General features: G+C 40.3%; 5 protein-coding genes, 1 long non-coding RNA gene and 2 pseudogenes across 9 annotated transcripts; 5 read left to right on the top strand and 3 right to left on the bottom strand.

Moving 5' to 3' along the window:
- Positions 1 to 4,281: 4,281 nt before the first annotated feature.
- Positions 4,282 to 19,786, top strand: Eif4ebp1 (eukaryotic translation initiation factor 4E binding protein 1). The gene is made up of 3 exons (XM_027939302.2): positions 4,282 to 4,482; positions 16,607 to 16,786; positions 19,324 to 19,786. Exons 1-3 carry the CDS (start codon positions 4,338 to 4,340, stop codon positions 19,353 to 19,355), a joined length of 357 nt encoding a protein of 118 aa, XP_027795103.1. The 5' UTR covers positions 4,282 to 4,337; the 3' UTR covers positions 19,356 to 19,786.
- Positions 19,787 to 29,896: 10,110 nt separating this feature from the next.
- On the top strand, positions 29,897 to 43,713 carry LOC139705227 (uncharacterized). Its single transcript, XR_011707117.1, has 3 exons — positions 29,897 to 30,006; positions 43,066 to 43,201; positions 43,443 to 43,713. It is a non-coding gene; the product is annotated as an uncharacterized lncRNA (long non-coding RNA).
- Positions 34,005 to 34,383, bottom strand: LOC114095901 (zinc finger protein 706 pseudogene; annotated as a pseudogene).
- On the top strand, positions 40,851 to 41,327 carry LOC114095855 (small ribosomal subunit protein eS10-like; annotated as a pseudogene).
- Positions 43,714 to 46,163: 2,450 nt separating the features above from the next.
- Ash2l (ASH2 like, histone lysine methyltransferase complex subunit) lies at positions 46,164 to 81,071 on the top strand. 2 transcript variants are annotated; one of them, XM_027939316.3, is made up of 16 exons: positions 46,164 to 46,371; positions 47,208 to 47,274; positions 47,480 to 47,625; positions 51,350 to 51,438; positions 51,717 to 51,811; positions 55,481 to 55,576; positions 56,204 to 56,299; positions 61,141 to 61,216; positions 64,157 to 64,250; positions 65,177 to 65,394; positions 69,330 to 69,497; positions 69,768 to 69,961; positions 75,274 to 75,366; positions 76,640 to 76,738; positions 77,932 to 77,991; positions 78,084 to 81,071. In XM_027939316.3, the coding sequence occupies exons 1-16, from the start codon at positions 46,184 to 46,186 to the stop codon at positions 78,189 to 78,191; spliced, it is 1,887 nt and encodes a 628-aa protein (XP_027795117.1). In that variant the 5' UTR covers positions 46,164 to 46,183; the 3' UTR covers positions 78,192 to 81,071. The 2 variants fall into 2 exon arrangements, with proteins under 2 accessions (XP_027795117.1, XP_027795118.1); XM_027939317.2 differs by lacking the exon at positions 46,164 to 46,371 and adding an exon at positions 46,416 to 46,581.
- Positions 81,072 to 82,554: 1,483 nt separating this feature from the next.
- On the bottom strand, positions 82,555 to 88,852 carry Star (steroidogenic acute regulatory protein). Its single transcript, XM_027939360.2, has 7 exons — positions 88,789 to 88,852; positions 86,990 to 87,100; positions 86,568 to 86,689; positions 84,416 to 84,574; positions 84,090 to 84,274; positions 83,281 to 83,374; positions 82,555 to 82,668 (listed from the first exon to the last, which is right to left on the bottom strand). Exons 1-7 carry the CDS (start codon positions 88,850 to 88,852, stop codon positions 82,555 to 82,557), a joined length of 849 nt encoding a protein of 282 aa, XP_027795161.1.
- Positions 88,853 to 99,153: 10,301 nt separating this feature from the next.
- On the bottom strand, positions 99,154 to 110,892 carry Lsm1 (LSM1 homolog, mRNA degradation associated). 3 transcript variants are annotated; one of them, XM_071610212.1, is made up of 5 exons: positions 110,617 to 110,892; positions 107,510 to 107,578; positions 105,345 to 105,460; positions 100,135 to 100,303; positions 99,576 to 99,665 (listed from the first exon to the last, which is right to left on the bottom strand). In XM_071610212.1, exons 1-4 carry the CDS (start codon positions 110,660 to 110,662, stop codon positions 100,136 to 100,138), a joined length of 399 nt encoding a protein of 132 aa, XP_071466313.1. In that variant the 5' UTR covers positions 110,663 to 110,892; the 3' UTR covers positions 99,576 to 99,665; position 100,135. The 3 variants fall into 3 exon arrangements, with proteins under 3 accessions (XP_027795095.1, XP_071466313.1, XP_071466314.1); XM_027939294.2 differs by lacking the exon at positions 100,135 to 100,303 and having other exon boundaries at positions 99,154 to 99,665; XM_071610213.1 differs by lacking the exon at positions 105,345 to 105,460.
- Positions 110,893 to 111,059: 167 nt separating this feature from the next.
- Positions 111,060 to 142,326, top strand: Bag4 (BAG cochaperone 4). The gene is made up of 5 exons (XM_027939293.2): positions 111,060 to 111,485; positions 123,848 to 123,955; positions 134,121 to 134,375; positions 136,596 to 136,853; positions 138,059 to 142,326. Exons 1-5 carry the CDS (start codon positions 111,213 to 111,215, stop codon positions 138,539 to 138,541), a joined length of 1,377 nt encoding a protein of 458 aa, XP_027795094.1. The 5' UTR covers positions 111,060 to 111,212; the 3' UTR covers positions 138,542 to 142,326.
- Positions 142,327 to 143,087: the final 761 nt, after the last annotated feature.

The raw sequence follows: 143,087 nt of genomic DNA, 5'->3' as shown, positions 1-143,087 counted from the left end.
AAAGGACAGAGTACAGAGGTGAAGAGGGGTTTCCAGACATCTGAACAGGTATCTAGTACTTGGTTGGTGGGTGCCAAGAGAAGGCCTCTTCTCCCATACCTCGGCCTATGCATCTCTTTACCTATATCTTTTGTAGTATCTGTTAGGCCAGTAAATGTAAATGTTTCCCAGGGTTCTCTGAGCCACTTCAGCAAATTATTGGAACTCAAGAAGTGGGGTCACGGAAATCCCAGTTTTTAACCAGTTGGTCTGTGCTTGCAACCTGAAGGAGGTTGGGCAGTTTTGTGGGACTATTACCCCAATGACACTAATGCTGCCTGAGGGAAGAGGCTCTACAAATGTTAGGAATGAAACTGGTAAGAAAATTGGTTTTATTCAAAGCCAGCTTTGAAGGAAGATAGAAAAAACTTTAGTTTCAAAAATTCCATCTTTAGAGGCTGGAGTTGTGGCTCAGTGGTACAGCGCTCACCTAGCACGTGTGAGGCCCTGAGTTCAATCCTCAGCACCACATAAAAATAAAATAAAGATATTGTGTCCAACTACAACTAAAAAGCAAAATATTAAAAAAAAATTCCATCTTCAGGTCTGAGAGCAACCAAAGCTTTTAAAAGACAGGTAAAGTAAGGCAAAAGACAGGAAATATTTATATGCCAATAGCCTGTGCGAGTCAGGCCTGGGGAGGGGGTGTCATGTCACCAAAGGGCCAAGGAGTTCCCAGAAAGGAGAACTAGAGTCAGGACAAGTGGGGTTCTTGACTTACATGATGGTAGAGAATTTCAGCATGTACTAGTCAGAGAGACAGAAGAAGTTTTCTCTAGGAAGGCAGAGGCACATTCCAGGAGAATGTGAGCTATCTCAAGAGTGAGAAGCTTTTGGGGTAAAGCAAAGAATATATATTCAAGGGATAATGCAGGCCATCTCCTCAGGGAAAGACAGCAACCTGTTGGTGCGGGATGTTGATATTTATAGCGGGACAGTTGCTAGGGGCTGCAGTAGAGATGGAGTGGGGGGGCGGGGTTACTCAAGTTTGTGCAGTTTTCCCTGCACTTGGGCATTGTCCTCTCCTTCCTTTTTGTAAGCAAGGGCATGGGTCAAGGGCTCAGGAAGGGCATGGGCTGGATTGCTCAGGAGTAGGTAAAAGGGTTCATAGGTGTTTTCTGCATTTCAGTGGTTCATAGGCACTCCTCTTAAGACTCAGTCTACCTTTCCTCTTCTGCATCTCCAAATTCCTATCTCAGGGAGAATCTCCATTCTCAGCTTTCTTAGTGTCTCCCAGGTTGTGGGGGATGTGGTGGTGGGGGGAGATATCTTCAGCCTTCACTCAGCATGAGGAAGTTGCCCTTCATTTTAGAGAAGCTCCAACTACAGTCTGTTTCAGGACAGCCCGCAACTTTGGGGTTCTGACACTATCTCCAGGCAGGTAATGTCAGAACTGAATTGAATTAGAGGACATCCGGCTGGTGTCATTACAGAATGCCTGCAGCAGAATTACTTGGTTGGTTAAAAGGAAAAGGCCCCTTTATCTGATGTCAAAAGTGTTGCATTGACCTTGTGAGAATAGGAAAAACACTCCCCCACCCCATATCCCCTTGTACTCAGTTACAAGACTTGATATGAATAAATCCTTGCTCTGGAAATTGGTAGAAATCACCACAGTTGAAATGGCTCAAGCCATCCTCCTGCCTTAGGACACAGAATTTAGTGGAGAATTTGTCAAAAATGTAAAATATGGGGATGTAGCTCAGTGATACAGTGCTTGCCTTGTATGCATCAGGCCCTGAGTTCAATCCTCAGCACCAAAAAAAAAAAAAAAAAAAGTAACATATAACTTCAAAAATGTAAAGTAGGGCTGGGGCTGTAGCTCAGCAGCAGAGCGCTTGCCTAGCATGTATAAGGCACTGGGTTCGAGCCTCAGCACAACATAAAAATAAACAAATAAAATAAAGGTATATGTCTATCTACAACTACAAAAAAAAAAAAAAGGCTCTGGGTTCAACCTCCAGTACTATAAAAAGGAAATAAGTAGAATTCGTTTTTACTGTTTTTTAAGATAAGGTCTCACTGTGTTGCCAAGACTGGTTTCCAGGCTCCTGAGCTCAAGCCACGTGGCTGCCTTAGCCTCCTGGTGTTGCATCACTGCATTCTGCTCATTTTAATAACATATTATACATATCCCCTTATTCTCCAAATATTATTTGAGGTCTGGGGGTTGTAGCTCAATGGTAGAGCTCTTGCCTAGCAAGTGTGAGGCACTGTGTTCAATCCTCAGCACCACATAAAAATAAATAAAGCTATTGTGTCTACAATGGAATAAATTTTAAAAAATATTATTTGAACCTGTAATCAATGTAAAAACAAATTACTTAAATCATGCAGGAAATAACAGTTTGCATGATTTCAAATTTTTTAAAAAAGTAATGGAAATGCTTTTTATATGGATTATATCGGTTACATATGTGTCAAAACTGATAAAACTGCATACTTCAAATATGTGCATGTTATTGTACTTCAATTTTACCTCAATAAAGCTATGGGGGGGAAAAGAAATGAATTACTGAGGTATTTCATGTTTTTTTTTTTAATATTAAGTCTTTGATATCTGAGGTGCATTTTACACTTGTAGCACACTTCAATTGGGACACGCCACATTTCAAGGGCTCAACACACCTGTGGGCTGTGGCTACTATATTAGACACTGCAGGCCTAGAATTTAGTTTAGGAGTGAGACCAAACCCAATTTGTCTTCCTACCTCAGACCTTGACCTTTTTCAGTCCACTTGTAGACTCAACAGTCCCTATTTATCCTTCTAAAAAGCAACTCTAATCATGTCATTCCCCCCTGCTTAAGAGATATGATATCTCCTACCAGTAACATTTTTTGAAAGACTCTTCAACAATCTGACCCCAATTTCCCTTTAAACTTGTTCTTTCTCCTCCGGCTCTTAAAGATATGACCACATGCTGGGCACGTGGCACAAGCCTGTAATTCCAGCAGCTCTGGAGGCTGAGACAGGAGGATCTAAACAACTCTTTGAGCCCCTATCTCTAAATAAAATACAAAATAGGGCTGGGGATGTGGCTCAGTGATTGAGTGTTCCTGGATACTCCCGGTACTCCCCACCCCGCACAAAAGATATGACCACATGGTATAAACTTTTCTAAGTCATTAGGTTTTTGCGACCTCCTTGCATTTTTCTTTCTTGGCATGGGAACCTCTTCGAAGATAAATTCATTCATTTATTCAAGGGGTGCCTACTGAACGTCTGCCAGTGTGCTGCAGGACACTAAACCCAATTCAAGGGAATTCCTTTGACCAACTCTTACCTCATCCCCCCACTCAGTCTCCACTGAAGTCCCACCCCTATCCCTCCACCTCAGCTCTAAATGCAGCCTGAAAGTTTATAATCCAAGCGACTCTGGAACCTTAGGCAGGAGGATTCCAAGTTCAATAACAGCCTCAGCAATTTAGCAAGACCTGCTTCAAAAAAATAAAGAAGGCTGGGGATGTAATTAAGTCGTAAGGCGCCCTGGGTTCAATTCCTAATACTTATTATTATTCAATCCTTTAAAATTTTTTTTTTTAGTTGTAGATGGCCATATCTTTATTTATTTTTATGTGGTGCTGAGGATCGAACCCAGTGCCTCACACATGCAAGGCAGGCACTTTACTACTGAGCTACAGCCCCAGCCCCTTGTTATACAATACTTTTATTTATTTAAAAATAAATAATTTAAGCCCTAGCACTCAGCTGCTCAGTCTGTTCACTACTCCCACACCCTTTAAAGTCCAGGAACACGCATTTGTTTCACCATGTCTTCAACGCTGTTCTCCTGGTGAAAGTTGAAGGAAGGGAAGAGGGGTGAAGGAGCAGTTAATTCCCACTTTCTCATCTGGGAAACTAAAGCACGGAACAGCAAGAGCTGAGGGTCACATACAGCCAGAAATCCTAATGTGGAAAACAGGTCTTTCTGAGAGAGCCAGGTCGGCTGGGATTCCCGCACAGCGCTAAATACCGAACCCGACTCCCACCCCCTCCCCAAACCAGTAAGGGATTAACCTAGGCAAACTCTGCGACCCGCCAACAGCGCACTGGGCAGGAAGCGGGAGCCCAAGAGGAAGTCTGTGTAGGGTGAAGCGACCTCTCTCTGTCTGCAGCCCTAGGGAAACCCACGTGGAAGGAACGACCTGGAGATGTTGGGGCGGAGCTGAACGAAAAGGGGGCGTGAGGGCCGAGCCGGAAGGGGAGGTCTAGGGCCCGCCAGGCCACAGCTGGGCGGGGCGAAGTGGGAGGCGCGGGAGGTCTGCGCGAGCTTTGCTGTGCAGCGAACTGGACACCATGTCAGGGGGCAGCAGCTGCAGCCAGACTCCAAGCCGGGCCATCCCTGGCACTCGCAGGGTGGTCCTCAGCGATGGCGTGCAGCTGCCGCCCGGGGACTACAGCACCACTCCCGGCGGCACGCTCTTCAGCACCACCCCGGGAGGTAGGCACGGGCTGGGGAGTCGCACGCGGGCCCTGGGTGGACCGAGCGGGAGGGATCAGGAATCGCTGATTGGACTCGGCGCCCACACTCGAGGGCGCCGTAGCCAGAAAGAACGGATAAGGGGCGTCAGGGAGGCAGCAGTGGTCACGGAGTTGGTCTGCCTTCTAGGTCTCTGTGCGCATCGTCCAGAGCCCTGGCTGCAAAGTGTCCCATCAGTTTTCTCCTGCAAGAGACGGCGGAGTGTCCCCCAAACACTGACAAGCACGATTACAGGACTGCCACATGCCTAGGGATGTTGCAGTTTTGAGCGGGATAGGGTGGGGACAGGGTGGCCCACGGATCAAGGAAAGGCCTGGGCTGGAGTTCTAAAGCGATGGGCATTTTCTTTTGGAATAACTGCCTCTTGCAGAGCCCTTTTTACTTCCCGAGGACTCCTAGTGTTGCGTTGGACACGCGCCCTTTTACCAAAGCGTGGGGCCGAGGGTGCTTGCTTGAGCAGCGCTCCTCCCGCACCTGTGGCATGTTCCGTATTTACGCGTGTGGGATCCCCACGGAGGAGCCTGGCGCCGCTGGCAGAGCTGTGCGGAGGAACACGTTCCTCTGTCCGAGGGGAGGGGGTACCGTGTGACCTCCCTGGGAGTGGATGAGGAAGAGGAAGCTGAGCTGGCACCGGAGGGGGCCAGCCTTGAGCTGCCTCCCGGAGTCCCGCATTCCCTCCCAGCTCGGGAGTCCCAGCGCACAGGCGCTGATGAAACGTACCCGCCCGATTGCATGATGAAATCCTCGTGGCTCACCACTTCCCTCCCGTCGCCCCCACCTCCTTTTTCCTTTCTTCCCTCCCTTATGTGCTTAACGCTACTTCCCAAACTACTCGAGAACACTAGAGATCCTGGCGCACTGCTGAGTGGCGAAGGGGTGTCCCCGGGGGAGGGACTGAAGGCTGTCTCCTAGCCAGTCGCCAGGCCACCTACTCATTTTCTCAGGCAGCTGTTCCACCACCAGCGATCAGAGCCAGATGCGAGGTCTTTGGGACTACTGAGTAATCTTAGAGATTGTTGCCCAATCGTGCCTTTTATTCTGTAGATCGCCACGCCGGGGTCCCCGAAAGCTTGAGCACGTGTCTGTTGTGCATTGTCATACCGTTTTCCTAGATTGAACCAGAAATAGCAATCGGGTGAAGAAGAGGACACTGCTGTTTCTTTTATTAGAAAGTATCCCAGGGAAAGTTCTCAGGGCTCTTGCCACCCTTGACTTGAATTTTCTTTCCTTTGAGGAGCCCTTTTGTAGTCCATGTTGTTTCCCTTTGTCTTCCTCATGATGTTTAGCAGGACCTTTTCCTGATACTCTTGGAGTTCTTAGTCCTGAAAGCTCAAGTAGCCCTTTTTTGCCCCCTTTGTTGCTGGGTGCGATGAGATAGATGGGTAAGCAATAGTCAGGGGTACTGTTTAACTGTTTACCAAGGAACTTGGATCTGTTTCCCACTTTGGACTGGGACTTTTGGCATACCACAGCAAAATCTCCCTAAGGGTCTTTAGAAGCTCCCGCATCAGAGTTTAACATTAGTTTCTGAGGACAACTGGAAGAAAGCAGGGCTAGGAGCCCCAAATAGCTTTCTTTTGGCAATACTAGGGATTGGACCCAGGGCCACATGCATGCTAGACAAGCACTCCACTACTGAATTACATCCCCAGCCTTTTAAAATTTTTATTTTTTGAGACAAGCTCAAAGTTGACCAGGCTGGCCTCAAACCAGTAATTGGGTCTCCTGCCTGAGCCTCCCCAATAGTTGTATTGTGTTTTGTGGAGCCAGCACAAATCACAATCCATAACCTAAGGAAACCCAGCTTCTGCCAAAGTCTGCAAACTTGTTGGCCTAGGCATGAAATCTTCCTCCCAATCCCACTTCACCTCACCTGTTGAGGTAATGAAAAATGGTCACACCTTGACAGTCTTTTGTTCAACTCCTGAGTACTGTTCTTAGTCTTCTATGCGGGAATTATATGATGATGCCTTTAAATGCAGATTTTGATTTTGTAGGTCTGGGGTGGGACTGAGATTTTTGCATTTCTAACTAGCTCCCAGCTTTTGTTCCATAAAACATAATCTGAGTACTCAGGAATTCCTGGGATTCTATACAGCTTCCCTTGTCCTTTCAGATCTCTGGCAAAAAATGATGATTCTATATAGGTAAAATTTTCTTGAGGCTGGGTCTGGAGAGACACACTTTTGATAGAATGTCTGTATGGCTTACTTGCAGCTTTCCCTGAAGAGCTATTGCAATAAGTCACTCCAGCTGGGAATGGCCCTCAAGTGTCTGTCTCTCTGGAGGCTAAAAAGTGATCCATATCCATTCCTGTGGCTCTGTTTGCTTTCTATGGTCATTAGCCCTTTTTAGACTGAGCACTGAGCTGAGGCTAGGTATCCAGAGATTTGTTATGTGTGAATATTTGAGTCTGTGAAAATTCCAGTGATACCATAAACAACAAAACCTTCAAATGGGTCAAGAAATCTTTCCTCCTCCTTTGTCCATATCTACATTCCCAGCCTGTGTTGGATGTTTGACCCTAAAGAGTACAGGGGTTGCTTGGGTGAAAGTCATACCTAAGACCTGTACCATGGTAAGGTTAATCAGAGGTAAGCAGGTAGAGCTGCAGGTGTTAATTGCACCTTATTTTGTTAGACAAACAAAGTTCTGTGCCTGGGAAGCTGACCTTGGAGCAGCTGACAAGTCTCTGGTTATAGAACAGGCAGTGCTGGGAAGAAGGGAGGTATGCTGGGCACTGAAGCTAGAGTATAGCCAGTGTCCTGAGGCCTTAGTCATAGAGGGGAGAAGTTACTGTAAAAGACAGCTAAGGATGGGTTAAGAGCCTTTGGATATTAAGGCAATGAGGGAGATAGAATGGGCCCTTTTCTCACACTGACCTGAGCTTCCTTTTTTTAAAAAAAATTATTTATTATTATTATTATTATTATTATTATTATTATTATTATTAGTTCTGAGCTTCCTTTTAAAGTGGGACATTCTGCATTATGTCCCTCATTAAAGACTTTGACTGGGAGATAGGGTAGAACGGGAAACTGGTGTAGAGTACCCCAAACTCCCTCTGAGGTCTAAGCCTCCTTTTTTGTTGTTGTTGTTGTTTGTTTGTTTGTTGTTGTTATTGTTTGGGGGGCTTTTTTGTTTGTTTGGTTGGTTTTGGGGTTTTGCTACTGGGAATGGAACCAGGGGCACTTAACCACTGAGCTGCATCCCCAATCCTTTTTATTTTTTTACTTTGAGATAGGGCATTGCTAAGTTGCTGAGGCTAGACTTGAACTTGTGATTCTCCTGTCTCAGACTCCTGAGGCACTGGATTACAGGCATGCACTACTATTTCCTGGCCAAGACTTCTTGTTTTTAAGGCATTCACCACACCCAGACTTAGAAGAATGATCTCAACCCCAGCCTGGGGTTGCTAGTTAGAAAGATGAAGACACGCCTAAAATGGGATTGTAGATTTCCAAGAGAGTAGTATGGTTACCTGGGGGTGTGGCTCAGTGGTAGACTTGTCCAGTGTGCCTGGCTCTTGATTCCATCCCCAGCACCACAAAAAGAGAAAGTAGCATGGCCATTGTTGTGACTAGGAGAAATGGAGATGATGGCTTAAGGGCAAAGACTTTCAGTTATAAGATGAATAAATTCTGGGGAGCTAATGTTTAGCATGGTGACTGTAGTTAATACTATATTTTTATTAGAAATTAGCTAAGAGAGTAGACATGGAAAAATCCACAGTCACACACACACACACACACACACACACACACACACACTCCTAAGTGCAGTAATGGATGTGTTAATTTGTGGTAATCTTTCATGAATGTTTTGCAGTATGATAGCAAATCATTATGTTGTACACTTTGTATGCAGTTTTTGTAACTATTATATCTCAATAGAGCTGGGGACAAAAAGAATTATAATCATCAAAGGCATAGCTATAGAATGAAGTGATTGGACCTCCTCCTGCCCTTGGATCCTATCACCCACAGGACTTATGTGATACTCAAGTGAGAACTCTTCCCTCTATACTATTACCCTGAGAGGAAAGAGTCTTGATTTGATGTTGTTCCAGAAAATAAGATAGGAAAGAGTGGTGATACTGGAAACAGATTTTTTTCTTTTTCTTTTTCTTTTTTTGTACCAAGGATTGAATCCAGAAGCACTTAACTACTGAGTCCCATTCCCAGCCTTTTTTTATTTTTTAGTTTGAGACAGGTCCTTGCTGAGTTTCTGAGGCTAGCCTCAAACCTACAGTCCTCCTGCCTCAGCCTCTGGAGATGCTGGGTTACAGGCGTACGCACCATGCCCAGTTTGTACACGTGAATCCTTGCAAGTTCAAACAAATAAAAAGCTGTTACTTTCTGGTCTGACACCATATCGGTGTTCTCTCCATCATGATTCATAAGAAATTAATCACGTGTGTTTGTTTTCATGTTTATTCACTAGGTTAGACGGGAAGTTCTTTCAGAGCAGTCTTATTGGTCTTTATATCCCCACTATGTAATGCCAGGTGTTCAGAAGCTCGAGAATTGGGCTGAGGTGAAACTCAATGATAGAGACTTGCCTAGCACTTACCTAGTGCTGCAAGAAAAATAAAAGAAAGGGGTGGGGTGAAGATTTTAAAAGAATCCTGGAATGAAAGCATTCCCCTCTAGATAATCTAGTTTCTTTGTCATCATTCCTGGATGTCAGTTGGTTAATGATAATGTTTAAGTTTTCCTTTCAGTTATAGGGTATAATTTATCTCAGATGTACCAGGGGCAGATGCTAACTTTTTCTGAGTTTCCCCACTTATTTCCGTATTGCAGAGAGGCCTAGTACTCATATTACATATTCAGTTATTACACAAGGAGTCAAAGTAAGTTTTTCTTGTTCTGAGTCAGTATTGGGCCAGAGTCTCAAACTCTGGGATTCGTGCTTCTTATTTAACTGTTTGCACGAGCATTGCTGACTAGATGAGAATAGGCAACTGTGCCTACTGGCATTGGGGTGCTCAAGGACACAGCAAAAAGTGCACCTTGAAATCCATTTGGTATGTCCTTGTAATCTCACTGGGAGAGCCTAGATTCCAAGTCCAGAATATCAGGACTTCCTGGGTACTTAGGGACAGTTGACTGGGTAAAAATGGCTGTATCCGTTATATATTGTCATATAACAAGCCATCCCCAGAAGTCAATAACTTAAACAATGATAGTTTGTTATTGCTGTCCATTCTTTGGTCTGGTTGGGCATGACTGGCTGTTCTTTCCTGAGCTGACTCACATGCTGTGTGCAGTCAGCATCTGGATTGTCCTTATCCACATGTCTGGGACATTACTGGGAATAGCTGGAAGCCTGGGAGTTCCCTTGCTCTCACATCATTTTGTTCTCTTGGGCTCATCTTTAGTCTAGCATGAGCTTACCAAGATGGCAGTTTGCAAGGCCTCTTATGGCCTATAGCATCATTTAGGAAGTATTCTGTTGGCTAAAGCAAGGCACCAGGGGAGGGAAGCCTGCCTAGATTCAAGGAGAAAGGAAATAACTTCTGTTGAAGGAGAGAAGCCACCTGTTCCAACAGGTATGGGAGGAGTTATGGGGTCTGTGTTGTCAGCCTTCCACAAGAGTCAGACCTCAGAGGACAGTCCTTTGAAGGAATTTGGTGCTTGTCCTGATATATGGCCAGCAGAGACAGCCAGGTGAAGAAGCAGACTAGAATCCCAGGGCTGTGAACCAGCTGTTGGTTAAGAATGGCACAGCCTTCCTGAAAACATTGAGTCACAAATCCCATGCCTAACTTTCAAGGCCTTGTGTCCAGTGCCACACAGCCAACCTCACAGATGGCCACGATGTCAGGTCACCAGGCCTCACCTTGCCACTCCCCCCTCAGCCTGTCTCCTCCAAGGGTGCTGCTGGTCAGACTTTGGGGATACTCCTCAGAGGGGTTTATGATGGGCCTGCCTCTCCTGTCACTGCCTTTTGAGTGTCCTTGATTTTCTGGGTACTAGCAATAGGCTGGAGTCAAGTTTCTGTCCCCAGCAGTCCAAAGTCGGTAGGAGTGAGAATACAGAGGGTGCAGGTGCTTCAGAGCTTTGGTTTGGAGCAAACAGTGTAGAGGTTACAAACCAGGATTCTTGCCTTAAAGAAAACGTGTGTTGGGGCTGGTGGTGGAGCTCAGTGGAAATGCTTAGCACTCAGGAGACTCTGGGTTCAGCGTGTGTGCAGATGGACTTCTCTTTTTCTGTTCTTCAGCATGGAAGAGGAAAGTGGGCCTATATTAGTTTTCAGACTAGGTGGCTTAAACAATAAAATTTGCTAGACTAAGTGGCAGTTGGAAGACCAAGATGGAAGTAAAATTGGTTTCTTCTAAGACACCTCTTATTGCCTTACAGATGGCCACCTTCTCCCTTTGTCTTTAGTTAGTTCTTGCTTTGTGGGTCTGTGTCCAAATATCTTATGGGTTGTTTTTTGTTGTTAATTGTTGTTTTGGGACTGGGGGTTGAACCAGGGTTGCTTACCACGGAGCTATGTCTCCAGCCGTTCTTGTTTTTTGTTTTCACCCAAGGTCTCACTAAGTTGCTTAGGACCTCACTAATTTGCTGAGGCTGGCCTCAAATTTGTGATCTTCCTGCCTCAGCCTCCTGAGCTGCTGGGATTACAGGCTTGTGCCACCATGCTGATTTGGATTTAAATGTCCCCTAACGGCTCATGTGTTGAAAACTTGTTCCCCAGCTGATGGTACTATTGGGAGGTAATCAAAACTTTAGGAGGTGGGGCCTAGTTAGGAAAGACATTGGAGAGGTACCCTTGAAAGGGATACTTGGAACCCCATCTCTTTCTGTGCTTCCTGATTGTCATGAGAGGTACAGCTTTGCCCTGCATGGCCTTCTGCCAACGTGTTCTGCCTCACCACAGGTGTCAAAGCAATGCAGTCAGCCTAGCATGGACTGAAACTTCTGAATTCATGAGCCAAAGCCAGTCTTTCCTCTTTTGAAATTGTTTAGCTTAGGTATTTGTCAGAGGGACCCAAAGCTGAGATTTTTTTTTTTTAGAGACAGGGTCTCACTGAGTTGCTTAGTGCCTTGTCTTGTCGTTGCTGAGGCTGGCTTTGAACTCGATCCTCCTGTCTCAGCCTCCTGAACTGCTGGGATTACAGGCTTGAGCCACCGCACCCAGCTCTATTGACTGAGCTATATATCCCTATCCCTTAACCTAATCTTTTAAAAGACCTTTCTCCAAATGTAGTTATATTCTAGGTTATTGGGGATTGTCTTCGATGCATGAGTTTTGGGGGGAATACAGTTCAGCCTATAACAGCCGCTCCACATTCCCACAGGGACAGTTGTTGTTGCTATTTGTAATAAGAGACATCAGAAGGGCACTCCCTCTTGGTAGTGGATTTCAGGGATACTTTCACCCTCCTCTGAATACAGTGCATTTTGAAGTGCTAGGGGTTAGGTAAGGGATGGGGAAAGAGCTTGGCCAGCTTTGAGAATAATTGTTTTATCTGTTTTGTTCTGAAAGTCTCTGTAAAAACTTTGTCCCTCTTGTTTATTTTATTTTTTATCTTTTTTGCAGTGCTGGAGATCAAACCTAAGGCCATGCATATGGTAGGCAAGTGCTCTACCACTGAGCTACATGCCTTCAGCCCTTAATTTTCAAATAAACTGACCTGTTCTGTCACATGTCAGGGTCCCTAAGGGAGACAGACTAACCTAAGGGACCCTTTGCAACTGACTGATCACCTCCATTTGGTATCCATTAGCTTCATAAGATTCCTGGCCCCTGAGATATATTGGGATCTTGGTTCTGTTTGCAGAATCTGTGGGGCCAGAGGTGATGAAAAATCTTGGGCTAAGTGTGCTCTGCTTTCTTCACCAAGTTTTTCTGCCTGGCAAGTCTGTTCTGCTTTGCTAAATAGACTGCCCAGCAAGAAAAGCCATCCAGGCACATGCTTCTCCAGTGCATGTAGCCGAGAGGGAGAGAAGAGAGAGACAGAAAGAAGTCTAGGCGACTTGTCTGCGAATTTGCCTCCAGGACGACCTGGAACCACTGCTCAGAACTGGAGTACTTAGTTCACAGGCCACTGGCTTGAGCCTGAGCCCGGGCATTTAAACCTCCCCCTGAACCCTGTTGTGAAATGCTCTCCCTCTCCCTGGAATGGGAACAGCAGTTCTAGGAATTCTGTCCTTGTACTTTGTTAATCCTCATGTTCCCCATTCAAGGGGAAGTGTGCTTGAGCCAGGAGAGGCCCAGGGGAAAGTAAGGGAGGAACTGGGCTCAGTTTACAGATGTCACATCCAACAGCAGAATGTGGGTACAATAGGGGGATGGATGGGCAGGAACTCAAGGCAGGCATCTTCCTTTGGGGAACATCCTGTTCTGGACACACTGAAAGTCTAGGTAAAGGCTTGAAGACCCTTTTACTATTCCCAGTAGAAAGGAGCATTGGCTGAGAGTTGGTACCCCAGTCTGCCCTGCAATCTACCACCTCCGATCTATGCCTTGACAATTTTTAAAAATGGATAATATTTAGAATTGGAGTCAAGACTGAATGGGTCTAGCTGGGTACAGTGGGGCACACCTGTAATCCCAGTGACTCAAGGAGGCTGGAGCAAGAGGGTCATAAGTTCAAAGCCAGCCTCAGCAATTTAGTGAGGTCCTAAGCAATTTAGTGAGACTTTGTCTCAAAATAAAAAAGGGATGGGGGGCTGAAATTGTGACTCAGGGGTAGAGTGCTTGCCTAGCATGTGCGAGGCCCTGGGTTTGATCCTCAGCACCACATAAAAATAAAATAAAGATTTTTTTTTTAAAGCTTCATTTAAAAAAAGGGGGGGCCGGATGGAGACTTTGCTCAGTGGTAAAGTGTCCTGGGTTTAATCCCCAGTACTAAACCAAACAAAAAAGGCAGGCTGGGTCTACCTCTGGATGGATGGCTCAACCTTTCTGATATATTGATATATATCAATTTCCTCATCTGTAGATTGATGATAATAATGATGTCATCCTCCTTGTGGGGAGGGGAGTTATGGGAGGAACCATGGTATAGTTATGAGCACAGATGGGTATGATGAGTAACGACAGATAGTGATGGTGATTGATGTATGCATATCACATGAAAATCTAAGTGTTTATTCATGCAGTACATATACATACATTTATTTGTGTTCCTTGGCTTCTGAGGAGCTTCCTATTCCTGGCTTGTAATCTATCTCTCTTTTTTTTTTTTTTTTTTTTGGTACTGGGGTTTGCACCCTGGGGTGCTTTACCACTGAGATATATATCTCTAGTCCTTTGTATTTTGAAACAGGGTCTCACTAAATCGCCCAGGCTGACCTCAAAACTTGTGATTCTCCTGCCTCATCCAGGGATTATAGGCCCAACTCAAGGGTTTTTTTTTGGGGGGGGGGGGGCGTATCAGGGATTGCACTCTGGGGCACTTGACCACTGAGCCACATCCCTAGCCCTACTTGTATTTTATTAGAGATGGGGGTCTCACTGAGTTGCTTAGCACCTCAGCTAAATTGTTGAGGCTGGCTTTAAACTCTCGATCCTCCTGCCTTTGCCTCCCCAACTACTGAGGCACTCGGCCTCAAGCGATTTTCTGTTACATGGATATCATACTTTATTCTTGTAGGAGAATCTCCCCCGTCCCCTTTGGTTCTGGGGATCAGATCCTGAGTCGTGCAGATGCTAAATAAGCACTCTACCTCTGAGCTGCATTTCCAGCCCTCAGTGAATCTTGAGGGTTGTTATTAAGTCTTTATGATACTTTAGTGAGGTATGAATTTTGTTCTTATCCTCTTCTTGTAGCCACAACTCAGGTTGAGGGACTGGAATGTGGTGAGACCTGATTTGAGCCCAGAATTTCTGCCTGTAACCCCATACTATTTGCACATTTAAGCATCTGCCAAAACACGAGATCCTAAAAATAGATGGCACAAGGCTAGTGCTTTAAAAATAGTCTGACTGAGCCTAATACAACACCCTTTTTTACAGGTGAGGAAACTACACCCTGCCCCTTGGGTCCCCACATATCCCTCTGTTTGGAGACTTTATATATATACTATATATATACTGGACTCTAATCATTTGTTTTGGGGTTTTTGTTTTGTTTTTGATACCAGGGATTGAACCCAGAGGCACACAACCAATGAGCCATATCTCCAGTCCTTTTTATTCTTTTTAATTTTGAGACAGGGTCTTGCTAAGTTACCTAGGTCTTTGCTAAGTTGCTGATGCTGGCTCCTCCTTGGCTCAAGATCCTCCTCTCTCAGCCTCCTGAATTGCTGGGATTACAGGCATGCACCACTGCACCCGGCTCTATAACTTGAATCCTACTTGTACTAGCTTTATTATTTTTCTAACACTTTATTCAATTTATTTTTCTTTAGTACTGGAGATTGAACCCAGAGGCGTTCTACCACTAAGCTATGTATTCAGCCCTTTAATTTTGATTTGTATTATTATATTTTATTATATATCACATAATGTTGTATAGTATACACCCTACATATCATCATTAAATTATATATTGTGTGTTAAAAGGAAACTTGATGTCACTACTATATATGGGAAACCAGATTCACTTGCCATAAATAGAAGGTAACTATAAAAAGATACACAATGACAGTTTTTAAATTCTAGCTAGATTCCATTGCCTGCTGAAGGGGCTGAGCCTGAGGTCTGCTCTTTTGAAGGGAGTAGTCAGTAACTGCTGTTAAGGTATTAAAGACACATAGTGATGATTTGGACGTAATGGGCACAACATGAACAACCCGCTCTGTTCACTGTCATCTGATGCATCACAAGGATCTTGGGTCCCTCACCTTGGGAAACACTCCCTCAAATGGTATCACGGGGGCAGGTCTACATGGGAGGGGTCCTGGGTGTGGTTTAAGAATGGTGAATAATTCAGTGAGACAGTTCCTCACCTAGGGAGTAAGACTACCTTGTAATGAATAGAACACAGAGTGTACAAACTCTGAAGTGTGGTGACATCGGCAAAGGTAGCAGGGGGCTTCAAAAGGAAGAAAGCCTTTGTGAGGCAGGTAACCTATCTGCCACAAAGCCCCAGCAGCATTTTTGCTAGTCTGAGTGAATAGCTTCATTTTCCCTTTATTCATCTAGAAAGACCCTCATTGTTATACAAAATTACATATAAGAGGAAGTGAAGGGAAAGGGGAAAAAAAACAAGAGAGAGAAATGAATTACAGTAGATGGGGTAGAGAGAGAAGATGGGAGGAGAGGGGAGGGGAGGGGAGGGGGGATAGTAGAGGATAGGAAGGGCAGCAGAATACAACAGACACTAGTATGGTAATATGTAAAAAAGTGGATGTGGAACCAATCAATGTGAATCTGCAATATGTATACGGGATAAAAATGGGAGTGCATAATCTGCTTGAATCAAATGTATGAAATATGATATGTCAAGAGCTTTGTAATGTTTTGAACAACTAATAATAAAAAAAAAAAGAAAATGGGATTAAAGATACCTATTCTGAGTATCCCACAGGAAGTACTGTAAGGACAGGATGGAATAATGAATAGAAATGCATCTTTTCCACTTTCAAGTATGATTGTCATGGGTAATTAACACTGAACTCTGATGGGTGAGCAAGTTAAGGGATTTTAGGGACCAAGAGCTCTAAGAAGACAAAGGTGCACACCTGTAATCCCAGTGACTGGGGAGGCTGAGGCAGGAGGATCACAAGTTCAAAGCCAGCCTCGGCAATTTAGTGACGCGCTAAACAATTCAGTGAGACCCTGTCTCTAACAAAATATTTTAAAAAGAGCTGGGGATATGGCTCAGTAGTTAAGCACCTCTGGGTTCAATCCCTTGCACACACACACACACACACACACACACAAAAAAAAAAAAAGACAAAGGTACAGTCTGATGGCCAGTGAATGTTTCTTTCCAGTGTCAAGGCCGTGAAGAGGTGGCGGACTCCTAATATAGTCAGGCTGCTGGATGAGCCTCTCTCCTTCTTGGTCCAGATTTTTATAAGAGAACCAACTGCCTCTGTTGCAACCCTGCCTCCAAGAAGTGAAAAAACTGGCAGGCAGGGGGGGTTTAAGGTGGCTTTACCAACCTCCCTGTGCCTTTCAGGTACCAGGATCATCTATGACCGGAAATTCTTGATGGAATGTAGAAACTCACCTGTGGCCAAAACACCCCCAAGGGACCTGCCCACCATTCCTGGAGTCACCAGCCCAGCCAGTGATGAGCCCTCCATGGAAGCCAGCCAGAGCCATCTGCGCAACAGTCCAGAAGATAAGCGGGCAGGTGGTAAGTGGCCAGGCTCTTGCAGGCAGTCTCCAGGGAAGGGAAATGTCCTGTCCTCTGGGAGGAATTCCAGGGAGGGGAATGGTGGTGACCCTTTCCCATACTCTATGGAGCACTTCAGACTCCAGAGGGTGGGAGTTGGGATGGAGAGTAGAACTCTCAGAGGTACCAATTTTGTCCTTGAAAGGGGCCCAAGAACCCCAGGAAAGGTGATTTGACACCACCAGGTCATGTAAACAGCAGGAGCTTGTCTAAAATGGCAGTGACTTCACACGGTTTTCATAAGCATGGCCCTCTGTATAATTCCCCAAAGCATTACTGTGCATGTGCAATGCTTGGACTACACCCATGGTGCTCATGATGCAGGAGACAACTTAAGACGCAGTGTACTTGCCCTCTGTGAAATCACATGTCTACAAGATAAGAAACACATCCGGCAGTCTCCTGGCTGGGTGTTTGTTCCTTAGTGGATCCTCTATGAAGACATAGAAACAATGTGGCCCGTTGTCTTTGCAGCTTCGACATTTGGTAGCCAGGTGCTTCCTGGTATCCCCACCTCCCAAGTAATCAGAGCAGCCACCCTGGCAGCTATGTGTGTAAAGGGGCTCTTTGTGACCACATGACTAGCTTGCCAGAGCATCTGAGTTCTCTGCTATGTGGTAATGTATCATAAGCACTGCTAGATGACCTTAGTCAGACTGGAACCCACCGACCCTTCACTAGGCCCAATGCACAGGCTCAGACCCAGACAGGAAGCAGCTGGACCTTGGGCTAGGCTTGCTCTGCTGATAGCAGCAGAATTCATTTACCCGGGGCCTGCAGGATGTGATTCATAATCACCCTGGGAATGCCAACAGCCAAGACAGGCAATAGTTGCCTTCTCTCTTTTTTTTGAACCCAGGCGTCATGCATGCTGGGCAGGCGCTCTACCGCTGAATCATATCCCCAACCAGTTGCCTTTTCTTAGATTCAGGGCTGGAAGGGAGGTGAGCTGTAGTAGGAAAGTGGATTTGGGCACACAGAGAGAACAGTGTGACACATGCTATAAGGTGGTATGGTCACCTGACATTTGTTGAAGGATGGAGAGATTCATGGGTCATAGCACAAGGGATGAAGTCCACCAGCACCTGAAACTTGACTCACCATCAGCTGAAGGCTGTCACTCCCTGTTCACACACCCCTCCCAGTTTCTAGAACTGCTGTGGCCCATAACAAATGCAGGGTTGGCCTTGTATGCCAGGTGGCAGCTCTGAACCCCAAATAGTGGTCTAGTTCATCCCACATGGTTGTTAGTATAGGGTAGCGGGCATTTTAATTTTGTTCAATTAGATACAAGAAACCAAGACTCCTGCGCTTGAACCCATCTATTTGTGTAAATATAACCAGAAGAAAAAAGCCAGCTTTCCTATTTGGGAGACAGAGCAGGCATTTTACTATCTACTACCTTGGAGCAGCCCAGGAGACCATGAATGAGGCAGTTCCCTTTAAAAGAAAAAAAAAAATCTACTGAAGCATGAATTACTTGAAAATGTCACTGGAAAGAGGATGGAGGACACTGAGTGGCTGAATTGTCCAGATAACTGCTTTACTGCAAGGTCAGGCTATCCTACGGGCCGTAAGACGTAGGCCTAGTTAGCAGGTTACCTAGGGTACCATTTTCTTTCTTTCCTTTTTTTTTTGGGGGGTGGTACTGGAAATGGAACTCAGGGGCACTTTACCAGTTAGCCACATCCCCAGCCTTTTTTTTTTTTTTTTTGGAGACCATGTCTAACTAAGAGTTACTTAAGGTCTTGCTAAGTTGCTAAGGCTGACTGGCGACTTGTGATCCTAGTCACAAGAAACCACTAACCCTTATTAAAAATAAATTAGCTGGACATGGTGGCGCATGCCTATAATCCCAGCGGCTCAGGAGGCTGAGGGAGGAAGGACACAAGTTCAAAGCCAGCCTCAGCAAAAGAGAGGTGCTAAGCAACTCAGGGAGACCCGGTCTCAGAAAAATACAAAATAGGGCTAGGGGTGTGGCTCAATGGTTGAATGCCCCTGAATTCAATCCCCAAAACATACACATGTGCCTACATACATACTTACATACATAAATAAGCCAGATGTGGTGGTGCATGGCTATAATCCCAGCAACTTAACGAGGCACTAAGCAACTTGTGACATCCTGTATCAAAATAAAAGAAATTAAAAGGACTGGCAATGTGGCTCACTGGTTAAGCTCTCCAGAACCAAAAAGATAAAAGTAAAAATCAGAAAAATGCAGGAATGTCACTTCCTCTATGAGAGAACTTAGTGTCTATTCTTGGTTTGGGGATTAGGAAAGAGAGCATAGTCAGGCATGGAAGCTTCAGGCCTATGCTTCCAGGAATTCGTAGCCTAGTTCTGCCTTCCTTTACATTCTTTCCCATCATAAGGTTAGCCCATGTTCTTCTTAAAGGAACAACAGAATTAAGAAATAGGCCCTCTCCCTGGCCTCTAAGACATCAACACACCCATTTGCTCATTGCTTCCCTGCCCTCTGTCTCTTCTCTCCATAGGTGAAGAGTCACAGTTTGAGATGGACATTTAAGGAACCAGCCTTGAGATGGAGCAATGTTTCTGGGCCCCTCAGGCCCTTCTCGGGAGAAGAGTCACACCAGCCAGGCCTTATGAAAGTTTTTGTACTGGGCAGTCGTCGGGCTTGGGGTCTGCCACCCTGTTCCCTCACTCAGGGCACCTGCTCCCCTTTCCTCTTTGTGAACACCAGCACATACCTCCTCGTGCCTCCATTGATACAGGAGCTGCTACCCTAAAGGGAATGACTCTCTTACCCACCCAAGTGCCAGAAAGGGGTCACAGAGGAGCCCTTATGAAAGATCATCTGGCGCTTCCAGCCCCATCGTCTGGGACACACCCACCCTTTCCTTAGGTTGGGGTGCCTGGGAAAGCTCCCCTCCACTTCCCTAAGAGAGGAAATAAAAGCCACCCTCTCCCTAGGGCCAAGAGTTGGGCCCTGTCTGAGCTCTTTTCAACTCCAAGTGATAATTAATACCAGCTATTATCTGTTCAGTGCTTACGATGCATTTTCCTTTACATTATCTCATTTGATTCTCACACTGATTCTGTAGGTAAGTAGAGCAAGCACTATCTTTATTTTAACAGCTAAGAAGACTGTCATTTACTTGAGGGAAGCTAGTAAATGACACGTGGCACTAGGTTTGAGCTCGGCTACTTTTTTTTTTTTTTAAGTGGTAATGGGGAGTTGAACCCAGGGATGTTCTACCACTGAACTATACTCCCAGAACTTTTAATTTTATATTTTGAGACATGACCTTACTGAATTACTGAGGCTGGCTTTGAACTTGAGATCCTCCTGCTCAGCCTCCTGAGTTGCCGGGATTATAGGCATGAGCCACGGTGCCTGGCTGAGCACCTCTACTCTTTTTTTTTTTTTTTCTTTTTTCCTGTACCAGGGATTGAACCCAGGAACACTTGATCACTGAGCCACATCCCCAGCCCTATTTTGTAGGGTCTCACAGAATTGCTTAGCACCTCACTTTTGCAGAGGCTGGGTCCGAACTTGTGATCCTCCTCCCTCAGCCGCCCAAGCCACTGGGATTTCAGGCATGGGCCACTGCTCCCTGCTGCTGTTCCGCCGTGCTTGATCTTTTGTTTGCAGTGGCAGGTGCTACCTATTTTCTGGGCTCCCTGCTCTTCCCCCACCAAGCCTGTCAAGTGACCCAGTCACCTTCCCCCTTTGGGCCCATTCCATGTAAGAGTGAGAGGGAAGAGCCTGAGCCTTGGCCAGTGTACTCTGTGATCCACATGTACTTGATCTTTTTTTTTTTAAAGAGAGAGAGAGAATTTTTTTTAAATATTTATTTTTTTAGTTATCGGCGGACACAACATCTTTGTTTGTATGTGGTGCTGAGGATTGAACCCGGGCCGCACGCATGCCAGGCGAGCGCGCTACCGCTTGAGCCACATCCCCAGCCCCTGTACTTGATCTTTGTAGAGTGATTCCTTTGTGTGAGTCATCTTTGGAGACAAATAAGATAGGCTCTCTGCCTTGAGGATTTCATTGAAATGTAAGATTTACTGATAAGGAGGCATAAATGGGATTATATAGGATTGGCTACCAGTGAATGGTCTATGCAAGTGTTAAATCATACAGGGGAGCTGGGTGCGCCACACTTGTAATCCCAGCAGTTTGGGAGGCTGAGACAGGAGGATTGCAAGTTTAAAGCCAGCCTTAGCAGAAAAAAAGGCTCTAAGCAACTCAGTGAGACCCTGTCTCTAAATAAAATACAAAATAGGGCTGGGGATGTGACTCAGTGGTCAAGTGCCCCTGAGTTCAATCCCCCCCAAAAAAATGTAAATCACGCAGGGGGAAAAATGGAGGTGATGTGCAGTTGCCCCCCACCCCCAGGAGTTTGGAAGGAGGTAGGTATCCAGTGTTATGGAGGTCAGGTGGTCTTGGGAAACCAAGATGTACAAGGATGGAACATCAAGGAAGCTGCTTTCTTTGGACACAGCAGGCAACTTTTGTGGGCAGGGGTGGCTTTTACAAATAGCCTAAGAAAGGCCATGTTTGTAGGATGTGCTGGAGATGGACGGCCTTTGACCAAGAGGCAGTGGCTAATGTGGGCTGGATAAGCTGTGGGTTCAAAGCGTTTGTCAGCCAGCCCCTTTTGGGGCAGCAGGCCTTCAGTGGCCAAGGGCTTTTGTCAGATTTTTTTCTGACCCCACCCAAGGACTAATTGCAGCTGGAATCTACATGTCTGTTGGTGGCACATGGAAGGACCCAGCCTTTGGTATGTAGAATGCAAGCACGGAGCATAGCCTTTTCTTCAGGATGGAAAAGTGAGGCTAGGGAGGCACTGCCACAAGAGCAAAGGCAACAGTGGATTTTAGCTAGGACAAGTGAGAGACTGGGTCAGCCCTCGATCCCTTAGCTTTCCGATTAAATAATCATCTCACCCCTGGCATCCTATTGGTGGTCTCGCTCACCATTCTATACTTATTATCAGATCTAGTCCCCTCCTTGGTTCTATCTCTCAGGGTCAATTACCTTATTTACAGGATCGAGAATTTGACTTTTCTTGGGGCTGGGGTTGTGACTCAGCGGTAGAGAGCTTGCCTAGCACATGTGAGGCACTGGGTTCTATTCTCAGCACCACATAAAAATAAAAATTATTGTGTCCACTTATAATTAAAACAAATATATATATATATATATATATATTTTAATTTTGGCTTTTCTGGTATTTGAGGGGCCACAATGATAAAATATTCAGAATATCAGGTACAGGGGTGAATACCTCTAATACCAGCGACTTGGGATGCTGGGGGAGGAGGATTGCAAGTTTGAGGCCAACCTGGGCAAGTCAGCAAGACACTGTTTCAAAAACTGTGCGTGTTGGGTGGAGAGGGGTGTGTTGGGGTAAAGCTCAGTGGTAACATGCCCTTGGTTTAATTCCCAGGACTAATATGAACTTTCCACCTGAACAAAAAGTATCCACTGAAAGACCTAGATATTTCTTTTTTTTTTTTTTTTTTTTCTTTTTTGGTACCAGGGATTGAATGCAGAGGCACAACCACTGAGCCACATCCCCAGCCCTGTTTTGTATTTTATGTGGAGACAGGGTCTTACTGAGTTGCTTAGCACCTCACTTTTTGCTGGGGCTGGCAAAAAGTGAGGTGCTAAGCAACTCACGATCCTCCTGCCTCAGCCTCTGGAGCCACTGAGATTACAGGCATGCACCACCGTGTCCAGCTAAGACCTAATATTTCTTGAGCATCAATGCTGGCTAGGTGATGTGGAGTGCCAACCATCTGCAGCCCAGTTCTTGTGCCCAAAGAAGTGAAATCTTGGGGGAGAGTGTTTGATACTGTTGTGGTCCAAATTGACATTCCTATGTACCAAGCCTAAAAGTTTTGCAGAGATGGTTACTCCAGGAGATCATCATAGCTTGGCTTTCTCATTGCCTCTGGCATCACCAAAACCTGTTTTTCCTTTTGAAGAACACAGTGACAACTGTTGGTAGATACCATGCCCCATGATCGAGGAAATACAAGGAAGTGTTTTTAAGTTATGTTGTGTGTTCCTGTTGAGTTTACATCCTGATTGGGAGATGAAAGGTACTAGGAGTTGTTAAGGATCACTCAGAAATGTCGTGATTACCAATGAACAAAGGTAGTGTCAATGTCATAAGTCTAGGAATCGGGTTTGAGAAGCCTTCATGGAGGACTGGTAGATTTTCATTTAGGAAGGGTAGGATTACGAACGGTCTATGGTATTAGGCTCTGAAAACATTTTAGCAGGAGGAATGTTGGAAGCATTAGATTTCCCATACACAAATGAAGAGGCTCAACCAGTCAGTGGAGATGGGAATGGGCTGTATTAGAAAAGGAGGCTTGAGAGCACTTGAGCTAGACGGAAGAGAGAAATGTCTTGGAGGTTTCTGGTCTGTGTGACCCAGAGGAGAGATCAGAGAGTGCTGGTTTAGGAATTATGTAGAATGGAGGAATTATGGATAATGGCTCCATGGTAGAGTGCTTGCCTAGCATGCCTAGCATGCATGAGGCCCTGAGTTTGATCCCCAGTACCAAAAAAAGAATTATACAGAATGGATGCCAAAGATGTCCAGCTGTTTTCACAGCTGTGGGAATGCTCAAGTAGCCAGACTGTTTCTAACTGGGGCCATCTTCTGGCACTCTCCAGTATGACATTGATCAAGATGACTCAAGGAAAGGCCCAAGTCCACATGGCCAACAAAAAAGTCCCTCATGGTGCTGCCTGAAAACTAGTAGTACTTAAGGAAGGGTGGTCTTCATCAATAGACTTGGCAAGTGGTCTTTGCAGCTAAATCCATCCTCACTTTCATAAGCATTTACTAAGCATCAATAGCATGATGCTAGACCTCAAGGTACTACAGGAGAATTTTTATACAATGTCTGAGAAGAATAATCAAGGAATCATGATTGGGTGAAAATAAACTGATAAATATTGGAGCAGGGACAGTCAATGGGAAGGACAGGCTGGAGAGGAAACTGTATAAGCAAAATGGAGAGGCACTGATCTAAGCACCAGGGATAGAGCACTAAGAATATTTGGATATGTTAGGCTATGGTGAGTTGCATAGCACGTGGTAAGTTTGTAGATAGCATGGGATTCAACTGTTTGAACAAAAAAAAAATGGAATATCATGTATATCTGGATCTTAACTACAATCTCATCTATGATCCCCAGAATTTAGGAGGTAGGAATTTTTAGTCCTGTGTTAAACATCCCCATGCCTAGTGAAAGTCAGAACTGGGATTCCAACTCCTGTTTGTCCAGCTCCAAATCCTGTGCTCTTTATGCCATGCTGTGTCTGTGCTAATTCAGACCAGAATGTTAGTTGGAGATGTTAGAACAAATCAGTGACTGAATGGTGTTAAGGTAGACAAGGTGAAGGAGAGATTGAGACTCATTAAGATATTTGGGGTGTGTGTGGGGGTTGGAGGTGGAACATGGATATGGGTTGAAAATAGTGCCTACTGTGTGTGAGGCGCTGATCTAAGCATCAGGGATAGAGCACTAAACAAGCCCAGACTTGAAGGAGCGGAGCTTCCTTGGAATGGAACATATCCTTAAGGATTGGTGCCAGGTCCTGTTTTGTGTATTCGGTTTTCATTCCTGAAGTGTCAGACCTGGCCTGGAAATGCAGCGGTTTTGGGTGAATTTTGCCTCTGAGACAGACCAACCCCTTCCTCAAGCAAAATACCCACCTTCTTTTCTGTGGGACAGTTCATGGAACAGCCAGCACCCACCCCAGTGAAGGCATTAGATACTTCAGATTCTGGAAATAACTAACACAGCCTTTTATCATCTGCAAGAGGCTGAAGGAATATAAATAAGGTAAGGAACCTTTTCCTACAGATTAACTGGAAAAGTTCTACCCCTAAAAATGAGTTTTTTTTTCTGTTTTTTACACAGGGGTATGATTTCTTTTATTATTATTATTTTCTAATTGTAAGCAGAATGTCTTTATTGTTTATTTTTATGTGGTGCTGAGGGTCAAATCCAGTGCCTCATGCAAGCAATCTGCCACCAAGGAGTATGATTTCAATGTGCCCTGCAGAAAGAGTTGGGGTACAACGAGGACTCTTGCACTAGAGCAAAGTAGAGGCAAATCCTCCTTCCCTCATCTGGGTTCAGGGTCCACAGCATAGGAAGCAGTTTTTAGGGGAGGAACCTATTGAGTTCTTACTTGTTCCTTAGGTTCGGAAGAGAGGTTTTCAGAATCTGGTAGTAATCTGTTACTGCCCCCTGCTGGAAGAGTTCATTAAAGCAAGGAAGGCGGCGTAACTCAGAAATGATTTCAGATTGTGTTAGGTGAAGTGAAAGATGCCAAGTATATTCAAGACCTAACTACACTTCACATTCTCTCTCTTGTGGTAGGGAAACTGGTCCCTCAACTCTTGAAAGGAGTACTATGGGACAAGTTTTGCAGACAGGAGTGGCCAGAATCATTAGCAGAACCAAGGATAGAATGTTCTGGTGCTGCCCAGACCTAAATTGGGGACAAATTAAATGATGGCCCTGCCTCCTCCCTCATCAAGGCTTAGCCAGGTGTGAGGCCATACTGCCCTCTGATCCTCGGCTCACCTTTTAGGCCAGTAGTAGGCAGCTGGTTCCTTCCTCTAAGGAACTCTGCTAAGAAGAAAGTTTACCTCTGCCATGGCTCTTTGTCCTGGCATGGAAACCTTGTCCTTGTCACTCCATTCTAAATGTGAGAGAAGAAAGATTGCCTTCTAAAAGGAATACCTGGGCTGTTTGAAATTTGTTCTTTAGCCTCTCTAGGATAGGTCCAGATTTGTTTTGGGATTATGAACATAGATGTAGCCAGTAACTCCCCAACTCTTAAGACAGTTTCATGTTCTGAGCCCTTTAAGAATCGGCTAGGAAGTCTGAGAGCTGTTTACTAGCTCCTGAGCGGAGCCTCTCACCTCCAATGTATAAACATCTACAGTATGTATTCTACAAAGCTGAGGTCCTGCACAGCACAGCAGTATGAAGTGATGTTGTGATCTATGTATACAGATTAAAACAATTAACTCAAACTAATTGGCATACCCATCACCTCATTTTGTGTGTGGTGATCTCAGCAATTTTGAAATATACAAGGCACTATTTAGATTTTGTTTTCCTTTTTTTGGTACTGGGGCCCTAATCTCATACATGCTAGGTGAGCACTACCACTGAACTACCTCCCAGTTCCTAGTATACTATTACTAGCTAAAGGACAAATATTCTTTAAGCCTGATGAACTTTGCTACACTCACTCAGTTTATTAACAAATTATATTAGCAGCCAGGCAAAGTGGCACACTCCTATTATATCAGCAACTCAGGAGGCCGAAGCAGGAAGATCATAAGTTAAAAGCTAGTCTCAGCAACTTAGTGAGGCCCTTAGCAAATTAGTGACACACTTCTGTGTTCTGTGCCCCCAGATCAAAAGAAAAAAAAAATGCTGGGAATGTAACTCAGTGGCAAAGTGCACCTGGGTTCATTCCCCAGAACCAAAAATATGTTAGTGGGGCTGGGTATATAGCTCAGTTAGTAGTGTGCTTGCATGCACAAGGTCCTGGGTTCAATCCCCAGCACCACACATACACAAACAAAAAAATAGCAGTTCTCTTTGTGTGTTGGGGTGGGGGTGGGGGGTTCAGGGATTGAACTCAGGGTCACTTGACCACCTAGCCATATCCCCAGCCCTGTTTTGTATTTTATTTAGGGACAGGGTCTCACTGTGTTGATTAGCACCTTGTTTTGGCTGAGGCTGGCTTTGAACTTGCAATGCTCCTGTCTCAGCCTCCTGAACCACTGGGATTACAAGTGCCTGGTGGTGCTCATTTAATATAAGGAAAAGGTAAGTGTGACTTTGTCCTCCATAAATGGCATCTATACTAAATCATCCTTTTGCAGTGTCCAGAACCATCCTACAATAAGCCAAACCTTTGAGAAGCAAAAGAGACTTTTGTGGAGGCACCTTATAGGATATATATTATGTGGTTCCCCCACTTCCACCTCTTCACCCCTAGGTAGGTTTGAGAAATCTCAAACCTCAGAGAAATAAGATGGCACTGCCAAGCTGAATGTGGTGTCACATGCCTGTATTCTCAGGTATTTGGGAGGCTGAATCAGGAGGATCCCCAGTTCAAAGCCAGCCTCACCAATTTGTCGAGGCCCTAAACAATTCAGCGAGATTCTGTCTCTAATAAAATATAAAAAAGGACTGGGGATATGGCTTGGTGTTTAAGCACCCCTGGGTTCAATCCCTGGTACCAAAAAAAAAAAAGAAAAGATTTATTCGGCTCACTGGTGGAGAGGCTTCTGTCCTTGATTTTTGGGCCATATTGCTTAGGACCTGTAACAGCACATCATGGCAAGAACACACAGCAGAGCAAAGCCATTCACCCCAGGGGTTGGGGTTGTGGCTCAGCAGTAGAGTGCCCACCTAACATGTGTGAGGCCCTGGGTTTGATCCTCAGCACCACATATAAAACAAAGGTATTGTGTTCAAAGTACAACTAAAAAATATTAAAAACAACAACAAAATTCACCTCGTGCCAGTGAATTGGGTCAAAGTCATGTCCCATGAAGAGCTCTCATTAGGCCCCACCTCTTAAAGGTCCCCCCATCTCCCAACAGTGCCCTGGGCTGGGACCACACCTTTAACACATGGGCCTTCCAGGTCCATACTATGGCAATCAATATGCCTCATCCTCTAATTCAACAAGACCACTATCTGCCACATCAGGTCAGAACTTGATATGATTAGAACAAGGGGAAAACTCAATCTTTTTCCCTGCTCCCCTTTCTCCAACACTGTAGGGGTTCTAAGGAAGCTTACATAGCCAAGTCTGTTCATTCTAAACACTAGCTCCCTAAAGAATTGGTAGAAGAGAGCATTCATCTCCTTGCTTAGCTGCATGCCCCCTTCTAACACTTGTCCCCTAGATATCTGACTCATCCTTCTGCCCACCATACCACTACATCAGTGGTTCTCAGGCCTTAGAATACATAAGAATGACCTGGAGTATTTATTAAAACATTGCTGCCACACCCCCAGAGGTTCATAGATCTGGGTGGGCGCCCTGAGAATTTGCATTTCTAATAAGTTTTCCCAGGTGACACTGATGTTGCTAGATCAGGAACCCCATGTTGAGAACTGATAAGCTGCACAATTTCAGGATGTCAGCTCTGCTACACCAGAGATCACACCCAGTCTGTCTCCACTCCAAGGACCAGAGTGTAGAACAAGCCATTCAGTGACCCTATGATCTTGGATAGGCAAAGGTAAATTGTTTCAAACCCTCCACTCCAGAGGAGCCCTTGCTCAATGAACCCTTCTGGGTTGCTTTCCCCAGTAGAGTTGGTAGCATCTTTGACCTTGAACGAGGCTAATTAGTAGTGGAGAAAAGCAATCTCATTAATTCAACAAATATTGAGTGCCCTCTCTGCTCTGGGATTTATGCATCCTTTTAATAAAACAGACAAAAATCACACATGGAACTTACCTTTTTCTAATAAAGTAAAAACAAGGCTATTGTGCTTTAGTAGGACTCAGATAATTGATTACTAGAAGTTCTCAGAAGTATTTAATTGACTCAGTTTATACTTGCTAGATACAAGGACCAAGAGCTCAGTCAGAGACTGAATGAATGCTCCATTGAGATGAACTACTACCTAATACCTTTGTATTTCACAATTATAATGAACAGAGTGCTTTGCTTTGCTTGAAGATGATAAAAACATGGGGATATGGGGACAGAGCGGGGGATAGGGGAATACAGGAATCTTGAGTCCAGGGCATCTGACACAGTTACCACCACCACCCACCCCACAGCCCAGTGCTGGAAACCCAGGGCTTTGTGCAGTCTAGGCAAGCCCTGCCCCACTGTTTTATTTGTTTATTATTGAGATTGAACCCAGGGCTGCTCAGCCACTGAGATACATGCTTAGCCTTTTTTACTTTTTATTTTTGAGTCTTGCTAAGTTGCTGAAGGCCTCACTAAATTGCTGAGGCTGGCCTCGAATTTGTGATCTTCCTGCCTTAGCCTCCAAGATGCTGGCATTACAGTATCTTGCACTGCACCTGCTCCACTGTTCAAGTATTTAACAAAGGCTGGTACAAGGATGGGATATACTTGATTCCATACAAGTTCTCTGCCTTGGATAGTGAGGACCCACTGGTCTTAATGTATATCCTGAATTTAGAGGCAAGCACAGGTTGCACACTTGTAATCCCAGTGACTTGGAAAGCTAAGGCAAATGAGACTCTGCCTCAAAGTAAAAAATTAAAAAGGCTGGGAAAAGTGCTCCTGGGTTCAATCCCCAGTACCTTCCCCCCACAAAAAAAAAAAAAAAACCTGCATTTAAAATACAACTACAATATTTCTGAAGGACTAACACTTTGCCAGTATAACATGTGAATCTTGATCCACAATTCAAGTGGACAAGGAATATACCTATTTTTTTATAATCCATCATAAGTTCTCTTGAAACTTTGCTGTTTGATGTATCTGGTCTCCATTTGAGGTTTCTCTCTTCCTATGTATTTTTGTTTAATAATTTATAGGCAGAGATTCAGCTATGTATCATTTTTAAGAAAAGGGAGGCAGTAAAACACAAAAACTTAGGCAAGTTGAGAATAATGAGAGCAACCTAAGCCATAAAGTGCAGACATGTATTATCTTGAAGGACACCACTTCCTCTTATGCACTCTGGGAATAGGGCATATTAGTGTTATCTCTAGAAAGCTACTTTCTTTTTTTTCAGGAAGTAGGATTGGTACTGGGGATTGAACCCAGGGAGCTTTACTACTGAGCTACATTCCTACCCTTTTTTATTTACTATTTTATTTTGAGACAGGGTCTTACTAAGTTGCAGAGGCTTGCCTCCAACTTGTGATCCTGCCTCTGTCTTCCGAGTCACTGGGATTATAGGAGTGCACCACCATGCCTGGTTTAGAAAGCTACTTTCTTGCATATACACCAGAACAGTTTGCTCCTTAGGATGCTGGTCATACAAGCAAACTAAGCAAGCTTATGAGATGTCATTGCTTCTGTAGCCTAACTTATAAAACCCCCTCTCTCAGTAGTGACTGGCACAGAACTGAGAGCACTATGGAAAGAATTTGTGTCATTCATCTAGTTGGCTGCCACTGGACAAAAAGCTGTGAAGGAGAGGAGGTACTGTTTGGCAAAGCAGAGAGGACAGATGTGCTTGCTATCTGTTTAGCCTATGGCCACTGGACTCTTCTTGGAGCAGTTGCTGATCTCTTGTAAGCTTTGCCCCATAAGTCATATGTCTTGCATGCTGTCTCTGGGCACTTTCTCTGGTCTTTCAGCAACCTTCCTCACTGCCCTGGCACAATTGGGTTGTGGATGTGAAAAGCTTCACAGATGATTCTAACGTATAGCCGGTATTGAAGACGTGTGGGAGATAGGAGAGCTGGATGTGGCAAGAAGGCTAGGGAAAGAATGGAAATCCATTACTATTTCAGAATTATTCTATTACATTAGCTAATAGCTAGCTGTACACAAAACCCACTGAAAGGAATGGCATTGGAACAACTAGTGGGGAGGTGAATTAGAGTTAGAAATACTCTACTCCCAGCTACTCAAAGCATAATTCTCAGACTAGCATCCCAGGCATCACCTTGGAATTGTTAGAAATGCAAAAATCTCAGACTCTACCCCAAACATATAGCATTAATCTGCTAAGTACTGCCCTACTCTGCCATTTTGCTAAAAGCGGCCTCCTAGGAGGAGGAAGACAGTCAGAAACCAGTTTTTGTTTTTTGTTTTTGATACCGGGATTGAACTCAGGGGCACTTGACCACTGAGCCACATCCCCAGTCCTATTCTGTATTTTATTAGAGACAGGGTCTCACTGAGTTGCTTAGCACCTTGCTGTTGCTGAGGCTGACTTTGAACCCAGGATTCTCCTGTCTCAGCCTCCCAAGCCACTGTAAGTGGCTCCTGCCAGTGGAGGAGAAAAAAAAAAATGACAGTTTTGGGTGTTTCCAGACTAAGAAGGAGTGAAGCAGTAATTAGAACCCAGCTTGAATGGTCTCTATTTTCTTTGTAAATGAAGAAAAAAAAAACCCTCAATTCTTAAGGGTCTAGAACATTTTTTTCCTTGCTCAAAAGATGATAAAAGTAGGTTAGTTTACTTAACAATTCTCCTAGGGAAATTATTCTGGTTTAATACATTTATGTGTAAAGTTTTTGCAAAATGTGTTTACTCTTTTTTTTTATTATAAACCTAATTTACAGAAAAATGTAAACTACTGCAAAATTATATAATGTAAAAAGTGAAGCTGGGCACTGTGGCACATGCCTTAATCTTAGGGACTGGAAGACGGAGGCAGGAAGATCTCATATTCAAGGCCAGCCTGGGTAACTTAGTGAGACCATCTCAAAATAAAAATATTTTAAAAGGCTGGGGATGTACCTCAGTTGTAGAACAAACAAACACCCTTGGGTTTAATCCCCAGTACTGCAAAAAGAAAGAGACTAGAAAGTCCTTGTAATCATCTCAATTTTGGTGATAACCTCTGGTAAAAGTCTAGCGAGTGTTCCTCCAGACTTTTTTTTTTTTTTTTTTTTTTTTTGGTATAGGCAAGGGACTAATTCCAGGACCATGGTTCCAGGATACCAGAATCTGAGAATACACAAGTCCCTTATATAAAATTGCACCATATTTGGATATAACCTATGCATATACTATATATCATCTCTAGATTACTTGTAATACCTAACACAATGTAAATACTATAAAAAGTTGCTGCTATACTATATTGTTTATAGAATAATCATGAGAAAAAAGTCTGCACATGTTTAGTACAGATGTAACTTTTTTCAAATATTTTGATAGTTGGTTGAATGTGGAACCCTCAGATACAGTGGGCCAACTGTACTAATATACAACAGTATGATCCTTTTTCTTTCTTCAGTCCAGAACACCCATCAGTCAAAATAATTATTTCTGGGGCTGGAGTTGTGGTTCATCGGTAGAGCGCTTGCCTAGCACATACGAGTTGCTGGGTTTGATCATCATCACCACTTAAAAATAAATAAATAAAATAAAGGTATTGTGTCCAACTACAACTAAAAGAAATATTAAAAGAAAATAATTACTTCTAAAACATGGAGGGTATTTATAATCCTAGCTACTTTGGAGCCCAAGGCAGGAGAATCATAAGTTTAAGGCCAGCCTAAGCAACTTAGTGAGAACTTGCCTCAAAATAAAAAATAGAGCCGGGCGCATTGGTGCATGCCTGTTTTCCCAGTGGCTCAGGAGGCTGAGACAGAAGGATCACAAGTTCAAAGCTAGCCTCCGCAATTTACTAAGGCTCTAAGCAACTCAGCAAGACCCTGTCTCAAATATAAAATAAAAAGGGCTAAGGATGTGGCTCGGTGGGTAAAAGCCCCTAGGTTCATTCCGAGGTACCTAAATTAATTATTAATAATCAAAATTAGAAAAGGCTGCTGTTCAGTGGTAGAGTGCTCCTGGGTTCAATCTCTAATACTGAAAAAAAAAATTATAAAATTTACCTATTTCATCCAAAATAATTAAATCCTTTGGGTGAGACCATAACCATGATATTGCTTTGTAATTTGCTTTTTCACAGTTGCCATTCATGGCCAAGAGGATAACCCCAAGCAAAGAAATGGAAGCAAAATAAGCCAATTATGGAGTAGGAAGTGCTTGCTTTAGGATATTTAGAGAAGTTTATCATGAGTAAGATATAGTTCAGTATGAATGAAAACATCACTTATATTAAATGATTTCTTGAGTTGGACTTCATACCAGTGAGCCAAATGGGACTATGAACTGTAGATCCACAAGAAAAGGATCTGACTTAACTGAGGACTATTTGATTATATACAGCCACACAAAAATGGCATGAAGCAAGGTTTCTGGTGGAGATAACTTTGACATGGGTATCGATGGACATAAGAGGCAGAGGTGGGGGATGCAGAGGGGGGGCCGGAAATAGAGGCAAAGCTGGACCAAAGCAAAAGAACTACTGGCTGGGTTTTAGCTGGACATGGTGGATGCCAACCAAACTGAAGAAGATTCTTTACTGGACACTTTTTTTTTTTTTTGGTACCAGGGATTGAACCCGGAGGTGCTTAACCCCTGAGCCACATCCCTTGCCCTTTTTTGTTTTCTGAACCAGGGTCTTGCTAAATTGCTTACGACCTCATTAAACTATTCATATTGTGGCTTTGAATGCTGGCTTTGAATTTGAGATCCTTCTGCCTCAGCTTCCTTTGCTGCTGGGATTACAGGTGTGTGCCACAGCACCCGGCTGGCTGCTAGACACTTTTGAACACTGATATTGATAGGGAAAATTACTTAGGCCAATTAGGTCAAAATAAAAAATGAGTCATAGATGGGACAGCTTCCAGAAACTGGAACAGATTCTAAGAATGCCAAACAAGAAGATAATCTGACAGTATTTATAGAAATAACAGATGTGAGGCATAGAAAATAAATTAACTACAGGATGGTCACTCAACCATTCAACTGGTTACACTAAACTAGTTACTCAGCTTTGTTAATTGGGTATCAGGCCTCCAACTAAAAGTTGCTTCAACCATCTATTATTATGATTAAACTCTACATTGGTTTGCTCTGTTAGTCTCAGTGTGGTTGCCCAGTCCAAATCCATGACCCCTGCCCCCCCAAATTTTCATATCCAGCTGAGAAGGAGTCTGAGATTCATCTAAAAGGTGTTTAGCAAGCTAAGAGGAAGTGATGCAGAGGTGTGGAAGGATTAATCAGGATAAACTGGAATAAGAATGCCTGAATTAGGATAACTCAATGGTAATAATCTAGGGGAAGGATACAAGACTACAAATTGTTGGTGGAAGTCAAAAGAACAAGAAGGGGTGAATCTGAGTCATGAAAGAGACAAAATCACTTCTCTATTTTAAATCTTTTTTTTTTTTTTTGTACTAGAGATTGACCCAGGAGCACTTAACCACTGCAGAAAATTATACTAGACTGACAGCAAGTCAATTTAGTGTATCACTACTGGCATTTTTTTTAAATTAAAGTACTACTTTATTAAATGAGTTATTTTACACAATATGAACAATTGCAATTGTAAAAAAAATAATTTATAACAAGGACGGACTGATTTTCAGATTTCCAAATCAGAGTCAATCAGAATTGTCTTTGCATGAAGCCCAAAAGGGAACAGCATAAAAATGAGTGTTTCTGTAGCCCCTTGATTTTTGCTGATCAACAGTTTGTTAGAAAAGCAGCTGTAGGTTTGTTACATAAGGTCTGAGACAGTAGGAGAGTCAAAGGTGTCATGAATTCACCTATAAACAACTTTATGCCTGAACATCAGCCAATTCTGGAGGAAGTGGAGTCTTAGGGTGCTTGCTCTCAAAGTGCTGCTTGAAAGTCTTAGGGTCTGGCATTTGTGTCCTACAGACAGTGCAGGTATACGTTAAGGCAGCTTTGGCAGCAGCCTTTTGGTTATGTCCAGCCTGCTTTTGGGCATTTTTTCGCTGAGACTGAATCTTCTACTGTCCACGAGCCATATCTGGGCGGGGACAGTCTTCTTGGGGAAAGTCATGGAGGGAAAGAAGGGGGAGCGCTCCCAGCACCCAGCATCGCTTCGACCTCCTCCATCCGCCAAAGAGGGGTGGCAATTTTTTTTTTAAGATGGTAAAATACAAAGTGTAGATTGTTCCATAAATCTTTTATTTCAATTTTAAGTAATATAGGTGTATTGGATCACCCTATAAAATTTATTTCTTACCTGAGTTGTGGTCAAACATGTGAAGGACACTGTACACTGTTCTAAATTAGTAGTTGTGTTACTTTTTCATTATGGTGTCCAAAATACCTGACAAGGCTATCTTTTTTTTTTTTTTTTTTTTCTTTTTAAAGGAGAGAGACAGACAGACAGACAGAGAATGAGAATGAATCTTTTTTGTAGATGGACACAACACAATGTCTTTATTTTTATGTGGTGCTGAGAATCGAACCAGAGTCTCGCGCGTGCTAGGGGAGGGCTCTACCGCTGAGCCCCAATCCCAGCGCACAAGGCTATCTTAAAGGAAGAAAAGTTGGGGCTGAGGCTGTGGCTCAGCAGTAGCGCACTTGACTGGTATGAGTGAGGCACTGGGTTTGATTCTAAGCACTGCATGTAAATAAATAAAATAAAGGTTTATCAACAACTAAAAACATATATTTTTTTTTTAAAAAGGAAAAGTTTTGCGGGGGGCTCATCTTTCTAGAAGTTTTAGTCCATGGTGGCTGACTGCATTGTTTGGGGCCCAAGGTAAGGCAGAATATCATGGCAAAGGAACATTGCTCTGTTCATGGCAGCCAGGAAGGAAAGAGAAAGAGTGAGAAAGAGAGCAAGAACTGTGCGCAGGAAGCGGGTGAGTAATGTGGAGGGGGGTGCACAATGAACATGAACCCTTCCAGGGCAGACCAGTGATCCACCTCCAACCATGCCCATCTGCTTACAGTTATCACTCGGTTAGCCCAAACTAGGATGGACTAATTAGGTTATAGCTTTCATAAAGTAATCATTTCACCTATGAATTTCTGCATTCACACAGGAGATTTGGTGGGACAAGTCATATCTAAACCATAACTGTAGTCTTCAAAATCCTGTTTGCATGAATATATCACTGTAGTTAAGCCGGACTCCGTGGTGAACACCTGTGATCCCAGTGGCAGGAGGATCCCTAGTTCAAAGCCAGCCTCTGCATCTTAGCGAGATCCTAAGAAATTTAGCGAAATCTTGCCTCAAAATAAAATATAAAAAGGAGCTGGGCTCAGTAGCCCACACCTGCAATTGCAGCAGCTTGGGAGGCTGAGGCAGGAAGATCACAAATTCAAAGCCAGCTTCAGCAAAAGCGAGGCACTAAGCAATTCAGTGAGACCCTGTCTCTAAAGAAAACACAAAATAGGGTAGGAGATGTGGCTCAGTGGTTGAGTACCCCTGAGTTTAATCCCTGGTATTCTCCCCCCACCAAAACACACACACACACACACACACACACATATATATATAGGACTGGGGGTGTGGTTCAGTGAGTGATTAATTGTCCCTGCATCTAATTCCTAGTACAAAACAAACAAACAAAAAACATAAATTTAGGCAAAAAAAGATTTCAAGTCAATTATAAACATTACCATTATTAAATAAAACTTAAAGTTTTTCCATTGTAGTGATTAGATACCTGCCATCATCCATGTGAAAGACACATGAACAAGTTTTCTTTAATAGTTGTAACTTTTATGAGATGAAGAACATCTCATTTGCCCTTTAAACTCAGAATTCCAGATGGGTGCTGTGGCACAGGAGGCTGAGGCAAGAGGATCACAAGTTCAAGGCTAGTCTCAGCAACTTAGACCCTGTTTCAAAATAAAATAAAAAGGGATGGGGATGTATCTCAGTGGTAAAGAATGGCTGTGTTCAATCCCCAGTACTGCAAAATGATCAAACTTAGAATTCCATTCTACCCAAGATAAAACTTAATTTATGTTTTTATACTAGAAAACCTATATACATCTCTGCAATAAAAATAAATTGAAATTGAAGTTTTAATAACTTCCTGTGACCAGAAGGCACTAGTGTTAAAATTTTCTTCATTGCATTATCAATGTTTACAAATATACAATTGATGAAATATTCTTCACATTTTGATAATAAACATAAAAACTAAATTTTTATTGCGATATGACTTAATGAGACTGAACTTTTTTTCTATTAATTCATATGCCCATGAATGAATATCATTGATGCTAAAACGAGACAGGTTTTAACAATTTTGGTGGTGAGGTGCAGGGCTTTGCACTTGTTAGGCATATACCCTACCACTGAACTATATCCCAGCCCAAGACAGGTTTAACATCAATTCTATTCCTATTTTTCATTCTTTTTTATAATTCTTGTGTTTAGAAACTATATAAATGATTCAGAAATGGATTGTACCAAACAATGGACAAAGGAGAATCATTCTATGCCTTTTCTTTTGTCACTCAAAAATATAATGTTATCACTATGATTGTTGTTGCTTTTCATCTTGTATTTATAAAATACAATATGTGTGTGTATACCATAGTCTACTGTCCCTTTCACACAAATTTGAGGCCCCCTTTTTACTACTGATATATCGTATCTCTAAGGCATGGCTGGAACTCTGATGTTCTGTGCCATGTTGTCTTTTGGCTGATATCACATCTTTCAAGAGACAACTACTGGATAGGGGTTGTGGCTCATTTGTAGAGTGCTTGCCTACCACACATGAAGCACTGGGTTCAGACCTCAGTGCCACATTAAAAATAAATAAATAAATAAAATAAAGATATTATGTCCACTTACAACTAAAAAGTAAATATTTTTTTAAAAAGGGAAAAAAAAAAAAAAAGGAACCAAACTGCTGGCTATTTGAGACTTGGCTCTTACAAACTGGTGAAGTACCTGTAATACAGGTCTTCAAAACATGACTTCTATTTTATTTTCTTATAATCTAAATTTTAAGCTTTTCCTGACATGCTGATCTAGGCAACCTCCAGTCAGCCCTATTTTTCCTTCCTTCCTTTTTTCCTCCCTCCCTTCTTGTGGTGCTGGGGATTGAACCCAGGGCATTGTGCATTCAAGGCAAGCATTCTACTGACTGAGCTATATCCCCAGCCCCAGCCCCAGCCCTGTTTTTCATTCTTATAGAAAAAATCTCTATTTACATAAATAAGGAGAGTCTCATCTAGGATTTACTGGAGCAATGGAACTCAGTTCTTTGAACTTCAAAGTTCTTTGCCAGCCAGGCTTGGTGGCGGCATAAGCCTGTAATCCCAGCAGCTCCGGAGGCTGAGATAGGAGGATCCCGAGTTCAAAGCCAGCCTCAGCAAAAAGCGAGGTGCTAAGCAACTCAGTGAGACCCTGTCTCTAAATAAAATACAAAAAAAAAAGATTGGGGATGTCAAGTGCTCCTGAGTTAAATCCCTGGTACCCGCCCCCCCAAAAAAAGTTCTATGCCAAATCAGATAGTGACCTTCCACCAGCAATTATATTTTTACTTTTAATTTTCAAATAATTTAGATGAGTCAGGCACAGTGGTGAATGCCTGTAATCCCAGCAATTTGGGAAGCTGAGGCAGGAGGTCACAAGTTTGATGCCAGGTTCAGCAACAAAGTGAGGCCCTAAGCAATCCTGTCTCAAAATTAAAAAAATAAAAAGGGCTGGGGATAGCCAGGCACAGTAGCACACACCTGTAATCCCAGCAGCTCGGGAGGCTGAGGCAGGAGGATTGTTAGACCAGGACGCAAGAAAAGACCGCTGACTCCAATTAAAATCAAATTAAAGCAAGCTTATTATTTCGACCGGCCGGGCTGCCTCTCCCTCCCCCAAACGGCAGGAACAAGACAGCAGCAGCTGCTTTTCTGCAGCCCAGCTTTATAGCCCAGAAAGTTACACAAAGGGGGGTTACAGATAACAGAACTCTGACGAGCATCACACTAATGGTAGTTTACATTTTTTGCTGGCCCCAACATCAGAATTTATGAGGACCATTAGCGCCTCAGAGAGGGTCGTTGTCTGGCCAGGGAAGGCCGATATTTATGAGGTGTCACTAAAGTTTTAGAGAGGGCTGCTCTCTGGTCAGAGAGCCAGGCATGGGTGAGTTTAAGGCACGGGAAGGCATTCCAAGCAGATTCAGAATTTGCAGTAATTTATAGTAAAGCCAAAATTATCTTTTCATGGCTTTGTGGCGAGATTGCTCCCAATTTTAAGAAAAGATCAGGTTGGGTCTATCAGGATCTCGAGTTCAAAGCCAGCCTCAGCAATGGAGAGGTGCTAAGCAACTCAGTGAGACCCTTTCTCTAATAAAATACAGAATAGGTCTGTGGATGTGGCTCAGTGGTCAAGTGTCCCTGAGTTCAATCCCCAGTACCCAAGAAAAAAAAAAAGGATTGGGGATATGGTTCAGTGTTAAAGTGCCTTTGGGTTCAATCCTCACTACCAATAATGATGATGATGATGATGATGTAGATTTGCAGAAGAGTCACAATGACAGCTCAAAGAGCTCTTCTCCCTTTTGTGGCTCAGAAGATGATACCTTAAACATGGCACTTTGGCACACCAAGTACTTTAAAGGAACTAAAGGAGACTGTCAAGCCTCAGAAACATAGTGACTCTCTCTCTCTCTCCTCTCTCCCCCCCCCCCCCCACTCCACCAGGGGTGCTAAACCACTGAGCAACATTTTCAGCTTTTTGTTTCTAAGACAGGGTTCTGCTAAATTGCTTAAGGCCATACTAAATTGCTGAGACTGGCTTTGAACTTGGGATTCTCCCACTTCAGCCTCCCAAATCACTAGGATTACAGGAATGCACTCCAGCTGCAGCCAGAATTAGAAGGGCAGTCATTGTAGATAGGCAAATCCAGTCAGGTCCTGTCAAGATGGACAATTTTGAGTAAGTTTGGGAAGTCAGAGACTGTCCCCTGAGGGATCTTATCAAGAACCTGCCCCCACTCCAACCTGTAGCCAAGGTAACTATCCCAGGAATTTCCCCTCCCAATAGGGAGCTTATAAGGTTAATATGTCCTTGGCTACTCCATCCTGCCCTTCCCCCTTCAGCCCACCTGTTTCCAACCTTTTGGCCTCCCACTGAGCATTTCTGGGCCTAGTCACGCAGGAAGGAGAAAGATAAGGGGGGCGGGAATCAGGAGAGCAAAAGAAGCCTAGAACATATAAAAAGGGCAGAACACTTGTTTCTTGGGATACCAGGATACCAATTATGGCCCCCTTCTCCCTAATGGGAGAAGTCTATGTTATCCCTTTTTAAATAAACCCTGCTTTATATGCTTGCCTCACGTGCTTCTCTAATGTTCAAACTTCAACACATGGGGAAGCCGGAAGGACTCACCACCTATAACTGGTGGTATCACTGCTCCCTACAACACGGTGTCTCTCTGACTTATCCCACCCTATTTCTCTTAACTCACTCTTTGTCTTGCAAAGTGAGTCATTAAAACCAGAATTCCTCTTCCCCCAAGATGAGTCATAGAAGCTAGAACTTCTCTCCTCCAAAATCAAGTCCTAAAACCTTGGAAGGTCACTCTTTCCTTTCTCCCTTTAAGACCCTCATTTCATGGATGGTGAAACAGTAAAGAGACAACCTAGAGAACGGGAGAAAATATGTTCAGACTATTCATCTAACAAGGGATTAATATCCTGAATATATAAGGAATTAAAAAAAAAAATGAACACCAAAAAAATAATAACAACCATCAAATTTTAAAATGGGATAAAGATCTAGTTAGACACTGGTTAAAAGACACACAAATAACCAAAACATATGTAAGGGTAAAAGAAATTGAAGTTAAAGTGTAAAAGTTAAAGTGTAAAAGACCGGGCATTGTAAAGTTCCTAAGCTGCAAGGCCTGAGTTAAAATGTAAAGGACCAGGTATTGTTAAGTTCCTATGCTACACGTAAAACCTGAAATTCCTATAGCTGTTAAGACAACACTTGGAACCGCCCAGTAAATATTTCCCCTGACCGACTGGTTGTTTGATAACCTAGGACCCTGTGTGACTTTGCATGTAGACATCGCAGGGCCTAAACCAATCAGTTTGAATGTACCTCCCCCCTTAGAACTGACCTATCACTCCCGCCCAACCTGTTCCCGCCAATGAATGTACTAATCAAGTTTAAGAATTGTTGTTTGATTTTCCTGCGCCTCATGATGATTTGTCCTGATGTATGCAAAGCCTCCGCCCTCCCCAAAAAGTGTACTTAAGCAGTGCTCAGCCCCTGCTCGGGGCTCTGGGCTGCTCTCCCTTCTTGAGTGAGCACGGAGCCCCAGCGCGCTGGAATGGATCCCCAATAAATCCCCTTCTGCAATTGTATGAGTCAGTCTCTTGGTGGTCTCTTCCTCCGACCCTTACACATATAAGAAAAAAATGATCAAAATGACTAATCATTAGGGAAATGCAAATCAAACCACCAGCCTTTCTAGCCTCCACCTTGGCCCCTGAAGCCTCTGTGATGCTGATGCCTAAAAAGAATCAAATTGCCATTTATGAATTCCTTTTTAAGGAGGGACTGATCTTGGCCAAGAAGGATGTCCACATACCAAGCATGTGGAGCTGGAAGATAAGAATGTGCCCAACCTTCATGGCATGAAGGCCATACAATCAGTCTCTCAAGTCTGGAGGCTATCTATGTGAAGGAATAGTTTGCCTGGAGATATTTCTACTGGTTCCTTACCAATGAGGGCATCCAGTATCTCCATGATTACCTCCACCTGCCACATGAGATTGTACCTGCCACTCTATGTAGTAGCTGACCAGAGACTGACAGGCCTCAGCCCAAAGGTCTGGGGAGCATATGGCCTGCAAGACTCACAAGAGAGGAAGCTGACAGAGACACCTACGGAAGTGCTGTGCCCCCTGATGCTGACAAGAAAGTCGAATCTGGGCTAGGTCAGCAATCAATTTCCAGTTTAGAGGCAGGTATATATAAGCAATAAATAATGGACATGATCAGCCACCTCAATGAACTTGTAAGGTATTATTCTGTGTTGAATAAACTTGTAGCCAGGGGAAAAAAATATCAAACCACAGTGATATATCACCTCACTGATAGAATGCCTACTATTAAAAAGACAAAAATTTAAACAGTCTGTTAAGGATGCAGAGAAAGGGGAACTCTTATACATTGTTGGTGGGAAAGTAAATTAGTATGGCCATTATAGTAAAGAGATTATAGTATGGAGATTCCTTAAAAAACTAAAATTAGAGGCTGGGTATGTAGCTTAGTGGTAGAACATCTTCCCAACATGCACAGGGCCCCGGCAGAACTACTACATGATCCAGCAATTCCACGACTGAGAAAATTTCCAAAGTAGATGATATCATCATTCCAAAGACATACTTGCACTCCTACATTTATTGCAGCACTATTTACAATAACACAGCTGTGGCGTCAACCAAGATATCCATCAATGATGATTGGATAAAGAAAATGGTATAAATAATATACACAACACACTATTATTCAGTCATTAAGAAGAATGAAATCCTGTCATTTGTAGCAACGTGAATGGAACTCTAGGTCATTATATTAAGTGAAATAAGCCAGACACACAAATACCACATGTTCTCACTCATTTGTGGAAATGCAAGAGTTGGCTTCATTGAACAGAGGGTAACTGTGGTCATTAGAGAATGGGAAGGGTAGGTGGAAGGGGGAAAGAAAGAAGTTAGATAAGAGGCAGCAGAATAGTTAAAGAGGAAAAATTAGTTCTGGTTTTCTGGAGCACACTTGAGTAACTATTGGCTAAAACAACCTATGACATATTTCAAAATGATTTGATGAGTACGAAATTCCCAACACATAAAATTATTAAAGTTTTTTTTTAAACATTTATTTTTTAGTTGTAGTTGGACACAATACCTTTATTTTGTTTATTTATTTTTATGTGGTGCTGAGGATAGAACCCAGGGCCTCACTCATGCTAGGCAAGTGCTCTACCGCTGAGCCACACCCCCAGCCCCAATTATTAAAGTTTGAAGAGATGTGTTAAGTACCCTGACTTGATCATTATGTATTTTTTTTAGAATGTTAACATTTTTTTTTAGTTTTCGGTGGACACAGCATCTTTATTTGTATGTGGTGCTGAGGATCGAACCCAGGCCGCACGCATGCCAGGCAAGCGCGCTACTGCTTGAGCCACATTCCCAGACCTTGACCATTATGTATTGCTTATATATATCAAATTGTCAGAATGTACCCCATGAAAATGTTCAAATATGGTATTGGTAAAAAAAAACAACGTGTGGCCATTTAAAAATTACTACAATAACTACTAAATGAGGAAGATGCTTTGAGCAATTATTATGTTCCTCCTTGAAGTATCCCTACTGATTTTAGCATTTTTCAATATGAACTTTTAAGTAATTAGCTAGTAATTTAATTAGATCCTCCTTCCATTTGGTTGAAAACAAATCATAGAGAACCGATTGAGAAATTAAAATAACTATATATTTCAGCTGTTGTGTCAGTTGCCCCAGAGGCTCTTACACCCTGTGGCAGCGCATCACCATACTATGAGTTTGAGCACTGGAGACAGGAATGCCTTGCTGAAGAGACTGTCCAGCAAGCAAACGCCACTCTTCCTGCCTGGTACCTGTGGAGAGAGGGAAGGATGAGAAAGACAAAGGCCCAAGTAGACCCTAAGATGTCTGTTATTTGCCTCCAGGTTGATATTGAGCCACTGCTCAGAGCTGGATTTAAAATCATCTAGAGTAGTCAGCTGGTGGCACACACCTGTAATCCCAGAGACTCTGGAGGATGAGGCAACAGGATCACAAACTGAGACCAGCCTCAGCAACTTGGTGAGTCCCTGTCTCAAAATAAAAAAGGGGCTTTGGGCACAGTGGCGCACACCTGTAATCCCAGCAGCTGGGGAGGCTGAGGTGGGGGTTCCGGGGTTCAAAGGTAGCCTCAGCAACAGCGAGGTGGTAACAACATGGTGTGACCCTGTCTCTAAATAAAATACAAAACAGGGCTGATGAATGGTATGGAAAAAAGTCCAAGGACATTTTCCCTTTCCCATTTTGTCATTTAAAATTCCAGGTGGCAGCCAGAGGGAAGAAACACAAAGAACTTTCACCTGACTGGCACTTGACTCCTCACCCTAATGAGTCACCTGACCAACAATAGAATAAAGCCCCAGGAAATTCCTTATCCACATTCCTGTTGCACCCTAATGAATCAATGGACCCCAATACAATGAAGCCCAGGAACTATCTTCCTGTCATACCCTAAATAAAGCCTATAAAATCTAGACCCTTGCTTCAACCTGCTGCCATTTTTTGCCCCCAAAATGAGCTACACCAGTGTTCTGCCAATTGACTACATTGCTAAATACTGAATAAAGAAAAGCGTGCTGATTCGAGGTTTGCTTCCTGTCTCCTGTTGTTTGTCCTAACATTTGGGGATGTGGCTCAGTTGTTGAGTGCCTCTGAGTTCAATCCCCAGTACCCCCCCCCAAAAAAAGGGGGGGCAAGAATAAGAGCTCAATGGTAAAAAGCCTTTGGATTCAATCCCCAGTACCAAAAAAAAAAAAAAAAGTAAAGAAAGAAAAACAATCATCTCTAGTATTAGTTCACAGACTGCTGACATGTGCCTGAGTACAAGCATTCAAACTTCCCCCAATTCTATTGTGAAATGCTTTCCCTTTCTTTGGAATGGGAACAGCAATTTTATAAACTTCATCCTGGTGCTTTGCTAACCTTTGCATGCACCCTTCAAGGAGAAGTATGCTTGAGTCAGGAGAGGCCCAAGGGAAAGTGAGGGTGTTATGTTAGGTAGGAGTTCAGGGACACCAAGATGGTGGAGGCAGATATAAGAAGGATGCCACTGGATGACAAGACAGGGAGAAAAGTCATATCCTTGTTTAGAGTAAGTCACATTACCATGACAACTCCTACCATTGACTGCTTATCACCATAACAACAACTGCCATAGTTTTGGTATTTTAAAATGACCAATGGAAGTAAATTGGACATTATTCTAATTAGGTTTTCTAAAGTAACCAATGGTGGGGTGGACTGGACAATATTCTAATCAGGTATCATAAAGTAACCAATGGGGGCAAATGGGGTAAAGTCTTCAATCAGGTCCATAAAGTGAAGAGACTGCCTCACAGGTCAGTATTCAAAACACTAATTTCCAGACATCCAGGCCTCGAGCCTCTCTCTGACTTGGCTGAGGGCAACTTCCATTTTCACCATCAATAAATCTGTACTTTGCTTGTTACTTGTGTGCCTGCTGAATTCATTGTTCAGGACACCAAGGATCTGGATGGCAACTGGACACCCTGCTGGTAAGGAGAGAAGATGGGCTCAGTTTACATAAGTCACATCCAGCAGCAGAATGTGGGCATTGTAGGGGAACAGATGGGCAAGAATGCAAGGCAGGCATCTTCCTTTGGGGCACAACCAGGAACAATCTATTCTGTTTTTTTGTTTTTGGTACTGAGGAATTGAACTCAGGGACACTCAACCACTGAGCCACATCCCCAGCCCTGTTTTGTATTTTATTTAGAGACAAGGTCTCACTGAGTTGCCTAATGCCTTGCTTTTTGCTGAGGCTAGCTTTGAACTCCTGATCCTTCTCCCTCAGCCTCTGGAGCCACTGGGATTACAGGCGTTGCCACCGTGCCAGGCTGGAGAACAACCTATTCTGGACACACTGAGAAGTCTTGGTAAAGACATTAAGACCACTTTACTATCTCCAGTGTAGACTACTAACTGGGTCTGCCTTGGAGCCTCCCTTGTATTGGGATTGAGCCCAAGAGCATTCTACCCACTCAACCACTGAGTTCCCTCCCTAGCCCTGCCCAGCCCCGCCCCCCCTTTTTGAGAAAGGGTCTAGTATAAAGTTCCCAGGCTGCTCTTGAACTTGCTATGCTTCTACTTCAGTCTCTTGAGTAGTTGTGACTACAGGTGTGTACCATCGTGCCCAGCAGGTCTTTTTCTGTAAAGTGAGAGGACAGTGTATCCTTTGGCAACTTTTTAAGAAAATGGGATCTATCTAAACTCTGTTTTCCTGAAAACTCTGGCCCCAATATTCCTAGAGGTCTATAACCTCGAGTTTGGAGACTTGACTCCGAATGCGCTTCTATTCACTCCAGTGATCTCAACTACCAGCTACTGACAATGATTTATCAAATTCTTGAGTCCGTCCCCCACCCACTCCCCGCTAAGCACCAAACTTTTCTAAACGAAGACCTCTACTACCGGGCTCCCTGAGTCCGGGCCTTCGTTTTCCTCTTTTCACAATAAGCTGCTTGGAACCTCTAGTGCACACATTACGCCTGGTCTCTCCCGCCTGGACACTACACTCACTCTCGCTTGGGCTCTGCAATTAGTCTCTATAATCCCAGCTCTAAAGGTCATCTGGAAACGTGCTCAAAGTGGCAGACCACTAGGCAGTACAACAAAGTACACTAGGCCCGGGCAGTGAGCGCTCGTCCTCACACATTAAATGGCGAGCAGCATTTACAAGCTGGCACCTCCTCTGCATTGTGACGTCCAGTCTTAGCCACGCAGCATTCATCCCTGAAATGTAGTAAATATTATTATTAACCACACTAACGAGCCTCCTCCGCCTTCACTTGGCGCTAACAACGACAACCGCAGGGGCCGCGGCCCCGCCCGCCTGTCCTTAAAGCGGCTAGGTCTGGACTGCATAGTCCTCTGGCAAGTGGTGGACCTCCCAGTGGGCTTTACTACTTGAAGAGTACAGAACCAGGCAGCAGCTCGCGCGATACGGCAGAAGTGTTCTCGCGAGAAGACTGGGAGGCGGCAGTAATGGCGGCGGCGGGAACCGGACCCGGCCCGGGAGCGGGTTCCGGACCTGGCCCTGTAGCGGCAGCAAATGCAATAACGGCAGAAGAGGGAGAAACGAAACCGGTGACAGCGGTAGCAGCCACTCCGGCCGGAGAGGGGACGTCTGCTGCTCCGGCGACTGAGCCTAGTTCTGGAGAGGCTGAAAGCGGGTAAGGCGTCCTGCGGCCTGAGGACACAGAATTCTCTCGCAATCCCGCGGCTCCCGGGAACTCTCCTACCCGCGCTCTCAGAACCTGGACCTTGAGGCCAACGGCTCGACTTTCCCTGCCCCCTCTACGAGGGTAATCCCGCCCTCGGCTTGGCGCTTCCTTTCCGAACTCTATTTAAGGCCACGCCCCTTTGCTCACCTTTCTCGTTAGGTAAGAGCCGAGCACCTTGTCCTGTCTTTGGCTCCGTACCCCATAGAAGGCTGTTAGCTCTCTTTTCCTGCAGGAGATCCTCAAATACTCCAGGAAGGAAATCACTTTGCAGTGCCAGACTGGGAAAAGTAACGGTCCTTTCGGCAACAGAGTGGGAGAATTGCATCTCTGTGAATCTCACCTAGGACCAGCTCATCCAGACTTGTCTAATTGGGTTGCCCGAGTAGACGTCTCAGTATTCTAAGAACCTTCGTCTGTCTTGACCACATTCTTCCTAGTATCCTAATAGTAATCCTGGGCATCCAGTCCAGATCCAGTTTAACTGTATTTTCTTTTATTTTGTAACGGGGATTGAACCCAGAGGCGCTTTAACTGAATCACATCCCCAGCCCTTTTTTGTATTTTATTTAGAGAAGAGGTCTCGCTGAGTTGCTTAGCGCCTCGCTAAATTGCTGAGGCTGGCTTTGAACTTGCGATCCTTCAGTTTCAGCCTCTAGCCGCTGGGGTTACAGGCGTGCGCCACCGCACCCAGCTCAGCCATGTTTTGATGATCATCTTTGGGACTTGGCATTGTGAGGTTTGTTTCTCTTGAAAATTCTTACTTGAGTGCGTTCATTATCTTACAGGGATGCAAACTTGGTTGATGTAAGTGGTGGTTTGGAGACAGAATCCTCTAATGGAAAAGATACACTAGTAAGTATTTCTTTCTGGATGTTTGCGAGGCAAAATAAATTTTGTTTTGTTTTGTGGTGCTGAGGATTGAACCCAGGGCTTTGTGCTTACAACACAAGTACTGTGCCACTGGACTACATCCACAGCCCCTGTTTTTAAATTTTTAAGTGAACCAAAAATGCAGTCAAGCCAACTTAATTTGATTCTAATTGTTCTGATTTCACAGGAAGGTGCTGGGGATACTTCAGAGGTGATGGATACTCAGGCAGGCTCCGTGGATGAAGAAAACTGCCGACAGTTGGGAGAGGTGGAATTGCAGTGTGGGATATGTACAAAATGGTTCACAGCAGACACCTTTGGCATAGATACTTCGTGAGTACTTTTACTCTTGTAAGAATTTATTTCTAAAGTAAATCTCAGCATGTTCAATAGTTGGATAGTTTGTAGGCAAAATAAATGCATATATTTCCTGTCTCCTAACCCCTATATAGTGAATAGGATATTGAATAAGGAATTGTTTTAATTCCCTTAGCATATCTTCTACTTATTGAGGGCATGCCAGTGGATTTTGTCTCTTGATTTTGGGCTTACAATTTGATTGAGAAATAAAATTTTGCAGTTGGAAAGTATTATATAAGCAAATATGAGACAGTATCATTTAAGCCTTGTATTGGGTGTTTTGGATTTTTTAGAAAGGATTTGGTGTATATGGTGGATAAAGCCCATTGTCAAAAAATTGAGGAACTGGGAATGTACCTCAGTGAAGAATGCATGCTTAAAATGCACAGGACCTTTGTTTGATACCCAGCAAACACTCTCTCTCTCTCTCTCTCTCTCTCTCTCTCTCTCTCTCTCTCTCTCTCTGAGATGGTCAGTGCTTTTCATGCCTGAGCCAGCCTTTTTACTTCTAACTCATTCCTTTGGGTATCTTGTGCTGTCTCCTCAGCAAAACCTGTATCTAGACATGCACCTCTTCTAATGAATTAAAATCATATTATGATTGATATAAAAGGGGGAGAATGAAAGGCTTCTTATTCTGGGGACTTGATCAACAGCTAGCAGGTGAGCATTACTGACTCACTGTTACTGGCTCTCAGTAAAAGTTTTTTTTTGGTTGTTGTTTTTTATTTTGCTGCACTGGGGATTGAACCCAGGGTCTCACACGTGCCAGGCAAGCACCCTGAGTCACTTGCCCAGCCCTCAGTAATATTTTTTATGGCCCATATTATTGCTAATAAATTTAAATAATTCTATCTCAAAATAAGAAGGCTACATTTTTCTTTAGTTGATTCCCCTTAAATGTTCTGAAAAATACCTTCTTTTATAATTTATTGTATGCTTGACTGTTAAAAAAGTTAAAGTGAGTTTTAGAAATGCTAATGTACAATTAACATGTGAGTGGTGACCTAAGATAGAGTGTTTAAAAAAGAAAGAAAAATACTGAGAGATGAGGAAGAGTTGATCTTAGTTAAAAGATCACTAGGGAAAACACACAGCTTCAGCAAGTCTGGCTAGTTAGAAAGGCCTCAGAGCCTAGTAATGGAAATTTACTGGAGGGATAAGTAGGAGCAAACCAAGAATGAATCAAACCACAGTTCAAAGTTCTGGTAACTTTGGAGAGACTACTTTGTACCTGAATTTGAGAAATCATACCTAAAGCCACCTACATGGGATGGATTATCTTTATGCCAGAGAGAATATAAGCTAACAGGATATGAAAAAAAAAAAGTTTCTCTGAAACCTAATTGTTTTTGTTTTAAAATAACTATGTATCTTTAGTGTGAAGCTATGCCTTCTATAATTGAGTTTATCATAATGCTTAATTGAAGTTCTAGGCCTGTAATCCCAGTGACTCAGGAGGCTAAGGTGGGAGGATCAGAAGTTTGAGATGGCCTGGGCAATTTAGTGAGAATCAGTCTCAAAAAATAAAAAGAGGTGGGGACATAACTCAGTGGTAGAGTACTCTGGTTTTGGTCTTCAGTACCAAAAAAAAAAAAAAATCTTAAATTTCTTGAGTGGTATCTGGTAAATAGCACATATTTGGGAACCTTCTTTTTTTAGGGGAAACCCTAAGTTAGCTTGAGTTCAAGGTAAATGTGACATTATGTTTCAACTTAAACCATTTTTACTAAAGGTCTTTTGTTTTGTTCCTTTTACTTTGTGAGACTAAGCTTCTAGGGGCTCCGGATATAGCGCAATGGTAGAGCACTTGCATAGCATACCCAAGGCTCTAGGTTTAATTCCTGGTACTGCAAAAACAACCACCCAGCTCTCTCTTTGCTCAGCTTTTCCAGTCATCCAGTACAATTACCACTCACTTCCTTTCTTTAGTGCATCTGTTTCCCCTGTTATCTCCTATATCTCTGTCATATTCAGTCTTTCCTTCCCATTGTCCCACTGTAATTTCCAAAACCAACATCTCTACCACATTCAGTCTTTCTCCTCCCACTACCTTCTTATTCTCTGCCTTCAAAGAGGCAGGCCTTCTGCCAGCAAACTCAGCTTTTAGGATTCTTTTTTTTTTTTTTTTTTGGTACCTGGGATTAAACCCAGGGGCACTCAACCACTGAGCCACATCCCCAGCCCTTTTTTATATTTTATTTAGAAACAGGGTCTCACTGAGTTGCTTAGTGCCTCCCTAAATTGCTGAGGTTGGCTTTGAGTTCTGGATCCTCCTGCCTTAGCCTCCAGAGCTGCTGGGATTATGTGTGTGCATTTACATGGGATTATAGGTGTGGTAACACCTGGCAAGTTTGGCTTATTTCACTTAACATAACATTCTCCTCAAGTTCCATCTGTTTTTCTGCAAATGATCTAGTTCTCTCTCTTTCTTTCTTTCTTTCTTCCTTTCTTTTTCTTTCTTTCTTTCTTTTTTAATGTTTAAAATTTTGGGTACTAGTGATTGAACCCAGGGGCACTTGGCCACTGAGACACATGCTCAGTCCTTTTTAATTTTTTGAGAAAAGGTCTCAACTAAATTGCTAAAGCTGGTTTTGAATTTACAATTCTCCTGCCTCCGCTGCCAGAGCCGTTGGGATTACAGGCATGTATCAACCATGCCCAACAATTTAGTTTTTATTTATGGCTGAATAAAGCTCCATTATATACACATACCACATTTTCTTTTTCCATTATCCTTTGAGGGACACCTAGGCTGGTTCCAGAGTTTTGTTTTTGAGAATTGCTCATGCCTTTTTTTTTTATTTATTTTTTATCATATCCTGGACACATCCTGTCCTAAACAGACTTCTTTATGCCCCTTTGCCCCCTCCTCCTAACTTGAATTTTCTCATCCCTACCTGTAGTTCATCTGTCCAAAAATCACTCATCTTTTCAAATTCAGTTCTTAAACCGTCCTTGACAAATTTTTCTAATTCCTAAACCTGAGTGTACTACTTGGGTCCTTCGAACTCTTATGGACTATATTATCATATGTAGAATTCAACTGGTAATTAAGCAGATGTTTTGTGATTGTTGTCTGCCTGAAAAATCTTTTCATAATTCTGTCTGCCCTTTCCAGTGATGTTATTGACACTTTAAAGAACTATGTCTTAGACTACTTTGTCTTCTGCAGCTGGTCTGGTGAACTCTTGATGTGCTCAAAAAAAGATATCTAACATGGACAAGGTGCCAGTTAGAATTTTTAGGTGCTGCATTGTCCACTGTGGTAGATAATGTTTTATTTATTTTTCCTGATATTTGTAGAAAATACAATCCTCATTTCTTTGTCGATTATTACTTTGCATTTTTTTTTTAATTGCTGTTGTTTGTTTGTTGTGACTGGGGATGTAACCCAGGGGCACTTTATCACTGAGGTACTTCCCCAGTCCTTTTTATATTTTTTAAATTTTGAGGCAGGATCTTGCTAAGTGGCTGAGGCTGGCCTTGAACTTTTAATCTTTCTGCTCAGCCTTCCAAGTTCTGGGATTACAATTGTGCACCACCTCACCTGGCCATTTTACATTTTTAAGAGCAATTAATATATTAATATTTTTATATAACTGCACCAAGGAGAAAGAATTCATATTGATTTACGTCTCATAAAGAAATGTGTGTTCAGAAGTTCACTGATGTGTATAATTTGGCTAATCCACAGATCCTGTCTCCCTTTCATGACCAACTACAGTTTCCATTGCAACGTGTGCCATCATAGTGGAAATACTTATTTCCTCCGGAAGCAAGCAAGTAAGAACAACTCTAGAGTATTTCAAAATGATTGTTCACTGTAAAAGAAAAGGGGTCTGGGCTTAGCAGACTCAGAAGACCTTTACATCATAGCTGGTAGAATCCAGTTGTGGTTTAGGTCTGAATAATTGCTGTCACCCATTTTAGATCAAATAATAATTCTGCTTTTTAAAGCTGCTCTAACTCTGATTGTATCTTGTGAACCATTTTGTTGAGTATTCCCTTGGTGACAGAAATGTAATTTTATAGATAGCTTTTTTCCTTTTTGTTTTTTATAGATTTAAAGGAAATGTGCCTTAGTGCTTTGGCCAACCTAACATGGCAGTCTCGAACACAGGATGAACATCCAAAAACAATGTTCTCCAAAGATAAGGTAGAAATGGATTAACATGATTGCAATTATGCCATAGATTCAGATGGGACTTCTAACACTCTTTAACAATAAGTACTTTCTAGCCAGTTTTTATGAGTAAGACTATATAAATTCAGTTGTTACCTTGTTTTTTATTTTATATCATTTACTAATTTCTTAGTATATGCTACTTGGCTTGACTATTAGTATTGTGAATACTTAAATACTTTTGGTTGCCTTACAGAAACAAACAGCTGTCTATTCCATAATAATCAGGTCTGAGGTAAATCTTCTCTGCCTAATTTGGCTTTTGTGGTGTTTTTTGGTACTGGAGATTGAACTCGGGGACATTAACCTTTGTTAATATTTTGCCACATTGCTTTTTCTCTCCATATCTATATTTTCCCCCTAAGCTATATGAGGCAAAATTATAGCTATTTTGCTTACCCAGTATTCTGTTGTAAAAGTACAATATAGTGATCATAGTAAAAAAATAATAATGTTGATGATGCAGTAATATTATCTAATCTTATTCATGTTTCTCAACATTATTGTTTTCTTAATATTCGTCTTTGTTTCCTCTCTCCAGGGATCTCACCTTCCATTTAGTTATAATTATTTTTTATCTTTAATCTAAGAAGAGATCCTTTACCAGTTTATTTAACTTTTGACAGACAGTGGGGAGGTGTCTGCTCTGACATTTAAAATTTTGAAGGGTCTAGATAATTATTTGGTATGATATTCCTCAGTCTACATTTATCTGATATTTCCTCATGGTTGGCTTCAGGTTGTTTTTATTTATTTATTTTTTGGTACCAGGGATTGAACTCAGGAGCACTCAACCACTGAGCTACAACCCCAGCCCAATTTTGTATTTTTAATAAAGACAGTGTTTCACTGAGTTGTTTAGCGCCTTGCTTTTGCTGAGGCTGGCTTTGAGCTCAAAATCCTCCTGTCTCAGCCTCCTGAGCTGCTAGGATTATTGACGTGTGCCACCATGCCCGCCAGGTTAAATATTTTAGACCAGAATGTTACAGAGGAAATGTGTTTTTCAGTATATCAAATCAGGAGGTGATTATGTGAATGTCTCTATATTATTGTTGCTTAATATCCTTCACAGTTTCCTCTATCCAGGATCCAATTAAGATCACACCTTGGGGCTGGGGATATGGCTCAAGTAGTACTCACCTGGCATGCAGGAGTCACTGGGTTCGATCCTCAGCACCATTTTTATTTATAAAAGTAAAATAAAGATATTGTGTCCACCTAAAGCTAAAAAATAAATTAAAAAATAAAAAAAGAATACACCTTATAATATGTTTGTCTTTTATCTAAAACAAGTTCTTTACCCATTTATTTTACTTTTGATGAACAATGTAAAGTGTCTACTTTGACATTTAAAATTTTGAAGCATCTAGACAATTGTTTGTGGTGATACTCGTGTAAACAAATATAGTGATCATAGTAACAAAAATGATATATATATCATATATAACTATGTTGCCAGTTATATAGAAGTATAGCACAGTTATGTACAGTACATAATACTTGATAATAAATCACTGTTACTGATTTATGTATTTATTATAGTTTTTATCATAATTTATCTTAATTCATTGATTTATTATGACACTGGGGATTGAACCCAGGGGTGCACTACCCATGAGCTACATCCCCAACCCTTTTTGAGGTAAGGTTTTGCTACATTGTCAAGTTTGGCCTTGAACTTGCAATCCTCTTTGCTCAGCTTTCCAAGTAGCTGAGATTATAGCCACAATGCCCAGATTTTATCGTTATTTTAGAGTATACCACTATTTTGGGATGGAGATGTAGCTCAAGTAGAGTGCTTGCCTAGCATGCACAAAGTCCTGGGTTTAATCCCTAGTACTGCCCCCAGCCTCCTCAAAAAGTAGATTGTAAAACAGTATGTTGTGTAAACTGACAGCAACCTCATGCTTCTGATGCCTACCTAGCCCATTAATTGCCTCATTTTCCCTTATGCTTGACTTAATCTTATATTGTTTGGTTCATGGCACAATTGTCAGGAACAATAACACAGGACTGTATTGTAGTCTGTTATTAGATTTCTTATACATTATCCCAGATTTGATCAATGTAGCTTTATCACACTGACTACTGAAACTTTTTGACATATCCCCATCAGATTGGTTGGTTGGTTGTTTGGTTTGTTTGTTTCTTTTTCTTTCTACAAGGGATTGAACCCAGGGGTACTTAACAGTCCCAGACCTTTTTTTTTTTTTTTTAATTTTGTGATAGTCAAGCTAAATTGTTGAGGGCGGCTTTGAACTTGTGATCCTCCAGCCTCATCCTCCCAGGCCACTGGGATTATAGGTGCTAAGGATTGAACCCAGTGCCTCACACATGCTAGGCAAGTGCTCTACCACTGAGCCTCAAACCCAGTCCCTCCTAATCAACTTTTGAATTCTTACATTTGGGAGCAATATATATACTATTTCAGGCTTCCCTTGGACTTTCTCTGATTCAGCCTTTGAAGATATGTTTTCATGTGTTAGCTGATAGTGTGAGACTTTGAAGGTACTCTAATATGGGGAAAATTTGATAGCAGATTAAGGTCAGATATTGTTTGGCGCCACATAAGTAAGATCACATTTAGCAACTGAGAAAATCAAATCTAGAACTGGGTGTGATCGCGCATTCCTGTAACCCAGAGACTCTGGGGACTGAAGCAAGAGGATTGCAAGTTCAAGGCCAGCCTTGGCAATTTAGCAAGACCCTAAGCAACTTGGTGAGACCCTGTCTCAATAAAAAATAAGAGAGGCTGGAGATGTAGTTTAGTGATGGATCACCTGATCCATCTTGTAATTGTAATTGAACTGAGTTCAGTCATTAGTACCACAAAGAATCTTAATCAGATCTTTATACTGTACTTTTACTAGGGATGGAAAGGAGGGAGGTCTGATTGGTGTGAAGTTTCTGAAATTTAAAATTTTATTTGGTGACTTTAGATGTGGGGGTTGTGAAAGAAGAGACAAGGATATCTTTAGGGTGTCAAAGTTTTTTTCTGAGTTATTTATGATAGGTATTAAGAGCAAAGATAGATTCTGCTTTGCATATTTTTGAGGTAATATACAGAGTTGCATATTTTAGTTCCAAAAAGTTTTGATGTCCAGAAGATGTCTCAAGTAAGTAGAAGAAATAGGAGCTCAAGCTGAGTGGGGGGGGTGCACACCTATAATCCCAGTGACTCTGGAGGCTGAGATAGTAGAATTATGAGTTCAAAGCTAGCCTCAGCAATTTAGCAAGTTCTGAGCAACTTGGGGAGACCCTATCTCAAAATATAAAAGGGGCTGGGGATGTGGCTCAATGGTTAAGCACCCCTGGGCTCAATCCCAGTACCAAATAAATAAGAGCTCAGGAGACAATAATTTGGGAGGCATTTTCCCTTTGATAATCAAGGTAATATGTCAGAATTTTCCCCTCCAACTGGATTATAAGCCTTAATAACTAAGATTTGTGTATACTTGTTTGAAATTTCATAATCTATACCTTGTTTCCAAGCAATTAAATATTTGTTCGCTGATTAAAAAGTTGAACATGAATGTTTCTTTTGATTCTAAGAAGGTCTTGAAAATGCTGTTTTCTCTGTTTTGTGAGCATAACTTTGAAAGCAATTATAAAAGTCTTAATATATTTTATTTTAAAAATTAGGATATTATACCATTTATTGATAAATATTGGGAGTGCATGACAACCAGACAGAGACCTGGGAAAATGACTTGGCCAAATAACATTGTCAAAACAATGGTAAGTAGACTAAAGTTGATTAGACTTGACATTTAGAAAACCACTGTTCTTTGTAACAAATTCTGTTTAGTCTCACTGAAATAATGTGATTACTAAGAAAATGTGTAATTTTATATTAAATTTTTGAAATTATGAGATTAGGTAACTGTAAATTTTAGTAGTTTTTTCATGTAAACTTTGTGAGTTGCCTGTTTTGTCTTAAGTGAATATCATTCATATTGACAATAATTTCATATAGTGAGACCTTTTGTTCACTGTATTTTTATAAATTTATATTAAAATCGGAGACCATTTTTGTTCTTTGATTTGAAACAAAACAAAAAACTTTGTTCTAAACATTGTCCCTAAAATTAAAGAGAACTCCTGGGGAGAAATCAGTAGCAAGCTGTTGATAGTGCTCATCCCTGGGGAGTGGAAGTATAGGTGAGGCGGAGGGAAGATTGGCTCTCTTTAAGTTTCTCTTTTGTTTGAATTTTTTGATGGTCATGTATTTTCTAATGAGAGGGAAAAACAATATTACCTTTTGGAACTATACCTATTTTCTTTTGGAGTTGGTGATTGATCACCTCTGCCATACTTTAAGTATAAAGTTTCCATTAATAATACTACTGTCCTGTTTTCTTTTAGAGTAAAGAAAGAGATGTATTCTTGGTGAAAGAACACCCTGATCCAGGAAGTAAAGACCCCGAAGAAGATTACCCCAAATTTGGACTTTTGGATCAGGTACATTAACATGCTTCTTGGGGCTGGGGAAGTGGCTCAGTGGTAGAGCACTTGCCTCTCACGAACGAGACCCTGAGTTCATCCTCAGCACCACATAAAAATAAACAAAATGAAGATATTGTGCCCATGTATAACTAAAAAATATTTTAAAAAAATATGCTTTTTATTCTCTTTCTAATTTTAAGCCACATAGGTAGGGAATCAGATTTTGTTTATTTATTTGCCACATAACATTGCCAGTATATGCCTATAAATGTGGACTCCAAATAAATGGTATTTTGTGTGTGTGTATGTGTGGTACTAGGGATTGAACCCAGGGGTGCTCTACTACAGAACTATAACCACCACCCTTTTTGTTTTATTTCTTTTTTTTTTCCTGGGAGTACCAGGGATTGAACTCGGGGGCACTCAACAACTGAGCCACATCTCCAGCCCTATTTTGTATTTTATTTAGAGATAGGATGTAACTGAGTTGCTCGCTAAATTACTGAGGCTGGCTTTGAACTCCTGATCCTCCTGCCTCAGCCTCCCAAGTTTTGGGGTTTACAGGCATGCGCCACTATTTCCAGCCAAATAAACTTTGTTGATACATCTTTTTCTTTTTTTGGTACTGGGGATTGAACTCAGAGGCACTCAACAACAACTGAGCCACATCCCCAGACTTCTTTTGTATATTATTTTAAGACAGGGTGTCACTGAGCTGCTTAGCACTGCGCCCATTGCTGCTCAGCTTCCTGAGCCACTGGGATTACAGGCATGTGCCATCACATGCAGCATCATTTTTCTTTTTTAACGTTTTGATTTCTTCACAAGTATTGCATAAATGTGTGGTTCCAAATTATTTCTGATTTTCCTGCTATCTGAGATTTTGCTCTTGAAAACAATGCTGTAAAGAAAAAATTATTGTGAAAAAGAATTTATATTGTTTGTTTAGCATAGCAGTAAAAAGAGAATTTTAACTTTTTGTTCAATGGCAGAGATCACATGTGGCAACTAAGTAAGTCAGATCTTTGGGCTGTACTTTCAAGTGTCTGATTTGAAGTGGGATTTTGCTATGTAGCCCAGGTTGGCCTGGCACTCATGGGCTCAGGAAATCCTTCTACCTCAATTTTCTTTCTTTTTTTTTTTTTTTTTAAATATTTATTTATTTATTTTTTGGCGGACACAACATCTTTGTTTGTATGTGGTGCTGAGGATTGAACCCGGGCTGCACGCATGCCAGGCGAGCGTGCTACCGCTTGAGCCACATCCCCAGCCCCATCTACCTCAATTTTCTTAGTAGCTGTAACTAAAGATTTATTTGCTATCTTTGAAAGTTTGAGTTTTCACATAAATTCAGATTTTGTCTCTTGTAAAATAAGATCTGAGCATACTAGGCCTGATTTCAATCTCAGTCAGTCAGAGGCTTTCTGATTTGCCATGTACCCTCTACCTCTACTCCAGTTGATTGGTTAATTGCCATTCATCACCATTCTTTTTTTTTTTTTTTTTTTGCGCGGAGTGAGGGGGTGAACCCAGGGGTGCTTTAGTACTGAGCTATATCTCTAGTCTTTTTTTATTTTTCATTTTGTGGCAGGATCTCAATAAACTGCTGAGGCTGCCCTCAAACTTGACAATCCTCCTGCCCCATCCTCCCAAATTGCTGGAATTAAAGGCATGTGTGCCACCATGCCTGGCCCCTCCTTTTTCTTTTTATTCTCTTTTTGTTGTTCTGGAAATTGAACCCAGAGTCTTGCATATGCTAGGCAAGTGCTCTACTACTGAATGTAGCCTCCTTTTTTTGTTGTTTTGTTGTTGTTGTTGTTTTTTATTGGTTGTTCAAAACATTACAAAGCTCTTGACATATCATATTTCATACATTTGATTCAAGTGGGTTATGAACTCCCATTTTTACCCCGTATACAGATTGCAGAATCACATCGGTTACACATCCACGTTTTTACATATTGCCATACTAGTGACTGTTGTATTCTGCTATCTTTCCTATCCTCTACTATCCCCCCTCCCCTCCCCTCCCATCTTCTCTCTCTACCCCATCTACTGTAATTCATTTCTCTCCCTTGATTTTTTTTTTTCCCTTTCCCCTCACATCCTCTTATATGTAATTTTGTATAACAATGAGGGTCTTCTTCCATTTCCATGCAATTTCCCTTCTCTCTCCCTTTCCCTCCCACTTCTCATCCCTGTTTAATGTTAATCTTTTTCGCATGCGCTTCCTCCCTGCTCTGTTTTTAGTTGTTCTCCTTATATCAAAGAAGACATTTGGCATTTGTTTTTTAGGGATTGGCTAGCTTCACTTAGCATAATCTGCTCTCATGCCATCCATTTCCCTGCAAATTCCATGATTTTGTCATTTTTTAGTGCTGAGTAATACTACATTGTGTATAAATGCCACATTTTTTTAATCCATTCATCTATTGAAGGGCATCTAAGTTGGTTCCACAGTCTAGCTATTGTGAATTGTGCTGCTATGAACATCGATGTAGCAGTATCCCTACAGAACGCTCTTTTAAGGTCTTCAGGGAGTAGTCCGAGAAGGGCAATAGCTGGGTCAAAATGGTGGTTCCATTCCCAGCTTTCCCAGGAATCTCCATACTGCTTTCCAAATTGGCCGCACCAATTTGCAGTGCCACCAGCAATGTACAAGTGTACCCTTTTCCCCACATCCTCGCCAGCACTTGTTGCTGTTTGACTTCTTAATGGCTGCCAATCTTACTGGAGTGAGATGGTATCTTAGGGTCATTTTGATTTGCATTTCTCTGACTGCTAGAGATGGTGAGCATTTTTTTCATGTACTTGTTGATTGATTATGTATATCCTCCTCTGAGAAGTGTCTGTTCAGGTCCTTGGCCCATTTGTTGATTGGGTTATTTGTTTTCTTATTGCTTAATTTTTTGAGTTCTTTGTATACTCTGGATATTAGGGCTCTATCTGAAGTGTGAGGAGTAAAGATTTGTTCCCAGGATGTAGGCTCCCTATTTACCTCTCTTATTGTTTCTCTCTCTTTTTTTTTTTTTTTAATATTTATTGTTTTAGTTTTCGGCAGACAAACATCTTTGTTTGTATGTGGTGCTGAGGCTCGAACCCAGGCCGCACGCACACCAAGCGAGCGCGCTACCGCTTGAGCCACATCCCCAGCCCCTTATTGTTTCTCTTGCTGAGAAAAAACTTTTTAGTTTGAGTAAGTCCCATTTGTTGATTCTTGTTTTTAACTCTTGTGCTATGGGTGTCCTATTAAGGAATTTGGAGCCCGACCCCACAATATGTAGATCGTAGCCAACTTTTTCTTCTATCAGACACAGAGTCTCTGATTTGATATCAAGCTCCTTGATCCATTTTGAGTTAACTTTTGTGCATGGTGAGAGAAAGGGATTCAGTTTCATTTTGTTGCATATGGATTTCCAGTTTTCCCAGCACCATTTGTTGAAGATGCTATCCTTCCTCCATTGCATGCTTTTAGCCCCTTTATCGAATATAAGATAGTTGTAATTTTGTGGATTGGTTTCTGTGTCCTCTATTCTGTACCATTGGTCCGTCCACCCGCCTGTTTTGGTACCAGTACCATGCTGTTTTTGTTACTATTGCTCTGTAGTACAGTTTGAAATCTGGTATCGCTATACCTCCTGATTCACACTTCCTGCTTAGAATTGCTTTTGCTATTCTGGGTCTTTTATTTTTCCATATGAATTTCATGATTGCTTTATCTGTTTCTACAAGAAATGCCGTTGGGATTTTGATTGGCATTGCATTGAACCTATAGAGAACTTTTGGTAATATCGCCATTTTGATGATGTTAGTTCTGCCTATCCATGAACAGGGTATATTTTTCCATCTTCTAAGATCTTCTATTTCTCTCTTTAGGGTTCTGTAGTTTTCATTGTATAAATCTTTCACCTCTTTTGTTAGGTTGATTCCCAAGTATTTTATTTTTTTTTTTGAGGATATTGTGAATGGGGTGGTTTTCCTCATTTCCAGTTCAGAAGATTTGTCGCTGATAAACAGGAATGCCTTTGATTTATGCGTGTTGATTTTATATCCTGCTACTTTGCTGAATTCATTTATTAGCTCTAGTAGTTTCTTTGTAGACCCTTTTGTGTCTTCTAGGTATAGGATCATATCATCCGCAAATAGTGATAATTTAAGTTCTTCTTTTCCTATCTTAATGCCTTTAATTTCTTTTGTCTGTCTAATTGCTCTGGCCAGTATTTCGAGAACTATATTGAATAGAAGTGGTGAGAGAGGGCATCCCTGTCTTGTTCCAGATTTTAGAGGGAATGTCTTCAGTTTTTCTCCATTTAGAATGATGCTAGCCTGAGGCTTAGCATATATAGCTTTTACAATGTTGAGGTAAGTTCCTGTTATCCCTAGTTTTTCTAGTGTTTTGAACATAAAGGGATGCTGTACTTTATCGAAAGCTTTTTCTGCATCTATCGAATAACGTTTATTGATTTCCGTATATTTAACCAGCCTTGCATCTCAGGAATGAATCCTACTTGATCATGGTGCACGATCTTTTTGATATGTTTTTGTATCCAATTTGCCAGAATTTTATTGAGGATTTTTGCATCTAAATTCATTAGGGATATTGGTCTGTAGTTTTCTTTCTTTGAGGTGTCTTTATCTGGTTTGGGAATCAGGGTGATATGGCCTTATAGAATGAATTTGGAAGTTCTCCCTCTTTTTCTACCTCCTGAAATAGATTGTAGAGTATTGGTATTAGTTCTTCTTTAAAGTTCTTGTAAAACTCTGCTGTATATCCATCCGGTCCTGGGCTTTTCTTTTTCTTGGTTGGTAGTCTTTTGATTAGCCTCCTGTTTTAATTTAGATATTTTTCCTTTCAGGATCTTAGTAACATTGGTCCTGCTTATGACAACCAGAAACAAAGTAGTACTGTGTCTACCAGTGGGAATCTAAATGGTAAGTGTTTAAATGTCTTACTGTTGAAATATTTTTAAGCTGTTGAATCTACATGTGTCTAGAGTTGGGCATTCTTTGGGTTTTCTCTTAACCTGTGTATTTACTAAGATCCTTAAAATCTAATTTTTAGGAGCTAGACAAGAATTTTGCAAATGGTAATAGAGGAGAACTTTTTTCAATTTACCTCAGTTTGATCTTATGTGAAGCAAATTTAGTATACCTCAAAGTACAATTTAAAGGTCAGATTTACTGCATTTTTAGTAGACTTCCCATCTGTATCTTCATAACTAACACTTAATTTAGAAGGATTCAGTTGCTCTCCACTCTTTTTTCCGCAATTTAGCTATTATGTAACAAGCTTCCTGTGTCGGTCTTCTAATTTTTCTTGCCTGTAACATAAATATATTCATATATCAATGCTACTGTATGGATCACCTGCTTCAGCATGGTTTTTTTGTTTGGTAACCCATCTAATGGGAAATGCTGTTTATTACTAATGGTATTAATGAGAATTAGGGTGGCTGGAAGGTAGCTAGACTATTCTCTGACACATGGTGTCATAACTTGTCTTCTGGAATGGGAAATCTTAAATATTTAGTCCTTTCTGCAATTATTATATGGGTTGGAAATATCTAGGCGTGTTGTTTATCTTTTTACACCATGTTTTCCTGTTTACTTGTTAAAATTTGACAAATACATGGTGCCACTTCTGTTCTTACAGGTGGAGCCACTTTGGGAGGTGAATTCCTCCTCTGTCTTCTTTCAGCCTCTCAGACTTAAGTATTTTGTGGTTTGGAAAATGCTTTTTGCTGAGTTGTGGTAGAAGCTAAAACTAAATAATTTTAAAGCATTGTGAAAGTGGTGGCAATAGCACTTTAATATGAAATAGTAGTTCCAGTTTAATGTTAGTAATTAAAAGCTTGTATGCTGTCATATTCTGCATAACATGGCCAGAAGTTCCCTTGGTATTACACTTTCTGTTCAGAATAGATCTAAAACTTCTTTCTTAAAATAATTGAAATGGGCTAGGTGTGGTGATGCACACCTATAATCCCAGAGGCTCAGGAGGCTGAGGCAGGAGAATCATGAGTTCAAAGCCAGCCTCAGCAAAAGTGAGGTGCTAAGCAACTCAGTGAGACTTTGTCTCTAAATAAAATACAAAATAGGGCTGGGGATGTGGCTCAGTGGCCAAGTACCCCTGAGTTCAATCCCCAGTACCCCCACCCCCCAAAAAAATTAAAATGGAAATGACAATGTTTTAAATTTTATTTACTTTTTTATTTTTTAGTTGTTAATGAACCTTTATTTTATTTATTTATATGGGGTGCTGAGAATTGAACCCAGTGCCTCACACATGCTAGGCAAGCACTCTGCCACTGACACCCAACCCCAGTCCTGGAAATGACAATTTTAAAAACTTAAACCAGGTGTCATGGTGTATGTTGGTAATCCCAGCTACATGTCAGACTGAGGCAAGAAGATCACAAGCTCAAGGCCAACCTGGGCAACTTAGACCCTGTCTCAAAATAAAAATTTAAAGGAAAAGGGCTAGGGGTGTAGCTCAGTGGTCCAGCACTTGCCTAGCATACATGAGGCCCTGGGTTCACTCCCCAGTACTAGGAGGAGGGGAAAAAACCTTAATGGCTTTTTTTGATTGATGATAATGACATTGTAACAGTTTAACATTTAACCTTTTATGAGAAATAGGAATAACATCTACTTTGTTCATAAAAGGAAATTCTGCATTAAGTCTGGTCCTGTGTATGTAGAATATGACCTACCCTCAATGTCTTGATTCTTTTTATTGCAGCAGAACTGCTGATAATTTCCAAGCTTGTCCCAAATTTACATATAGTACTCTATGCAGTTGTTTACGTAAAGGTGTTTTCCTGCAGTTCAAAGACATTTTTTGCAAGAGGGAACAAACTAATTGAGAGGAATAATAGAACTGGACAAAAATTACAGAACTGGACAAAATTCCAAAGTACCTGTTTCAGAAATACACAAGGTAATATTCCTTGTGCCCTCAGTATAGAGCTGAATTTTTTGTTTAAAATATATAAATTTATCAGAGCTGGTGGTGTGGCCCAGTGGTAGAGCCCTCACTAGGTTCACTGTTTTTAATCCCCAATACCACCAAAACAAAACCATATGTGTGTGTGTGTGTATATATGTATAAAGTAAATTAAATTATCTGTTAGTATTATTTGCCCATAACTTCACAAGCCAGAGTTGTTTAGCCTGAATTTTATCCATGTACTTGTGCAATCTGAAACATTGACAAATGAGTATGTAACTAAAAATTGCCTACTGAATTTAAAGCCTCCGTATTGTGTCATGTACAATCATAATGTCTAGCAGCACTGGAGAGAAACACCTTTTTAGTACTTCTGTTTCTGTTTTCCATGTTTGATGTACTTTTGTTTTCTTAGATACTCAAGTTAAGTGCTTTAGCAAATATTGTGCTTTTATTATGTTTATGAAATATATTGTGCAGTTCAAGCAAGTGAACATTGACCTAAAGTGAGGATATTTTCATTATAGATATTTGTATTGATTTGGGAGGGGGGAGGGAAACATCCACGCAATTGTTTTCATTCTTTTTAGCTGTAGGTGCTTGGAATCTGAATGAGTGCAAATACATTTGTGTTACATCCTCAAAGTATACTAGTATTTTCAGTTTTTTAAGAAAGGAAGGTTGAAGATGTAACACAGGTATCATTAGTGCTAGGTTCATTTGAGATTACTGACAAAACCCAGTGTTCTGGGCTGTGAGACACCTCAGCAGATTGTTTCAGAAGGAGCGTGAAAGCCAATATGCTTTCAGGAAGGAAATCCTCCTGTGGTGTTACACAAATGCACATTGGGTGTGTCAGTCCCTATCCACATTGCTACTTCCATTGCAGCTCTGTTGAAAGTGATCTTGCCTTCTATTCAAAGGGGGAATTGCAGCAGGAAGCAGTGGAAAAGGAAGAGGAGCTAAGCGCAAACAGCAGGATGGAGGAACTACAGGGACTACCAAGAAGGCCCGGAGGTGGGGAGATCACTGCCCCACCCACCACCTTTTGAATATTTGGTGCTGCCAGAGTCCACCATAGGGAACCATTTTCCATTGCTCAAGTGTCTAATGCTGAAAACCTGTCTTTTTTTTTTTTTTAAGCCTTGAATACTTTGGAAGGGCAAAATAATCCCACACTAGGTATGCTATTTTATGAACTTGTTACTACAGAAAGGGAGCCCAGGCAGCATCTTCTGGTGATAAGCCTGGGAAATCACATTCCCTTATGACACCTTGAGAAAGCTTGGATGGAGGAGAGGGAATGAAAACAACTAAATGCAAACTCCTTAACTTTATGCCTCTTACCTCTCATGTCTCTTCCCTTCCCTTTGTCTAATGTTGAAGCAGTAGAATCCAGATCACTTCTTATTTAGACTGGCAATAGATAATAAGTGCTCATATCTGAGCTTCTGTCCATTAGTTTATAATAATAACTGAAGGAACCCACACTAAATCACTCCCCCTTTCTCCCCTAATAATAAGTACTGGCCAAATTTTGTAAACAACAAAGAGTTTATGGTTAAGAATCACCAGGAGTGGTCAGTCCCTGACAAATCACTTGCCATTCCCTATAGATTATAAGTAATGTAACCAAAACCATTTTGCCAAATAAAGCTAATCCCTTTAATTTCCCTATTTTGCCTCCAGAGGGCAGGATGGTCTAAGTTATGAAAATTAATTTTGATTCCTGTGTTCCAGCTAAGATCTAAAAAAACCAGAGGCCTTTATTACAGAGTAGAATGCTGTTGAACTACAGCAGTTTTACTTTCTTTTTCTTTTTTGATACGGTGTGTAACTATGTTGCCCAGGCTGGTGTAGAACTTTCAGTTCTCCTACCTCAGCCTCACAAGTACCTGAGATTACAGGCATGTGACATCAAATTTTATTTTTCCTTTCTGCAGTGATCCTTTGTTTTCTGCTCAGCGTCTTCCCCCTCATGGCTACCCTCTGGAGCACCCCTTCAACAAAGATGGCTATCGGTATATTCTAGCTGAGCCTGATCCCCATGCTCCTGACCCTGAGAAACTTGAACTTGACTGCTGGGCAGGAAAACCTATTCCTGGAGATCTTTACAGAGCCTGCTTGTATGAACGGGTTTTGTTAGCCCTGCATGATCGAGGTATGTAAGGTATTAATGATCATATAAACTCAGGGCTGCTATGAACTGCTGTCACCTGCTTTGCCCAGTCTAGGATTAAATACACATCTCAGTTTGTTACCAGTACCCTACCCCTCATCTTTAACTAGACCCAGCCAGGATGTACAGGAATAATTTCCATCTCTGTCCTTTTCTTTCTTTCTTTTTTTTTTTTTTAAATAAGTTCTAGCCTTTTTATACATCTTTTTTTTTAAAAAAAAATTATTTTTTAACTGATTTTTAAACTTAAAGTTGCAAAAAAATGATACAGAGAATTTCTCTTTCAACTGTCTCCTAATGGTAACATTCAATCCTAGCACAGTTAATCAAAATAGGAAATTAACATTTGTAAATACTACAAATTGATCTTCCCTTATCCAAAAACCCCAAATTCTTTGAAATCTGGAACGTTTTGATTGCCAACATGAAGCTCAAAAAGTTTTGGATTTCAGGGGCTAGGGATGTAGCTCACTTGGTAGAGTGCCTACCTTGCATGCACAAGGCCCTGGGTTTAATCCCCAGCACTACCGCATACCAAAAAAAAAAAAGTTCTGGATTTTAGATTTAGGATTTTTGTAGTACAGATGCTCAACCAAATAAAGTTCTTGCAAATACTCTCAAATATGAAAATCTCCCAAATCTGAAACAATTCTGGTCCCAGGCATTTTAGATAAAAAGAGATACTTAACCTAATTAACCAAATTAAAGACCTTATTTAAGTTTTACCAGTTTTTCCACTAATGTCTTTTGCTTACATTTCATGACCATGATACTTTTTATTGGTTATTTTATCAAGTGTTCCTCAATGATGGTTGTCTGATGTTTTCTCATGATGAGACTGAGGTTATGCAATTTGAGGAAGAGTAAAGAAATTATTACTGTTCATTGCATTATCTCATGTGGTTCATGATGTTGATTTTTTTTATTGATTATATTGACTATGGTGATTTACTTAAGATAATTCTGTTGACTTCTCCACTGTAAATTTACTGTCTTTCCTTTTATTATTAATAAATAACTTGGGGAAAATTTGAGACTGTGCAAATATCCTATTTCTCCATAAAGTTTTCTTCACTAATTTAATACTTTTCCATGGATCTTGTCTGAAATAATTATTTCTGTGGATATCTGCCATATGATTTTCTGTTTCTTCTTTTCCTTCTTCATTTTATTTGTTTAATTGGTTATATTAGCATGTACTCAGATATTTTATTGTGTGGGGTATAATCCAATACTTTGATTATTTTGTTGCTTACATTATTCCAGCTTAGTTTCTTCAGGTTGATTCTTGTGTCCTTTTCTTTAGTACCAGGGATTTTTTAGAACCCAGTGGTACTTAACCAGTGAGCCATATCCCTGGCCCTTTTTATATTTTATTTAGAGACGATATTGCTGAGTTGCTTTAGGACCTCGCTAAATTGCTGAGGCTGGCTTTGAACTCTTGATCTTCTTGTTCTTGCCTCAGCCTCTCCTGCTGGGATTATAGGCGTGAGCCACCAACATTCAGCTTCTTGTGTTCTTTAGATAAGCGTGTTTTTTTTTTGTTTTTAAGTACTTGCTTACTTTCTGACTTCACAATATTTTCCTGACTAATCTGTGTTTTCTATTCCCAGGCCTAGTAATCACTACTTCTTCATGGAGCCTTGTTTTCTTTTTTCTTTACTGAAAAATATGTAGGTGGACACAATACCTTTATTTTATTTTTATGTGGTGCTGAGAATCGAACCCAGTGCCTCACACATGCTAGGCAAATGCACTTCCTCTGAGACACAACCCCAGCCCAGAGCCTTGTTTTCTTTAATTGGAAAACAACATTTACAAATTAATATCTCGGTGTTAGCTATTATCTTCATCTGTTTTATGTTGCTGTAACAAATACCTGAGCATGCTCACTATTATTGGGTGTTGATGCTTCTAGATACCCTCAGTGGTCAGAATTGGGAAATAATGTGTATGAATACTTACCTGCACATAACAAATGGCTGTACTGAATTTATATTGGTGCTTGAAATTTCAGTCAAACCAACAGAGGGTCATTCCAGCCTTTCCCCTTCAGTTGTTGGTAACTTATTTCTCTAACAATAGAAAACTGACTTAGATGAATAGTTATAGGTAATTACCTATATTATTTCTACTATGCATATGAATAGTTTCAGAAAATACAAGATTGGGGCTGGGGATGTGGTTCAAGCCGTAGCGCGCTCGCCTGGCATGCGTGCGGCCCGGGTTCGATCCTCAGCACCACATATAAACAAAGATGTTGTGTCTGCCGAGAACTGAAAAATAAATATTAAAAAAAAAATATTCTCTCTCTCCTCTCTCTCTCTCTCTTAAAAAAAAAAAAAAGAAAATACAAGATTAAACAGGAACATCTTGTGATGTTGGAAAGTAAGGAAGTACTTAAAAAAAAAAAAAAAAAAAACTTGCCTGATGTGTTGGTACATGTTTGTAAATCCAGCTACTAGGAAGGATAAGGCAAGAGGACCCCAAGTTCAAGGCCAACCTGGGCAACCCAACAAAACCCTTTATCAAAATAAAATTTTTAAAAGGGCTGAGACTGTAGCTCCATGAAAGAGTGCTTGCCTAGCATGCCTGAGTCCCTGGCATCAATCACCAGTAATGCAAAAAAAAAAAAAAGAGAGAGAGAAAGAAAGTTTTATTGATTTGCATTCCCACCAGCCATGTAGAGAAAGACTTTATTTCCTTATAACCTTTTTTTGTTTTTGTTTTTGCAGTCAGGGATTGAACCCAGGGGCACTTTACCATTGAGCTACATTTCTAGCTCTTTTTAATTTTATTTATTTGTTTGTTTGTTTGTTTTTGTTATTGAGGATGGAACCCAGGGGCACTTTACCACTGAGCTATATCCCTAGTCCTTTTATTTATTTATTTATTAATTAATATATTTTTAAGATACTGATGGGCCTTTATTTTATTCATTTATTTTATGTGGTGCTGAGAATCGAATTCAGTGCCTCACTCATGCTAGGCAAACACTGTACCACAGAGCCACAACCCCAGCTGCCTTTTTATTTTTATTTTGAGACAGGTTTTAGAAGTTGCTCAGGGCCTTGCTAAGTTGCTGAGTATGGCCTTGAACTTTCTATCATCCTGCCTCAGCCTTTTGGATAGCTCGAAGTAAGAGACATACACCATCACAATTGGCTTCTGCTATTTTAAAAATATCTGAAATTGTTTTAAGGTAAAGCGTTATATTTTTTCTTATTTTGCTAGACAAATACTCTGCCACTGAGCTACATCAAACCTTAGAAAGTTAAATCTTCCTGGGTGTGGTGGCACACACCTGTAAATCCCAATGTCTCAGGAGGTTGAGGTAGGAAGATCACAAGTTTGAGACCAACCTCAGCAACTTAGAAAAGCATTAAGCAATTTAGCAAGACCTTGTCTCAAAAAATAAAAAGGGCTGGGATGTGGCTCAGGGGTAAAGCATTCCTGGGTTCAATTCCCAATACCTAAAAAAAGGTTAAGTTTTCTAAAGGATGGTTTATTCAAATCAGGATCCAAACACATTACAATTGGTTTGTTATATTTTGGGGGATATGCAATGTAATTTTAACCTGTTATCTTAAATATAATTACATTTAATAAAAACTAGAAGACCAAGGGCTAGGAATATGGCTCCCCACAGTTAGAGCACTTGCCTGGCATGCAAGAGGCTCTGGGTTTGATCCCCAGCCCTGCACAGAAAAAGAAGAAAAGAGACAGACAACCTAACATTTTCTTCCTTTCTCTTTTGTCTGGATCTTGTGTTGAGATTTTAGACTCCTGAACTAACATTTTGAACATCTGACCTGATTTTCCTGACTTTTATTGTCTCATCTTGAGTGTAGGGGCTATGTCTCTAAATTCCTCAAAAAATAAGTTGAAGGCTTCTGTTTTAATGTCCATCACTGCAGCTCCACAGTTAAAAATCTCTGACGACCGTCTGACTGTGATTGGAGAGAAGGGCTACTCCATGGTTCGGGCTTCTCATGGAGTGCGGAAAGGTGCCTGGTACTTTGAAATCACTGTGGATGAGATGCCACCAGACACTGCTGCCAGACTGGGTTGGTCCCAGCCTCTAGGTAAGCTGGGGCCATATTGTGGACATCACAGCAGATAGACAGATTTAGACCTATCTGGCTTAGTTTTAAGACTGCTGTGTTTATCATAAAATTCAGTTTCTGAAGGGTTAGCTGATTTGCAAGTTCTGGAATACTTTTGAAAAATAGTTTATAAGCAATTTACAGAATTGACAAATAATATAAAATAAAAAGGAGTAGCATCTTTTCCTTTTGCAAACCAGAGTTCGCTTATAGTCCTCTGATTTCCTGTATATCTTTTTATTGAGACAGGTAACCTTCAAGCTCCCCTGGGTTATGATAAATTTAGTTATTCTTGGAGAAGCAAAAAAGGAACCAAATTTCACCAATCTATTGGAAAACACTACTCTTCTGGCTATGGACAGGGGGATGTCCTAGGATTTTATATCAATCTTCCTGAAGACACAGAGACAGCCAAGTCACTGCCTGATACTTATAAGGATAAGGTGAGTTTGCCTTCCTGCAATGGATTTCTGGCTTTGAGGATCTGTGTCAGTGGTGACTATAGGTGTGGCCTCTGTTTTCTTGTGACTGACCACTTTCATATTTTTCCTACATATTTTATTATAAGCATTTTCAGACATAATAACAAAGTTTAACGAATTTGAGAGTCAGTACCTGAATATCATCATCTACATTCTGTCAGATGATTCCAGTTAGGGGCTAGGATGTGGCTCAGAGATAGAACGCACTCCTACCATGCGTGAGGCACTGGATTCGATCCTTAGCACCACATAAAAATAAAATAAAGATATTAAAAATAAAATAAAGATATTGTGTCTACCTATAACTAAAAAATACATTAAAAAAAAAAAGGTGTATCTGTTCTTTCTTCCACCCATCTATCCATCCAGTATTTTTTTTTTTTTTTAAATAGTTGTGTATGGGCAGCATGCCTTTATTTTACTGGTATGCAGTGCTGAGGATTGAACCCAGGCCTCACACACTAGGTAAGCGCTCTGACAATGAGCTACAGACCCACCCCTGTCCATTTATGTATGTATGTATGTATGTATGTATGTGTGTGTGTGTGTATGTGTGTGTGACAGGGAAAATTGCAAACATCAGTACACTTGCCCCTCAGTACTTCAGGATGCATATAATTAACTACATATAACATTTATATGAAATGAAATATACAATTTCATAGTAAACATTCATTAAGTTTTGAGTCTGACCTAAATTCCTATGAAGATTTAAACTCTTGGCTGGGTGTGGTGGTATAAACCTGTAATTCTGTAATCCCACCAATTTGGGAGGCTGAGGCAGGAAGATTGTATATTTGAGGCTGGCCTGGGCATTTTAGCAAGACCCTCTCTCAAGAGTAAAAAGGACTTGGGGGCTGAGATTGTGGCTCAGTAGCAGAGCGCTTACCTCTCACATATGAGGCACTGGGTTCGATCCTCATATCAAATCCACCAAATAAGGGCTGGGGATGTGGCTCAAGCGGTAGCGCGCTTGCCTGGCATGCGTGCGGCCCGGGTTCGATCCTCAGCACCACATACAAACAAAGATGTTGTGTCCACCGAAAACTAAAAATAAATAAATAAATATATTAAAAAAAGAGAAAAAATCCACCAAATAAAATAATTAAATTTGATCCACCACATAAAATAAATAAATAAAATAAAGATATTATGTCTATCTATAATTTAAAAAAAAAAAAGGACTAGGGATGTAAGTCAATGGAAAAGCATCCCTGGGTTTAATTCTCAGTACCTGAAAATAATCCAGTTGTGGGATGCATGAATGTAATCACAGCAACTCAGAAGCCTGAGGAAGAAGGATCCCAAGTTTGAGGCCACTCTCATCAATTTAACTAGGCCCTATTTCAAGATAAAAAAATAAAAAGGGCCAGGATGTGGCTCAAAGGTAAAGCACCCTGGGTTCAGTCCCCAGAACCAAACAACAAAGAAGATATATATTCTCTCTTTTTTTTCTTTTTTTTTTTTTTTTTTTAGTACTGGGGATTGAACTCCGGGGTACTGGACCATGCAGCTATCTCCCTAGCCCTATTTTGTATTTTATTTAGACACAGGGTCTCACTGAGTTGCTTAACACCTAACTTTTGCTGAGGTTGGCTTTGAACTCAAGATCCTCCTGTCTCGGTCTCCCAAGCTGCTGGGATTACAGGCGTGTGCCACCACACCTGGCTGAAAAAAATGTACACTCCTAACATCATTCCAGGAAGTTTTATCTTGCCCTTTCTAGTTCCCATCCCTAACCCCATAGATCCAATGAATATTTTAATTTTTTTTCTATCATACTTTAGTTTTTGCCTATTGAGTTTATGTAAATATAGGTATGTAGTGTGTTCTTTTAATAACTTTGTTTATTTTTTAATGAGGTGCCAGGGACCAAACCTCACACATGCGGGGCAAGCCCTTTTCCCACTAAGCCACAACCCCAGAATTTTAGGTGGTGACATTTATTATTGTCTGTCATCTTAATTTTAGCAATTTGATGGATATATATCTTCTAGTGTCTTTTTTTTTTTTTTTTTTTTTACATTTTATTTTTTTAGTTGTAGGTGGACATAATACCTTTATTTTATTTTAGGTGAGGATTTATTTATTTATTTAGCTGAGGATTGAACCCAGTGCCTCATGCTAGGCAAGTGCTCTACCTCTGAGCCACAACCTCAGTCCTCTTCTTGTGTCTTAAATTACCAATTCATTGATGACTAATGATATTTAGCATTTTTCCTTTTGCTTATTGGCCATTTATCTTTCATGAAGTTTCTTTTCAAATAGTTTGCCTCAGGCTGGGATGTGGCTCAAGTGGTAGCGCGCTCGCCTGGCATGCGTGCGGCCCAGGTTCGATCCTCAGCACCACATACAAACAAAGATGTTGTGTCTGCTGAAAACTAAAAAATAAATATTAAAATTCTTTCTCTTAAAAAAAAAAATAGTTTGCCTCTTTTTTAATTCATTTATCTAGTCATTTGTTTGTAGTCATTTGTCAGATATTTTTTGTTTTGTATTACTAGAGGATTGAACCCAGCACCAAGCCACGTGTCCAGCCCTTTAAGACAACGTCTCACTAAGTTTCTGAGGCTGGCTCCAAATTTGTGATCCTCTTGCCTTGACCATCTAAGTAGCTGGGATTATAGGCATACCCTACCATGCCTGGCTAGATGTAATATTTATTTTTAATTTTTTAAATATTTACTTTTTAGTTGTAGTTGGACAAATACATTTATTTTATTTATTTTTATGTGGTGCTGAGGATCGAAGTCAGGGCCTCACATGTGTCAGGCGAGCACTCTACCACTGAGCCACAACCCCAGCCCTAGGATGTGATATTTTAGTACTTATTTTTTTTTTAGTTTTTGGCGGACACAACATCTTTGTTTGTATGTGGTGCTAAGGATCAAACCCGGGCCGCATGCACACCAGGCGAGTGCGCTACCGTTTGAGCCACATCCCCAGCCCCTAGATATGATATTTTTAAAATTTTTTTTTACTAGTCTGTATCTTCATTTTTATACTGGTATCTGAAGTTTTTGTTTTTATGAAGATTAATTTCTCAGATTTTTCTTTTACAGTTCTATTTCTTTCTGTGACCTACAAATCTTTGGGTACCATCAAGTCACGAAATATTCTCCCATATTACCCTTTGAAAACATTATGCTTTTATGTTTAGGTCACCAATCTATCTTGAGTTCATTTTTATGTATAATGTGAAAGTCAAGGTTATTTCTTTCCCCCAATAGGAATATCCAGTTATTCCAGCACCATTTGTTAATCTCTTTCCTTTCTTCATTGGATTTCTGTGGTGTGTGGGTTTTTTTAATATTTATTTTTTCGTTATAGATAGACACACAATATTTTATTTTTTATATGGTGCTGAGGATTGAACCCAGTACCTCACACATGCTAGGTGACCGCTCTACCTCTGACCCACAACCCCAGCACCATTCTTTGGTGTTTTTAGTGGAAATTAACTAGAGGTTTATTTCTAGACTCTGTATTACAGTAATCTATTTATTGTATTTTATGCTGGTACTGCAGTGTCCAAATTACTATGGCTTTAGAGTAAGTCTTTAAATTTGGTAGTAGATGCCCTCTAACTTTGTTCTAAAAATGAGCAGCTCAATATATCATTTTATTAATTGCATTACACCACTGACTCTCATCTCCCGTCTTACCATCTGGAACCCTGGAAGGTATACCACCACACTAATTCCTGGTCTGTAGTTAAAAGCCTCGGTGGATTCTATAGGAATCATTAAAATTATTCACTTTTTTATTTATATTATGAACATTTGATTTTAATGAATAAATAATTTGTAATATGTCTGTTCAATAGAATACTATAGATCTGTTTAAAAGCAACATATGTTCTGAGGGACAAATGCTCTCTGGTGTATACTATTGAGTGTGAAAAACTCAAGAAACAAAACAAAATTTACAATATTATTGCATTGTATGACTTGTTTCTTTGCGTGTTTTTCTTGTGTATATTTTTGGTGTTTGTATTTTTAATTTTGGAGATAATCATATATGCTTTAGAGTCTCTGAAAGAGTAATACCAGGACACTGGAGTAATGATCTTTTTTTTTTTTTTTTTTGGTACTCAACCACTGAGCCACATCTCCAGCCCTATTTTTGTATTTCATTTAGGGACAGTGTCTCTCTGAGTTGCTTAGCACCTCTCCACTGCTAAGGCTGGCTTTGAACTCCCGATTCTCCTGTCTCAGCCTCCCAAACTGCTAGGATTACAGGCGTGTGCCACCACACCCAGTTGGAGTTGTAAATTTTTTGCATGGGAAACTCAAGTGAGGCATAGTGAGAGAGAGATACTCTTCATTTTATATGCTTATGTAGCTTTGATTTTTTTTTTTTTTTTTTTTTTTTTTTGGTACTGGGCATTGAACCCCCTGGGGTACTCTACCACTGAGCTATATCCCAGTCCTTTTTATTTTTTATTTTGAAACAGAGTCTTGCTAAGTTGTTGAGGCTGGTCTTGAACTTGTGATCATCCTGCCTCAGCCTCCTGAGTTGCTGGGATTATAGGTGTGCACCACTGTACCCAGCTCATTTATGAAGTCTTTTTATCATGCTTAATACATGTATGTGCTAAGAAATTATTAAATAAATAATGTATATATTTGGGAGTGAATAGTTAAATCAACTATTGGAAAGAGGTGACCCAGAGGCCACCTGTGGGAGAAACAGGAAACTAGGAGCAAGAAAGTGGTCCTTAAAATGTTATAGAATAAGGAGTTCAGGCTCTGTAAAATTGTTATTTCTTTCACTGAGATTGTTGGGGAAAACAGTATAAATTAATTTAGGCTCGCTCTTTTATGCATTTTTGTTGTGGTGAGAATGTGTACTTAAACGTATTTGTTTCTTCACAAATTTTCTTAGTAGTGGCCTCTTTTGAAAATATTTAACAAAAAATGGATGGATGGGAGGGGCTAGGGGTGTGGCTCAGTGGTAGAGCACTTACCCAGCATGTGTGAGGCACTGGGTTTGATTCTCAGCACTGCATATAAATAAATGAATAAAATAAAGGTCCATCAATAGCTAAAAAAAATTTTTTTTTTAAATGGATGGCTGGTATAGTAGTTCAAGTAGTTCAATGGATGAACGCATAGTAGTTCAATGTCTAGCAAAACTCAATGGCAAATGTTTCTAATTTCTGTTGTAGAGCACAAGGAGTTGGTGCTATTTGTGTGAGTCTGACTTTATTTTCTCCATGATGATGCATCTGATGCTTCAATGTGCCTTTTTTCCCCCTCTCGGTTTTCAAGGCCTTGATAAAGTTCAAAAGTTATTTGTATTTTGAGGAAAAAGACTTTGTGGATAAAGCAGAGAAGAGCCTAAAGCAGACACCCCATAGTGAGGTGAGTCATGGTCATAAAAACATCAGAATTATAAGGCCTTGGGCTGGGGATGTGGCTCAAGCGGTAGCGCGCTCGCCTAGCATGCGAGCGGCCCGGGTTCGATCCTCAGCACCACATACAAACAAAGATGTTGTGTCCGCCGAAAACTAAAAAATAAATATTAAAAAAAAAAAAAAAGAATTATAAGGCCTTGAAGATTGAGACCTGTCCCTTAGTGATAAAAGTGAAAAGATGAAGCCCAAAGGAGAATACAGGGATTTGGGGGTAACATATCTAGGCAGCAGCACAGCAAGTGCCCAATCCTGCCTACTGACTTTGTGCTCTTGCTGTGGTACCATGGTGTAGCTATTAGAGGGGTGATAGCGTTCTGTCAGGAACACTCTGTAGAGAAAAGAGAGGTGTGATAAGGACAGGAAATTAAGGAAGCAAGTGAGATGTCCTTATTCTTTATCAGAAATATCATGTACAGAGGAACATGGGCTAGGAGAGGGGGAGACCTCCCTGTGGGACACAGAGGCACCACAGGCTAATGCTCTAGAACTCTCTCTGCCTCCCCTTCCTAGGTAACAGATTGGGGACATGATTACTCATAGTCCTAGCACAGTCCTGGGCCAGCCTTCAGGGCCAAAAATCAAAAGGGTAAGGGGAGCAGGTGGAAGAAAGTTCTGGGCTACAAACATTTTTCCATTAAAAATGCTGTGAAGCTACCTGGGACAGTAGTATAAAGGAGTACAGTTCCACTTATTTTGGTGGTGGGGGCTGGGTATATATGTGTGTACACACACACACGAAACCATTAAGAGATCTCAGGACAACGAGATATACCTGGTGGTTAAGAGAGCATATTCAAGATAATTGTAGGAGAGAACAAAGAAAATGAGTATTTGAAGACTATGACAGATTTCTAAGAGAACTTCAAATTTAAAAAAAAAAAGAACTTGAAATGTTTCAGAGAAATAACGACTTACATGGAAGACAGATTACTTACAGGCACAATATAATGAGGAATAGGAAGTACAACCGTTTGGTATATGTAGCATAGGAATTCAGAAAAATAAGAAACCTGAAGTCCACTGAAGTGTAGCGCATGTGTACATTGAGTTTTAAAATATTCTATAAATATAAAATATTGTTGTTATACAAGCTATATATTATTCTTAGAATACGTTATTGGCAGTCCAGTAATAGCACTTCTTAAGTCTTCTTCAAGTGAATTCTTTTTTGTTTGTTCTTTTTTTTAAGTTCTGAAGTAAAACCATGATTCTTATTTCAGATAATATTTTATAAAAACGGTGTCAATCAAGGTGTGGCTTACAAAGATATTTTTGAAGGAGTTTACTTTCCAGCCATTTCACTGTACAAGAGCTGCACGGTATGTATTGTGTGTTCATCCTCTGAACAGAATTTGAGGGAAGTATTTTCAATAGGTTGTGATGATAGAGCCATTGAGCTGGATGCATATAATCCCAGCTACTCAGGAGGCTGAGGCAGGAGGATCATTAATTCGAGGCCAGCCTCAGCAACTTAGTGAGGTTATAAGCAACTTAGCAAGACCCTGTCTCAAAATGAAAATAAAAAGAACTGGGGATGTAGCTTTCAGTGATAGAGCACTTCCCCAGCATGTGTGAGGCCCTAGTTTCATTCCCCAGCACCAAAAGACAAAAATTAAAAAACTGTTCCAAAAACACTTGAGGTTTTAGGAAGTATTTGCTTGTGTAGATAAACATCATGCAATTAGTGTGTACTTTACTTTTCCTTTGAATACACTGTGTGGGATCCTTTTTCATTGTAAAGAATGTAAGTTGCCAGGCACTGTGGTCTGTAATCCCACCAGCTTGGGAGGCTAAGGCAAGAGGATTGTTGAGTTCAAAGCCAGCTTCAGCAATTTAGTGAGAACCCTATCTCTAAACAAAATATTAAAAGGGCAGGGGATGTCGCTTACTGGTAGAGCACTCCGGGGTTAAAACCCCAGTACTCACCCAATAAAACAAAAACCATTATACATGCATAAATCAGTTTAGAGTAGCTATTATACTTTAAAAAAAAAAAAAAAAAGATGATCCAGCATGAAGAGATTATCATTAGATCATTAGCACTAGTTTGTTTTAAAAGTTAACATGGAAATTTCTACTTTTTTTGTTTGTTTGTGGGTAGCTATCCTTGAAGAAGATAAAATAAAGAAATCTTAGGTTTTGTTTTGTTTTGTCCTAGAGATTGAATCCAGAGACACTTTACCCCTGAGTTGTATCTCTTGCCCTTTTCATTTTTTTATTTTGAGACAGAGCCTTGCCAAGTTCCTGAGAGTTGCTCAGGTAAATTTGCAATCCTCCTGCCTCAACCTTCCCAGTGTCTGGGATTATGGGTGTGTTCCAGTGCACCCAGCTGTTTTCACCTAATTTTTTATATAATTTGGATATTGATAACTTTTAGCAATGCTAATGCATCTCATTTGTTCCATTAATACCCTGAGTATATACATTTAAAGTGAAAAATTTGCCATATCATATTAACTTTCCAATATTTTATTTATATTTTCCATGCCTGATTGAATTAAATTCACTCCAGGTTTCCATTAACTTTGGACCATGCTTCAAGTATCCTCCAAAGGATCTCACTTACCACCCTGTAAGTAATAGTAAAATGTGTGCATGCATCCTCAGCATCTTTATTTCTTTCTGTGGCTCTTTTAATCACCCTTTTTCTTATTTCTCCTGCAGATGAGTGACATGGGCTGGGGTGCTGTGGTAGAACACACTCTGGCTGATGTCTTATATCATGTGGAGACAGAAGTGGATGGAAGGCGCAGTCCCCCCTGGGAACCTTGACCATTCTTCTTTTTTTCCAGACACAGACTTTCTGGGGAATAAGACCAGGGTTTTTATTTTTGTTTTCTGTCAGATATTCTCCCAAAGATGCTACAGAACACAGCCTCTATTTTCAGCAAGTTAAAAGGATGAGTAGGCTGCGGGAGACCCCTACCCTTCAACATTCCCTGCCCACTTCCAGTGACTCTTCTTGTTTTGTGTGCCATAAACAACTTGTGACCCCAGGATCCCACAAGCTCCCTGTAAAACTGGTGCTCTTCCACATCCCTGTCAGCTGGGACTTACTACCTTACTGTTTTTTCTAAGGAGTAAATAATAATCTTGTCCAAGTAGCTAACTTAAGACATTTCCTCCTGTGGGCATTGACTCCATCCCACTTGATTTCCATGGAGATGTTGAGCCTGTTTATGAGAGGAGCTTAAATCAGTGGCTGTATATTTCAAACCAATCTAAAAGCTATTTCCTTTTGGTGTGGGTTTGGTTATTAATTTTGAAATAACTTTTTCAATACTGGGATCTCTGAAACTCCTGGGTCTCTAGAACTGTAATGTTGAAATAAACTTGCCTGCAGCTTTAACACAATTAGAACTATTCCCCAATAAAACTTGTTTCCAGGTTTGTGAGGTACTTGGCTTCCCTTCAGGTTGGGTTCCTCTCTGTGACAATGTCAGAAATGTGGGTAATATTAGGAAGGGGAGCCAGTACTGGAAGGAAGAGTTGGGTTTCTGATTTATATCTCAATCCTTCTATTGCTGCTCCTATTCTCAACAGCCAAATCAAGTCTCCCCTTTGTCCTATTAAAATTATAATCTTGGGGTGAATAGGAGTTTACAAGGTCTGTAAAAATCCCCCCTCCAGCTCTTCTTTTTGAACATGATGTTGGGGGCTGGGGATATGACTCACGTGGTAGAGTGTTTGCCTCACATGCACAAGGCCCTGGGTTCAGTCCCCAGCACCATCATAAAACAAACTTTTTGAACATGATGTTGATATGTGCAGGTTTTTTTCCTGCCTTATCTTCATTCCTAAAAAAGTGCAGTTTTTAAACTCCTTAAAGCTAAAAGATAAGAATGAGTCTTCCTTTGGGTATCCGTGTGTGTGTGTGTGTGTGTGTGTGTGTATTTTTTTTTTTTTTTTTGGTGGTGGTGGTGGTGGTGGTGGTACCAGGGTTTGAATGCGAGGGCACTTTATCACTGAGTTACATCCCCAGCCTTTTACATTTCTTATTTTGTGACAAGAGTCTGAACTGCTAAGGCTGACCTTTAAGTTGTGATCCTCTCATTTCAGCCTCTTGAGTAGCTGGGATTACTGACATGTACCACTGCAACTGACCCGTCTTTTTAAACATGTCAGTGTTGTAGCAAATGTAGTTCCCAGGATTTCCCAAAGACTGATGCATGTGAATTTCCACCTAGATTATCAAATAGAGCTGTTCACTAGGACATAGGTGATATGTTGCCACAGCATCACCATGTATCATGACTCTTGCTTTTCTGAATATCTTTTTATTTCCCTGTTAAGAAATTCCCCAAGTTGCCAGGCACAGTGGTGCACACCTATGATCCTAGCAACTCTCCGGAGGCTGAGGAAGGAGGATGGCAAGTTCAAAGCCAACCTCAGCAAATTGATGAGACCCTAAGCAACTTAGACTCTGTCTCAAAATAAAAAGGTCTGGGAATGTGGCTCAGTGGCTAAGTGTCCCTGGGTTCGATCCCTGGTACTGTAAATAAATAAATAAGAAAGAAATTCCCTAAGTTTCAAATGAGTATTGATATCTTAACACAGTGACGTTGATTAAACATATTTGTCTTCTAATGAATCACACAGGTTTTTTGTTTTGTCCATTCTGTATCTTAACAGGAAACCTAACACAGAGTCAGTATGGTTATAGGCTGGGGTCTCAGCCTATCAGATTTTATCAGTTTGGTCTTAAAAGGACAGATCTGGTTATAAAGTTTTTAGATCATCAGAGTTTGAAGGACTCTAAGAAACTGAGGGTGATATTATTTAGAGGAAGCTAGAGGTAAAGTTTTTGTAATATATGACCATATATAAGTTATACACCCACTCTTCTAAATTTTAAGATTAGGTTTTTGTATATTTGACTTTCATAAATTGGAGATTATAGAAATAGTGAATTTCTTATTAATACTTCATATTCAAAAGAGTTTGTGGTGTGTGTGTGTGTGTGTGTGCATGGTGCATGCTTTTTTTGCTTTTTTTTTGGTACTGGGGTTTGAGATTGCGCGGGCACTTTACCACTGAATTACATCCCCAGCCTTTTGCATTTTTTATTTTGTGACAGAGTCTGAACTGCTGAGGCTGACCTTTAAATTGTGATCCTCTCATCTCAGCTTCTTGAGTAGCTGGGATTACTGACATGTACCACCACCACTGGCCCTGTCTTCAAATTAACATGAGTTCATTTGAAGGCTTCAATGACTACTTCTCATCTGTTTTGTTTCACATAGTTCACAATCATATCAGTGACAACTTATTTTATTTCAATGTAAATTTAAGTGGGAAAATCTTTCCCTAGACATCACAAAGACATAGTTACATTGTTTGAAAGAACAAACTGTAATCCATTTTAAAACCATGGTGTTTGTTGAAAGCTCATTTCTTTACTGTCCATCTATTCTCTTGAAACCAGTGCCCATATTGTTTCAGCATATCTTTAAGCAAGTAACTGTTTTCTCTTGGTTGGTGGTGAGAGACTGTATTGTAGAAATACTCCTCTACAATTGTCCTCCCTCTTTAAAGCTCCTGGATAAACAGCAATTTCATCTATGCCAAAAATGGACTAAGAAACAATCAGAATAAATTATAATAAATATCAGTTGTTAAATTTTAATACCTCAATAAATACTAGTGTTCCCACTGCTGCTATTTTGTTTAATAAATAAACTAAATCTCTATTTCCAGATGGTGCAAGTCATCCATGCTATTAAACCTAGATGGAAATGCTTCAGGTGGTAATGGTTGGTTTTTCACTCTATTTATATGTAATAAGATAGTCCTATTTCAGTTTTTTGTTTTGTTTTGTTTTTTGTAGATGGACACAATGCCTTTATTTAATTTATTTTTATGTGGTGCTGAGGATCAAACCCTCAAACCCAGTGCCTCACACATGCTAGACGAACACACTACCACTGAGCTACACCCCCAACCCCTCAGTTTATAATTTCTCTCTTTGGGGCTGGGTTGTGGCTCATTGGTAGAGTGCTTGCCTGGCATATATGAGGCACTGGGCTCAATTCTCAGCACCACATAAAAATAAATAAATAAAGGTCCACCAACAACTAATAAAATATTTATTAAAAAAAGTAATTTCTCTAAATCCTGGAAAAGGGAATTTTCTATCACCATGTTACCCCTTCTTCCATGAAAATTAAATTTTAATGAAAAATTCTGGTAACAAAATTATCAAATTATCTAAATCTCCTGTAGTTTCTTTCCTTTTAATGAGATTTAGTTTAATTTAAAGTCTTTGTCCTGGACTCTTATAATATCAAGTTGTAATCTACTTTTTATAGAATAGAACTTTAAAATGAGTACAGACTGAAGTTTTCATGTTGTGATTCTTTATTCTGACTGGTACATATGAAATAAGTAGGGAAACCAGTCTCATTATTAGTTTTATATTTTTCCATTGAGGAAACTGGGAATATACTTCTGGAAGATACCTTCTGTGGTGAATTGCTTATTCTTTGGTGTATCCCTGTGCCTTGTTGGTGGAAGAGCAAAGAGCCCATGTGTAGGGCTCTGCATTGTTCACACACTCCTGCAGGGAATGGAGTTCTTGAGCCCATAAAACCAGTCCCTAATTTAGCAGCTCCCACATCCATACCAGCCAGTAGGATTCACAGATATTTTTAGGTGTGTGTATAAGGGCTCAAGTATCTTTCTTGGGAAACTTCTTTTTTCACAGCTAATCAGTAAATAGAAGTTTATTCTTTATCATAGAGACTCATCTGATTTCTAATTTTTTTTTTTTTTTTTTTTTTTTTTTTTGGTGGTGGTGGTCCTGGGCATTAAACCCATGGGCTCTCAACCACTGAGCTACATTCCCCAACCCTTTTATTTTTTATTTTGAGATAAGATCTCACTAAATTGCAGAGGCTTGCTCAAACTCAGATCCTCCTGCCTCAGCCTTTCAAGTCCCTGGGATTACAGACAAGTGTCACTGCGCCTGGCTGCTTTGTAAAACTTTTACCAGTTTGAGTTGTAGTGTTATACTCTTCCACCCCCTCTGTTATTGCCAGATGAAGATCTTAAACAGACTTGCAGACTTTCAGCAGAAATTTTCCTGATCCGTGTGCAAGCCAAGGCAGAAACACATACTGGAACAGCATGCTGGTATTTAACACCGGGCTTCAGAGGCAGAGGTGGACTCCAGTCGTTTGCGCAGGTGATAGGCAAAATCCATCTGGGTCTGTGATAAGACTTGGTTGATGATACTCTTTGGCAGCCACCCCTGGAGAAGATAAAAGAGAATTTGGTCATCTTCTGGGTGGTGTGCTATTCCAGACACCTTGCACTCTATCACACACATGGGCTGCCTGGAACTTCATCTTCCAACTTTGTCTATAAGTGTAACCTTGGAAATGACCAAGGTCAAAGGATGGACTGCTTTGCTGCCTTATTGTCATCACAGTGTCAGAAGCACAGGATTTGCTGTCAAGATAGATATTAAGTTCTGTCTTCCCAACAGTTTTATTTTTTTGATACAGGGTCTTGCTAAGTTGCTTAGGACCTCACTAAGTTGCTGAGGCTGGCCTTGAACTTGCAATCCTCTTAACTCAGCCTCCTGAGTTACTGGGATTATAGGTGTGTGTCACTATGCCCTATGCCCTGCCTAAGTTTCCTTCTCTCTAAAATTATGTTACTATACAATTGAAATTTGATAAGCGTCAGCCACTGCAGATTTTTGAGATGGTGGGATAGCATATAGGCCATCACTCAAGTCCCGTCCTAAGCAACTGTACTATCAAAAATGGAAGAGGCTTCTTTCTGTTATTATATGAGAGTGGGAAGAGCTCACTTTCCTTACTATCTCTAGCCCTGAGTCAACTCCCATACCCCTCACCTTGAGGTCAATACTGAGCAGCCAGGTGAGTTTGGTCTTGGAGGGACTTCCAGCCAGCGGATGAAGCACCATGCAAGTGGGACCTTGTTCAGCTCTGGTAAATGAAAAGTCAGTCAGGAGATGGATCAGTTCTTTCTTATGCTGACTATACTAGTCCCATTTCTGGAGTACCTTGTCTTTTTTTCTAATTCTTAGCAGGAAATACCCTTCTCCAAGGGTACTGACTTAACAGTTGAGGTGGTTACTAACTCTTTAGAACAAGTTGTTGGTTGTAGCTGAAGCAGAACCTGGAGGCCTCCTATTGTGCCCTTTGGTTGCTAGACTGCAGGGAGGTCAAGGAAAGAATGCAGGGTGGTAGTACCATTAAGAAATTCAGGTGTCTATGGTGTTCTTTGGGGTGTGAATTATTTCAATATTTTAACCTCCAGTACCTACATACTTTAGAATACCAGCTGAACCTCAGTCTTACCCCTTGCTTTGGAAAATATTATATTAAGGTTCAGAGACCGGAAAGTTTGGTTAGCTGTTGACATAGGGCCAATCTTGTCTTTTTCTCTCTGAGAATCTTATAAAAGGAAATTGAGGTTGGGGACCAAGGATTAGTTTCTTGGAATTGTGGGGTTTCAGACCATCACATATTAAAGTGAATGCCCATCAGCCTGTGTAAAAGGGAAAGGAATTTTGGATGTGTTTGTTTTTGCAGTGCTGGGGATTCAACTCAGGGCCTTATGCTTGCCAGACTAGCACTCTACCCACTAAGCTACATCCCCAGCCAGAGGAAAGGATTTTGAGGCTACTGCTAGTATTACCTGATAATACCTTTCTGCTCAGGCATCTCCCCAAAGTGTGTGGCTATGCCAGCTAGAACACAGGTAGAGCCTCTGCGTTTGGCACAACGCACATTCACAAAGTCACGGGGCCCCACGAGGTTTCCTGCTGCTTCTGCTGCCAACTCATGGGTAATAACTGTATCTTTTCCAATCTTCTGCAAGACCTACCAATCCATAAGGGAACCAGAATCATTAGTTAGCTAGAGCTGAGGCTAAGCACCACCCACAGCTTGGGAACCCTTTTTGGCCCCATTTCAGACTGGGCCCTATTAGGTCCCTGCCACCCACACCTGGGTTTCCCTCACCTTGATCTCCTTGACATTTGGATTCCATTCTCCCGTTGCTTCCATGCGTTCCACAAGTTCTTCATAGAGCCTCTCCATGGGTTGGTCCACTATCACCTCCAGCCGGAACACCTTGCCTACATCTGGAACCACCTTACTCAACACTTTGTCTCCATTTGCCTGCCAGAGAAAGTAGGTAAAGGTTAGAGCCTAAGTCGCAAATTATATCAGGCAAGGAAGGGAGATCAGCAAAAGGAAGTCCAAGCTAAGCGCAAGGATACCTACCTGGACTGCTGTCTGGCCTGGATAAAGATATAATCCCTGGTTCCACAAACTACACAACTGCCGAAAGCTGGAACAGGTTGCCTGCCTGCCTGCAGCCCTCTTCCCTCTTCTTTTTTGGTACTGGAAACAGCCCAGGACTGTACCACTAAGCTACACCCTCATCTATTTTTTTTTTTTTTTAAGTCAGAGTTGGACACAATACCTTTATTTTTATGTAGCACTAAGGATCAAACCCAGGGCCTTGCACCTGCTAGGCTAATGTTCTACCGTTGAGCCACACCTCAGCACCCACCCCGCCAATCCTTTTTTTTTTTTTTTTTTTTTTTTTTGAGACAGGGTCTTAAGTTGCTTAGGGCCTGGCTAAGTTTCTGAGGCAGGTTTCTAACTTGTGATTCTCCTCCCTAGTTGCTGGAATTATAAGTATGCACCACAGTGATTAGTTGACCCTTTTTTTTTTTTTTTTTTTTTTTTGAGATGGAAGTGAATGTTGGCTAGGTCCAATTGACTTCAGAAGCTCGAAGATCCTGAAAGACCAAGGAGTGGGAAAAGTCTATGGCCAGCCATATATATGCAGTTTTGAGTGGGATTTTCAGATTTTTTAGTTCAATATCTTGTTTTAGATGTTAGCTTGGTTTAGTCATTACAGAATGTAAATATCAAAACAGATTAAGAAAGTTGCCCATGGTTAAATAGCAAATTATATACCTGAGATTTGAATCTCAAAATATTTGAAACCAAATTCAGTGGTCTGATGGTTCAATCCTTACAATGACAGTGTGACTTCCCAATATTTGAATCTACCAACCCTGATGAAAACTGAAGTGGTCAATTTTTCATAAGTTAAGTATCTTGTTTTCACACCAGAACAATGTGGGGCCAGAGGTCAGTGAACCCCTAGCTGCTAAGAGTAGTGCTGAGCCTAGATCCCAGACCTCAGGTTTCTTTTTTTTTTTTTTTTCCCCCTCTTGTACCGGGTGTTGAACCCAGGAATTCTTTACCACTGAGTTGCATTCCCAATCCTTCTCATTTTGAGAGCGGGTCTTGCTAAATTGCTGGAGGTATTGCTAAGGTGCTGAGGCTGGCCGCAAACTTGAAATACTCCTGCTTTGGCCTCTTGAATTGCTGAGATTATAGGCATGTACCATGGGGTCCAGCAGATCCCAGGTTTCTTTTTCTTTCTTTTTTTTTTTTTTAAGTTAAGTGGATCTTGTATTTCGTTTATTTATTCATACACGGTGCTAAGGATCAAACCCAGGGCCTCACACATGCCAGGCAAGTGCTCTACCACTAGGCCAACAACTCCATCCTGATCCCAGGTTTCTTGACTCCCAATCTATTAGCCTATTATCTACATTATTCTGAGAACTTGAGCAAGGAGAGGTTTCACCTGAACCTTGAGTAATGGGCAGCATGTAAGCTTTTGCTGAAGATAAAGCCACCAAGGTCTCCAGTGATAGAGCCACTGGACTTTAACACAAGCCTTGTTACCGACTGGCTTCCAGTTAGGGTGCTGTGCTCAGAGCAGAGAACTCCAGACAGCTAGTTCAGCCCACATTATCCCTGCAAGCTCATTAACATTAAAGATTCTGATGCTGGGTGATATGTCCTCTAATGCACAGCCAGTCCCTGCGGCATGGTTTTTCTAAATGGGTGTATATGTATTTGGAGGGTAGCTAAAAATATAAGGATAATGTTTCAAAAAATGAGTATTATGAGGAGAGAAAGTTATCTAAGGACATTCTTGGAAAAGGAGAAATCTCAAAACTACTTACTGCCCAGTAACTATTGCATGAAACAGGAAACCTGGGAGCGGTGGCCCCAGTGAAACAATAGTGAACAATTGTTTCACTTATAGTGAAACAATAAGGAACTGCAAAACCACCCTTACCTGCTGGGTTTCCTTCTTCCAACCCTCCTGGTTGCTGAGAATGCCCAGGGCCTTCTGCATGGCTTCCTCTCCCTGCTGGATATAGGCCAGCTCTTGGTCACTTATCTCTTCCAAACAAGAACCTGGATATACAGCCAAGGGTGCGGGGGGGGGGGGGGGGGAGGAGAGAATCCTTTCAGTGTCCCAGCCTCCCACCAAGTTAGCATCCTTTTGATTTCTGGATGTGCTTTTTCCACTGAAGAACCAAGACTAAAGCCAGAGGGTCCCATCTGGTGACCAGCAGGTGAACTGGTCTTGAGGAACTCTGGGATGGGAATATTCTCTCATAGTGGGAAAGGATAGGAGGGCATCAGAGCCCCATGCACATTTTCACCTTGGGGGGCCTCTTCCACTGACAGAAGCCCAGGAGCCTCAGCACTTACCAAGCAGAGAACTCTGACGCCGAACTTGGTTAATCCACACATTGGGGGTAGGGTTCCCCAGTGTTCTCCTCAGTTCTTGGCCAATGGCCAGAGCAGCTTGGTGTCTCAGCCCTACAGGGAGGGAAGGAAATTGTTGCCAAGGACCTGGAAAGCCCCTTCGGGAGGCATCATTCCACCCCGACCCTCCATTTGTCACAGACAATGAAATTGTCTTGGAGATCGAGTGACTTGATCAGAAACAGATTCCTAGTAGAGAACTGAACTAGGATCAGGTCTTCAATGCCTAATTCAGTAATTATACTTCAGGCACCTTCAGGGCCCAGAAATCTACTTTCCATCTGGGGTAGTCAAGCTTGGCCTTGTCAAGACGGGCTATATACCAGAGCATCTGGAGAATATTTGTTTAATCAGAAAAATCCAGCTACAGGAGAATACAAGAAACCCATCCCCTGGCCAGGTGTGGTGATTCCCGCCTATAATCCCAGTGGCTCAGGAGGCTGAGACGGGAGGATCTCGAGTTCAAAGCCAGCCTCAGCAAAAAGCAAGGCACTAATGGGGCTGGGTTGTGGCTCAGTGGTAGAGCACTCAAACTAGCATGCGTGAGGTCTTAGGTTCGCTCCTCAGCACCACATAAATAAATGTATTCTGTCCATCTACAACTAAAAAATATTAAAAAAAAAAAAAAAAAAGCAAGGCACTAAGCAACTCAGACCCTGTCTCAAAATACAAAATAGGGCTAGGGATGTAGCTCAGTGGTTGAGTGCCCCTGAGTTCAATCCCTGGTACTTGGAAAAAAAAAAAAAAATTCAAAGGTCCCTTCATATCTGATGTCTGTGTACTTACTAGCAGATAGGACCCTTTTCATGAGGATGCTGCTTTGGGTGCCACCAGATTGTGAGCCAGGTAAATCCAGTCAATTTAGTGAGGGCAGCCCCACTTTGGGCTGCAGGGCTTTTAAGCAGTTTCCAACCTAATTCAACCCAGGATAATTTGAAAGGTCTCCTCTACATAGGCTTGTGTGACTTTCCATGGCAGCAGGGGATTTTTAATTTTGTTTGTTTCGTTCTTCCTGGCTGTATAATGATAACAAGACTGACATGACCTCCCCCATCCCTTCCAACTTCTCTCTTTACCTCACTCTTCTGCTGTCTTACTCCCCTTTTTCTTCTCATGCCCCTTCCCTGATAGAGTCTCAGGCTTACCAACATTGCTTGCTGGAATCAAGATTTATTTCTGCCTCTACCACTGTGGCCAAGACTTTTCTGGTACCCTTGATATAAGCCAGAAGGAAGGCATAGTCAGGAATAGTTGAAGTTAGTTGCATAAGTGCACGCCAATAATCCCTGCTGTTTGGGAGGCTGAGGCAGAAGAATTGCGAGTTTGAGGCTGGCTTGGGCAATTTAGCAAGACCTAGTTTCAATTAAAAAGCGGGGGGGTGGGGTGGGGTGGTGCTGAGGATGTAATTCAGTATACTGCTTAGCATGTTTGAGGCCCTGGCTTCAATGCCTAGTACCAGCAAGGAAAAAACAAAAGTAGTTCAAGAACAATGAGAGCCCTGGAGGGAAAACTAGAAATTACAGAATCTGGGCAGGACATCTAGTCCAATTCTTCAGGTGGGACAACAGGTCTAGAGGGGGAAGAAATTTGCCCAGTCTCAACTCAGTAAGAGGCACAACTGGGATCAGAGCCTTGGTGGTCTTTTTCCCTCTCCATGCCCCTCTCCATTATTTTTCTAACTAAACCAAGTTGCCTGAGAGTTTCTGGTAGGCGCCTTATGCCTTCTGCCCCTGGGGACTCACCCTTCATGTTGCGCATGTATCTGTAGGAGCTTCCAGCACACAGTTTGAAAGTTGCTAGTAGCATTGTTTTCTGGCAGATGTAGCAGTGCTGATGCTGCTGCCACCTCTGCTCTCAAAGGTGGCTTTTTGTTCCTCCACCTCTGGGTCCGTCCGGCAGCTGCAGCCTGGACCATTTGTTCTGCGCCTTAAATGCCTCCAGCTGAAGGTTGTGCTTCATCATCAGGAGATAAGAAAAAGCCATCACTCACTGTGCAGAGGACAGGGTCAAGGATACAGCGATTGCCTCATGCTGCTGCTCTGGTCATTGCTGGGGAGCGTTGGGGGGGAGTAGAGTACGCAAAAGGGAGTGGAGAGATTGGTGCCAGACTCAGTGGATGGAAGGGAAAACAGGTGGTTGAGATGGGGCAACTTACAATAGGACACACAGTGCTCAAAAGTTTTTAAAAGTTCTGTGAAGCCCCTCTGACTCGCAATTCAATAGGTCTGGAATTGAGGCAAAAAAAATGTGCCCTGGCGATTGTAGTACAGGTATTTGGTGGACTGCCCACTGCACTTTGAGAAACACTGAGAGAGTGGACCCGGGAATCTTCGAAGAGAACAGCACAAGTCAAAGCTGCTGGAGACTAGACTCCTATTCTTACAGATGAGAAGTTTGAGTCCAGAGGGCGGAAATGACTTGTGCAAGGTCAAACAGCTGGCCAGCAGCAGGACTGGGAGCATAACCCAAGTCCTCCAGCCTTTGAACATCTGTACATGCTTCCTCCTGTGGCCCGCTCCTGCATTCAGCTGTTCATTTTTTTTGTTTATCCATTGATAGTTCCCACCTCTGCCATCCCTATTCTGAGTTATGCTAGAGCAAGAATGACACCTTGGGCTGAGTGGGGGATTCAGCGTGTAAGTTCCCAAAGCAGAGAGTAACCTGCACCTGGGCCACACCCTGCCCCCTTTCTCATGCTTCCCCTGAGCAGCTGAGGCTGTGTGGCTTGGAATGTGCAGAAAGATGGGATGTTTGTCCCAGTTTTCATAAACATTTTTGGGGGACTGTGATGCTAAGCAAGGACTCATGGGACCTCCAAGTTGCCTCTGCTGGGCCACACACCATCACTCAGCACAGTGAGGGAGATTCCCTCCAAGCCTGTATGCTGCTGATAAAATCTTTTCCCTTCAAGGGTGAACTTAAAGCTGCTATTAAGCCAGATTCACCTGGTAAGAATACTGTGAATAGAAAGACTCACACTAGATTTGCCCCTGGCTTAGGCCCTGCCTCCCTTGAGAGAGTTCTATATCCTGTCACCACTGCTCAGAGGCAGGAGAGAGCCTAAAAGCAGAAGCAGCAGCTCCAGTAGATCTACTCTCTCCGTGTGCCTTACTGTAGAGAACGATAAGGCAAGATCTGCCCAGATTTCAACTCTGGTGAAGTGGTAGGAGAGGTCCTATGAGCAGTGGCTGGCTGGCAGCACCCACCCCATTCCTCAAGGCCCATTGCAGCCCCTCCTCCTCTGCTAAGCCTCCTTTAAGCACCCCAACCTTCAAGAATGGCTCATTCCTGTGGTGCACACCACAGGAGGGAATGACTCTGAGACATCATTGTTTGCTTGTTTTTTCTGTGGAACTGTTATCCCAGAGGCAGGCACCATGTCCACTTCCCCACTCAGATCCTGCCCCTGGTCCTAGCACTCAGCTCCAGGGCAGACAAAGAGTGGATTATTGCTTCTCTGTTAAGTGACCAATTGGGGAAGCAGCTAGCAGCACAGGTGCATCTGTCCTGCGTGTGAGGCAAACACTCTGCCAGCTGAGCTATAGCCCCAGCCCCAAGTGCATCTTTTGATTTAGGAAACCTGCCTTGGAGGCATTGTTTACTTGAAGAGTTTCAGGGAAGCTGTTTGTCTCCATCTTGGTCTCAGGCTGTCTGCCTTTCGAAGGAAAGATGCAGAGAGTGTGCTGGGCAGGCTGGAGGGCCAATATCCCCAGCTTCTCTCTATTCACCGCTCAGTACACGTGCAGCCTCATGCACACGTTTGCCTTCCGTCAGGGGAGGTGGTGGGGAGTGGGAAGGGGGTTATGGAATAGGCCACGCAGATAATGTTCAAGGCCCTGCTGTTGCCATCCTGTGAAGAATTATGGTCATTCTGAGGAAGGAGGAGGTGGTGTGGGGAGGCTGGAGCACTGAGGCATATAACTGTTGCTGATGTCAGAGGTTGCCATTGACTCAGGGAGGGCGGGCTGAGTGACCTCCCCCAGTGCCAAGGCCCTCTTCCTCTCTTCATCCTTTCCAAGCCAAATGACTAGTTAACTCTTGCTGTCCCTCCAAACAGTAAGATGGGGAGGGAGGCCTAGGAATTTCCTCTGCTTCTGGAAATCACTTGAATCCAGTTCTGCCTTTGGATGAGGGCAGAGCTTCCCAGGAAGACCAGAGCAACACAGCAGATCAGAAAGGAGGACAGCCAGAGACCTGGCTTAATGTAAAGTGCCCAGGTGGAAGACACCAGGGCCTAGGGGGAGAGGCAGGGCTTTGGAACAAAAAAGGGGATTCCCTCATTCATTCAGTCAACAATCCTATATTGAACGTCCACTATGTAGCTCTACAATTAGGACCCTATGAATTGGACCTTATGATCCAGAATGAATAATTGTACTGCAGATAAGCTGTTTGTGAAGTACCTAATTCCAGGAGGAAGGGAGAAGTACAATGGAAGGCTTCTGGGAAGAAGTGATGTTTGAATTGAGTCTGGAAAGTATAATAGCCAGGTTTATGCTGTGGGTTGGAGATAGAGGGTACAAATGTGAACTTTATATGGATCTTTTTTTAATATTTATTTTTTGTTATAGGTGAACATAATATCTTTATTTTTTATATTTTTATGTAGTGCTGAGGATCCGAACCCAGTGCCTCACACATGGTAGGCGAGCGCTCTACCTCTGAGCCACAACCCCAGCCCCTACATGGATCTTTAAACTCTGTGAGGGTGGGGATCATTTCCTACCAGTTTTTAAATCCCTAGTGCTTAGCATAATGCAGTTTAATTAATAGCTACTATATACATGTTTAGTAAATGTTTGAAAAGCAATGAAACTGACACTGTAGATTTTCAAGAGATCCTGGTATTCTTTTATTTTTAAAGGGTGGCCAGCCTGGAGATGAGCGTGAATCCTGGACTATATGCAGGCTCCATTCCTATTTAATATTAGAAGAATGGAGGGCTTCCCAAAGGAGTCACTGTGAAAAGGCAGCGGAGTTCAGGCAAATCAATAAGGAATGTTACTTCAGGCTTGAGATAATTAAGGGTTACCTGCCCCCATATAGTATATTTTCCTGCATTTCAGCTTTTACATTCCTTAATTTAAGTTGGTCTCCAGTATTTCATAGGTATCATCCTTATTTGTAGAAAGGAGGCTGCAAGTTCACTGAAAGCAGGGAATATCCCAGTACATCCTAGGAGTCTGGCAAGGCCTGGGGACTATGCAGATCATGAAAGTGAACGTTGAACACTCTTTCTGACTGAGGCACTATGTTGAGGGATGGGAGTGCTGGTGATTGAACCCAGGTCCTTGAGCATGCTCCACCACTGAGCCACACCCCAGCCATGTCAGGCTCTATTCTAAGCTCTTCACACACATATATAAACTCATTTGATCCTTGCAATAACCCAGGAAGTTGGTACTATTATTATGTTTTGGGGGGTACTGGGGATTGAACCCAGGGGCACTTTACCACTGAGCTATATAGCCCCAGCCCTTTTTTATTTTGGAGATGAGGTCTTGCTAAGTTGCATAGGGACTCACTAGGGTGCTAGGCTGGCCTTGAACTCATGATCCTTCTACCTCAGCCTCCAAAGTCACTGGGATTATAGGAATGTTGCACCACCCTTGGCTTATTACTCCTACTTTATAGATGACGAAAGCAAGGCACTGAGAGGCTATGCAACTTGGCGAAGTTCAAAGAGCTAAAAGAGAAGGAACTAGGATGCAGAACCAGGCTCTAGTCTGTGCTCTTGGTTATACTGTTTAACTTTTTGAAATCATGTTTCTCTCTCTAAAAAGTAGGGCTAATAGTAGCTTCTCATGGCATATGCCTGGCTAGCATATAATGGTCTCTCAGCTAATTTTAAAATGGTGGGGGACTCACTCAACTATTAATTTATGTTAGAGTCCCCTGTTTCCCACTTCATAGACCATTTCAAGCAGATAAGCTAGACTTCAGATTTCCTTTTCCAGGGATTTTGGTAGAAGATTTCGGTCTTTTGTAATGACCAGAAGAGCAAACTTGTGACCTAGAAAAATTTGAATTAGCTGCCAACATACACCACAGCCACAGAAAACAGAGCAGTGCTTTTCTAGGGGCTAGAAAAGGAAGGAAGGAGTTAAGTACAGTGGGCAAGGATGTGTGAAAATATTCTCTGGATGATGATAGTGGTTACATAGCTGCAGTCAGTTAAACTTTTTTGGTGTTGGAACTATACACTAAAAAGAGTGAATTTGGGCTGGGGTTGAGGCTCAGTGGTAGAGCGCTTGCCTAGCATGTGTGAGATACTGGGTTCGATTCTTAGCACCACATATAAATAAATGAATAAAATAAAGGCCTATCAATAGCTAAAAAAAATACGAAGAGTGAATTTTACTGTATGTAAATTATAACTTAATAAACCCGACCAGGAAAAAAAACTTGGGTTTTAGAAGTAGTTTCACAGACCATCTGGATTCTTGACCTTGAGATCTGCCCAGCTTATGGCCCTCTTTCTTCCACTTGGCCCCAGCTACTGGTTGCTTAGGCCTTGACACACCACTCAGTTCTCAATATTTTCAAAGCAAGAATATTTGAGGCCTCTTTCCTCCCTGGTTTTGGCCAAATGGCAGCAACCACTGATGAGTGGCTGGAGTTAGGCCTCTGGTGGTAGTGGGGGATGGTCATGAGTAAGGACAACTGTAGAAGGACTATGGGAAGAAGAGAGGCAAAATAATGAAGTGAGATGGGAGAAGAGAAAAGAAGTACTTGGTTTTATCGTTTCCCAGTAACCCTGGCAGAACCTGGGGGTTATACAGGCAGGGAATCCAATCCTCTCCACGGTAGACTGACATGAGCTTTGAGAGCAGCAGATGTGCTCCATTTTCTAGGGTTGGTTTTCCAGTTCCTTCATGAAGAGAGGATAATGAAATCTATCACAAGCTTTTTTTTCCCCCCCCTTCTTCTTCGCTTTTTGTGATGCTGGGAAATCAAACTCTGGGCCTTGCACATGCTAGGTAAGCACTTTACCACTGAGTTACATTCTTCAGCCCTTGTTTTTTTTTTTTAGAGAATTTTTAGTATTTATTTTTTAGTTTTTGGCGGACACAACATCTTTGTATGTGGTGCTGAGGATCGAACCCAGGCCGCACGCACGCCAGGCGAGCGCGCTACCGCTTGAGCCACATCCCCAGTCCCTGTTTTTTGTTTTTAAGATGGTGGTCTTGCCATGTTGCCCAGGCTGATCTGGAGCTTCTAGGCTCAGCTGATCCTCCCACCTCAGCCTGCTGTGTAACTGGGACTATAAACCCATTACACCACACCCAGTTTAAAATTTACTTTTGAGTCAGGTATAGTGGCACTTGCCTATAATCCCAGCAACTGGAGAGGCTGAGGCAGCAGGACTGCAACCTTGAGGCCAGCTTTAGCAACTTAGCAAGACCCTGTTTCAAAATTTAAAAAAAGGACAGGGGATATAGCTCAGTGGTAAAGTACCCTATGGGTTCAATCACCAGTACCAAAAAACACCCCAAAACAAAATGAAAATTACTTTTGGTCTTGGGCCACATAGGTGGATACAATCAAGATTTGCTTAATTGGGCAAAGCAAGTACCCATGAAGCAGTCTTTTGCTTCAATATCCAGGGAGACCTCTGGAGGGATGACATGTAAGATTGGGGTGGGGAGTGCAGTCCAGTTCCACCTGAAAGGCAGTTAGGAGGAAAACAGGCAGAAGAGCATCTCTACTTTCGTAGCTCTGAGAAGCGCTCCCAACCCTAACTCCATGTTTCTCTGGGATGCTTTTCCTGACATTTCTACACCAATTATCTCCAAGCTCTTCACACTTGAGGGCAGTGGCCTTCAGTAAAGGCAGCCCCCACAGCATGGAAACATCTCCACATTCGTTGTTAGAATCTCTACTAATGACTCAACTTCTGGTTGCTCAATGGTCCAGCTGTCCTCACCTTTTGGTTCCCTACTGGTCACTGAAACATCCTAGTTGGCCAGCCTGAACTTTCTGAATGTTCCCCTTCATCTGTCTGCCCATCCATCTATCCATCCATTCTTCAATTCAAGAAATATACACTGAGATCTAATATGACACCAGGCATCATTCTAGATAACTGGAAGCAGATAATAATCAAGTTAAAAAAAATTTGGGGGAAAAGTAATGGGGATTGAATCCAGGGGTGCATAACCACTAAACCATATCCCCAGCCCTTTTCATTTATTTTAAATCAGGGTCTCACTAAGTTGCTTAGGGCCTTGCTAACTTGCTGAGGCTGGCTTTGAACTTGTGATCCTCCTGCCTGTCTCCCAAATTGATGAGATTATAGACAAGTGTCACCATGCCCAGCTCAGAGGCCTTAAGGTTAGGGGATCAAACCTAAGGCCTTCCTTATGGTACAACAATTGTTCTGCTACTTGGCTTCACCCCCAGCTTTATGGGTGCTATTTTAAAGAGGTATTCAAGGAAGGGGAGATCTGCAAATAGGATTCATGCAATTATCTGAGGGAAATGTGTTCTGAGCACAGAGAATGACAATCCAGCTCCATCCAGGGCACAGGTGATTCGCAGGGATTGAAATGAAAGACAAAAAGTGAACATGCACTTTTTTCTTTCCTAAATAATAAGCATATAAAAATTTATTATAAACTGAGCTGGTGCTTTTCAAATGTTTCTGCCATTCACAGAAATGTATTTTATATTGCCATTTTCTGTGTACATGAGTAAGTTTCACACACAGCCTAACTTTATTACATATTATATACTCTATTTTGCATTCCCTTGCAATTAAAAAAAATCTGGTTATAAATTCATTTTATGACCTAGTAGTCTGCAATCTGGGTTTAAACTAGGTTGAGCATGTTCAGACTCTGGCAAAAACCTTCCCTCTCCTGGGTTTACCACAGTCCTAACAGGTTGTGTGTTGTCTTCAGAAGTCAATTGCAGTGGGAGAGAACGTGTGCATTTAAGTTTGTGTGTACCAGGTAATACTCCAAGGTGACAACCCATACTAAACATCTTCTATTCTTCCTTTGATTTTGAGTGCAGTTGGTTTTAGTTTCCCTCAAGCTTAAAACTGGAGGGTTATTTCAGCATTAGAACATCAATCTGCAGTACCTACAATTAGAATGCTGTCTTTATATGTCATGGGAAATTCTGGCTCGTAAATGCAAAAGGAAATTGCATGGAACTCTCCTTTAAGTATGCCTTTTGGAATAATCCCACAGATACACACCTACTCATGTACATATTATACATACATTTCTTTGTTAGGGGTGGGAAACTGTTCCATTAACTATTTTTGTTTCAGCTGCAATTCCTGGGGCACATTTTTGAGCTATGTAGTGCTGATGTGACTCTCACCTATGGAACTGAGACGAGAGTTGGGGAACTGTCCATAAGTTACCATTGGACATCTTTGCCTGGTGTGCCTGCTTTGACTGCAGGTCCACACCTGTGGTCTGCCCTATGCTCTGCCTGACCTTTACATTGTATGAAAATGTGATCTTCCAGTCCTCTTCACCCACGCAGAATCATTGTGATTCACCCTAACTGGACTTCCCTGAGAAGCCTCCACAATGAACAATATGTGGGTACTTGACTTTAATAAGTATCCAAGGTCTGTTGGGAGTTAATCAGAGCAGAGGCATGGAAGAGATATTGTGGTTTAAACAGCTGAGAGTATGAAATCTAAGGTCAAGGGCCAAGGGAGGGAGAAAAAAGAACAGATGGAAGAATAAGAGATACAGTGGTACACTTAATTATTTCAGAATAAGGATAGGTCAGAAATGGGCCTGTGGTATACTTTTCTCCCTTGAAAGCAGTGTCATAAGAGCCAGTAAGAAGACTTTTTTTTAATGTTTAGTTGTAGATGGACACAATACCTTTATTTTGCTTATTTAACTTTTTTTTTTTTTTTTTTTTTTTAATATGGTGCTGGAGATTTAACCCAGTGTCTCATGTGTGCTAGGCAAGCACTCTACCACTGAGTCACAACCCCAGCCCAAGAAGACACTTTTGGTATGAACTAGGATTTATCCTTAAGTCTAACAGCAGGAGAGAATACCAGCAGTCATTCCAGAAAAAGCATCAGATTTCAGTATCTGCAGACTCATCTGGGCAGAGCTCAGGGAAAAAAAATCACTGTGCTGAGCAGCCTGGGGAGTTTCAATCTTTGTGTCCAATTCTTGGTTGCTGCATGATAGAGCTCTAAAGCAACACATTATGCATGACTGAAACCTTGTTATGGCTTGGAAAGTCAACAAATTTAACTGATTTCCACCTGCTGTGGCAATTAGTTCTCTTTTCTTCTTACAATTCCAAGTATCATTATTACATTTAAATTGTTTGATGGATGTTGAAAAGAGAAGATTTAACTGCAGTAAATTCACATCACACTAAGGTGTCACATGTTCTGAAAGAGTGGGGCTCAGAACATTAAGTATTGTCATTCTGCTGACCCTCAGAGTATGTTACTGTAGTCAGGTATGTTTTTCAAAAGTCGGTGATGGGTTTTTTCCCTTTGTTTAAGTAGTTAATAACAAATTCTGGCTATTAGAATTTGTGAAGAATTAGCTGGGCACAGTGGGTCATGCCTGTAATCCCAGCAGTCTGAGAGGCTGAGTCAGGAGGATTCAAAGTTTGAGGCCAGACCCAGTAACTTAGTGAGACCCTGTCTCAAATAAATAAATAAAAAGGGCTGGGGATGTAGCTCAGTGGTTAAGTGCCCCTGGATTCAATTCCTGGTACCAAAAAAAAAAAGAGTTTTCAAGATTACAGTTAAAACACTAGGTAAATCATTAAGTACAACCATTTCTTCCTAAAATTTCAACTGTAAAACCAACCCAATAATTGAGTTCAGGGGTAGTTTTTTTTTTTTTTTTTTTAATTTTTTAGTTGTCAATGGACCTTTATTTATTTATATGTGGTGCTGAGAATCGAACCCAGTGCCCCACACATGCTAGGCAAGCGATCTGCCACTGAGCCACAACCCCAGTCCTCGGGGTAGTTTTAAAAACATTTGAGCTCATGAACTGTTATGAGCTGCACGATAGAGGGCTAAAGCAACACATTATGCATACTTAATACTGCAGTATAAACTAATTCATACACATGTGGACGAGATATAAATATCTTATACAAAGTTTTTTTTTTTGCAACAAATATCTGAAACATATAGCTAAGATTACTAAGAATGAGAGGATATCTCACACCCAACATCCCAGTAAGCAATTTTACATTGTGTCTCTGCACGACTCATTCAGTCCACTGTTTACTACACCACATTACTTTTTGTTATACTTACAGCATAATGATCACTCTTCAACAATCATACTGACAAAGTGATATTACTATTATGGTATATAAGTTACTAAAACACATTTCATTTGTACTTTTTTAAAAAAATATTTTTAGTTTACCTTTGTTTTTCTTTTAAATATATTTTTTTAGTTGTTGATCGACCTTTTATTTTTATTTATTTGTATGTGGTGCTGAGAACTGAACCCAGTGCGCCAAGCATGCTAGGCAAGCACGCTACCACTGAGCCACAACCCCATCCCATTTATTTACTTTTATTTATTCATTTTTTGATGTGGTACTGGGGATCGAACCCAGGGCCTCACACATGCTAGGTAAGCACTGTACAACTGAGCTACAACCCCAGCCTCATTTCTACTTAAAAAAAAAAAAAAAAGAAGATCAGAGCACAAACAAGCTCAAGATTCAATCCAAAGGATTAGGAAACCTAACTAAATTAGTAGACAACTCAGAGAACAAGCCATCTCAGGAAAACGTTGGAACTCATGGGAACATGGTTTGGTATAGCTGTGGGTGAAGTAAGAATGAAGTTGTTTCTCAAACATGAGGCTTCATTTGTAATCAGATACTGGAAAACTTAAATGAAAGCTCTTTCTTCAACTTTGAAAACTTATTTCTTATCAGATACAAACATGAAAAAGGATATGAGGAGGACCCCCAAGATAATCAGTATGAAAATTCTCCTTCATAAGTAACCAGCAACTTGAAATTGTGATGACAAGGGGAATCCCAGTGAGTGGACTGCTTATACCTTTCTGAGTAGAAACAATTTTTGTCTATCGCTGGAGGCAATTCCAACTTGGAAAATAACATGACAGTTCTGAGATTCATATTTTATTTACAAGTCAATGACAAATGTCCTCTGTAAACTCTAATTTGGGATATGAAAAGCAATATAGACACGGTTGCTGGCTCCACAGTGACGTGTGTGAAAGGAGTCCATGCCACTATTTATTTAAACAATGATTCTGTTATTTAAAACAAAGAAAAAAACAAAAACAAAATCCCACATGATTTCTTCATGTTGCATGTGAAAGAATGAAAAATAAAGCTGACTTTTCAAAACTCTATAGTCTGTTCAAATGTATCAGGTGACCAAGATGTCACTTTCATTCAGTGATAGTCCCTACTCTCCAAAGCATAGCCTCTGAGCAATGACTTAATATTCATCAAGAGTATCTGCTCGAGGAATGGATAGACCCCGATCTTTAAGAGCTTGAACTTTCAGCTTCTCTGCTTCTAGCTTGGTCTGCTGTTCCACCCTCTGTTCTTCTAAGATTTCTTCAATAGACACTTGCTGGAGGGGTGTATCACTCTCCTTTTCCAAGTCCTGCAAAAGAGGCAGGTTTGAAAAACTTCCCTTAAAGACTGAGAATAAAGAACCTTATAGATCTAAAGCAAATGGATTTGATTCCTATATGGCAGATTACTTTTCATTACTGTGACATGGCTGAAATATCCTTCTAGTACAGAAACAAAAAAGGCTGATAACATTACTACAGAATATATAACCAGAACATGGTAACAGATCAGTATTGGTATATATAGCAAAGTTTTAAGTTAGCCAAAATCCCACATTAGTCAGGATTAACTTTATTTATTAAAGAATTAACTTTTCTTTTTTGCAGTACTAGGGACTGAACCAAGTGAGTACTCTACCACTGAGCTACATCACCTTCCTATTTTATTTCTGGTATTGGGGATTGAACCTAGGGGTGTTTTACCACTAAGCTACTTCCCTCCAGAATCAGAGTCTCATAAAGTTGCTGAGGCTGGCCCCAAACTTATGACCCTCCTACCTCAGATTCCCAAGTTGCTTGGATTGCAGGTGTACGCCACTATATCCAGTCCCTTTTTGAGACAGGGTCTTGCTAAGATGTCCAGGCTGATTTCGAACTTGCAATCCTCCTGCCTCAGCTTCCCAGCTGCTGGGATTGCAGGTGTGTGCCACTGTGCCTGGAAACTTTTCTTTAAAACAAAATTATTTGGGCTGCTTATAAACAGCTATCTCTTCAACTGTACAGAATCCAAGAAAGTTACTGAGGCCAAAATGGCTTTATTTATTTTTTGTGGTGCAAGGAATAGAATCCAGAGTCTATCACAGAGTCTATCACATTCCCAGCCCAAGAGGCTTTACATTGTATTTTTTCATTTCCAAAGTCAGCTTAATTAGGTGGAGGTTGTTGCTCGGTAAAAGGTATAGAATGCTGGGTATGGTGGTATGCACCTACAATCCCAGAGACCTGGGAGGCTGAGGTAGGAGGATCACAAGTTCAAGGCCAGCCTCAGCAATTTACTGAGACCCTGTCTCAAAAACTAAAAAGATCTGGGAACAGTTCAGTGGTAAAACACCTCTGGGTTCATCCCAGTACTCCCCTGCCAAAAAAAAAGTAGAGAACACTGATTCAAGTCAGCACCACCCTTCCCACTTTTATTTTTCTTTTTTGGTATTGTAGATCAAACCTAGGAGCATTTAAACACTGAGCTACATCTTCAGCCTTTTTAAATTTTTTATTCTGAGACAGGGTTTCACCTTGTGATTCTCCTGCCTCAATCGCCTAAGTAGCTGTTATGGGCCTGCACCAGTGACCCTGATTTCCCACCCTTCTTTATAAGCAATAAATGGTTCTTCCATTAGGAGTTTCTAAATTATAATACAAAGGACCAAGAAAGTAAGTAGGTCAGTGGCAGAGCACTTGCCTAGCATATATAAGGCACTGGGTTTGATTTCTAGCACCACAAAAAGAAAAAAAGAAAAAGAAAAAAATACAACACAAGACTCTTTCCTCTTTTATGACAAGTCTATAGAATACTTTAGAAGATCAGCTGAATTACTAAACCTGGTTGGTCCCAATGTATTTCTTTACCATATTAATTTTAAAATACTTTGCTTAATAAAAAATTATTTTTTCCTTATTTCAAAAATAATTCCTCATTGTAGGAAATTTAAAAAATAGGCAGAAGCAGAAAAAAATTTAAAAATTACCCATACTTCCAGTATGAAGGGTTAATACTTCGGTGAATATCCTTAAAAAAAAAAAAAAAAAATTCATTTATTTTCCTTTAAGGATTGAGCCCAGGGGCGTTTAACCACTGAGCCACACCCAGGCCCTCTCCCCTACTATTTTTTTGTAGTCAGGGTCCCACTAAGTTGTTTAAGGTTTGGCTAAATTGCTAAGACTGGCTTTGAACTACTTGTGATCTTTCTGCCTCAGACTCGGAAAGTTGCTGGGATTATAAGCGTGTGCCATAGCATCTGTATTTTAGAAGATGAAAACAAACACACACATACACACACACACACACACACAAATAATGCAAATATTGACTAACTTTTTTCATTGAATATAGCATGTTTTATATTTTTATTTTTGAATATCTTATAAATATTTGATACACAATTTCAAAATGCAGAAGAACTTTGCTACAAATGTATCTCACTGTGAATAGTGAATTAGAATTAACATACAGGGATTACTGTGTTTATAACATGGAAAGCCTATACAAAGCACTCATTTCGTATTTATTTTCCTCTATCACTCTCAATGATAAGGTTTGGGAAGGCACTGACACATACACAAACTCCATAGCTGTTCTAGTGTGGATACAAGTTAACTGTTGCATGCTGCAAGGTCTTAAAACTCACAGGCAATAATACTGTCAGAGCACTTTCACCAGAGAAGTTAGGGTAAGTCACATACATATAAGCCACTGGTGCCCTGGGTCAAAGTCAACGGCACCCAACAAAATATATATTATCAATTATACCTTTCCTCACAATCTGTGGGTAGCAACTGGAGGGCAGTGTTCTTGGCATACAGCCTCTTGAGGTTTTCAATATGTCATTCATGTGGTTAAGAAGCTGCTGCTTCCCAATAATCAGTTTTATTACTTAAGGCTGTGTGCACCATCACCCTTGAGGCAAAATCCAGGGACTTCTTAAGCAATGTAATGTTTATAGAACCTAAGTGGTTTCTGGACATGAGTTTCCTTGGAGCTGGAAATTTCTTTAAACTGATTGTTGATTTATATAATCATGTAAGCATTCCTCAACCATGTTTCTCTAGTGGTTAGTGTAAAACTTCTCAGTATCCAAACATGTTAAAAAAAAACAAAAAACTTTTCCCTACAAAATGGATCCCAGGGAACAATGAATCTTCAAGTACATTTTGGCTTGTTTTCGAATATATATACATCTACCACAGACACATTTTTGTACCAACATAACTGGTACGAAAAGTGTGTCTATTGTGTTTAGCACTATAAAACTGAAGCAGAGTATGTGTAAATATTTTAAATTAAAGTCTTTCTCTCTGGTGTCAAAGTAATACCTTTCCTCTATAACTGGGTGTAGTGGCTCATGCTGGTAATCTCAGTGACTCAAGAGGCTGAGACAGGAGGACCATAAGTTCCAGGCTAGTATGGGCAATTTAGGAAGACCTTGTCTCAAAATTAAAACAAACAGAGAAACTGGGCCAGGAGTGGTAGCACACGCCTGTAATCCCAGCGGCTGGGGAGTCTGAGGCAGGAGGATCACAAGTTGAAAACCAACCTCAGCAACTTAGTGAGGCCCTAAGTTAGAGAGACCCTATCTTTAAATAAAATATTTTTAAAAGGGCTGGAGATGAGGCTCAGTGGTTAAGAGCCCCTGGGTTCAATCCCTAGTACCAAAAACAAAAAACAAACAAACAAACAAAAAAACCAAAACAACCCCCATGCCAATGTAATTCAGTGGTAAAGCATTCTTAGTCCCTCCCAACCCCCACGCCAATCACCCTCAATCCTACCTATCAAGAGATGGATAGCTCTTCTAATATACTAGCAGACTACTTTATAGTTCTTTACTAGACCCCCTCTCCCTGGAGTACTAGGTGCTTTATTTCAACCTGTACATAAAATATGGTGATCATTTCTGCTGCTTAAACATGCCAGGAATGATAAACCAAACCACATATGCCAACCACAAAAATAATTCATAAGTAAGAAAAAAGGCATTTTAAACATTTTACTGCAGTATTTGGGCAGTACTGATAGTTTTGATTAGTTATTTCTAGCAATTTCCACCATATCTCTGAACCAATCTGATTGACCCTGGCAGAATTCTCTCTCAAATGATCAATTGCTAAAAATTAGCTCTGAACCAAACCACTCTACTCAAAAGACTTCTGTAAACTGAATTAAGATGTGGCTAGGTATTGGGAAACTTTATTGAATAAAACAAAATAAAAATGGAAAAAATAAACACCAATGTCTGGCAAAGAACAGAAAACGGGGCTGGTTACCAGACCTTAATTTCTTTTTCCTTTTCATTTTTTTTTTTTTTGTGGTGCTGGGAATCAAATCCAGGGTCTTACACATAATAGGCAAACTCAACCACTGGGCTGTACCCCTAGCTCAACTAGTCTTGTAGGGATCCTGATTTTCTTAGAAAATCTAATAATCAGAATCAGCAAGACTTAACTTGATAAAAGGTTTTAAGAAGATATTTTTTAAAAAGGGTCCAAGTACTTTTCACACACACACAATTTTTGCAGGACTGGGGATTGAACCCAGGGGTGTTGTACCACTGAACTACATCCCCAGTACCACCCTCCTCTTTATTTATTAATTTTTGGTAACAGGGATTGAACCCAGGGGTGTTTTACAACTAAGCCAAATCACCAGCCCATTTTTTGGGGTTGAGGGGTGTACCAGATTGAACTCAGTGGCACTCAACCACTGAGTCACATCCTCAGCCTTATTTTGTATTTTATTTAGAGACAGGATCTCACTGAGTTGCTTAAGTGCCTCTCTTTTGATGAGGCTGGCTTTGAACTCACAATCTTCCTGCCTCCGCCTCCCAAGCTGCTGGGATCGCAGGCATGCACCACCACGCCTGACTCTGGTTTTTGAGACAGGGTCTCACTAAGTTGTTGAGGCTGCACTCAAACTTGTGATCCTCCTGCCTCAGCCTCCAGAGAAGCTGGCATGACAGGTATGTACCACCATGCCTGGATAAACAGTTTTATATTTATAAAATAGTTTTCCAATAGTATAAATACACACAGATCCACAGCAATATCACTTTGGAAGATTAACTTTTTGTTGTTGGTATTTTTCATACTGGGGATTAAACCCAGGGGTGCTTTACCATTGAACCACACCCCTGGCCCTTTTAAAAAATTTTTAAATTTTGAGACAGATCTTGCCTTTGCTGAGGCTGGTCACTAACTTGCAATGGTCCTGCTTCAGCCTCCCAAGTCCTTGGGATTACAGGCATGTGCCACTGCACCCAGCTGATTTAACTTTTCACTTGCCAATTGCTCTTTCTGGCATAGGTACTTCCTTCCTGGCTGTGATCCAAGGATCACAGCTGAGCTCCATTTTCAGGACAGACAAAAGAAGGGCTTTTCCTACAGCCTTTTTTTTTCTCTTTCCCCCTTGAAAAATATGGACAATATGTTATATGCAATGTGTTCTTCCCTCAAACTCTGCTAATTAATTTTTATGTTATGGAAAACCACTTTAATCAATTAAATGACTGCAAAATATTCTAACATAGGGAACTTGTAAGCCAACAACATTCATCGAAAGTCTTTTTGACTTTCTGCTATTAGACATACACAGAAATTCTATATTAACAAACACATTTATATAGGACAATATATTTTTTTAAAAATTTTATTTATTTTAGTTGTTGATGGACCTTTATATGTGGTACTGAGAATTGAATCCAGTGCCTTACACATTCGAGGCAAGTGGTCTACCACTGAGCCACAACACCAGTCCAGAGCAATATTTTTATATCAGGTAAAATCACTGATATTTTGTTCATGGGATCAAAATATTTAAATGCCCAAAGGCACTGAAACAAAGTTAATTTTTCTGTGTAGCTTTCCTAATTTGGTGGGTGCCTGCGATAAAGAAACTCAGTGATATGTGGAAAATATTTTTTTCCTCTTGAAAAGACAAAAGAAACCTAACTAGTATGAATATCAAGATCCATAGTAGCTTAACAGTTTTCACTTACTATTTCTCCTAGTAGGACCACATTTTCTCCTCTGACCACAAAAATTCCTCGAGGAATATCACCGTATTTTTTGCCCACATGAATACGCTCCACAGTCTGATGTAGCACTAAGTTAGCTATAAGTGTATAGGAAAAAAACAAAGATATTTAGTACACATGATTGGATAAAGGTCCATAACTCAACTATTCAGTGATTTTGAATAGAAAAGATTCAGCTAAACATGATTTCCAAACTTTTTAATTCTAGGAAGAACAAAAATTTCAAATAATCTCTTTCACTGAGAAGAATTTAAACAATTGCAAATAGAGTAGTTGGGATTATGTTGCACTAATCCATGAATGGCAACAGAAATAAGTTATGAAAAATAAATTCCTTTAATGGTTAACTGCTTGTATCAACACAGCTATAAAAAATATAAGTGAGCCAGGTATGGTGGTGCATGCCTATAATCCCAGCAATTTGGGAGGCTGAGGGAGGAGGATTACAAGTTCTAGGCTAGCCTCAGCAACTTAGTGAGACACTGTCTCAAAATAAAAATAAAAAGGTTGAGATGTGGCTTAGTGCCTCTGGGTTCAATCCCCAGTATTAAAAAAAAAAAAGAGAAAGAAAGAAAGGAAGGAAGGAAGAGAAAATATAGTACACGTATAAAGGCATAAATTGGCGTGAACATACTAGATATACAGAGATATGAAAAATTGTGCCCTAAATGTGTAATAATAATTGTAATGCTTTCCACTGCTGTTGTGTCTTAAAAAAAAAAAAAGAAAGAAATTTGGAAAACTTGAATAATGGTAAGAACCATTCAGATTAAAACCTTAGGTTTTGAAATGAGACAGTGTTTCTTTGTGATGTGGATATGTGTATATGATGCCTTACTGAAGATTTAACTTTGTTTCAGTACTTAGGATTCGTTTAAACCAATGCAGGTATCCATAAATTATGATATAGCAAAAACCTATTTTTCACCTTGGGAGAAAATTATAGTTGGTAATTCAAGAGTAAACTCAAAATTTCACTACTTATCCTTAAAGTGCTCTGATTAATTAATTTTCTTCTTTGAAGTAGTAATATTTGTCATATTTGAAGCAAAGCAGAAATCTACGTTCATACATTTTTCTTTAGAGTCTCACTGTGTGGCCCAGACTGGCTTTGAACTCCTGGGCCCAAGTGATTCTCCTGCATCAGTCTCCCAAATGGCTGGGACTAAAGGTGTGTGCCACCATGCCCAGGTATTCATTCTTTTCTTTTCTTTCTTTCCTTTTGTCCCCCCCCCCCCCCTTTCTTTATTTATTTCTAGTACTGGGATTGAACCCAGAGGTGCTTAGCCATTGAGCCACATCCCCAGTCCTTTTTATGTTATTTAGAGATAGGGTCTTACTGAGTTGCTAAGGGCCTCACTAAGTTGCGAAGGCTGACTTTGAACTCACGATCCTCTTGCCCTAGACTCCTGAGCTGCTGAGATTACAAGCATGTGCCACTGTGCCTGGCCAGCCTCCATACCTTCTAGAATTTTTTTTTTTTTTTTGGGGGGGGGGCACACTGAGGATTGACTCAGGGCCTCACACATGCCAGGCAAAAGCTCTGCCACTGATCTATACCCCTTATCCCTTCGGTTCAACAAAAGTTGATGTGAACTGAAAAGTTTCTTGAAATGGAAGGAAACACACATCTCTTATTTTAGAAAAATGCAGTCTGTAAAACAAAGATTGAGAATCCTGAGTCTAATGTATCCCTATATGTAAAACATCGAGCTTAATGTTCCATCAAAATCTTCACGGAATGCCTTCTCCCCAATTTTCATTGGACAAGGAGAGATTACCTTCAGTACAGGAAGTGCTTTGAAGAGAGTGGCACCCAAGCCAATGTACAAATGAGCAGCCTTTTCAGTGAACTGAGTTTATTTCTATCATTTGGCTCCCTCTAATGGGGGAAATAAAAAAACTGTCCAAAATACTACTGTGAAAACCAGTTGTAGATATACATGCTTGTAAATATACAAGCATTTGAATCACCTAATCATACTTACTTAAAACAGTTCCAATATGCCAGACACATCTGAAAAAGTTGCAGATAAATAAAGTTCAACATAAAATAACACCAAAAATGCAATGGGTGGCTGTTATTATCCAGAGAATTAAAGAAGAAGTCCATAATCAATACATACCAAATTGATCAATGCTTCTTAAAAAGCCTATAAGTGTCCTTCCATCTCGAAGTAGAACCAAGTGCTTTTCTGGAGAGAGGGAAAAGGATCTTTAAAATGAAAGATGTCAGCTTCAGTGAGTTTATATGATAATAAGGAAAATAAAGTTAATAGCAGTTTAAGTATACTACTTCCTCTTTAATGGACTTAAGATGGAATTCACTGGGAAAAAACAGAGGGATGGCCAGGACAGCCTAGGACTTAAATTTGAAGATTGGTGGTAAAAAGAGAAACACAGTAGTGGCAAAAGAGGTAAAAACGTGCAGGGTATGGAGCCAGGAAGCCTAACTGGCTTCATACCCTGATGTTTGGCCCTTAAACCTTCACACTGTCATTTCAGTTTCTGTCTGTAAATTGAAAAATTTAGAAAGGTTTTCAATAAATACAATGCCTTGGGTTGGGGGTAGAGCTTAGTAATAGAGCAAGCACTAAGTATGTGGGAGGCCCTGGGTTAAATCCGTAGCACCAAAACAAAAGCAAAAGCACCACCTCAGATATTTACAATGAGGACCTAATAAGCTACAGCATAATCCAATATTTATTAAGAGATACAAGCTATTCTGGGGTCTGAACACCAACCTTATGAATTAATATTCATTGTAAGGGAAGATAGATAAAAGATAACAAAATTTCAGCCATTCATTTCTTTAATGCCATGCATAAAATACTTTGTAGATGCAGAAAAGAGGGGCAGTGATTTTGCCTTGAAGGAACTTGTCTTATTCCTTGGACTGTTCCTGCCGTAACCAAGCAAATTGTAATTATATGAGATTTCAGAGAAAATATCATTTACCTGGAGGAGGTATTCAAGTTGGATCTTGAAAGGTAAGTAATTTTTGGTCTTGGGAAAGGAAAGAGGGAAGGGGAGAGAAAACTGTAAATTAAGCAAAAGGGACAAAAGGACTATATACCCCTATTATTGGCTAAAGGCTGAGGATGTGAAGGGAAAGAGCAGTAGTTAAAGTCAGAATAGTATTAGGGGCAGGCTTAAATTTGGATTTGAAATCGGACGTGGTGGCACATGCCTGTAATCCCAGCAGCTTGGGAAGCTGAGGCAGGAGGATTGTGAGTTCAAAACCAGCCTCAGCAATGGCAAGGTGCTAAGCAACTCAATGAGACTCTGTCTCTAAATAAAATACAAAATAGGGCTGGGGATGTGGCTCTGTGGTTGAGTGTCCCTGAGTTCAATCCCCAGTACCCGCCCCCCAATTTTGATTTGACTTCATAAGAAACAAAAACACTGAAGACTAAACTAACAGAAAAGCAAGAGAAGTTATAAAGCTAATACCTATATGGGAGATCTCTTAATCTCTTCTGGGGAATAGTAAAGAGCAGAAGAGAAGAAAAAATTTGCAAAAACCAGAGTTAGAGAAACCAAGAGAACAGAATTAAGAATTCAGTGATGACAGTATCACAACGCTGCTGGAGAGAACTCAGAGGAGAGCCTTAGAATGATTACTTAGGAAGTAGTTTCAGTAGTGTGTTGACAGCAAAAAATTAAGATTGCAGAGGTAAAAGAAGGTGGTCAGGAAGTAGAGTAAAACCCAGACGATTCAAGATACCGATATAGAGATGGAAGTTTGATGGGGAGATACAACTGAGGAAATATTTGAGATGGACAGACAATAACATATATAAAGGAAAGGATGCGGCAAGGACAAAGAGGCAGAAGACATGAAAGAAAACATATAATGTAATAAGATTCCAAAAGCAGTGGGAGGAAACAATAATATCAGAAAGGGAGGAATACTTCCTACTCAAATCAGAGAATGGGTGAAAATTCAAAAAGACTATGGGGAGGAGGAGAGGGTATATTCTGGAGTGGTGATGTAAAGTCTGTATATCAAGTGGTTTCAAACTTTTTTTTTTTTTTTAAATATTTATTTATTTATTTATTTTTTTAGTTTTCGGTGGACACAACATCTTTGTATGTGGTGCTGAGGATCGAACCCGGGCCGCACGCTTGCCAGGCAAGCGCGCTACCGCTTGAGCCACATCCCCAGCCCAGTTTCAAACTTTTTAAGAGGGGTCCTGAAATCTACAAAGAGGCACAGATTAGAAGGCTTGAAAATAAAACATAATTTTTAGGAAAATGGAAGGGTGTGTTAGTGGTTTCAAGTAATTCATATATACAAGAAGAGGTGAAGGCAAAAGGGAAGAGCATCCTCAAGACATTAAAATAGAATATTTCATTACACCTTACAGGTAGACTATTTATAGAGTAATGTTTATATACATATTTGGTTCAATTTATACTACATTTCCTTTCATTAGCAAAATTAGTAATATGGGTTTAAAAAATGATCTCAGATAACCATAAAATGAGAATGTAATCAAACAATCTAATTTTCATACTCGCACAGTAACTACAGAGATCACTGTAACTTGTTTGAAAATGTGTAAATCATTTTGCAGCAATTACAAGTTAATGAGGCAGATAATATGATTAAAATGATAAAAATGTTACTTTTCTTGAAGAATAATGCACAGATAAAAATTTTGATAAAGACAGGTTGTCTGGCAGTGGTCTCTACTAACATAACCTGAAAATGCTAATGACCCTCACAGTAAAAGAATATTGCAAATGGCTACAGAATAGAAAGCCTACATTTACTGCTAATTAAAACCGACTGCTGTTGTCTTAATATTTTCATTTTTTGATGCATCCTTCCTCTAAATATTCTCATGTACCCACTAGTGCCAACCTGGTACTTAGAGAAATTACCGCGGGAAACAGTGGATGCGGGACAAGTCGGCTGGGCCACTTTGGTACTCGGGCCTAGGCTGCCACGACCCTCGGAACTAAAAATAAATTCAACAGTTTGCGGCTCACCAGCCCTAGGTCTGGTGAAGGTTGCGAGGGGCAGAACTGAGGTAGCAGGCAAGGGGGTGGCAAGCGGTGGGGTCCCGTGGCTGTGGAGAATTTCAAGGCAGAACACTCAGAAATGAGCTCAAAACACACTGCCCCCAGCTCTGGACTCATTCTACAAGTTCCCTCCAAAGAGGGCCGTGTTCCGGAGAGAAAGGGTCTCACTCCAGGCTTCACCGGGAGGAAATGAGCTACTCACTGTCGATGTCCTCGATGAGGCTGGCGGTGCCGGGCATATAGTTCATTTTGAGCTGAGATGAGGCTGTAATGTACAGCAGCGATAGGCCAGCGTGTCCAATAACTCTTTTTTCCCACCGCAGTCGCCGCCTTGGCGGGACCGGGACAGGAAAGTCTCTTTCCAGGCTACCACTTCTGCCCCGGCTTTCAGCCGCCGGGGTATGCCGGAAGCACCTTCATATTAACCCACCCACTTCCGGTATCACGTGCCTGCCCCCCGGAAGAGGTGGTGCAGTCGTGCGGTCCGGGACGGTGGAGTTCGGGGTACCGTTTCCCCATCCTGGAGAAATTAGGATGAAGGATCTAGATTGGATAGAGGGTCGAAAAATGTTTCCTTTCGTGTAAGGAGCATGGTGCTTCCTGTTGCTTTCCTGCTTCGAGACCAGGGAGTCACTGCCGTCCTCTACGTTCAGGACTCGGCAAAAGGGGCGGGTCAGCGCCTGGGATTGGCTGTTATCGTCCGACCCCTCTTACTGCTTTCCACTCTTTCTCGCCTGCAGGCGCCTGCGCAATGGGTTGGCCGTGGGGGGCGGGAAGCGCTTCGGGGCAGTGGAGCCCATGTCGGCCTTGAGGCGAACGGGCTACGGCCCCAGTGACGGTCCGTCTTATGGTCGCTACTACGGGCCTGGGGGTGGAGATGTGCCAGTGCACCTTCCCCCGCCCATATATCCTCCCCTTCGCCCCGAACCTCCCCAGCCTCCCATTTCCTGGCGGGTGCGCGGGGGCGGCCCGCCTGAGACCACCTGGCCCGGAGAAGGCGGAGGTGGAGACGGCTACTATCCCTCCGGGGGCGCCTGGCCGGAGCCGGGTCGAGCTGCAGGAAGCCACCAGGTAAGCTTTGAAACATGTGGCTTGGGGGATCCGATAGGGGTGTTTGGTGCCGGAGTAGGCGAGGGTCCTTGCGCTTTTTGTACCTCTAGGTTTGCAATGGCTCGGGTTTCATATTTGTTTTCCTTATGGGGATGGATTGGAGAGACAGACGAGAGACAGACTGGGAACATAGGTGGGAGAATATGCTTGTGTTCATTTTGCCCCTCCATTTCTGCTTCGGCTGTAATAAGTGTATCTGTTTCATTAAGAAAGGAAAAAAAACAACATGCGCTGACTTCTAAGCTCAGTAGCAGGCTGGGGATCTGTCACCACGGAGCGATATTGGGATGGAATGGCAGGGCTCTGCTTGAGCTCTGACAATTTATCCTGCGTGGCTAGAGTGACTGCAGCCCCGGTTGTCGCTCAGCAACCCCTCCCGCTGGGGGGAAGGAACCTGAACGAGGGGGAGGGAATCTGAGCATTTAGCCCTTTGCTCCTAAAGCTTTGCCTTGGATCGAATCACGAATAATCAATATTGTAAACATCTTTCCGTGGATTGTTTTATTTAATGTTCACAGCAACTACAAGTTAAATGTCATTACGGCATCCCTATTTTCAAATAACGAAGGCAGATTTGAGAAGTTAACGCATTTGCTTAATGTATTTGAACTTGTAACATTTTTATTCTCTGTATTCCTGCCAGAAATGTGTTTCCGTTTTATTAATGTAGTATTTTTAGTAAGGGGCTATCTTTATAGAATGGTGGCACACCTCTCTTTTCAGTTAGGAAGTATGGCAAAATCATTTGTTGAAAGTGTTATTAGCGAAATTCTCATACATTGTTGATGGGATTGTAAAATGATGTAATGCTTTGGAAGATTGTTGGACAGTTTCTCAAAACATTAAGCATAGAATTAGTGTATGAGACAACAAGTTCATTCCTAGGTATATACCCAAGAGAACTGAAAACATGTCCATATGAAAACTTTTATACATATGTTGGTAGCACCGTTATTCATAACGAAAAATGGAAGTAACCCATATGTCCATCAACTGATGAATGGGTTAACAAGATATGGTATATTCATACAGTGAAATATTATTTGGATATAGAAAGGATTGAAGTACTGATGCATGCTGCAACAGGAGTGAACCTTTAAAAGATCAGGCATCTTGGGTAAAGCCGGTCAAAAAGATTGCATATTGTATTGATCCATTTATGTAAAATGTCCAGAGTAGGCAAATTCATAGAGACAAAAAGATTAGTGATTGCCAGGGGTTGAAGAACAAGAGCTATTGATGAGTTTATGGATTTCTTTTTCTTATTTTTTTTTTTCTTCCTGTGGTACAATCAGGTTGAACCCAGGAGCATTCTGCCTCTGAGTTACATACCCAGCTCATTTTAAAATTCTATTTTGAGTTGGCATCTCACTAAGTTGTCCAGGTGGTCCTGAAGCTTATGATGTTGCCTTGGCCTCTCCAGTGGCAGGGAGTTGAGATTATAGGCTAGTGCCACTGCCTCTGGCTTTTTTATCTTTTTCTGGGTATAATATGGTTGGGAGTGGGGGCTGCTCTACTACTGAGCTATATTCCCCAGCCCTTTTTTGAGTTTTTATTTTGAGACAAAGTCTGGCTAAGTTGGCCTTGAACTTGCAATTCTCCTGCCTTGGACTTCTGGGTTGCTGGGCTTATTTGCATGTACCATACCACCACATCAGGCTTGGTGTTTCTTTCTTTCTTACTTTCTTTCTTTTTTTAAGAGTTTCTTTTTTAGTTGTAGATGGACATAATACCTTTGTTTATTTTTTTATGTTGTGCTGAGGCTCACGCATGCTAGGTAAGTGCTCTAGCACTGAGCCACAACCTCAATCCCTTGATGTTTCTTTTTGAGGTAATTTGTACACTTTAAAAGGATGGGTTTATGGTATGCTAGTTATATCTCATAAAATTGTATGAGAAAAAAATGTGTAGCAGTGAGAGTTTACTGTAAAAGAAAGATCTGGAATAAGTAAATTGTGGGACTTTAATCCTGTGATCTAGTGATGAAATGCTTGACTTATAGGTGCCCAGATTTAAAGATCAGTTGAAGGAAAAGAGAAGAGGACCTCCAAACTGCTTATTTACTTTTGTTAGACTTGGCTGTGTTAGCAAAACAACAGTGAATTTTCTGGGGTATAGCTAGCAATGGGTTTGGATAAACCAGAGCAGTTAAGATTTTAGCTTTGTGTAGGGAGTTGTGAGGTGTGGTTGAAGTATAGGTGTACACATATTGTGCGTGATGGTGTTGAAATTGTTGGCAGATAAAACTGTATGTGTATAATTGGCATTTGTAAATCATTTTAAAAGTTTGTAGTCTATCATTCAGGTCAAGGATTCTGAAACTTTAAAAGTATAGGTTGGTAATTTCTTGTATAGGTAGTAGAAAATGAATACAGTGCCTGTTGTTATAGATATTGCAAACTTTTTTTTTTAATTCATTGTCTTTATTGGTTTTTATGTAAGTTTGATGTTTTTATATTGTTAAGTCTATCAAACTAAAAACCAAACAAAATAGGAAAGTAAGAATTTTGCTACTAAAAAAAGTCTTGGAAGCCTGTTAGAAATGCAGAATCTGCCCTCTTTTAGACTTACTACTGCAATGTATTGAGATTCCCAGGTGATTCATATACACATTTATGTTTGAGAAGCTTTGCACTATAGAATTGGATATATTGAGATGATGTTGCATTGAACCAGAATAAAGACTTGACTATATTAACATATTTAAATATGACAGGGGAAAATTGGAAATCTGCCACTCTCTCCATTTATTATTTATTTATTTTTTGTAGTGCTGGGGCTTGAACTAGGGGCCTTTTTTATTTTTATTTTTTTTAATAAATCTTTGCTTCTTTTTTTTTAAAGAGAGAGAATTTTTTTAATATTTATTATTATTTTTATTTTATTTTATTTTTTTTAAATTTTTTATTGTTGGTTGTTCAAAACATTACATAGTTCTTGATATATCATATTTCACACTTTGATTCAAGTGGGTTATGAACTCCCATTTTTACCCTGTATACAGATTGCAGAATCACATCAGTTACACATCCATTGATTTACATGTTGCCATTCTAGTGTCTGTTGTATTCTGCTGCCTTTCCTATCCTCTACTATCCCCCCTCCCCTCCCCTCCCCTCTTTTCTCTCTACCCCCTCTACTGTCATTCATTTCTCCCCCTTGGATTATTTTTCCCTTTCCCCTCACTTCCCCTTGTATGTAATTTTGTATAACCCTGAGGGTCTCCTTCCATTTCCATGCAGTTTCCCTTCTCTCTCCCTTTCCCTCCCACCTCTCATCCCTGTTTAATGTTAATCTTCTTCTCCTGCTCTTCGTCCCTACTCTGTTCTTAGTTACTCTCCTTATATCAAAGAAGACATTTGGCATTTGTTTTTTAGGGATTGGCTAGTTTCACTTAGCATAATCTGCTCTAATGCCATCCATTTCCCTGCGAATTCTATGATTTTGTCATTTTTTAATGCAGAGTAATACTCTATTGTGTATAAATGCCACATTTTTTTTATCCATTCGTCTATTGAAGGGCATCTAGGTTGGTTCCACAGTCTTGCTACAGAATAGAGGACACAGAAACCAATCCACAAAACTACAACTATCTTATATTTGATAAAGGGGCTAAAAGCATGCAATGGAGGAAGGATAGCATCTTCAATAAATGGTGCTGGGAAAACTGGAAATCCATATGCAACAAAATGAAACTGAATCCCTTTCTCTCGCCATGCACAAAAGTTAATTCAAAATGGATCAAGGAGCTTGATATCAAATCAGAGACACGCCGTCTGATAGAAGAAAAAGTTGGCTATGATCTACATATTGTGGGGTCGGGCTCCAAATTCCTCAATAGGACACCCATAGCACAAAAGTTAATAACTAGAATCAACAAATGGGACTTACTTAAACTAAAAAGTTTTTTTCTCAGCAAAAGAAACAATAAGAGAGGTAAATAGGGAGCCTACATCCTGGGAACAAATCTTTACTCCTCACACTTCAGATAGAGCCCTAATATCCAGAGTATACAAAGAACTCAAAAAATTAGACAATAAGATAACAAATAACCCAATCAACAAATGGGCCAAGGACCTGAACAGACACTTCTCAGAGGAGGACATACAATCAATCAACAAGTACATGAAAAAATGCTCACCATCTCTAGCAGTCAGAGAAATGCAAATCAAAACCACCCTAAGATACCATCTCACTCCAGTAAGATTGGCAGCCATTAAGAAGTCAGACAGCAACAAGTGCTGGAGAGGATGTGGGGAAAAGGGTACACTTGTACTTTGCTGGTGGGACTGCAAATTGGTGCAGCCAATTTGGAAAGCAGTATGGAGATTTCTTGGAAAGCTGGGAATGGAACCACCATTTGACCCAGCTATTCCCCTTCTCGGTCTATTCCCTAAAGACCTAACAAGAGCATGCTACAGGGACACTGCTACATCGATGTTCATAGCAGCATAATATTTATTTTTTAGTTTTCGGCGGACACAACATCTTTCTTTGTATGTGGTGCTGAGGACCGAACCTGGACCGCAGGCATGCCAGGCGAGCGCGCTACCACTTGAGCCACATCCCTAGCCCTAGGGGCCTTTTTTTAATATTTATTTTTTAGTTATAGGTAGACACAATATCTTTATTTTTTATTTTTATGTGGTGCTGGGGATTGAACCCAGTGCCTCATGCATGATAGGCGAGTACTCTACAGGTGAGCCACAACCCCAGCCCTTGAATTTGGGGCCTTTTATACATTAGGCAAGTGCTTTACCACTGAGCTACATCCCTAGCCCTCCATTATTTTTCCCCCCAAAAGTAATTTTAGGGGACTGGGGATGTGGCTCAAGTGGTAGCATGCTAGCCTGGCATGTGGGGGGCGGGTTCGATTCTCAGCACCACATACAAACAAAGATGTTGTGTCCGCTGAAAACTAAAAATAAATATTAAAAAATTCTCTCTATCTCTATCTCTCTCTTAAAAAAAAGTAATTTTAGGAAAAATTACTTCAAAGAGTAAAATTTTTCTTGTTACCTATCCTTAAAGTATACAGTAAATATCCAGTATTTATAGCACTGTAGTTTGATCCTTGAACTAACAGCATCTGCATAACAATTGGAACTGGTTGGAAATATTTTGTCTCAGGCCCTACCCCAGATCTATTGACTCTGCATTTTATTTATTTATTTATTTTGGTAGTAGGGATTGAACCTAGGAATGCTTTACCACTGAGTCACATCCCCAGCTCTTTTTATTTTATTTTTATTTTGAGACAGAATCATATTAAGTTGCTCAGGGCCTCAATGGGTTGCTGAGGATGGATTTGAATTTATAATCCTCCTGCTTCAGCCTCCAGAGTCACTGGGATTTCAGGCATGTGCCACAGCCAGGCTTTGAAACTGCATTTCAACAAGATTTGTTGATGATAAGGTTTATATATAATAATACTTCTTTAAACTATCACCACTAAAATCAACAATATCTTCAAATTGCCAATCCAACAACTTCTTTTCAGTTCTCATACCACTGTCCTTGCCTGGTTTGTACATGACTTCTTGGAGTCTATTATTCTTCAATTATTTTCTCCCATAATATATATTTTTTAGTATTTTTTTAGTTGTTGAAGGAACTTTGTTTAATCTATATGTGGTGCTGAGAAGCTAACCCAGTGCCTCACACATGCTAGGCAAGTGTCTACCACTAAGCTACAACCCAGCCCCTCCCATAATATTTTATATTTCTTTTCTCTAGTCCCTATAATTATACAAATGTAAATATATACAGGTATTTTATATATTTTATATATATTATATATAAAATATATAATAGTATATAATATGTGTAATATATACGTATATGTTATATATGTATATTATATATATTTACTTATTTTTGGTACTGGAGATTGAGCCCAGGGCACTTAACCACTGAGCCATATCCCCAACCCTTTTTTATTTTAATTTAATTAATTATTATTGTTTTTTTGTACCAGGGGCACTCGATCACTGAGCTACAACCCAAGCCCTATTTTGTATTTTATTTAGAGATAGGGTCTCACTGAACTGTTTTAGTGTCTCACTTTTTTTCTTTTTTTGCTGAGGCTGGCTTTGAACTCACGATCCTCCTGTCTCAGCCTCCTGAACTGCTGGGACTACATAGAGGCCTGTGCCACTGAGCCCAGATTTTTTTTTTTTTTTTTTTTGAGACAGGGTCTTACTAAGTTACCCAGGGCCTTGCTGAATTGCTGAGGTTGGCCTTGAACTTGTGATCCTCCTTCCTTGTCCTCCCAAGCAGCTGGGATGAAAGAGGCATGCCACCAGGCTTGGCTGAATGAGAGGTTTTGATAAGAAGTACTTCTAGAAATTTTTTTTTTCTTTGTTTTGGGTCCTGAGGAGTGAATTCAGGGGCACTCGCCACTGAGCCATGTCCCCAGTCCTATTTTGTGTTTTATTTAGAGACAGGGTCTCATTGAGTTGCTTAGTGCTTAGTTTTTGCTGAGGCTGGCTTTGAAATCTCCAATGTCAAAATGCATTCTACTGGTGTGTATAAGTAATTAGAACAAATAAAAAAAGTGAAGGAAAAAAAAATTAAATTAAAAAATGAATAAGTAAATAAATAAAGTGAGGAAAAGAATTGAAACCTCTTGTGAACTAGAGGGGATAGAAGGAATTCAGAGTTGGAGGAGAGGAGAAGTACAGGTCATTTCAGAGTAAGGAAAATAGGATAGGATATGCTGGGAAATTTATATTATAGCATATGCTGATAAATGTTATAATCAGGTGCTAGGGAAAGGGTGGAAATTGTAGAAAAACTTGGAGAAAACTCAAATGAGATTGGAAATTTCGAAAATTATGATGAGGATAAAGTGATTTTGGATATTTAGCTGTACAAATTATTTGTCTATTTTTAAGATAACTTTTGTGAAGATCTTGTTTAAAAATATAAGCAAATTTATAAGTATAACTTGTATAGTACCAGCACTACCCAGATTCCTCCATTATTAGATTTGCTTGGGCCAAAGTTATTTTTTGCAGCAATATTGGTAAGTCACTAAATTTAATCATATATCCATCTCTCTCTGTGTGTGTGTGTGTGTGTGTGTGTGTGTGTGTGTATGTTGGGTCTTGAACCCAGGACCTTGAGCATGCTAAGCATGCACTCTACCACTGAGTCATATCTCAGCTCTTTACTTGTTATGTAACTCGTTAGTTCTAAGACAAAAATGAGAAGGAATTTACTTGACTCTAGCCTTCATCTGAGATTTAAGTAGTATATCTTAGAACAGAAAAAAGTAAATAAATGGTATTTTGCCACAGAAAATTGTAATTAAATTTCCTTTGCTTTCAGAAAAGCTTTAATTCATATTATAATCACTTGTGAAAACCTTTTATTAACTTTTTTATTTAAACCTTTGTTTTAGTTTATATTTCAGTCAATAAATGAAAAGTTTAGAGTTAGTTCTTCACTTCCTCATGCCATTTTGCCCAAACCATATTCCATTTTTTAGTTCTGATCTTTTTTCCTGAATCTACTAGCTCATTTTCTTCCACTTACAAAAAAATTCAAACCACCTAATCCTAAAAATTCATCCCTAAATCCTGGTATCCAGTGAAGTGACCATTTTTCACTGACGAAAAGTTTAGAATTGGCATCTTAGTGTTTTATTTATTTATTAGTTTAGTTTATAGAATAAAGTTTAGCTTTAGTCAATATCCTATGAAGCCATTTGTGTTAGGTTGTGTCAGGCATAAGCACAGACTTTCAATGTTACTGGACATATTTTTATATTTGTCCCCTTTTGTCCAAAAGGAAGGGGAAAAAAAGAGAGACAAGGTGTGTGTGGGGGGACAAAGATAATCTTTTGAAATTGACAATATATTTTTGAAAAAATATATTAAGGGGCATTGAACCTAAGGGTGCTTTACCATTGAGATACACCCCAGACCTTGTTTTTTTTTTAAAATTTTGAGACAGGGTCTTGCTGAGTTGCTTAGGGTCTTGCTAAGTTGCTGAGGCTGGCCTCAGATTTGTAATCTCCTTTCCTCAGCCTTCTGAGTTGCTAGGATTATAGGTGTATACTACCACGCCTGGCTAAAATTAATGATTTTTATTATTTAGTTGAGAATATTCTTATTTTTTTAATTTTAAAAAATAGCATAATTTACATATAGTATATCCCACCCATTTTTAGGAATAGTTCTGCATTATAGTTCTTTGTTTCTTTATTTGGTGGAGGGGATTGAATCCGGGGCCCTATACATGTTCTATTACTGAGCTGTTGATCTCTGGTACAACAATTTTGCAGGTATCCCATTCTAAGACATATAATCAGTTATTAATTTAAGAGAACTTGATTAAAAAAATTTTTTTTTAGTTGTAGATGGATACAATACCTTTATTTTTATTTATTTTTTATCTGGTGCTGGAGGATTGAATCAGTGCCTCACAAGTACTAGGCAAGTGCTCTACCATTGAGCTACAACCCCAGCCCTCATTTTTTTAAAAAAATATTTATTTTTTAGTTGTAGTTGGACACAATATCTTTATTTTATTTATTTTATGTGGTGCTGAGGATCGAACCCAGGGCCTCGCACGTGCTAGGCGAGCGCTCTACCGCTGAGCCACAATCCCAGCCCCCCCAGCCCTGATTTAAAAAAAAAAAAATTATTTTTCAATAGAAATTCATATTTAGAAACTAACTGTGTAAGTCAGGATCTATGCAGGAAAACAGAACCTCACTAGTTCTTTTGAAACAGATAATTTGATTTAGGGAATTAGTTAAATAGGTATTGGAGTTCTGAAAAGGGAAAAAGAGAAAACAGAAGTAATAGAAGATAGTAACTGTAGGAAGCAAATACAGCTTCTAGGGCTGGGGAATAAAGGGAAACTGTTAGGCTTATTAGAACTTGGAAACTTGGAAAATAGGCTGGTGGAGCTGAAACCTAAATCAGGTGCCAGTTGTACCAATTGCCTTTTTTCCTATCTCTACTGAGGCCAATTCCAAGGACCTCATCCATGCTAGACAAGTGCTTTATCACTGAGCTATACCCACACCACTAGCTTTCAAGAATATTTTCTAATGTAGCTTTTAAATTTCTTTAATGGATACTTGTATGTATTTCTCTTTCCTTAGTAGTTATTTGTGGGCTAACTATGCATGTTACCAGAATCAACTTCCTATTTAGACTAACTTAATTCCAGTGATATGTAGAAATAAATGTTACTTCTATACAATTTTATATCCTTTTCTCCTTTATGATATAATTGTTATCCATACTCTATCTATGTTACTTACCCATTGTTACTTATTATACTTACTAATTTATATAATTTTATGTTTTTTTAAAGAATCTGAGAGAAGAAAGGAGAGCAAGTCTATATGTTTTAATATATTAGCGTTTCTTTGTTGGGGGATATTGGGTTATATTGGAGATTGAATCTGGGGGCATTCTACCACAGAGCTACATCCCCAACCCTTTTTATTTTATTTTGAGGCAAGTTCTCATTAAATTGTCCAGGCTGGCCTCAAACTTGTGATCCCCATTCTTCATCCCTCCTGGGATTATAAGCATGTGCCACTATGCCTGATTTAACCTTCTTATCATTTCTGGTATGGTGGTGTATTGAGTGGTGTCAAAAATATCTCTGACACTCTTTCTGTTCAGTCTTCTTTTTCTTCTGTTCTTCAGATTGCATTATCTATACCAATCTATCCTTCAAGTTTGCTAATTCTTTCTTCTGCCATTTCAAATCTCCTGTTGAGCCCCTCTAGTGAAAGTATTACTTTAGTTATTGTACTTTTCAATCCCAGAATTTCTTATGGATTCTTTTTTTAAAAGTTGTTATTTGGAGTTGCTATTCTCTATTTTTTTGCAACATTGTAATCACACCTTTCTTTACTATTTTAATCAGTTTTCTTTAGTTCTTCAAACAGATACGTATAATGGCTACTTTGAAGTTTTTTTTTTTTTAATCTGACATCTGGTCACATTCATGAACAGTTTTTGTTACTTGCTCTTTTTATGGGTCATACTTTCTAATTTCTTTGCATGTGCCATAAATTTTAGATATCATATTTTGACAACTCAGTGTATTGGTCCAACCACCCTCAACAATAGCTTATTGTTATTTGCTTTTGTTTGTTTGTTTCTTGACTGGCTGGATTATTTTGATATACTCTATAACCCCCAACCCCCTTTAGTTTGGAATATATGATATAACCCCCAACCCCCTTTAGTTTGGAGTATATGATATTGTTCCTTGAGAAGTACAGCCTTGGTTATGCCCATATCACCCAGAGTGACCGAGGTTTTGGGTTAGGGTTAGGGTTAGGGTTAAGATATTGGGAAGCTGAGTCAGGAAGGAAGTGAGGACATAGGTGATATAGAAGATAGGAGAGTTGGAGTGGTAGTAAAAATATGGGAACCTCATACAATCAGTGGAAAAGGACAGAAACCAGGGTAGGTCTGAGAATTTAGATATTAACTCACTACCTCTGGGGTGAGTCAACTTTAGCCCTTTTCTTTTTACCTCTTTTCTCATGATTTACATTCTCCCCCCCATTTTTTAATTGGTGCATTATAATAGTACATGATTGTGAGATTTGTTGTTACACATTCAAACATGCACACAATATAGCAATATAATTTGGCCAGTATCATTCACGATTCATGCTCTCTTTTTTGCAGAGGTGGGGGAGGGCACTGAGGATTGAACTCAAAGGCATTCAACCACTAAGCCACATCCCAAGCCCTATTTTGTATTTTATTTAGAGACAGAGTCTCACTTAGTTGCTTAGCGCCTCACCATTGCTGAGGCTGGCTTTGAACTCAAAATCTTCCTGCCTTAGCCTCCTAAGCTGCTGGGATTACAGGCGTGTGCCACTGTACCTGGTGATGATTCACATTCTTGGTAGAGAGAAAGCAGTTAGTCAGAAGCTCACCCCTAAATCAAGGGGACAAGAGGGAGGGCATTAGAGGAATTTGCCTGATTGGAAGATGAAGTTAGGATTTGAAGTTTGCCTGTAATGTTAAAAAAAAAAAAGAAGTCCTGCTATTCTCTAGTTTCTTTTTTTTTTATAAAGGTAATACTACTTGCCTAGCATGTATATTGTCATATAGAATCTTTACATGCTTTGAAAGTATTATGAAATTTAGAAGTAGTGCAATTAAGCTAAGATAGCGATAACCTCTTAGTGGTTACAACTGCCAATGAATTTCTTTGTGAAACCACATTCAAAATTTAGGAAAAAATTCAGAGATTCTGTCCAACCTTAGAAGTATACTTGAATGATAAAGTTCAAAGCAAAATAACTTACAGGATAATAAATGTATACATACATTAAGCCAGACAATAGATGCTCTGCAAAGTTTGAGTTGGTCTTGTCTCTTAACAAAGCTTATTGAGGGCTGGGGATTTAGCTCAGTTGGTAGAGTGCCTGCCTCGAATCCCCAGCACCACAATAAACAAACAAACAAACAAACAAATAAATAAATAAATAAATAAATAAAGGTATTGTATCCATCTTGAAAAAAAAGAAAACCCAGCTTATTGAATTGTTGCAAATCATTGAATTAACTTTTTGAGTTGGAAAGGCTGAAGAGATTTATTGTCATGGCTAGATTTACTCCATGTTCTATAATAGTTGTAGAATTTTGTTCTACATTAATTCCTGATGTTGAGGTTATAGGTTGTTACCAGAAAGCCTACCCATAGCGGAAAAGATATGATGGCTGCTCCTAAGAAAAAAAGAAAAATTCACTTTCAGTAGCATTCTTACACTATTAAATTAGGGGTATTCAACCTCTAGTGATAAGGGGTAGTGACTAAGGAATAAAAGCAAATATTATAAATACATTATAAATATATTATAAATACAAATATTATATTATATTATAATATCTCTGGTTTTGCTAATTATCCTTTTTTTAAAATTTTTGTACACCTTTATTTTATTTATTTATTTTTATGTGGTGCTGAGGATCGAACCCAGGACCTTGCATGTGCTAGGCCAGTGTTCTACCACTGAGCCACAACCCCTCTCCGCTAATTATTTTGATGCAGAATTCCTTCATTGACATTCATTTCCTTCATTTGTTTTGGTGAAATTGGCATAATGCATAAGAACAATCTTTTACTAGATAGTCAAAAATTGTTTTGTTCCAGGGCATGTAATTTATCATGTAATGTATCTTCATGAGTTTAATAGTGATAAATAATGGTAGGATTCTATTGCTTTTTGTCTGTTTTCTTTTTTGATATCTATATCTTGCCTCTGTCAATTTATTTCAGAATGATGTAAAAATGTTATTGAAAGTGAATTTTTCTTGTTTTCATAGGAGCAGCCACCATATCCTGGCTACAGTTCTAACTACTGGAATTCTCCTGCACGACCTAGGGCCCCATACCCAAGTACATATCCTATCAGACCAGATTTGCAAGGCCAGGTATGGTTGAAAATTGACAAACTTTCTGAATTTGTCCTTAACGAATGAATTAGTTTCAGAACTTGTGGAAATTTCGTAGTGGTAATATGTGAGCTTTGTTTTACTTTTTAATTTAATGGGTTCCATCAGTTTCATTAGTATTTAATTAATTTATTTATTTTTGTGGTACTGGGGGGGGTTTTACCCGGTATCTCATGTATGTTGATAAGGAACATATTATCTACAGATCTAGGCACATATTATCTACAGCAAAGGTAACTTGAGGCAGAGTAAATTACTTCTCAGAATCAGGAAAAAACATATATAAAATGTACATGTATTTAAAAAATGTACATATTTTAAAAATTTTTATTTATGACAAATATTTCATTATAAATATTTGAAGTTTATACTAAGAGTACAGAAAATATATACATCTTTTTAGCTACAATACCTTGCTTTATCAATTTTTAATTTTACCGGAGTTCATATTAAAAAAAATACAATTAAAGCTCCTTATGACACTTTCTTTCCATTTCCTTAAATTATATTTATTATCCTCTTTCTGTTTTTATGCTTTTATACTTGTATTTATATCCATAAACTTTATGTAGTATTATTTAACATGTTTTTAAACTTTGAGTAGTTTCACATTAACCTTTTGCAGCTTCCTTCTTTTTGCTCAGATTTTTATTTTTCTATTGTACACATATGAGACAAGAATTTCTCTAGGGTGTGGAATTGTTGGGTTTTGGTGTGTATAGCTTTATTAGGTATAACAAATTACTTTTCATAGTGTTTGCACCAGTGAGAAAATATTTAAGTATCATCCATAATCTTGCTGTCCTAACAATAATTGTCAAAGTTTTTTTTTTTTTCTATCTAGATACCGTATTTCTGTATGTAAGTAATTTTTAAGGAATACAATTGCAATATATAGTTTTAAAGCAGCTACATTTAAGCAGCCTTCAAATGAGTACCCAGAACTTTAGATCCAGATTAGAATTGTCTATAAACTGACTTTCTCTGTAGAATTAGTCTTCTGATGGGTTTTAGGTAGTCAAATATATGTTTGTCTCTTTAAATTTACTAGTGGAAGCTGAAATAATGGAAATACATTTTCTTTAAAGGGCTGAATAATTAATTCATTTTTAAAAAACCTACAGGAGAATTCCAAGTTCAAGGCCAGCCTGGACAACTTAGTAAGGCCCTGTCTCAAAGTAAAATTTAAGAAGTCTGGGGATGTAGCTCACACCCCTAGTATGATGAGACCCTAGTATCTGGTAGAATACACCCCTAGTATAATGAGGCCCTCAAAAAAGAAAAAAAAAAAAAGAAAAATCATATTACTCATTTTCCTTCTGGTTGCCTCCTCATATTAATCTTGCCTCACAATCATTCTTTTTGGTGTGTTTTATAAATCTTAAAATCTCTAATTAAAAATAGTTTTAATAAACCAAGAATGCATAATTTTTTATTGATTTTATTATTTTTTTTAATACACGACAACAGTAGAATGTATTACAATCCTAATTACACATATAGAGCACAATTTTTCATATCTCTGTATATAAAGTATGTTCACGTCAATTTATGCCATTATACATGTACTCTTTTTTTTGCATTCAATCTTAATACACACACACACATATATATATATATAATCACAATTTTTCATATTTCTGTTTGTATATAAGGTATGTTGACACCCAGTTCAAATCTTCTTCGTACATGTACTTTGTATAATGATGACCATCACATTCCACCATCCTTGCTAATCCCCTTCCACCTCTTTCCCTCCCACACCTCTTCCCTATTTAGAATTAATCTAATCCTCCCATGCTCTCCCTCCCTACCCCACTATGAGTCACCCCCCTTATATCAGAGATAATATTCGGCATTTGTTTTTTGGGATTGGCTGACTTTACTTAGCATTATCTTCTCCAATGCCATCCATTTACCTGCAAATGCCATGATTTTGTTCTTTTTTAATGCTGAGTAATATTCCATTATGTATAAATGCCATATTTTTTTTTATCCATTCATCCACTGAAGGACATCTAGGTTGGCTCCACAGTTTAGCTATTGTGAATTGTGCTGCTATAAACATTGATGTGGCTGTGTCCCTGTAGTATGCTGTTTTTAAGTCCTTTGGGTATAGTCCGAGAAGAGGAATAGCTGGGTCAAATGGTGGTTCCATTCCCAGATTTCCAAGGAATCTCCATACTGCTTTCCAAATTGGCTGCACCAATTTGTAGTCCCACCAGCAATGTATGAGTGTACCTTTTTCCTCACATCCTGGTCAACATTTGTTGTTTATCTTCATAATAGCTGCCATTCTGACTGGAATGAGATGATATCTTAGAGAAGTTTTGATTTGCATTTCTCTGATTGCTAGAGAAGAATGCATAATTTAGATACCTCGGAAAGCTGGGAATGGAACCACCATTTGACCCAGCTATCCCCCTTCTTGGTCTATTTCCCAAAGACCTTAAAAGAGCCTATTATAGGGATACAGCTACATTGATGTTCATAGCAGCACAATTCACAATAGCTAGACTGTGGAACCAACCTAGGTGCCCTTCAATAGATGAATGGATAAAAAAAATGTGGCGTTTATACACAATGGAGTATTAATCAGCATTAAAAAATGACAAAATCATGACATTTGCAGGGAAATGGATGGCATTAGAGCAGATTATGCTAAGTGAAGCCAGCCAATCCCTAAAAAACAAATGCCATTTGTCTTCTTTGATATAAGGAGGGCAACTAAGAACAGAGCAGGGAGGAAGAGCACGAGAAGAAGATCAACATTAAACAGGGACAAGAGGGGGGAGGGAAAGGGAGAGAGAAGGGAAATTGCATGGAAACCGGAAGGAGACCCTCATTGTTATACAAAATTACATATAAGAGGAAGTGAGGGAAAGGGAAAAAAAAACAAGAGAGAGAAATGAATTACAATAGATGGGGTAGAGAGAGAAGATGGGAGGGGAGGGGAGGGAAGGGGGGGTAGTAGGGGATAGGAAGGGCAGCAGAATACAACATACTAGTATGGCAGTATGTAAAAAAGTGGATGTGTAACCGATGTGATTCTGCAATCTGTATACGGGGTAAAAATGGGCGTTCATAATCCACTTGAATCAAATGTATGAAATGTGATATGTCAAGAGCTTTGTAATGTTTTGAACAACTAATAATAATAATAAAAAATATACTTTACAAAAAAAAGTGCATAATTTCTTGTTTGTGTTTTTTGAGTTGTCTTTGAGACATTCTGAAATTGGTCATTGTCTCATCCTTAGCAAACATGTTAACTGCAAAGTTGATAGGTGGTATTCTGACTCCATATTGTTATTAAACATGCATGTTGCAAGTAGTGATCCCTGGACACAGTAGTTATTTGGAGAAAGTAGTTATAAACTCACAAAGAGATCAAAACCAGGAAGTAATTTTTATAATGAACATAAAGGGCTGGGCATGGTTGCATGCATCTGTAATCCCAGCCACTCTGGAGGCTGTGGCAGGAGGATTTTGAGTTCAAAGCCAGCCTCAACACTTGGCAACTCAGTGAGATCCTGTCTCTAAATAAAATATAAAAAAGGGCTGGGGATATGGCTCAGTGGTTAAGCATCCCTGGGTTCAATCCTCAGTGCCAAAAAAAAAAAAAAAAAAAAAAAAAAAAATTTAAGTACTGTAGTTAGGAGCTCCATAAGACAAAAATTGGAATAGCTCTTTAAATTGAGATATTACATGAGAGAGCAACCGGTGGAAGATGGTAGATTTGGCAGTTCCAAAAACAAGTGTTAGTGAAAATTCAAGGTGATGTTAACTGCTGATAATTATGAAGTCTTGGAATACTTTTGTAAAATTTTCTGTATTTTTCACGATAAGCACAACAGGAAGAGTTGTGATACTGCTAGGGGAAATCATTTTTTGCTTAGCTCACATCTGTCTGCACTTTTATAGTCATACCAAATAGCAAGGGAATCTCAACAGCCTTTTTCTGGGCAAGAAACTTGACCATTTTTCTTCCATATCTACACAATAATCCATCAACTGGGAAACCAACTTTAGTAAAAAGTATTTTATATCAGACAGTCTTTAGCTTGCTTTGAGATGACAAATAGTGAGATGTCTTTTGGCTGTTAAATTGTTACCATTTGGGGTTGCTTGGTTTGTTGTCTGGGTTCCTTGTGTCCTTTCAGTAAAGAATTGAAGAACAGGTTACAGGTAGCAAATAAGAAGTAGGTTTATTGCAGAAGTGACAGAGATACAGCCATAGATTTCTCTGAAAAGAAGGGGCCCTAACCCTGGGAATCTGGTGGAGGAGTTTTGGCCTGTTCTTTTTATAGTCCGTGAAATTTCCTCCTTTCCTTACCTACTCTTCTGTCCATGGGCTCTTCATTATTATTGATTGGTGCCTCCTGTGTCCATGCATCTGTTTTAGTTTTTCTCTTGGGTCCCCTATTTAAAAGCACAAGTACCAAAGTGTCTGATTGGATTTCCTGCTTGTGTCTACAAGCACTTTTGTCAAGCAGGAAGTTGACCTCATCAGAAGACCCTCTCCATGCTCCTTTGTTCTGGCCTTGCCCTGACCTCCTCACTTGCTGTCTTGCCCTGGGTGCCTAGACCTTCTACTTCTTCCTTAAAATTATGTCTTGCATTTTGTCCTAGAGTAAGAGCATTAGTTGTAATTTATCCGAATTTTGAGAGTGCTGATTTTGATTTCTTTTGGAATCCAGAATGGTACTTTCAAGTAAACTATCTGTGGGGAGCCACTCTGAATGATTTGGGTCTTCCATCTTGGAGCAGAGAGGCTTTGACCATCACTATACCTCGTAGTGACTTGGACATTGCCCTGGTCCTGGAAGTTTGAGGACAAGTCTTCAGACATAGGTGTCGCCCTACAGCCCTTGGGTCGAATTACACTCACATGCTCTTTGTAACTCCGCCCCTTCTTATCTTTTTTGGATGGAACTTTATAAGAACAAGGGTTCTCCCAGTAAAAGCCCACTTCCAAACGTGCTTGCGCGCGCTCTCCCCAGACTCTCATTGACTATCCCTCGCTCTCCCATTTGGGGGGGCTTGAGGCTGAAAGCGGAGGAGCCGTCCTGAAGTTTGTTTAAAGGTAAAGTGTCTGTGTTTTATTTGGTGTTCCTGGAAATTCACATGAGCGACCTTAAGTTCCACTGACCCCTGGGTCAGGAGCAGCAACTATCAAAGAAGATTTTATTTAATTCTTGTGATTTGCTCAGTTTTAGATTGCATATTACCATATCAACTGCCAAGTTTCCAATTAAAAGTTGTCTTGCTGGATGAGTGACACATGCCTAAAATCCCAGCAACTCGGTAGGCTGAGTCAGGAGAATTGCAAGTTTGCAGCTAGCCTCAGCAACTTAGTGAGACCCTGCCTCAAAATTAAAAATGAAAAGTTCTGGGAATGTAACTCAGTGAATGTCTCTGGGTTCAGTGCCAGTACAAAAACAAACAAAAAACTTGCTGTCCTTAGACACAGACTGCCTTCATTAAAATAATCTACTTGGATATCAAGGAAATAGCTAGGGTCGTAGCAGCCAACTGGATTTTAGGCATATCTGAGATTTTATATAATATTTTTTAAGTGTAAACTTTGTTTACTCTAAAAAGTAATGTAGCTTTATTATTAAAATTTTGGGCTGGGCATGGTGGCACATGTGTGCCATCCTATCCAGATCCTTGGCAGGCTGAGGCAGGAGGATGAAAAGTTTTAGGCCAGCCTTGGCAAATTAGCAAGACCCTGTCTCACACTAAAATTTAAAAAAGGACTGGAAGCCAGGAACGATGGTTCATGCCTGTAATCCCAGCAATTTGGGAGGCTGAGGTAGGAGGATCACAAGTTAAGACCAGCCGCAGCAGTTTAGTAAGCAATTTAATGAATCTAAAAAAAAAAAAAAGAAGAAGGAGCCAGATGCCACTAATCAACTCAGACCCTGTCTCTAAATAAAATACAAAAAAGGGCTGGGGATGTGGTTCAATGGTTGAGCACTCCTGAGTCCAATCCCCACTACCACAAAAAAAAAAAAAAGTAGGAAAGGACTGGGAATCTACCTCAGTGGTAAAGCACATGCCTACCAAGCATTAGGCCCTGGATTTAACAAAGAAGAAGAACAACAAAAAAATTGGAAACTAGGGAGAGGATAAAAAATACTACTTGTGCCATCTTAATATATTCATATTTTGAAAAATTTCTTTTTTTCCCTATCATGTTTACACAGCTTTAAATGATTATACACTTTTTTTTTTTTAATTTATTTTTAGTTTTCGGCAGACACAACATCTTTCTTTGTATGTGGTGCTGAGGATCGAACCCAGGCCGCACGCATGCCAGGCGAGCGCACTACCACTTGAGCCACATCCCCAGCCCCAATTATACACTTTTTAATTTAGCACTTTAGTTGCCCTATGCACTTGCCATGTTAATAATAGGGCGAAATATCAAGAACATTCTTTTTAATATTTAAAAAAAAATTTTTAGACGTTGATAGACCTTTATTTTATTTATATATTTATATGTGGTGCTGAGAATCCAACCCAGTGCCTCACACATGCTAGGCAAGTGCTGTACCATTAAGCCACAACCCCAACCCCTCTCTTTTTAATATTAAGGTAATTTTCAAACAAAAGTAGTAAGAATAGCATAAAAAAATGCCTGTGTGTCCATCTTTCAGCTTTGATTATTAATCCTTGACTATCATGTATTTATCTTTGGAGCATTTCTTTAGAGTACTTTGAAGAAATTCCAGATGTCAAACTGTATAACTTGTAAATAAACTTAAGTATGTTTATTTAAAATATTAAGGACTTTTGGGGTGGGTATTGGGGATCGAATTCAGGGCACTCAACCACTGAGCCCCAGCCCTTTTTTGTATTTTATTTAGAGACAGGGTCTCACTGAGTTTCTTTGCGCTTCATTTTTGCTGAGGCTGGCTTTGAACTCTGAATCCTCCTGCCTCAGCCTCCTGAGTCGCTGTGATTATAGGTGTGCACCGCAGCACCCGGCAAGGGCTTTTTAAATTTTTTTTTAAGTTGTCAGTGGACCTTTATATGTGGTGCTGAGAGTTGAACCCAATGCCACACACATGCTAGGCAAATGCTTTGCAACTGAGCCACAACCCCAGCCAAGGACATTTTGAAAACATAACCACAATGCTAATACCACCAGTTACATGTGACAAGTTCTGCTCTCTCAAATGCTGAAGTTTGAACATTAGTTAAGCATGCTGAGGCAAGCATATAAAGCAGGGTTTATTTAAAAAGGGTAACAGAGACTTCTCCCAGGAAGGTGAAGGGGGCCATAGCTGGTATCCTGGTATCCCAAGAAGCGAGGTGTTCTGTGCTTTTTATACGTCCTAGGCCTCCTTTGTTTTTCTGCCTTTTCCCCCTTATCTTTCTCCTTCCTGTTACAGGACTACCCCTCCCCATGCTTGGTGGGAGGGCCTAAAGGTGGGAAACAGGTGTGGTGAAAGGGAGAAGGGCCAGATAGTACAGCCCAGGACACTCTTTATAGCTCCCTGTAGGGAGGGGCAATTCCTGGGACAGGTTACCTTAGCAACAGTTTGGAGCAGGGGCAGGTTCTAGATAAGGGTGGAGGAAGGGCTCCAAAGGAATTAACATTTAATTCTTCTGGGACAGTCTCCAACTTCTGGGGACTCACTCAAAATTGGCCTAACTTGATCTGACCTGATTCGATTTACCTATCCAATCAGGTATATTGTGTGGTATATTAAGGAGTTCTTTGTTTAGACTGAAAGCTTAACGAGCTTCTTAGTAGCTTTAACAAAGAGGTGGTTCATTGCCCTTCTGGTCAGGGAATGTATTGCTGGCTCTTCCCTTGTACCTGACCCTGCGAGGAATTCTTTGGAATTCCTTGTCTGTTCTCAAACCTAAAGAAAGAATGCTTAGTCTTAGAGACAGAGGTGAACACAGCAAAACTTGATTCTGGGTTTTTACTTTTTTTTTTTTTTTTAATTTATTTTTTTTATTGGTTGTTAAAAACATTATAAAGCTCTTGACATATCATATTTCATACATTAGATTCAAGTTGGTTATGAACTCCCAATTTTACCCCAAATACAGATTGAAGAATCACATCCGTTACACATCCACATTTTTACATAATGCCCTATTAGTAACTGTTGTATTCTGCTACCTTTCCTATCCTCTACTATCCCCCCTCCCCTCCCCTCCCATCTTCTCTCTCTACCCCATCCACTGTAATTCATTTCTCTCCTTGTTTATTTTCCCATTCCCCTCACAACCTCTTATATGTAATTTTGTATAACAATGAGGGTCTCCCTCCATTACCATGCAATTTCCCTTTTCTCTCCCTTTCCATCCCACCTCATGTATCTGTTTAATGTTAATCTTTTCTTCCTGCTCTTCCTCCCTGCTCTGTTCTTAGTTGCTCTCATTATATCAAAGAAGACATTTGGTATTTGTTTTTTAGGGATTGGCTAGCTTCATAAGCATAATCTGCTCTAGTGCCATCCATTTCCCTGCAAATTCTATGATTTTGTCATTTTTTAGTGCTGCGTAATACTCCATGGTGTATAAATGCCACATTTTTTTTATCCTTTTATCTATTGAAGGGCATCTGGGTTGGTTCCACAGTCTAGCAATTGTGAATTGTGCTGCTATGAACATCGATGTAGCAGTATCCCTGTAGTACGCTCTTTTAAGGTCTTCAGGGAATAGTCCAAGAAGGGCAATAGCTGGGTCAAATGGTGGTTCCATTCCCAGCTTTCCCAGGAATCTCCATACTGCTTTCCAGATTGGCCGCACCAGTTTGCAGTCCCACCAGCAATGTACAAGAGTACCCTTTTCCCCACATCCTCTCCAGCACTTGTTGTTGTTTGACTTCATAATGGCTGCCAATCTTACTGGAGTGAGATGGTATCTTAGGGTGGTTTTGATTTGCATTTCTCTGACTGCTAGAGATGGTGAGCATTTTTTCATGTACTTGTTGATTGATTGTATGTCCTCCTCTGAGAAGTGTCTGTTCAGGTCTTTGACCCATTTGTTGATTGGGTTATTTGTTTTCTTATTGTTTAATTTTTTGAGTTCTTTGTATACTCTGGATATTAGGGCTCTATCTGAAGTGTGAGGAGTGAAAATTTGTTCCCATGATGTAGGCTCCCTATTTAGCTCTTTTATTGTTTCTCTTGCTGAGAGAAAACTTTTTTAAAAGGTAAAGTAGAAATGAGTAGAAAACATTAAGGTGATCATTTAAATTTAGGTTTTAGCTTTACTCTCATTTGAATTATAAACTGAGGGTTCTTGGTACTAGTAATAGTCTAGATAAGTGATTTAAAACTACAGTTAAGGAAGGCTGGGAATGAAGCTTAGTGGTAGAGTGCTTGCACATGACATTAGATTCAAATCCCAGCTCTGCAAACAAAATAAAAAACCATGGCAGTAAGCAGTGTATGAGGAATGTATCTCTGTTATCTGTTATTATCTGGGTAATAGAGTAATGGTATGGTACCAAAGAACATGGACTTTGGAGTCAGATTGGGTTTATTTCTTTATCTTGCCATCATAATACTAACAACAATAAGATAAATAATTTTCCATTTATTGAGCATACTTTGTATCAGATACTAAGTCTTAATTTATGTCATGTCATTTAATTTTCATATTAACCCTGCAAGAAAAGTTTATGGTCTTTATTTTTCCTGTTGGAGAAACTGAAACTAAGAGCAGTTAAATATAAAGTCTGTGGCATAGCTGGGTCTTTCTCTATAGTCTCTCTTCCTCTTACATTATGGTCTTCCTTCTCTCTCTGGAATTCTCTCAAGTTTCCCACAATTCCCTCCTCAGTCAGTCAGTCAGTTCTCCTCTGCTGTTATGAAATTGTCAGGTATACTTAAGGCAATGTTTAAGAAGCATTGCTCTAAGGTCATCACTTCGTGTCTCATCACAATATACATGTATCATTCCATTGTTACATGGGCTCTACAGTTCAGTCTATGGAATATTATTTTAATAGAAGAGAGAGAAAATACGTTACAGATTGGTTAGGGAGTTTGTATTTTCATTAGTTATTGATTTCTTCCTAAAATTTTTACATTGGGCATTCAGTTAGGGCATTTCAGTTCTTCAGCTCTTCTACCCATTTATCTTTTTTCTCAATTTTGCTTTTTTTCAGAGTTTGAATTCTTATACAAATGGAGCATATGGTCCACCATATCCCCCAGGCCCTGGGGCAAATACTGCCTCATATTCAGGGGCTTATTATGCACCTGGCTATTCTCAGACCAGTTACTCTACAGAAGTTCCAAGCACTTATCGATCACCTGGCAACAGCCCAACCCCAGCCTCTCGTTGGATGTATCCCCAACAGGACTGTCAGACTGAAGCGCCCCCTCTTAGAGGGCAGGTTCCAGGATATCCTGCTTCACAGGTGAGCAGTTTTCTGTAGGAAAAATTTCAAAGTCTTTGCTTCTTGAGTTGTAAACAGTGGAAGGGTGTTTATTTATATTAGCGCTTATTTAAGAAAATGCTGAAGATGGTCAGAAGTTTTCCAGAGGTGAAGGCAGGGACTACTTTTATATTGGATGCCTTTCTTTCTTGTAGTAACTATTTCAATAAATAGTTGAAGGTACCTTAAAGATGTCATAATCAGAAAATTTTTAAAGTGAAAGAAATTTTTTTTTTTTTTTTTTGTGATGGTGGTGGTACTGGTATTGAACCCAGGGGTACTTTACCACTGAGCTACACCCCCAGCCCTTTTTACTTATTAATTTTTTTTGGTACCAGGAATTGAACCCAAGGATGCTCAACCACTGAGCCATGTCTTCAGTCCTTTTTTATTTTATTTACTTAAAAATATTTATTTTTTAGTTTTAGGTGGACACAGTATCTTTTTTTTAAAATTTGTTTTAATTAGTTACACATGACAGTACAATGATCTTGACATATCATCATTTGAATCAGATGGGATATAATTTCTCATTTTTCTGAGTGTACAGGTTGTAGAATTACATTGGTCTTGCAGTCACGTATATACCCACAGCAATAATAATGTCTATTTTATTCTGCTGTCCTTCCATTTCCCCCTCCCCCTCCTCCCATCACTTCTCTCTACCCAATCTAATGTGACCCACTTCTTTTTTTTTTCCTTCACATCTTCATACCTGTATTCTGTTAATGAAAGGGGTCTCCTTCCCTCTTCCATGCAATTCCCATTCCTCTCTTCCCTATCTAGAGGTAATTTTCTTCTCATGCTCTTCCTCCCTACCCCATTTCAAGTCACCTCCCTTATATCAGAGAAGACATTTGACATTTGTTTTTTTGGGATTGGCTAACTTCACTTGGCATAATCTGCTCTAATGCCATCCATTTCCCTGCAAATGTCATGGTCTTGTTATTTTTTTAGTGCTGAGTAATATTCCATTGTGTATAAATGCCACATTTTTTTATCCATTCATCCATTGAAGGGCATCTAGGTTGGCTCCACAGTCTAGCTATTGTGAATTGTGCTGCTATAAACATTTATGTGGCTGTGTCCCTATAGTATGCCGTTTTTAGGTCTTTTGAGTATAGTCCGAGAAGAGAAATAGCTGGGTCAAATAGTGGTTCCATTCCCAGTTTTCCAAGGAATCTCCATACTGCTTTCCAAATTGGCTGCACCAATTTGCAGTCCCACCAGCAATGTATGAGTGTACCTTCCCCCCCACCCCCATCCTCGCCAGCACTTGTTGTTTGACTTCATAATGGCTGCGATTCTTACTGGAGTGAGATGGTATCTTAGAGTAGTTTTAATTTGCATTTCTCTGATTGCTAGGGATGGTGAGCATTTTTTCGTGTATTTGTTCATTGATTGTATATCCTCTTCTGAGAAGTGTCTACAATATCTTTATTTTACATTTATGTGGTGCTGAGGATTGAACCCAGTGCCTCATGCCTGCTAGGCGAGCACTCTACCACTGAGCCACAAACCGAGCCCCCCCCTTTTTTAATTTAGAGACATAATCTCACGGAGTTGCTAACTGCCTCACTAATCTGCTGAGGCTGACTTTAAACTTGAGATCCTCCTGCCTCAGCCTCCTGAGTTGCTGAGAATACATGTGTGTGCCACTGCACCCGGCTTTATTTTTAATTTTGAGACATGCTTTTGGTAAATTGCTGAGGCTGTCCTCAAATTTGTGACCCTCTTGCTTCAGTTTCCTAAGTTGCTGGAATTCTAGGTGTACCATTGTGACTGGCAAAATAAATTTTTAGAGAATTGTTTAAAAGTTTCCTAGTTTTAACCTTTTTTTGGTGTGCTATTAGATTTATATTTTTAAATATTTTATGAATGATACCATGTTTATTTCTCTGTTCACTTTAAGAGGATTTCTAATATATCTTTATTTGTGCTTCCTTATAACATGGGATCATTTGATTATAGTGTCTATGGACAGATTTATACTATTCTTCAGTAATTGAATTTTAGGCCTTATTCTTTCTAGTTTGATCATCACCAAATCTTTCCTCGGTATAACTGGAACAGGTTTTTTTCAGGCCTGTAGTAATTATGGCAGTTAATTAGAGTTCCTAGCTTCCTAGAATTTGCCAATAATATTTTCATTACTTTTAGTTTTTTTAGAAATGACCAGCATATTTTTTCCTCTCAATCTAGAACCCTGGAATGACCCTGCCCCATTATCCTTATGGGGATGGTAATCGTAGTGTTCAGCAGTCAGGACCAACTGTACGACCACAAGAGGATGCATGGGCTGCTTCTCCTGGTGCTTATGGGATAGGCACCCGCTACCCCTGGCCTTCAGCTGCGCCCTCAGTACCACCTGGGAATCTCTACATGACTGAATCAACTTCATCGTGGCCTAGCAGTGGCTCTCCTCAGCCACCTCCTTCACCACCACCCCAGCAGTCCAAGGTAGGAGACTTAAGTGTTTTTCTTTTGCTCTCTGGGTAATGAAGAAAGCTCAAGGGACCAAGGTTGTAGGGCTCAGTGGTGAGTGCTTGCCTAGCATGTGTGAGGCACTGGGTTTGATCCCTGGCACCACATAAAAATAAACAAATAAAATGAAGGTATTTTGTGTCCATCTATAACTAAAAAAAAATTAAAAAAAAAAACAACTCAAGATTTAACTTTTCTCCATTGGTCTGTGTTAAATGGGGACTAATTATGAAAATTTGGTGACTACTTCCTGTAGCTTTACTTCAGCCTATTCTTTCCTCTTTTCTCTTTTATACTCTCAAAGACTTTATTTATTTATTTTGTACTGGGGATTAAACCCAGAGGTGCTTTACCACTGAGCCACATCCCAGCCTTTTTTATTATTTATTTAAAAAAAAATTTTAGATGTTGATGAACCTTTATTTTATTCATTTATTTATATGCGGTGCCAAGAATTGAAGCCAGTACCTACCACTGAGCCACAACCTTTCTTATTTTTTAAGACAGGGTCTCAATAGTTGCTGAGGGCCTTACTAAGTTGCCAAGATTGATCCTGCTGTTTTAGCCTTCCAAAGACTTATTTTTTAAAGACATTTTAGGCTCACATCCTATTTTTAAAAGACATAAAAGTGCTCATTTTCTCTTTGTTGTAATTCTTTCCAAATGTTAAATACAATCAGACTGCATTTTGTAACCACAAATAATCTATAGATAGAAGATAAAAACCGATGTGAAATACCTATAGTATTAGCTTCTATGGTTTAATACTTTTAAATTAAACCATAGATTTGAACATTATATGCTTATGTCTGCTTCCTTTTTAAGATCTTGAGGTTTTAAATTTTAAAGGGAAAAACTGTCTAATTCTTATTTAGTAAGTCACTGGATGGATTGTGAAGTGGTAAGATATATTGTAAGGTGTTCACGATGATAATGTGCCTCAGGGAAGGTTGTTCTGTTATATTCAGGAATTCTCTTGCTTTTTATGTGACAGGACATTCCCTTTTATCTTCTTAAAATGGTGTTTTTCTCAAATTATTGAAAAGGGTGGTCCAGTTTTATTGGAGGGAATTCTTTTAATGTACTTTTGGGTCAGGTGAAAGATGTGCGCTACAAAATTGTACCATTGATGGATTCTTATTAAAATAGCTTTTTTCCTCTTTTTATTCTCCCATCCTAAGGATTCCTCATACCCCTATAGCCAAGATCAAGGCATGAACCGGCACAACTTTCCTTGCAGTGTCCATCAGTATGAATCCTCCGGGACAATGAACAATGATAATTCAGACCTTTTGGATTCCCAAGTCCAATATAGTGCTGAGCCTCAACTGTATGGTAATGCCACCAATGAGCATCCTGGTAATCAAGATCAGAGTAATAATCTTCCTGAAGAATGTTTATCTTCAGATGAAGGTACTCCTCCAAGTATTAAAAAAATCATACATGTATTGGAGAAGGTCCAGTATCTTGAGCAAGAAGTAGAAGAGTTTGTAGGAAAAAAGACAGACAAAGCATACTGGCTTCTGGAAGAAATGCTAACAAAGGAACTTTTGGAACTGGATTCTGTTGAAACTGGGGGCCAGGACTCTGTCCGGCAGGCCAGGAAAGAGGCTGTTTGTAAGATCCAGGCCATACTGGAAAAATTAGAAAAAAAAGGATTATGAAAGGATTTAGAACAAAGTGGAAGCCTGTTAATAACTTGGCCAAAGAACTCTTGATTTTGGTTAGTTACTGTCTTTTTGAAATGCCTGTTGATGACAAGAAGCAATACATTCCAAATTTCCTTTGATTTAATTTAAAACTTGAAAAGTTGGTAAAGGAATGGAAGAACACTTTAGTTACGAGATTTTTCAGTTCTCAGACGAATGAATGTAATAGAAAACTGGAATTACTAATATTGCCAAGTAGACTCACTTCTTAAGAAATTTGGGGACATTTTTAAGCTGCTTCTTATCAGCAGGAGAGAAATACATTTCATGTAACAGGCTATCAGAAACCTACCAGATGAAACTGGATATAATCTGAGACAAACAGAATCTGTTTTTGTAAACATCTGGATTACTTGTCAACATTTTTGTACATTGTGACTGTTTCAGTGTAGACACTTCATTGTAAATTACAGCTTAGACTTTAGCCTTCTTGGACTTCTGTTTTATTATTTGCAGTTCACGAATATAGTATTATTCTCTACTTCTTGGTACGTTTTGTAGTAATATGTTTAATATAATTATTCAAAAGACTATAGTGACAGCCAGATAATATGGCAATTCTGAATGGATTTATGTCTTTTCATCACTTGAATATATTGCAATGTGTAGTGAATTCTTGAGGTAAATTGTCATCCTTTTTTGTATAGCACGTTTAGTTAGAGTTCTTAACACTTCTACTTTTCATAGTAGTAGTGGAAGGTGAATTTGGAAATGACATTGATACAAGAATTAAATGTTTATGGACATTTTTCTTTTTTATTGTATTTGGATAAAGATCCACTTAAAATTACTTTAAAAAAAAACAAAGTATAATTATCTTTTTACTATTGCTGCTTCTACAGAAAACCTGTGATAGATAAAGATGAAAAATCAATGCCATAATGAATATAAATAATGACTCCAAAAAGTAATAAATATGATTATTTGACACAAGGCCCTTTGAAATATTGTTTTCCATCTAAGCTATCAGTTTCGCTATATAAGATCCCTGTGGGTAGATTTCAGCTCAATTTATATTTAAAAATAATGATGGGAAAAGGAGATGCTCAGGGAGTAAATCATGTATAGAGTGGGAAATTATTTTCTTCTTTTGTTTCTTAGATAAATTTCATAGATTTTTGTTTGTTTGTTTCATAAAAGATGTAACTATTAACTGATTTTAGAGCCCAATTTAAGAGAAAGCATATGGAAAGGGTCTCAACTGGCCTTGTTTGGGTACCTATGTGCTATTGTATAGAAGAGATTTAGGTAAATAACTTTTACATCTGAGTTCTAGTATACTATATGTGCTTTTAGGAAAATAGCTTTTTCTTTCTTTTTTTTTTTTTTTTTTTTTGGTGGGTGTTAGGGGGTGTAGGGCCTTGCACATGCTAGATAAGTGCTCTACCAATGAACTACATCCCCAGCTGTTTCTTAAGAGATCCAAGTGATAATATTTTTCCTAGACTGCCCAGCCTATTAATGATACTAAATCTGTCAGCCAACTCCTCTATTCATAACTAAGTAAACTAATAAAAACATGTTAAATGATGATATGAAATGTAGTAAAAATATTGAATATTGGCTGGAGCTTATGATTGGGATGAGTGATTCTACAGGATAATATGATGATAATTATATCCTAGGATTTTTATATTTGGCCTAATACAGGAATGTTTTAAAACAGACTTTTTTTGTAAAAATTAGAAAATTATAGTTAAGACTTTAGAAAGTGGAGAAACTTAAAGCCAAGTTACCAACGGTACAGTGACTAATTCAAAAGGGAACTTTGCTATTGCTATTTAATTTACTGAGTGCCCAAGATGACAATTTCCAAAAAGTCTTGATTTTTACATACACACACACACACACACACACACACACACACATACATACATACATTATGCACAAATATACACATACGCATGTGTATCTTTTCAAGTTATTTTTTTAAACTTTTGAGATGGGATTTTAGACTACAGAAGAGTTGTAAAAATACTACAGGTCCTGTATACTCTTCACCCACCTTCTTCTTATGTTGACATCTTAAAAAACCATAGAACATTTGTCAAAATTAAGAAATTAACCTTGCTACATGGTATTAAATAGAGAGTTAAAAGTAACTTTTATTAGTCTTTTTACTAATGCCCCTTTATTGTTCTAGGATTGATTCCAGGATCCCATCTTGCATTTAATTGTCATGTCTCCATAGTGTCTTCCAGTCTGTGACAATGTACATTAACAGGATATCTGATGTAATGTATTTCTGGTGGTGTTAACTTCAATCACTATGCTAAGGTGATGTCTGCTAGAATTCCCTACTGTATACTATATTTTTCTTTGTAATTACTAAATATTTGCTAGAGATACTTCAGACTATGCAAATGTCCTGTGTCTGCGTAAACTTTTGCCTACTTCTTTTACTATCCATTGGCAGATCTTGCTTGTGGCAGTTACTACTGTGGTGTTCTAACAGTGCTTTTCTATTTCACTTATTTCTTCTACATTTAATAATTGGAATTATTCTTAAGGAAGAGCTGTCACTTTTGGATTTATATTTTTAATTATAATTAAGATATTCAGGATAGGTACAAACTTAGAAGATATAAACCATGTTAAAAATGATTATAAATACCAATATCAAAGAAAACTAAGTTGATTACCTGTCACAGAAAATACAGTGAACTTAAGATGAAAATAGTATTTATGATTCGTAGAATTTGTTCAACTTTTTTAATATTGACTTCAAACTGAAATCTTTTTATTTAATTTCATGCTCAGACTTTTAAAAGTGTCTATATTACTTTGGGGATCATTTTTGTCAAAATCTTGAGTAAAGTTACCCAGAGCTGGCATGATAAACACAGCTATGTTTTCTTTATTATAAGCCACAGTTGTTCCAAATATAGATGTTAATGTAAACATTTAAACAAATCAGCCAAATGAAGAATCTAGGGCACGGTTTATGTTTGTCTCTGTATGTTGGCTTAGAATTTTTAAAAGTGCTTTAAAAAAATGGGGTTTGAAAACAATTCCTTAGTGGGTTATTGTAAATAATACTGTTAAAGGTAAGCAAAAATATTTTTAAAAATTGAAGAATGCAGATAAAATTGGCATTAAAAAAAGGTTGGAGCTTTTTCTTTTTAATTTTTTTTTAAATTATGAGTTTATCTTAGTTCATAGACTTTAAGATTTTGATGAGTCAGTTCTTCTGTGAAAAGGATCATTCTCCTGATCGCATCCCTATTTTTCCTTCTCTAAAGAAAATCACTTTTTTTTCTTTTTCGATACTGGGGATTGAACCGAGGGATGAGCCACATCCCTAGCTCTTATTTTTTATTTTGAGACAGGGTCTTGCTAAGTTCCTAAGGGCCTCACTATGTTGTTGAGGCTGGCTTTGAATTAGCAATCATCCTGCCTCAGCCTCCCAAGCCCCTGGGATTACAGATATGTGCCACCACACCCAGTTCAGATAACCAACCACTTTCAAATGCAAAATGTAAATACATTTTCAAAATGTATGTTCATATTTTTAAATAACACAATTGTATTGCTTTTTTTTGTTTGTTTGTTTTACCAATTTAGGTCTTTTCTACTGATTTTTCTGTTTTAGAGGGTGAGGATTTAGGTTCATGTATCTGCCTCTGTTACACACACGTTAGTTCTGTCTTCCCCACTTCTCAATATAGTTTGACTATTTCTATGTAAATGCTAACCAGAACCTATTCATATAATAAACCGTGATTTCTTTTCCTGATCAACTTCTCGTTTTCCTTGTATTTATTAGTCGTCTTTATTTTGTTTGCTTATGTATTTACGATTGATCTGACCTCAGACTCTACATCAGTTGTCTAAATCTTCTCTCAAGATGCTCAAACATTTAGCAATTTTAAATTCCTAAAGAAGTCTATCCTGGAGCATTCTGATTGGAGGATTGGTATGTTCCTGGTGTATATAGATATCATGGAATCTTCACTTATTTTCTTTGTCTTCTCTTTTGGTTTCCTGTATCCCATGTCTCTCTCTCTCTCTTATTTTATTCCTTATTTTGGTAGAACATATTCTCTAGTAGCTTTCTGGAAAAGTGTGCATGGGAAGTAATTTTTTTTAGATCTTACATAATTGAAGATCTCTGTTCTAACCTGCTCCTGGATGAATATTTCTGCTAGGTACAAAATTATAGGAAATGATTATTTTAAGGATTTTAAAGATATTATCTAATGTCTTGTGATTTCTAGAATTGCTGTTGAGAAGGGTTTTAGTCAGCTTTTTTGCTGCTGTGACTAAAGGATCTGACTAGAACAATTTTAGAGGAGGAAAAGTTTATTTGAGGGCTTATGGTTTAGTCTTAGTCCATAGAAGGCTTGCTCCATTTCTCAGGACTTGAGGTGAGGCTGAACATCATGGCAGATTAGGGTGTGGAGGGAAGCAGCTCACATTATGGTGATTAAGAAGCAGATCACCGCTTTCCAGATACAAAATATATACCCTTTAGCCATACCCTTTCCACTTTGATTAATCC

Source organism: Marmota flaviventris, chromosome 3 (assembly GCF_047511675.1).
Source record: "Marmota flaviventris isolate mMarFla1 chromosome 3, mMarFla1.hap1, whole genome shotgun sequence".
Lineage (NCBI taxonomy): Eukaryota > Metazoa > Chordata > Mammalia > Rodentia > Sciuridae > Marmota > Marmota flaviventris.
This window is presented reverse-complemented; position numbering and strand designations above follow the sequence as displayed.

What these genes read in the sequence shown, in the direction of transcription:
- Eif4ebp1 (XM_027939302.2), top strand. Translation starts at nt 4,338, where the DNA reads ATGTCAGGGGGCAGCAGCTGCAGCCAGACTCCAAGCCGGGCCATCCCT. An exon ending in CTTCAGCACCACCCCGGGAG is followed by an intron (nt 4,483 to 16,606) that starts GTAGGCACGGGC and finishes TGTGCCTTTCAG; the next exon opens with GTACCAGGATCATCTATGAC. An exon ending in AGAAGATAAGCGGGCAGGTG is followed by an intron (nt 16,787 to 19,323) that starts GTAAGTGGCCAG and finishes TTCTCTCCATAG; the next exon opens with GTGAAGAGTCACAGTTTGAG.
- Ash2l (XM_027939316.3), top strand. Translation starts at nt 46,184, where the DNA reads ATGGCGGCGGCGGGAACCGGACCCGGCCCGGGAGCGGGTTCCGGACCT. An exon ending in CTAATGGAAAAGATACACTA is followed by an intron (nt 47,275 to 47,479) that starts GTAAGTATTTCT and finishes CTGATTTCACAG; the next exon opens with GAAGGTGCTGGGGATACTTC. An exon ending in ACTACCAAGAAGGCCCGGAG is followed by an intron (nt 64,251 to 65,176) that starts GTGGGGAGATCA and finishes TCCTTTCTGCAG; the next exon opens with TGATCCTTTGTTTTCTGCTC.
- Star (XM_027939360.2), bottom strand. Translation starts at nt 88,852, where the DNA reads ATGCTACTAGCAACTTTCAAACTGTGTGCTGGAAGCTCCTACAGATAC. An exon ending in GGAAGAAGGAAACCCAGCAG is followed by an intron (nt 84,575 to 86,567) that starts GTAAGGGTGGTT and finishes TTTCTCTGGCAG; the next exon opens with GCAAATGGAGACAAAGTGTT. An exon ending in CAAATGTCAAGGAGATCAAG is followed by an intron (nt 84,275 to 84,415) that starts GTGAGGGAAACC and finishes ATGGATTGGTAG; the next exon opens with GTCTTGCAGAAGATTGGAAA.
- Lsm1 (XM_027939294.2), bottom strand. Translation starts at nt 110,662, where the DNA reads ATGAACTATATGCCCGGCACCGCCAGCCTCATCGAGGACATCGACA. An exon ending in CCTCATCGAGGACATCGACA is followed by an intron (nt 107,579 to 110,616) that starts GTGAGTAGCTCA and finishes CCCTCTCTCCAG; the next exon opens with AAAAGCACTTGGTTCTACTT. An exon ending in TGGTCCTACTAGGAGAAATA is followed by an intron (nt 99,666 to 105,344) that starts GTAAGTGAAAAC and finishes CCTCTTTTGCAG; the next exon opens with GACTTGGAAAAGGAGAGTGA.
- Bag4 (XM_027939293.2), top strand. Translation starts at nt 111,213, where the DNA reads ATGTCGGCCTTGAGGCGAACGGGCTACGGCCCCAGTGACGGTCCGTCT. An exon ending in GACCAGATTTGCAAGGCCAG is followed by an intron (nt 123,956 to 134,120) that starts GTATGGTTGAAA and finishes GCTTTTTTTCAG; the next exon opens with AGTTTGAATTCTTATACAAA. An exon ending in CAGGATATCCTGCTTCACAG is followed by an intron (nt 134,376 to 136,595) that starts GTGAGCAGTTTT and finishes CTCTCAATCTAG; the next exon opens with AACCCTGGAATGACCCTGCC.